Source organism: Anabrus simplex, chromosome 2 (genome assembly GCF_040414725.1).
Source record: "Anabrus simplex isolate iqAnaSimp1 chromosome 2, ASM4041472v1, whole genome shotgun sequence".
NCBI lineage: Eukaryota > Metazoa > Arthropoda > Insecta > Orthoptera > Tettigoniidae > Anabrus > Anabrus simplex.
This window is the reverse complement of record NC_090266.1, coordinates 821,535,975-821,663,070: the sequence shown is the minus strand read 5'-3', so window position 1 is coordinate 821,663,070 and position 127,096 is coordinate 821,535,975. Positions and strand designations below refer to the sequence as shown.

The following is a 127,096-nucleotide window of genomic DNA, read 5'->3' as shown; positions in this document are numbered from 1 at the left end:
CACAAGTAAGTGGAAACAATACCAAACTCAGCTAGGGGCCCCGTGGTCACCAACCCACGCTCCCAAGTTGAGAGCCCATTGGATACTCATAGTCACCTCATATGACAGGCAGGAGATACCATGAATGTATTCTACAGACCCTATCCACAGGGGCGTGAGGAAAGTTAAGTGAGGTGTGACACTTGGAGCTTGACATAGGCTAAGTGGGGATCCAACAAAGATGCAAAGAGTTTTCATAGAGGTTACTCTAGATACCAGATCAGGCTGCAAGTCGGCTCCTTCCAAATGGAAAAAAGAAAAAACACAAAAAGATAAAGCCTTACCACTTAACATGGGGGACGATGATGAAAATAGCGAACTAGACTCGCCATTTGCTATGGATGAACTACAATCTGCCATTAGCAGTGCAAAAACTAACAGAGCAGACTGAACATTCTATGCCAAAAATCCCACAGTGGCTCCTCAAATTAATGAACATCTGCACCAGAGAACTGAGTATACTCAAGGTATGGAGAAAAAATAAAGTGATAGCCTTACTAAAACCTGGCAAAGAATTTCCTGACCCTAAAAATCTTGCGACTGGGCCATCCCTTCAAAAACCTTGAATAGAGGATATTAAATCAAATAGCTGACTTCAATGACAGTAGGACCATCAAAGAACAGGCAAGTTTTAGACCAGAAAAATTACGTAGCAACCAAGGTTTGAATCTCACCCAGTACATACAGGAGGGTTTAAAAGCAAGGAATATCCTACATTGGTATAACTGCAGCACGTGACAATCACCACAGGCTATAGCAGAAGGTGCACCAATTAAAAAAGAAGACTGTCATCTCACAAAGCTTACTGCCACAGCTGGCCCTAGTCCTATACAATTTATATATACAAATGACCAGCATGTCTCAACAAACACCAGTAGCATTGTTTACACAGATGACACAGCTATAGCTGCTCAAGGTTAAAGCTTCACTAAAGTCTAATCCACTCTTACAAAGACACTTAAAGACTTGTCTCACTACAATGAAGCCAAATAATTAAAGCTGAACCTGAGCAAGACAGATGTATTTTTATTTTTAAATTACAAGTTGCTTTACGTCACACTGACACAGATAGATCTTATGGTGGTGATGATGAGGGCCAGGAGTGGGAGGGAAGCAGCTGTGGCCTTAAATAAGGTACAGCCCCAGTATTTGTCTGGTGTGAAAATGGGAAAGCATGGAAAACCATCTTCAGGGCTGCTGACAGTGGGGTTCGAAACCACTATCTCCCGAATGCAAGCTCACAGCTATGCGCCCCTAACCGTGTGGCCACTTGCTCGGTGGACAGAGGTGTATACATTTTATCCATGCAATAGGGAGGTGAGGAGGAGGCTCGATATTTGATGGAAAGGGGTAAGATAGCAACACTGTTCAACTCGCAGATTCATTGGTGACACCTTGGATTGTACTTTGTCCTTCAGGCAACACTGCAGAGTTTGTGCCAGAAATATCCTATGCAATCTGACAAGCTGCACCTGGGCAGACCAGCCAGGTACTTAGCAGACAACTGCTGACAGTATGAACATTTCAGCAGCAGAATAGGCAGCACCAGTGTAGGAGGCTTCAGCTCATAGAAAACTCTTTACTGTGGCTGTCAATGACATGGCATATATCACCTCCCAGGGCCTTAAAACAACACCTTTTCACAATTTGTTTCTGCTGGTTGGAATTACTCCATTTAAGAAGACAGCTGAAAAGAAAAAGTAAGATGACGACACTTCATCCGCTGCATGACCACCACCCACCAGTTTGTCATCTAAGGCTGAGGAGTTTTCTTTCAAGGTCACAAGATGTCTAAGGCCCTCAAGAACCTACCCACTTCACTAAATGGAAGGTCAAAACTAAAAATATACAGTTGGATATAAAGAACAACTTGCCCCAAGGCAAGACCTCCCTTACCCAGCACAATGGTCACTGAACTGATTGAGAGTCAGGGTCTCAAGATGCAAAACCAACCTTCAGAAATGGGGACTGCTATCTGCAGGATCCAATGCACTGTGCAAATGTGGTGACATCCAGAATACCACATACCTCCTTGTCTACAGCAGACTAGGTGAACCCTGCACTATTCGAGATATCTTTGAAGCCAACGACAAGGCCATTGTAGCTGCTGAGTTAAAAAAAAACTGACCTGGGAAAACTGAATGAGCGAGTCAGCATGCAAGCAAGCCATCATCGGACAGCGGAACCTAAACTGGAATGCAGTGTTGAATGAGAAATGGTGGAGTGATAGAAGAAAATGGAAAGGAATCATTTGTCCCTACGTGGCCATACCTGGAAAATGAGAATTGATGAAGATGAAGACGATGATGATACAGGAAAGTGCTAGGACTGGGAAGGAAGTGACCGTGGTCTTAATTAAGATACAGCCACGCATTTTCCTGCTATGAAATTGGGAAACCATGGAAAACCATCTGGGATGACAATAATAAAGTTCAAACCCATAATATTCCGAGTGCAAGCTCACAGCTATATGACCCAAATCATGCAGCTAACATAAATATCTCCAAATTCAAAATTAATACGCTGCATGACTTATTAGTAGGCTGCATAGACTGGTAATTGTTAATGAGGGCAGATATTTCTAATGACAGTTTACCCCATTCTTTTTCTATTTTACTGCCTATAATTATAATACCCGAGTTTAAAATCTACGATAGAATGTATCTACAAATAAAATCAATTACTGCCAAACAGCATACTTTTTCCATAATGAATGAAAATTTACAATTTACTTTATGTCACACCGACACAGATAGGTCTTATGGCGATGATGGGATAAGAAAGGCCTAGGAGTGGGAAGGAAGCGGCCATGGCCTTAGTGTACAGCCCCAGCATTTGCCTGGTGTGAAAGTGGGAAACCACAGAAAACGATCTTCAGGGCTACCGAGATGGGGGTTCGAACCCACTATTTCCCGGATGCAAGCTCACAGCTGTGAACCCCTAACCGCATGGACAAGTCGCCTAGTAATTAATGAAAATAAACCATGGCTAAATATCTCCTAAAACCAAAATTAATGGGAGCAATTGGACATGGTATTCAACCATGAATTTATATTTTTCCACAGCCACTCTACCCCAGCAGAATTGTCAATTCAGGAATTCAAATTTTTCAGTTACTAGTTACATGCCTGGAAACTGTACGTTCATTTCATAAGCACAATGCTTTGGACCACTTATGCTTTTATTTACATTTTCATTAATGATCTAGCCAAATTAGTGGAAAATTCCTCCAGATATCTTTCTGTGGAAGACTTTAAAAACTTTAAACCACTCTTCTCACCTTATGGTTATGTATAATAATACAAAACATGTTAATGAAGTCATATAAGTAAGTTTATTAATGGACACATACTTGAGATGGACGGCTAACAGCGAGTGATATCAAGGACCTTATTTGTTCAAGAACTGTCACTCATTCCACATGTTTGTAAGCTTCCTAAATTACAGGTGGACATCATGGCAGTTCCACAGTATGAAAACTTTATTTACATAAAAAATGGCTTCATCCCAAGCTAAAACATATCAGCAGTGTTTGTAGCTTAAGATGTGATAATCATAATAAACTGAAAATGACTAGAAATTATTTCTAAGATTTCTACACAGGAAAATAAATAGCAATTAACCTTATAGAATATAATACCATAAATTAATGGCAGATTTTAGTCTCTCCATCCTGCAAAACAGGTGGGAGGTAAACAATAGGAAATTACTATATAAAACACTCAATAATTTACTGACTAGTTATGTATTCTTGACTATGTTAATTTCACGGAGTTGAGCATTAACTCACGTCAACATTTGACTTTAAAAATAAATTTGATCGAATCACCCATTTTCAGGATGTCAAATACAATATCATGAAGAATGTGTAACATACAGTTTACAGCAAATGCTTTAATTTTTTTTTTTTAACTATGTTACAATTTGTATTCAAATACTTGGTCAAAAGGAAATACTGTATTCAATCTGCGACAGCTAGGATTCTTCTATTACGTACAGTACATTCAAGTTAATGATTGTCACAGTTTGCTGGACAGTTCTCCAAATTTAGTTAGAATTACTGGAAGATACAATTAAAATTCTTTTATAACATGGATAGTATGATTGTCATAGTTTCAATTACCTTGGGGCAATACTAAAACAATCGATTTTAAATGTTTTTCGCACTTTATAGTACTGTTAGGAAATAATATACCTGCAATACAACAATCCTGTTAGGCAAACAATTTAGAACATATTCCCTTAATTAAATAAATAAATGATTTATTCATCCTTGACTTTTTCCAGTAAATGTGCTGTGTGATAAGAAAAAGAAAGTGACGGTTATGGTATTCTTCATTGAGTTTAAGTAGTTATGTGATAAATACAGTACACAGAAAATGTAACCACAGGGAATATTTTAAAGGGGTACAAGAAACACTAAGTAATGGAAGAAATCAACCTTTTAACTAATAGTTATCACCACTATGAAAAATAACGTGAGTAACAAACAAGCTTACAGAATGAGCAACACACCAACTTCCCAAAAAGAGCTCTAACTACAACCTTTGTCCAGGAAGTTTTGAGACTGAAGCTGTAATTGTAATAAGAATTAACTAGGGACACTACGTTAGCAGATGGTACTGTGCCCTGTAACCTTGAACTGATCCTTGACTGTGATTCCATGCAATTCCGCCAAGTGGCAAGTCTACTCTTAGTAACGCAGGTGTCGGTGCTCTAGTGGTATTGTTGTCCAGGTGGTGAAAGAACATGGATGTGAAAACTGAATAATGTATAAACATAAAATTCTGTGAGAAGTTAGGAAAGACAGCCATGTAAACCTGGAACCTTATCCAGCAGTCTTATGGTGAGCGGTCATTATCATGAGAATGAGTGCTTCAGTGGCATACAAGTTTTGTGAATGGCAGGGAGGATGCTGGATAAAGTTCCAGGTTTCTTCAGCTGTCTTTTCTAACTTCACATAGAATTTTATATTTGCATGCTGCTCAATTTTCACAACCATGCTCTGTTATCACCCAGACAACATGGAACTGTGTAGAATCCTAGTCAAGGATCAGTTCAAGGTTACAGGATATTGTAAAACCTGTCAACACAGTAGCTCTAGTTAATTCTCGCTACAATTACAGCCTCAGTCTTCTGGACAAAAGTTATAATTGACTTCGAGACAGAAAGCTGATTTTTATCTTATTCTCTATGTTGTTAATCCTTTTGTCACGCTCTCATTTTCTGCATAAATTTTCACACAAATTTATACATTCTCACATTATGTCCTAGATTTATTCCATTTATTCTTAGTTACATGTAATATAAAATACATACAATTTGTGAAAAACATCAGCATTTCCTTTCAAATCAACAATAATTAATACAGCCCGCCTGGTGGCCATGACTGTTAGGGCATGAAGTCTATATGGTCTGACAGTGGTTAGCCGGTTTGAGTTCTGTTGATGGAAAAAATAAATCAACATCGGACTGCTGCCTGCAGGGTAGGAAGGGTGGTGGTATATAATTTCTAATCACTACATTGCATGCCAAAACCTGGATTAAATTCCAAACCTCTCCACAGTGTTCATACAGAGTGAGGGCATATATTGCTGTTGATGGCAATTAATCCATCAGATGGAAACATCAAGCCTCAAGCAGACCCTTTGTGTTATTCGATAGGAGTAAGTTGACATTGTTGACATTGGGCTTCACCCCTTCCCCACTTCATCATCATCATATCATCATCCCACATCACGCCGCACAGGTCGCCCACAAGCCTCAAACAGAAAGACCTGCACCAGGCGAGCCGAATGTGCAATCGGACACTCCCGGCAGTATATGAAAAATTATAAATAAATAAATAAATAAATAAAAAATAAAAATAAATAAATAAATAAATAAATAAATAAACAATATTAGCATGGTTCAGAAACTCCAAACCTTCATCCAGAAAATTCATTAACCTAAAACAATGAACACCCTGGCACAAAAGAATTTTCCATTCTTCCAATATATATACATATGCTCTGTTGAGACTAGACTGCAATACTAAGAAGAAAATCTAACAGTAGTCTAAAACAGAGCTCATAAGCATCATCTTGGACCAGCTAATTCAGGTTTTTTAACTTCAAGTACAAAAGGCATCCACGTCGTTTGATATAAAATGTCCATTTCCAGGCTACAAAGAGTAAATATCAGAATACCAAACAATATATCATAAAAAGAAGATAACCTGGGTATACTGCAGACAGTACAAAACCCTAGCTCAAGGATTGACAATAAGAGATGAATTACCCTGAAACATATACTGTATACCACAGGAGAAGAAACAAAAGCAATAAAAAACATTTTATATTTTCAACAGGTATAAAAGCTTTAAAAATGGCAAGCAATAAGGACTTGAACCTGAGGTAATTAAGTCACAATACCATCCTTAGGTCACTCATTAATTCATTTGGAGAATTGAGATCAAGGTGGTTGTCTTCAAGATTGCTTGTCTGGTACTGTGGGCTGCATGATGCAGAGCTGTACCAAGTGAGTGTAAACGATTAAAGCTATACAAGAAACAATTACAGTCACAATAACACTTCCACTAACAAAGCCCGACAAGATGAGAGCAGCACTTTTAAGAACATCTGTGGAAAGAAAGAAAGAAAGGAAAAAGTTAATGATCTGTAAAGTAAGGTTGAACTTAAATGTAGAAATTTTCAAACTCTCCATAACCCAGCCTATAAAGTAGATCTAACAAATCCACCTTCTACCATTTAAGTGCTCACAGTTTACATGTTATATGTTACCCGTAGTGGGTGACATGGTACCTGAGCTGCAAGAAAATGTTTTAAGTTTTTATTCTGGATGAATCGAACTATTGGACGGCGATCTCGAGAGTGTTTTCTATTCATCAAGAAATTGTAATTTTATTTTGTTTTCTCGGTGAAAATGTTTTGTGCATCTTGAGAAATTGTTTTTTTTTTTTTCTAGGTAAAGACTATCCAAAAATTATTTTGAAAGAAAATTATTTAGAAACAAACTCTTTGGACATTTGAAGGAAAAATGTGTTATTATGTTTTGTGTATCCCAAGAAAGTTATGTTATTTTTTTTCCTAGGCCAAAAGATTATTGGATAAGACTGTTAAAGAACTTTTTTAAAATGCCTCAAGATATTTAAGATATTTATTTGATTGTTCAATTATTCCAGTGATAACTAGAAGACTTGAAGATTGTATAATTTGGTCTTGCTGATTTTATGTTTTAAAATTTTGGTCCAGTTTAAAAACGAACTCCCTATGCCGACACGTGTAAGAAATTGATGGTTCAATTGTTGCGTCAGCAATTTCTTCATGGCTTGTCGTTTGCTTGCTGCCCATATAAGGTTAGGGTTTGTAATTGGTTGTAATTAGATGTGTTGTAATTGGTTTAACATAGAGGTGTTTTCCGATTGGCGGTTTGATATCGAACGATTTCCGGTATGATGTGAGGTACGCGTGTGCTACCGTTTTCTTGTCGTCTTTCGTTTTCGATCTTCGAAGGGGTCGGACGCGCGGTGTGCGCAGTCCGGGCCTATGGGGCCAACCTACCCTAAGGTAAGCACGTCTTATTATCTTAAAATTTCGTAACATGTGATTTTGTTTTCCTCTTTCCAAGTTTAACTTTCATGTGTTTCGGCCTTTCTTCTTAAATTTTACGATATGTAAATGTTCTCATCCTGCCAGGAAATCACCTCGGATCTTAGTTTGGGCTATTTCATTTTTGGCAAAAGATGTATAAAATGTGAACGTCGAAGTAATAATAACAGTAATAAATATAATCATCACCATAATCCCGATACCAGCAATACGGTATTAACGGTATCACGCAAGTTATCAAAACACAAAGGAAGCAAGGATAAGGTTGGCTACATACATAAAATAAAATCGCAAATGAAATAAAAGATGCGGATAGGATACTTAAAGCTTAAAGGTCTAAATGACAACTACAGACAGGAATAGTGTGGAAAGCAGACTTGGACCCTATGAGGCTGTAAGATCGTAGGATGTGGTAAGGAAAGGAACGTACTCGCCCATACCCTTCGTATAAGATATAATTAGAAAAACAAAGAAAACAGAAACCTATAGAAAACAATTCGTGAAAAAGGAACAGAAATACAACTGTAACTTGAATCTTGAAAAATAAACCAGATAGGATATAACAAACAATCTTCTGGATGGTCCATCAAAGGACAACTACAAATTGTTCGTGATTTCTTTATACAGAGCTACTGGAGGCAACCTGACGGAAAATTAACACATTGCAACTTTAAGGATAAAAGAAATTTTAAAACAAGAAAACCTCCAAACAAAGGGTGGCCTCGTGTAACACAGAGGCATAAATGAAATAGCCCAAACTAAGATCCAAGGTGATTTCCTGGCAGGATGAGAACATTTACATTTCGTAAAATTTAAGAAGAAAGGCCGAAACATATGAAAATTAAACTTAGAAAGAGGAAAACAAAATCACATGTTACGAAATTTTAAGATAATGAAACGTGCTTACCTTACGGTAGGTTGGCCCCATAGGCCCGGACTGCGCACACCGCGCGTCCGACCCCTTCGAAGATCGAAAACGAAAGACGACAAGAAAACGGTAGCACACGCGTACCTCACATCATACTGGAAATCGTTCAATATCAAACCGCCAATCGGAAAACACCTCCATGTTAAACCAATTACAACACTTCTAATTACAACCAATTACAAACCCTAACCTTATATGGGCATCAAGCAAACGACAAGCTATGAAGAAATTGCTGACGCAACAATTGAACCATCAATTTCTTACACGTGTCGGTATAAGGAGTTCATTTTTAAACTGGACCAAAATTTTAAAACATAAAATCAGCAAGACCAAATTATACAATCTTCAAGTTTTCTAGTTATCACTGGAATAATTGAACAATCAAATAAATATCTTAAATATCTTGAGGCATTTTTAAGAAGTTCTTTAACAGTCTTATCCAATAATCTTTTGGCCTAGGAAAAAAAAATAACATAACTTTCTTGGGATACACAAAACATAATAACACATTTTTCCTTCAAATGTCCAAAGAGTTTGTTTCTAAATAATTTTCTTTCAAAATAATTTTCGGATAGTCTTTACCTAGAAAAAAAAAAAAAAAATTCTCAAGATGCACAAAACATTTTCACCGAGAAAACAAAATAAAATTACAATTTCTTGATGAATAGAAAACACTCTCGAGATCGCCGTCCAATAGTTCGATTCATCCAGAATAAAAACTTAAAACATTTTCTTGCAGCTCAGGTACCATGTCACCCACTACGGGTAACATTATATATGTATCAGCTCGTAGCATATGAACGTCAGATGTTGGTGGTGAAACTTCAAACAACAGGAAGTCTGAGACAACAAACCTCTACACCATGTTCAGGCTAGAGATATACAAATAAAACAGCTTATATGTGAATTATTCAGTATATGTTTGTAGGTAAGATCTCAATAAACAATATCTCCACGATTTCATTGTCAACATTTTATGTCACTGTCGAGTTGTAAGTCTTGCATGCGTGGAAAATGCACAAGGAGAGCTTACTTATCGATCTAATTAGCTGTGTAGCTTATTCCTGATATTCAAGATGTGGACTCCAGAGTGTGAAGTACAATGCATGCTGGTCAGCAGAATTTAAATTGGGATATGTTCAGTGATGTGGAAGAAGGAAATGGAATGTGGACCCTCCACAATGCAAAGCCATTTACTTATGGAACAAAGCTATATTAGAAATGGGAAGTTAGACAGGAAGAGGGGTTTGATTTCCACTCAATCTCTAGATATGATTCCCTAAGACTGTCTTGCACTGGGGATTTATTAAGGATGTTGTGTACAGGAGAAAAGTTTGAGATCTGACTGATTGAACTTATACAATTGAAACTATTTTCTTCAATCTATTTCCTATTTGTTTAATGTCGCAGTAACACATCGAAGATTTTCAGCGATGGAAGGATGGGAAAGGGTTATGATTGGGAAGGTAGTGGCCGAGGCCTTAATTAAGGTACAAACCAGTATTTGCCTGGTGTGAAAATAGGAAAACCATGGAAAACTATCTTCAGGGCTGCTGACATTGGGTTCAAACCTACAATCTCCCAAATACAAGATCACAGTTGCACACGCCTAAACGCAAGGCCAACTCGCTCGGTAATTGCAAAAATAAAATAAATTTATACAACATTCACTAATGTTTTACTTAGTGTATTTCATGTTGTCATTTCACCTCAGAAAAATACTGAAAATCTTGCACTATTCAACACTTTCTGCATAGAGTAAATACACCTCTTCCTGGAAGTGAATCAGCAATGCTAACGATCCTTCACCATTCCGGCTTGACTGCAAAAAATGCTTACACAAATTTATAGTACTAATCACTTTACCTAAAGTCAGAATAGAGGATGGAGGATTTTCTTCTTTGATCCCCATCATCCTCATTTCCGGGCGTACAAGCTTCGTAGACTATTTCATCACCCACTTGTTTTCCACAGACAAGGTTATCATCAAAATCAACACATGAATTGAAGTTTACATCTTCATCAGCAAATGTTGAGTCAGTTACCGTATATCCTTGAAATGCCCTTCTTTATAATCTTTTTACAACCCTTGTTCTGCAAAAGCAATTTATACGAGTTGATGATGATGATGATGATGCATGGTGTTTAAAAGGGCCTAACATCTAGGTTATCGGCCCCTAATGGTACGACATGAGACGAAATATAATTAAAAATTAAAAGTCCAAAATCCTCCACTGATCAGAATTCAAAACGTGAGCAGGAAGAATGAATGGATGGAAATGAATTTAAAACAATCAGTGGATCCGACCCACAATGCCTCACATTCACAGAAACTGACGTAAAACAAGAGTATTACTGACCAAGGGACTGCTTTTATAGCATATTACTGAATCGATGATACTTGCAGTATAAAGGGGTTCAAAATCCAATTTTTCTGCCCCTCATAATGGCACTTATCACTAGGAAAGTAGAACCATAGTATTTGTCATGTTGCAGTACTAATCAAAGGTAGCGTAGACTCGCGGTATTCCACACATTATGGTACTACTCACAGGTAATGAACTTCGCATATGTAATACAGAACTATGGTGTTTTGCACACTGCAACACCATTTACAGGCAACCCAAATCTATGGTGTTCATCACAGAAGTGTACTAACTACAGGGACTCTTACTATCCCGTGGTGTTCCTTATAGAGTGTTTACTAATCATAGGCAAGCCGGAACCATGGTGTTGCCCACCCATGGTGTCGCTCATATAGTGGTACTAATCACAGATACTGTAAAATCCAGAAGCACACACTGTTGCTACTAAGCACAAACTTATTTTGTACCTAACATAGTTGTACTATGCGCAAGTAAAAGCGACCCATGGTGTTCCCCTGTGTGGTGGTACTAATTACAAGTAGTTTCATGGTTCTAATTTGATCATCCCCTGGTCGCCTCTTTTAGTTACCTCTTATGACAGGCAGGGGATACCGAGTGTGTATTCTTTGTCTGCGTCCCCCACCCACAGGGGGTTATAAGAGTTGGCAAAGATACCCGTTTCCATGCAGTGAAATGAATTTCATTGTGTATAGAGATCAAATAAATAAAATTGTGACCATTCTGATGTTACAGTACAGCACACAGTGATTTCGAGATTTGAAGAGATAAACAATATAAAGAACTTTGATCGTGGGATTCTCCTTTCTTACATCAGTCTCACCTATGGCATTTTCTTGTGATGGCCTTCAAAGTTGCCAATGATGTCCAAGTCAAGGGGCTGAAGCACACTGGTAATGTGGTAAAAACCTGATGCCTTGTACCTCAATAAAATTGCTTGGCATTCACATCTGCAGCAATTTAAAATGGAATAAACATGTTGAGGAAATAAGGTGTAAAGCATACAGAGTCCTGGGATTCATCCGCAGATCTCTACTGGGAGCCAGGAAGAAAGCCGTTCAGACAGCCTATCTGTCATTAGTACGGCCAATACTGTTGTACGGGCTTCCTTCCTGGCACCCTACTACAGTGGAGAACATGACGAAACTAGAGAGAGTTCAACGCCGAGCAGAACGACTAATTACTCAACACGGTCATTCAAATACAGCCAGGTCACTGCCCTCCATAACATCCCTCTGTAAACAAATAGATATTACTTTCCTGAGAAAATCCCTCGCAGGTAACATTCATATAAACCCTTTCAACCGCTTACAGCTGAACTATCGTTCCGCTCAAAGAGGTCGAGGTGTGTCCCTTTTCCCTCCATTTGCAAGAACAGCATCATATCAAAGTGGCTTCTTTAGTCGTTCTGCTCGGTTGTGGAATGAACTCCCACCGCAGATAAAAGAACTACCTGCAGAAAATTTCTGTAAAGACGTAAAACGGATGTATATATAACGAAACCCTCTGTACAAAACATAATTTATCTACTGTGAGAATGTTCAGTATGAGTGGGAGGTTGGATGAAAGTTATGGGGTCCCGAGTGATTGAGACGGTAAATGTGTATGAGTGAGCCGGCCTAGCTAATATATATGTGGGGTTTCTAGAGAGAGAGACTCTCTGTGTGTGTGTGTGTGTGTGTGTGCGCGCGTGCGTGTGTCGAATGACTTGAAAGTTGAACAGGTCTTGTGAGTATTACTGTATGTAAATATGCCTATGTAAATATTTTAACTGTATATAAGAATATCATGTAGAATGTAATTGTATATTTGTATATTATAATTTTAAGTGGTGATGGAGGCACTTTTGTGTATATGGGGCTATGCCCTTTCTCCATTCACCATCCCTAAATTGTAACTACAATTAGTGGAAAATAAATAATAATAATAATAATAATGTTGACTGGAAAGAACTCTAGTCAAACATTCTGTAGAGAAATTTTAGGAAGATGAGCAGTACAGCAATCCTAAATATAATCTTCCTTCTCCTTTCCTTCAGGGTTGCGTCTAGTTCTTTAAAAAAAAAAAAAATTAAGTGAAAGCCATAGTTATCCGCTTATTTTATTTCTTCATTATCCACTGGCTTTGTTTTGACATTCCTGAAGCAGTGTGGATTCTGTGCTTTCCTATAATGATCCGTTAGAATTTGTAGCCAGCAGAACAGATGTCCAAACTTAACTCTTCCTCCTTCTGTGACATGGGTCTCCTTTCTGAGCAAGTATTTTACTTGGTAGCGGATTGTAAAAGAGAGGAGTCTGTTTACAGTTGTACACATTATCAAATGTGTAATTTTGAATAGGTTGTGGCAAAAACTCCATCTAACGCTGGACTGTTGTGTTGTCTGCAGATTTCTAGTCTCCAAAAATCACCCTCCCTGTTATACCAATAATAACGTTATTGGCTTTACGTCCCACTAGTTATATTTTTATGGTTTTTGGAGATGCTGAAGTGCCGGAATTTAGTCCTGCAGGAGTTCTTTTATGTGCCAGTAAATCTACCAACATGAGGTTGACGTATTTGAGCACCTCAACCATCTGAGCCACTCGGCCAAGCTCTGTTATACCATGGTGATCCTTGAACACCTGCACCCTTCCTGTGGACACCTTAGTCTGTTATTTTCATCATCTTGGAAAATTCTATGGCCTATGATTTTTGCATGCTACTACTACCAGGTAGGGCGATGGCATGCTTCTGTTGAAACAATTTGTAAAGTGCCTTTTCCATGTCTAATTTTTCCCTACTGATGACAACTACGTTTTGAAGATTTTGACCGAAGTTCAAGAAATTCCTGCAAAACCAAAACCTTCCTTCCGTTAAGGGTACATAAGGCAATGTACTTTATATTCAGCTTCATCACTATTCCTGCTTTCGGTTTATGCGGGTTCCCTTTCACTTCCCGGGTCTGCCTGAGACTTGTTCTCAAACAAAACTGTCACTTCGGTGACATCAATCTCCGAAACCACAATCAAATCGCAATGCAAAAGCAACCCTCAAATATCCAACGCATTAATGCGGTCTCATTAGGACGAAAAATTATTCTCTTTCTATCACTCATGCCTGCTGAGAAGAAATGGAAGTGCTTTACTGTACATGTGTTATTTACAGGCCAATGCCCAGCTCTGCCCCAGAGTCTAATGTCTGGACAGCACACAGCTGCCAAGAGCTTGCTCGTGTGGTGACTACAGATAAAAAGTTGTAAACAGTTGTCTGCTTGTTGCATGGGTACTGCGAAATAAGCAAAATCAACGCTACAGTACAACAGTGAATGCACAATGACTGATGACCCTCTTAGCAGGGACTCAAAGAACCAGCTGCCAGCCGCTCACATCTGGCAACAATTAGCGCAAGCCTGCTAACAGCCGATTTACTGTTTTAACTTGAAACAAACGGTATGTGCATTTCAATCACAATTTAGAAAACTACCTCTGTATAAAGGAAATCTACATATAATTCACAATAGGGTAGTACATAATTAAATAGGCTTCTGCCGCAATGTACAAATAAATATTTACACTTACGAAAAAATACTTACGAACCAGTACTACATGTACATGTACAAACCAGTTTCAACTGTAATGCCTCAAATGCATACAAACACGTGGCAAGAGCTTGGATATAATTTGATATGGTGCCCTCACTGACGTGCAATAATGTCCCCCAAAAGTTACTGAGTTACTCTCTTCAATATTGGATAAGTAAATTTCATCAGAGCTTTCAGTATTTTTGGAACATGAAACCTCCTTTTGCCGTTATTGCATATGAAACAAATTATTATACTAACAAACAGTTGTCCAAATCCAACAGAAGAAAAATATAGAGATGATAGTGGTTTGACACTAATGAAGATGAGATAAGGGCTTATTTAGCTCTCTAAGTCCAAAAGTGCTGTATTCCGTTGTACTCTAGAATGGAGTGTCTACTGAGTTCCATTTTCAAAATTCCAGTATATTTCCAGTATATTCAGTATAACTATCAGCAACATTCCAGTACCTAATGCTATGAATTTTTTTAAAGTTCTTTAGGAAGAATTACACCCTTGATGATTTCAGGTTTGTAATTTTTTGCAAACAAATGCATATTTTGTTTTTAATAAATCCAGTTAGCCTTGATTTTTTTAAATACAATTTTCTAACATTTTTTTACAGGGCCTCCAAACTCCCCTCACAGCCCTCCATTCCACCCATTGCTTTTAAATCTCTTTCATTAGAAAATATATACAACTCTTGCTTTGGTAAAAAATTTCAATCCCAATGAATACTAAATTGTTTTACATACATACATACATTATCATTATAGACTGTTATGCCTTTCAGCGTTCAGTCTGCAAGCCTCTGCGAATTTACTAAACGTCGCCACAATCCTCGATTTGCAACTAGTGTTGTGGCCTCATTTAGTTCTATACCTCTTATCTTTAAATCGTTAGAAACCGAGTCTAAGCATCGTCGTCTTGGTCTCCCTCTACTTCTCTTACCCTCCATAGTGGAGTCCATTATTCTCCTAGGTAACCTATCCTCCTCCATTCGCCTCACATGACCCCACCACCGAAGCCGGTTTATGCGTACAGCTTCATCCATCGAGTTCATTCCTAAATTAGCCTTTATCTCCTCATTCCGAATACCCTCCTGCCATTGTTCCCACCTGTTTGTACCAGCAATCATTCTTGCTACTTTCATGTCTGTTACTTCTAACTTATGAATAAGATATCCTGAGTCCACCCAGCTTTCGCTCCCGTAATGCAAAGTTGGTCTGAAAACAGACCGATGTAAAGATAGTTTCGTCTGGGAGCTGACTTTCTTCTTACAGAATACTGCTGATCGCAACTGCGAGCTCACTGCATTAGCTTTACTACACCTTGATTCAATCTCACTATATTACCATCCTGGGAGAACACACAACCTAAATACTTGAAATTATCCACCTGTTCTAGCTTTGTATCACCAATCTCACATTCAATTCTGTTGAATTTCTTACCTACCGACATCAATTTAGTCTTCGAAAGGCTAATTTTCATACCATACTCATTGCACCTATTTTCAAGTTCCAAGATATTAGACTGCAGGCTTTCGGCACAGTCTGCCATTAAGACCAAGTCGTCAGCATCTAAAATGTTTTAAGACTATTAAATAATTACAGGACACAAAGTTGGCAAATTGCCAGTTTTATATAAATGGAAAAAAAAAAGTATATCTAGCTTCATACTATATAACTGTTTGTTTTCAGTTTACAATGCCATATTATACACCCACAAAATATACTTGAGAAGTCTTATCTGACATCACTGCAAGTGTAAATGCACTTCTGGCTATTTGAATCACTTCGTTAACACTTACATCCAATAAACACAGCAAAGAAAGCGTATCACATAACACACACTGTGGAAGTAAACTGTTCTTGAATACATTCTGTACCAGGGTTATTCTAAGTAAAAACTTGTTCTAGATAAGTCACAGGAAAGACATATATATGAAATCAATCACATATATACATCACAGAAAAAAGAACATAAAATATGTTACTCTATATACAGTAGTTTTTATGTTTTACAATACAGTTTATGTAATGTACAAAAACTTGTGCTCTATGCTATATAGTTTAAACATTTTATAACAAATTTGTGAATTATTATTATATGTATTTAATGATCAATTCATAATGATTATAGCTTATACTCAAAAGGTGCACGCGCATGCACGCACACACACAGTAATTTATTATTATTATTATTATTTTTTTTTCAGTCTTTTCAACTTTTTCTCCAATTCTTCTGTCTCTTCCTTAGCACTCTGCATAATACATCATTTCTTCATATGTTTTATTTCTTCTGCTGCTAATTTTCTGTTGGCTGCAATGTTATCTGTACTCATTTTATACTTTTCTAAAACTTCATTTCTCAATCTTGTTGCATTTTTGGCTGTATGGATCATCTTTTTAAAAACACTGACAGCTAATACTCCACCAGCTGCAGCTGTATTTTCATGAAGATTCTCTACTAGGCATTCTTTGTTTATTGAAAAACCTCTTTCTACAGTAGTGTTGCTATGAAACAAAAGTACTTTTTGTGTGAAGTGGATCAGTTCTTTTGAAACATTGTGTTGTAAATAGGCGGTCCTAAGAAAATCGTCCAATTGATCAGTTTTGGGATCAAACTTCTTGAGATACTTCATTACTTCTTCCTTTGATGAGAAATCTAATTAGTCTTGTTTTGCAATATCAGCTTCCATAGGAGATAATTGTTTGATGATGCTGATGATAATGCTTGTTGTTTTGAGGGGCCTAACATTTAGGTCATCAGCCCCTGATGGTATGAAATTCAATGACAAAATAAAAATCCAAAATCCTCCACTGACCAGAATTCAAAGCGTGAGGACGAAAAATGAACGGATGGATATGAAGTTAAAACAATCAGTGGAGACGACCCGCAATGCCTCAGTCTCAGAAAGTGACGGAAAACAATAGTAATACTGACCAAGGGACTGCTTCTACAGCTCAATACTGAATTGATGATGCTTGCAAGCTAAAGGGGTCCAAAATATAGGTCAACGGCCTCTCATAATGGTACTTATCGCTTGGAAAGTAGAACCATGGTATTTGACATGGTGCGGTACTAATCAAAAGTAGCAGAGACTCGCAGTATTCCACACATTATGGCACTACTCACAGGTAATGAACTTCGCACATGTAATACAGACCTATGGTGTTTTACACATAGCAGCGCCATTTACAGGCAACGCAAACCTATGGTTTTCATCACATAAGTGTACTAACCACAGGGACTCGTACTATCGCGTGGTGTTCCTTATATAGTGGGTACTAATCATAGGCAAGCCAGAACCCTGGTGTCGCTCATATAGTGCTACTAATCACAGGTACCATAAAAGCCTGACCGCACGGTGCTCCTGATTGCTACTTATCAAAAACCTATTCGGTACCTAACATACTGGTATTACGTGCAAGTAATAGCGACCCATGGTGTTCCCCGCATGGTGGTACTAATCACAAGTAGTTTCATGGTTCTAATCCAATCATCCCTTGGTCGCCCCTTTTAGTCACCTCTTACGACAGGCAGGGGATACCGTGGGTGTATTCTTCGTCTGCATCCCCCACCCACAGGGGGTTGTGTGTTTGGTCCGTGAGAGGTATTTTATTTCCCTCAAGTCCGCCGGCAAGCCGCTTAGGACCCCCCAATCCGCCACCTGGGACGCGCCACGTGGGAGTATCACCTCTCCCCCTGCTACGCCAGCGTAGTAGGTTCGTGGAGATAATTGTTTTGTCTCAACAAGTACTTCTAATGCAGCAGTTACTCTGCAGGTCCTAATAGACGAATTGGTCATAACTGCCGGATTGAAGCAGCTGGCACCTCTAACAAACTTGAAAGCAAGAGGGCTTTTGACAAAAATCTTCATACAAATATCAACAAGAAATTTTCTGCAGTCTCCATAGAACTGAAGAACTTTCACATCTTTTATTCCCTTACCTTTTAAAGCTGCTGAGGCTGCAAATCCAATGTCAACAGCATGGACACGCTTGAGGTTTTCTTTCTTCAAATCAATCTAGAGAAGTTTCTTACCAGTATCTGTTGACTCTAAAACCTGGTTCTTTACAATTCTTCCCAACAGGTGTTCAAGCATAGTACTCAGATCAGAGAACATAAAAGACAAAAGAGGATCATTACTCTGGTACTTGGAGAGATATGGTTCTAGTTCTAGGGAAACTGAACGCATGAATCCCAACTGTGCTGGGAGCAGATTATTTCTTATAAAACTTTTTATAATTCCAAAGTTTCCTAATGCAGGAGGTTTTTCCTCAAAAACATCAACATACTTTATAATATGTGGCAGCATTTCCACAGCTCTTTCAAGAACTTTTGAGTTTTTGACCCACCTGATAGAGCAGAACTTCAGAGGAAAGAGATTTGATCCTGTTATGCATTTGTAATCTGCACTTCTACTTGGAAAGTCCTTGAAAAAGTAATATAGAGAGCGCAAAAATCTGTGAATGTTCCATTCAGAGATGTTGTGTGCCGTTTTATATGCAAGGAGCTGGTACCAAAATCCAACAGTTCCAGATCTAAAGGAGAATCACTCAAGTACTTCTTTAGATCCTTCAAAAACTTCAGGTTTACATTCGGCAGGTCCATTGATACTTGCAGCATCCTTTTCGCATCCATACCAGTGTTTTTCAAGTTTTGCAAAAATGTCATCAGAAATAGAATGACCTAAAAATGTGGATGTAAGATACCTTGTTTGAACTAAGTTCCCATCCCAAAATAACAGCCATATCCATTTGACCCTTCTGAGAGACAGAATTTAAACTTTCATCAAAAGTACGGACATACTTTAACCAAGTTTGTCAATTATTTTTGAAAGTATGGACCCAGTCCATATGTAACACGGTATCCAAGTTTATCCTTGTGCAACTTGTACTTCTTCACAATTTTGCTGTCAGGAAAAATGATTTTAAAAAGATCACTACAAATGCCAAAACTTCTAGCAGAAGAATGGGTCACAACTTGAGTAATAGCTCACAATATTTCTGCAGTAATAAATTCATCCTTGATGATAAAATTGTTACGAGTGCTTCTAGGCATAACACAAGTATGCTTATCATTAACAACTGAAGTTAGCACTTCACAAAGTTCAGCTTTCACTGGAACAGAATTTGTAGATGATGGAGCAGCATTCATAGAAACAGACTCCGTAGTTGCTTCCTGGGCAGGTACCATATGAAACAGTTTTTTCCTGGAACTTGAAGCATTTACTCTTTCGATGTGCCTTTTGCCTTTGGCATGAGATCGAGCTAATAACAAAAATAGTCCTATACAAAGAGCAATACCCTTTATAGTTATCACTTTCCACTCTCTGAAGCCAATTCCAATCTGAATTTATTGTTCTGTCCAACCAGCCATATTTGAAAGAAGTATTTCCTCTTATTTTAATCATTTTCTCTGAAAAATAAGTGCAACACCAATGTAAGTAAGTAAACACACACGTAAAAGATCATTATAGACCGTTACGCCTTTCACCGTTCAGTCTGCAAGCCTCTGTGAAATTACTAAATGCCACCACAATCCTCTATTTGCAACTAGTGCTGTTCTATACCCCTTATCTTTAAATCGTTAGAAACTGAGTCTAACTATTATCGTTTTGGTCTCCCTCTACTTCTCTTACCCTCCATAACAGAGTCCATTATTCTCCTAGGTAATCTATCTTCTTTCATTTGCCTCACATGACCCCACCACCAAAGCCAGTTTATGCGTACAGCTTTATCCATCGAGTTCATTCCTAACTTAGCCTTTATTTCCTCATTCTGAGTACCCTCCTGCCATTGTTCCCACCTGTTTGTACCAGCAATCATTATCGCTACTTTCATGTCTGTTACTTCTAACTTATGAATAAGGTATCCTCAGTCCAACAAGTTTTCACTCCCATAAAGCAGAGTTGGCCTGAAAACAGACCGATGTAAAGAAAGTTTCATCCAGAAGCTGACTTCCTTCTTGCAGAATACTGTTGATTGCAAATAAATAAATAACAATGGATGAATTATAATCATAATATAGGCTACATGAAGTATAGCATATAATATAATGCATCCATTCTCATTATACTTGAAGTATTGCAAAAAAAAGAAGAATGAAGGAAAAGGCAACAGAAAATGAAAACAGTATTAATAGTACAGGAGAAGTTTGCGACTATCTACAATGCCAAGAGAGAGGCTGGGCGATGAGGGCTTCATGTCCCGACACCAGGTTATTAGAGAAAATCGCAAGTTATTATTCTAGTAACTGTACTATTACTACTGTACTACATAAGTATTAATTTTCAATAAAATCACTAAGTTATAATGCCAACCTGAACAATTATTTTTATTACCTGGATTTTTGGAGTGCAAATATCCAGGGTAGATTATAAAGAATGATAATATTTTTTCTGTTATATTTTATAATTTTTCAAGTATATGGTTCAAAATTCCAGTATATTTCCAGTATTTCCAGTACCTATATTAAATTCCTGTATAATTCCAGTACTTCAAGTATTTCCAGTATCAGTGGACACCCTGTAGATAGATAAGTGCCTCTTCATAACCCAGAGTGTTTTGAAGTTTATCACACCAAATCCTCATTCTGAAGCATCATTACTGGTAAGTACAAATCCTCTGCATGCTAAATTAAAAAACAGCCTGAAAATATTCCAACTGTGTGGTGATGTGATTTGTGTGCCATTGTGCAGTGCAGGGTTTTAAACTCTCAGCTGACCGAGCAAGTTGGCCATGCGGTTAGGGGCACGCAGCTGTGAGCTTGCATTTAGGAGATAGTGGGTTCGAATCCCACTGTCAGCAGCCCTGAGTTGGTTTTCCGTGGTTTCCCATTTTCACACCAGGCAAAGGCTGTACCTTATTTAAGGTCACTGCCGCTTTCTTCCCATTCTTGTCCCATCGTCACCATAAGACCTACCTGTGTTGGAGCAACGTAAAACAAATTGTAAAAAAAAAAAAAAAACACACACAAACTCTCAGTTCAGGAGATTAAAATCCAGTTTTGGAATATACTCAGCTGTTTTTTAATAGGAGGTGAATCGTTTAAAACATCTCATGGGTACTAAAGTATACAGTAAGCAAACATTTTCATATACCTCTAGCCCAGACACCTTGAACAAATCAGAATAGGCAACATTAATGTCATAAATTTCTCTTAAACTAGACACAAATGCACTGATACCAATTTCATATAAGCCCAATGGTCAAGAAATAACAAATTCCTTAAAGATTCTTTTCATGACTGTTTCATTGGTGAACCGTTTCCCTACCCAAAATAGATCCAAACCTTTAAATAAGTGTTAGTCACTTGGTGAAATGTCTGGTACATATAATGGATGAGGAAGAGTCTCATAGTGCAAGTTGTACAGTTTTTATACTGTTCGCCATATGTGGTCGTGTATTGTCTAGGCTGCATAACATGCAGTTGCTGATACACTTCACCCAGTTGAGTGCAATACTTCTCAGGATTAATGTTTTTACCGTACAGCAAACTCCCAATTATCCAGGTATGTATTTTCTGGTTTGTAGGTTATCTGTACATAGTTTGGCAATTAAACAAAAAGACTGAAATATTGTATTCTGTTATAATTATTAGAGTAAATGTTTTCATCAGAATGCACTATTGTGCATGCGACTCACGTTTTACCGACGGAAGATGCTACAAGCACCATTCCCTGAAAGTGGCTTTGAAGGTTTAAGTAATGAGGAATGTGATACTGCTACTCATCTAACTCATGAGGAACATATTTCAGGTTGTGAAGATGTAGATGATGAAAATATCTGCAGGTGCTTAAATAGCAATGCCTATGATCCGGAATTTGAGTAGCTACGTAATGCGGATATAAGGAACAAAGTGTATTTGGTAGAGGAGGAGAGTGAAGAAAAGGCGAATGAGGAACCTGACATCATGCACACCAATGCACTGTTACTACAGAAATTGCAGGACAAAATTCAGTTGAATATATCGATGCTTTGACTCTCCGGAAAATGGAGACTGTCGTCATGAAAAATGTGAATGATAAACAGAAACAGGAAAAGAATTGGATGATTGTTTTTAGTTCACTTTCAGGAAATAAGTCCTATGAAATATAGTGTGTTTTTAAATATAATGTAAATAATAGGTTGTCAGTTTCCGGCAAGCTACACGTATTACAGTGGGCTTTCAAATGTGATATATAGTATGTTTCTAAAATACAGCAAGTGTGCAGTTTCCAGTAAGAACACGTGCATTTTGGATTATCTGTGTTTTTTCGGTTTTCCGTGCAGCCTCGGGTCCACATTAACCTGGATAATCAAGAGTTTGCTATATTTCAAAGAAGAATACCCATTATACATCCCCAAAGAGTTACCATCATCTTCCTTGGATAACATTTCAGACTCAGGAGGTATATTGGGGTCATATCAGCATCTAGCCATCATGGAGATTGGCAACAATTGAAGCATAACTACAAACAAGATTTTATATTACACTTTTTTAGACCGAGTTATTTGTGGAATAACAATCTATGATGCCTCTTCTATTATCCATACACTTTGTTTTAGCTTATGATAATAGATGACATCACTATGTAGAAAATTTTGAAGCAAAATGTACAATTAAAATGGTATAACAATGATCTATGTCATATATGAAAGCAATGTGTCTGCTCCCCTCGCACCAAGCTACAAAAATCACAGTGACCATCTTCAATATACAACCAGTATTATTCTGCCTTGGAAAGTGAATTTTTCTCATAACCAAACCGATTGTGCAACTGATAATATCAATGATCGTGTGCACCTATCACCAAGTGTCATAAAGATGACCAAGGTCAGAAGAAATAGATAAAGTAATCGAAGTGATTGGAAAGATGTTGACTGAAAATGCTACAGGATAGCAGAAAGGCTTACATCAGCAAATGAGGTGTTTATTTTGTTAGTGGTTTAATGTCTCAGTAACACATCAAAGGTTTTAGGTGACACATGAATGGGAAAGTTCTAGGATTGAGAAGGTAGAGGCCATGTGAAAATGTGAAACCATGGAAAATCATCTTCAGGGCTGCTGATGGTGGGATTCGAACCCAGAATCTCCTGAGGTAAGAGCGCAGAAGAACGTAGCATTATACCAAGGTATTTGCTTCTTATGTTTGGTTTTCAATATCTTTTCAGGCCTGAGTAATTTTTAGTCATTCTTGCCTTACTTTGAGTAACAGAAATAAGTTAATAACAATTATTGCATTTCTGTTTGTGCATATTTACCTTATTGGTTTTTAAGGAATATATATGTGATAAATTTTGTAAGTTTTGTTGTTGGTGTTGAGAAAACAGCCAATATCACTTTTATGAAACACAGGTCTATGTTATATTACACTAGACATTCCAACTCAGCAAGCAACAACAGGCTTAGATAGCATTTTCACAAAACTTGCAAAATGTAACATAGACCCTTGTTCGAATTTATGCTTTTATTATCGAATAATACACATTTTTCATCAAATGTTCATTATTCTGTTCAAAAACCGATTGTATCTGTTCTGGTACAGCAGATACAGTAACTGCAATCTTGGCAGTAGCTACATCATGTTGCTATCAACAAGGATGAGAAGGTCCACCTATTCAGTACTGTATATGATATGTTAATATTATTTATTACATTGGGACTAGTTTTGACCCTTATATTGAGTCATCATCAACCTAAAATTATGAAAGGAAAAGAACATTAAATGTAACTTGAAAATACCAACACATAATGTAACACTATTGGCATGTCTTGAAGCACTGATGAAATATGTTGTAGTTACACATGAGTCCATTAAAATTGATGATTTTGCACTTATCTCCAACAATTTTGTGTCATTCTTGTCTTTTAAGACAATTGTGGTCTTAATATAAAACAGTAGACCTACATTATTATGATGTCCGTTTGGTGTAGCTACAGCGATTATTTCAGCACTGCCTAGAAGCCCTCCAAACTGTTATGGCAGTCATGGGTGACCTGACAAAATTTGGATTAATCACTAAACATGAATGTCACCAGTTCTCAGGTGTCCAGGCTACCCATTCAGGTAAATGCCCTACACAAACCTATAAAAAATTCTAACCCTTTAATGCAATTTCAATATGAATTGAAAAACAGTACAAAAATGGAGATAAGAAACCCTATAATTTCAATATTTTTCATTTTACATTAGAATAGTTCATACAAACCTTCTTCAGTCTGCAATCCAACAAAGGCAAGGAGATGTTTGGCGAGCATAACCACCACAGTCATTAATACAGGAGTAATAAAACAGATTATGAAGTTCAGCAAAGCGACTGCAATCCAAGGATGTCCAACAAGAAACAATGCAACAATATCCACGGCTCTTATTAAGCTTATGGCAGTCTTCTCACCTGTAACATACAATATATAGTAACAATTCATATATTTGTTACTTTCAGCATATGTTTAAAATAAATTAATTACAGTAAAGTGCAGAAAAAAAAAAAATAACAAAGCCATCTCCATGCAGAACATGAAGGCTTATGGAGGAGTATAAGGTAAAGGCTTCCGCTATGCACAACATCAGCTCCAAGTGGGATAGAGTGGTACTCATTTCTGTTGTAGACCGAATGAACTCCAGACCTGTGTGCATCTCCAGTAGTGGAAGTCTACATTTCAAACTTTTTGAGTTCCTGAGAGGTAACGGAACCCACACCCCACTGGGGAAAGATGTATGCTTTTACAGCCTCAGCACGGCAGCCCCCTAATAATAGACAAGAATTACATTAACAAAACATGAGTCTTTTGGGTTAAAACCATGTGAAATGAAGAAAACTGCCTGGAATTCTACACATTTCACAAAGGAAGCATAAATCTAAGCATGAACAATTTTCATTAGTCGATTTATTCATTTCTCAAACAAGTGTTGAATTCCAGCTCATAGTTTTATTGCTTTTCCTGTTTAATCTATTTACCAAACATGAAGGAAACTTTGTTGGCTTAGGACCAAAATAGCTTGTCTACAAAAATAGCCAAAATGGCCTACTTCACGCATTTTCTTATTTTGAACGAAACATATTTACTGCCAAAACAGTGTAAGTGTAATGTTAATATTTTTCTAAATAAGCCTCTAGCGTAACTAACTTCAGCAAAATATTGTTAATACAAAAAATTGTAAGTTTAGATACGTTGTTTTGCTTCTAAGGAATTTTAGAGCAGTATTAGTATAAGTGTAGTTACACTACTTTGGTTCTAATTGAATTATAGGCGTGCGTGAAATGCTTGTTATGCTTGCCGCCTTTGTCTTTACTACACCAATGCTGTATTAACTTAAGTCTCTTTGTTGTTGGTGTATTCTTCATTACTTTGTGAATTTTAAATAATTACAATGTATTTAAGCCACGCTGAGAAGATTATAACTGCATTGAATCTGCCAGGTAAGAAAATGCCCTCTTCATTGGAGCTAGGTCATTGAATACTGGGTTTTCATAATCGAGATGAAGGAAGGTTAAGTCAGTGATCTTGAATTTTCATCAAAATTAAAATTATAAATTATAAAACATATGCTATTCCAAGAGGCTATGACTATAATAAAAATAATGTTGGTATCATTTTTCCAGAGCTACCTTCCACGATGCCTGTGTCCATGGGTAGCAGAGGAGAGACTGTGATGCAGAATCAGAAATTAATTCTGAGGAGAAAAAGTTTGGCAAACTTAATGTTTAAAAAAATCACCCTTCTGAAGATGTGCAAGGAAATTCGTTTGTAATGGCCGTTATACCTGGCTCTCTAAACTGGGGCAGACATCTCACCGTTAGATATGGTAGCCCCTGAATTAACGGTAATCATGTAGGCTGACCGGACCTGTCCAGCCCTCATATCCAGGTAAGCATAGGTGATACAAAGTACAGAATTACAAGAATACTGAAAATGAAGGGAAATCACTGCTGAAGAAGGGATCAGTATTGATTTGCGTGACAAAAGTGATTATGGTACGTCAGAAACTTCAGAAACCATATTTGTACATCATCCACCAACGATATTACAACAAATGATGAAATTTATTATATGGAAGACCACATTATTAAGAGGAAAAGAAAAATCAGTACTGATGTTCCATTGGCCGGTAGGAGTTGTGATATAATTAGCATTCACGCTAATGCATGTCAGGTTAAAGAACTGACTGTAACTCGTGAAAGTCATAACAAAACTACTATGAAAAGGATGAGAAGAAAAATCGCTCAACCAACTGACTGAAAGAACAAAAAACTAAAAATGAACTGTCAAAGTGGATAACCTTATAAAAGTGATGGCTAACAATCTGAAACCAGATAGGTTCCTACAACAAAAAGACTGCCCGAGATGCCATAGAAAGTGTACAAGTAACTTTGATGAAGAAAGTACACAAAAATATTGCATCATTTTGGAAGTTATCAGGTGTGCATAATCAACATATGTACTTCATGTCGCTAGTTGAGGCGAAATCAAAATGTACTCAGAGGATGACTGCGGTGTTAAGAAATCTTTTACCAGTTGCTTTACGTCGCACCGACAGAGATAGGTCTTATGGCGACGATGGGACAGGAAAGGGCTAGGAGTGGGAAGGAAGTAGCCGTGGCCTTAATTGAGGTACAGCCATTTGCCTGGTGTGAAAATGGGAAACAACGGAAAACCATATTCAGGGTTGCCAACAGTAGGATTCGAACCCACTATCTCCCGAATACTTAAGTGACTGCAGCTATCAAGCTCGGTGGTGTTAGGAAAATCAAGAAGGCAATATCCACTCTTATCACTTGATTAAGAATAACGTCCGGATAAAAGTTTGCGAAGCATTTTACAGAGCAACTGGTGAACAAATTAATCCACACTGATATGTGTTTTAATGATTACTCTTGGAAAATAAGACAAAAATAATATACTGCACTCAGCATTGTAGTTAATTTCATGATGCACTGTTGATGTGATATCTATTACACTTACATTTTTAACAGATTATATCAAATTATAGACAGCCTCTGTGGTTAAGGTGGCAGCACGCCGGCCTCTCACTGCTGGATTCCGTGATTCAAATCACGGTCGCTCCATGTGAGATTTGTGCCAGACAAAGCAGAAGCAAGACAGGTTTTTCTTCGGATACTCTGGTTTTCCATGTTATCTTTTATTCCATCGACACTCTCCAATATCATTTCATCCATCAGTTATTAATCGTTTCCCCAGAGGAGTGCGACAGGCTTCAGCAGCCTGTCCTTGCCACTAGAGGAGGGAGTCATTAATTCCATTCCTGACCTGGTCAAATGACTGGATGGAAACAGGCTGAGTATTTTCAATATCAAATGCTGCTTGTTGTTTTAAGGGGTCTAACATCTAGGTCATCAGCCCTCAATATCAAATGATACTTTGAGTTTATAAAATGATTAATTATATTAACTCAACAATTTTACTGTTAATTCAGCTCCAGCATTGGATTTTGTTTGAGAAGGTACGGTATGTACAAGAACTCCAGCCAACCTTGAGAAAAATAATGGTTCTTCAGGAGTGTTTTGATCAACATTTATGGAACTAATTTGATCACTTTTTGTGCTTGATATTTAATAATATCAAACGAAAATATATGCATCTGTTCATCAAGTATACTTTTATGTAATTTCAGATGGTTATAACTAGAAGGAAACAGTGAGAGATGATCAAAAAATTACATGAACAGGGCCAATTCAAATGTAGGGAATGCATCCACTACTGATTGAACAGCATGTCAAGAAAAGAAGGAGGCAGTGGATTGGCCATACACTGCGTAGACCTGACGACAGCATAACACAAAATGCTTACGAGTGGAATCCTCAAGCCCAGAGGAGGAGAAGACGACCTAAGATGACATGGAGATCAGTGGAGATAGAGAGTGAGCAGTTTGGGTACACATGGGGAAAGCTGAAATACGTCGCACATCACAGAACCAGATGGCGAAACCTTGTCTCGGCCCTATGCTCAACAGGAATTTAAGGAATTAAGCCTTTTCCAGTGTACTGAGAGGACACCTTGCTATTCAAGCTGCAGTAGGTCATTTTCTTAAATTTTTTTTTTGCAAGTGGTTTAACGTCGCACTAACACATTGAAGGTTTTCAGCGATTCAAGGATGGAAAAGACCTAGGATTAGGAAGGAACTTGCTGTGACCTTAAGGAAAAAACCCCAGCATTTGACTGCTGTGAAAATGGGAAACCGCGGGAATCCATCTACAGGACTACTGACAGTGGGATTCAAACCCACCACCTCCCGAATAAAAGGTCAGTGCTGTGCAACCCTAACCACACACTCAACTGCATAGTCAACTCGCTCAGTTGGTAGGTAATGTTACCATCCGTTCCACAACCTAATAATGAAATTCACTCTGATTCAGTGAGAAAATTTTTGTACCCATATATGAGTCGCCTAAAAGCAAAACGGATAAAGACTACTCCAGCACACTTTGAGAAAATGGCAAAAAACCACTACCACCTTCCATTAAGGCAAGTTGCTTATGAAAATTAAGCATAAAATCACAAAAAAATTCACTGATTATTAGAACAAGTAACAATACTCGTATTATTTAGACTGTTATTGTTGTTTTAAAAGTGGACTTTATGATTTCGCTTCTAAGAAGTGGACTTTATTCATTTTGCATGTTAGCAGTATGGATTTTACTTGTTTTGCTATTATTTATTAAAAGCACAAAATACAAGATGACATAATATCCATGTTTCTTTCACTATGGTTTAAGAGTGCCCTGGGTAGATATTTAAACACACAGTTCAGGAACTTCCTCTGTTGCACTGTAAAGTTCATTATCAACATTTTCCTGGACGACTGATGACACTCCCAAGAGTCGAAGAAGTCAACGTAGAATTTCAGTGATGGGCTCAACTTCCAGTCAGAGCCAAAGTGCAATTCAAGGAACCTTTTCACATCTGACACTTTATTCTTGTTGACTGAAGTAGTGTTCTTTAGAACAGGTGAAGGGTTTATAGCCGACACATTCTTCTTTGTTTTCATCAGGGATCTGTAGGTTCCAGTTATGATAGTAAAACAGCTCCCCATCCACAAGGACCATGAGATGAGACGTTTTTAATCGTCTGAAAAAGTAGCGCTTGCAAGGCATGAATTTAAAGTGCCATTGTTGAATAGGTTTCATGTGCTCTGTTGCCTCTTGTTTCCAGTTAAATATATTCATGTCAATCCCTGGTTGACGAATGGTTGAAAATCTTTCAATGATGTTAATGTAGGTTTGTGAATCTTTGATTCTTCTCTCTTGATTTTTTTTCATAGAGACCGAATACCCGATCAGGGGGAATGAAGGAATGATCTCTTACTGGAAAAATTAACTGTACCTCCTCTACGTCTCTTGGTGCTTGCAGGAGCCACCTTCGGAGCATAGCTATCATCGTCCTATCGTCAACATTAGTGTGTTCTCTTGTACGAAAGCTCTCTTAGTCGCACTGAGATTGACTCTCTTCTTTCTCGCCTTTGATGGAGACACTACAGAAGGTGATACTTCCATTTTCAAAAATGGAAAGCAGGCAATCTCTGATATAAAACTACGAATAAAGCACTAGTAGAAAGCATGCAGCTTTTTGCATAATTGTAGCCATGTTATATGTTGTTGTCACATGCCATAGAAGTCAGGTTCTGGTTGGTTGAAGTGCCCTTTACTCATTTTGCTTTTAAAACGCAGTGGACTTTATCCGTTTTGCATCTAACCTGAGTTTTTAAAGGGGAAATACTTAAGGATGTTATGGATTTTGCTAGTATATTATTTCATGCTTCAATAGACACATCTTTTACCGATATATTTCTACCATTATCTCATTTTTTGTAAAAAGTGGACTTTATCCGTTTTGCTTTTAGGCGACTCATATTGTTCTTAGGCATGATTCAACTTTTATTACAATATCTGGCAAATAATTATTTTTAATGTTACTTTTATGCAACACTAACTACTTTTGATGGTTTTTGGATACTCTGAGGTGCAAGAATTTTGTCCTACAGGAATTCTTTAATGTGCCAGTAAATCTGCCACTACAAGGCTGACATATCTGAGTACCTTCAAATACCACTGGACTCAGCCAGGATCGTAACTGCCAAGTTGGGGTCAGAAGGCCAGTGCTTCAAGTGTCTGAGCCACTCAGCCCAGCTTACAACATGGACAGGGTGGAGAACATTAAGGGAGTACTTCAAAATGTAAAAATCTCATGTTCGAAGTGGCACATGATTTTCCAGGAATGCAAACTAGTGGCTGCAAACATTGACATACCTCAGAAATGAAGAGTTAAATACTTGCTGGTCAATTAACAGAAGTGAAAGACAACTCAGAGGAACTTCTGAAATATGATGTATCCAATTTGCTCATATAAAATGTTATTAGGAAATTAACAGTCCTGCAAAGCTATTCATGTTATAAATGAAATGTTCTGCTTTGACAAAGAGGAATTACTACAAAAAGTGGAGGGAAAAAAAGGGTAGAAAATACACCAAAATGAAGTTTCTGCAGAGGACATTGCACATGAAATGGACCATCTTAATACTATCCAACCAGCAAACTTTAAGAGTGACTTACAACCTCTTCAACTGTTGAATGTCCTTACTCAAGGACGGGCCAATCTATTCCCAAATATTTGTATAGCATTGTATTGTGGAATTGCCTGGAAACAGTTGCAAAAGCAGAAATAGACTACACATAGTCTATTGGTGTGCAAGAACATATTTTTCTCTTCAATGTTTTTTTAATAATCGGCTTTATGACACACTGGCACAAATAGGTCTTATGGTGACAATGGGATAGGAAAGGGCTAGGAGTTGGAAGGAAGCGACCATGCCCTTAACTGAGGTACAGCACAAGCATTTATCTGGTGTGAAAATGGGAAACCACAGAAAACAACTTTCAGGCCTGCCGACAGTGGGGTTCGAACCCACTATCTCCCGAATGGAAGCTCACAGCTGAGCGCCCCTAACCGCATGGCCAACTCGCTTGGTCTACAATGTTGTAAGGGGGCTAACAAGCCTTAACAAACCTTCAAAAGCAATCTTGTATGAAGGTTGGACTTTCAAGAAATAACTTACCATTTTCCAGTCCATAAGGCAAGAAAAGCTGCAATATAGATTTCTTTTTTAAAAAGTTTTGCAAAATATAAATGCCTAAGTTACTGTCTAATTTATGAAACAAGTACAGTTTGTTTTCCCATTACTTTAGTGTCTGCAATAAATATTTTATTTATATATATCTTTACCCATATGTCATCTTACCTATATTGTAGAGATGGCTGAAAAGGGGAGCCATTTTGGCTCTCGCCTTGATTACTTGTTAATCCCAACTATGCCACTCAGAAATAGTGCTGGTCTCAAACCCAGAAAAGTTGAGGATTGGCGAGATGAGTTGACCTCACTGTAAAAAATTATTTCAAGAAAAGTGTGCTCAATCTGATTACGGGGCCTTGGATGAGTCCCGTATAACTTTTCGCCACTACCTTCCTGTGCCGGGAGTGGGTAATTTGTGCGCCTGCTGCCTTCCTTGGATGTGGTAGCCGTTTCTCAGGCTACCTCTCTGGAATCGAACCCTGATTGCCCGTTACAACCCTGGTAGGCGCAGAACCTACCATCGCCAAACATTTGAAAGATGCGTAGCCAGTACAAGGACCGTGCGATGCGACTTCTAGCTGTAATACCTCTTGTTTAGGACTCTCAGTAGTATAAATCATTTATCTGGGGCTCTGTTTTACTCAAGCCAAGGTGGCAAGTCAAGGGCTGAATGGCATTAGAGTAGTTTAAAACAGTCGCTAACAACCTCCTCTTCGCACCAGGTGACACCCTGTTGTATTTAGCCTTCACAGCATACTAGAGCTCAGTGTCGGATAACAAAAACCAGTTATCTTTAGAAAGATACTAAACCTATAGAAGAGGACTCTGAGAGAAACCCTTCTCAATCAGTAGGGAGCTGCCAGTAACAGCACACTGTAAGAAGGGAAGAAGATAGGAAAAGGTGCTTCCAATGTATATAGGCCACATTTAGGCAGACCAAAAATATAGTGCAGACAAGGAGATGAAAAACGAAGGAAAGGCTCAAACTGATACCAAGAACAATCAATACACAACCAACTGTATCAGGGCAGGGACTCCTACGAGAACTAGGACCAATCCCTGAACACTGATGATCCTTTTTTTTTTTTTGCTTAACGTTGCACCGACACAGATATGTCTTATGGCGACGATGGGATAGGAAAGGTCTAGGAAGTGGAAGGAAGCAACCGTGGCCTTAATTAAGGTACAGCCCCGGCATTTGCCTGGCTGATGATCCCTAAAGTGACCTAGGGCCACAAGTGATCGTCAGATCTCACAGCGGAAAACTTCATCATCAGGGAAACCTATACTGATTTATTTATTTATCGTATGCAATATTATGTGCAAATTTACAACTATTTGCACAGACACATGATAAGAAGGGCTTATAGTCTCAGATCTAAAGTGTGGATCCACTCAAGGGCTGCACGTGATGCCAGCTGAAAACCACACGTCTTCTAGATATGCCCATATTTCATTCGGACACAATGTGCTGAGACTGTGTGGGAACACCACAGTCACACTGAGGAGATGGAATTTTGCCCCACGTATAGAGATTCAGTGCAGATTCTATGCAGGAGCTCTTCAAACAGGCATATATGCACGTCTGTGCTGGTTCTAAGAGCAGGTTTATCAATGGCGCAAAGCTGATATTACAGCAGGAAAGGCCATTGGAGATTACCATGGCTAAATGAATGGGGTAAATTTTTATAAATGGGCGAGTGAAAAATTCCTTCCTAATCTCCCTTCTAGAGGTGTTGTAGTAATTGACAATGCACACTGTCACAGTACTGAAGGAAAAAAGTATCCTCTCGGTATGACGTTTAGAATTTGCTTTATATCGCACTGAGATAGGTCTTATGGCAATGATGGGGCTAGGAGTGGGAAGGAAGCAGCCGTGGCCTTAAGGTATATCCCCAGTATTTGCTTGGTGTGAAAATGAGAAACCATGTTAAAACCATCTTCAGGGCTGCTGACAGTGGGATTCAAACCAATTATCTCCCAAATGGAAGTTCACAGTTGCATGAGCCTAACCACATGGTCAACTCTCAGTCGGTATGATGTTAAAAGTGATTTGGTGAAATGGTTAACATAAAATAGCATTTTAATAAAGAATCAAGAAACTTGCAACTGTTTTGAACTGATCACGGCATTAAAAAATCCAGAAAAGAATACAGTTTCAATGAATTACTGAGATTGCATGTACAAACAGTTCTATACTTGCCCCTTACATGTGTGCACTCATTGCCATCAAGCTGCCCTGGGCTAAAATCAAACTAACTCTACAAGAGCAAAACAATGCAGGTAACACGCCATTAATGAAGCCGCAGGAAGTGACTGCGAATGCTATCATATCTGTGACACCCATCGACTGGGAAGAATTTGATCAACATGTCATCAAACTGGAAAATGAGTACTGCGGGAAGGATGGGTTGTTGGGATATGCAGTATAGATGTTGTTATGCATTTACTAGCTGTAGCAAAGCAATACATGAATCACCTTAGCGGAAAAAATCAAACAGGTTCGTCCATAATTCATCTGAGAATTCTCAACTGGGATCAGGTGAGACACTGAACTCTGCAAAGTGTGAGTCAATGTTTTTGTGTAGCAGGTAAGAGCCAATCAATTAGGGTAGAACAGGAAGTTTGTGCTTGCAGCCACATTCCTTGTTCTTGCATTCATCTGATCTCCCAACAATAAGTAGTCCATTGTGATTAAAGGTATTAAAGTAAATAAGATTAACTAACAGCATAAAAATACAGCTTCAGCTCTTTGTAGTAAGAAACTTGCTTGAGACAATATACACATAGGCCACATTCAAGAACCTTCGAACATAAGGGAAGGATAATAGGCCTAAGTAGTGCAGGAGGAACAATAGTGAACTACTTCAAATGTTAGCAATAACTGCATATAGAGATGTCACAGAACGAGTTGGTCAATGAATACTAGGCAGACCGAAGAAGTGCTCGGGTAGACTCTGGTCTGACTGGCTCGCTGTCAGCATGTTTCAAGCACCCGCGAGTTAACTGCCCGGACTAAGACGAAGCTGCTGGTGTTTAGACAAATCAAATTCGCTATAAAATACGTCATTATCTTCAAGTCTTAATGGATAGTCTAATTGTAATACCAAACTTGTCACGACACGTCATTCTCAGACCGCTAATTGCTGAGATTCGGGAAATGCACAAAATTAACAACAGCCCCCTAAAAATTTATGGTATTGGTCATAACTCCTACAACATTCAGAAAAGTTATGGACATATGCTATTAAAAATGCAAAAACTGCTCGTAAAAGAAAACAAAAAAAAAACACCCATTTTGTTTCTCCAACCAGAAGCATGACTGAATAAAATGCACTTTTCTATTTGAGCAATATGAAAATGCTGTAATTTTTATGTTTGATTAAGGTAATCCCAGCCATTCTATAGATATTTAGCCTCAAACTGGTGTTCAAATACCTTAAGTAATAATATTCTTGACTAAGTCCCACTAACTACTTTTACGGTTTTTGGAGACACTGAGGTGCCGGAATTTAGTCCCGCAGTAGTTCTTTTACGAGCCAGTAAATCTACTGACACACGGCTGACGTATTTGAGCACCTTCAAATACCACCGGACTGAGCCTGCCAAGTTGGGGTCAGCAGGCCAGCACCTCAACTGTCTGAGCCACTCAGCCCGGCATTCTGTGTCCGTAAGTTCATGTACACCGCAGCAACAGCATAATGTTGTTTTTGTAATGAAATCCATGAATATGTAACCAAGAACTTGGGTTTAAAATTAACATGAATGACTGGATTATATATGAAAACACGAAAAGTGACAGCTAAAGATAATTTAAAACAAGGTTCTATACTTACATATTGCCCAGTTTCTATACTATTCTGCACCTTTGGAAATTGGGTGAATACTATTCAACTTATCGTCACTACAATTCATACTATTACTGTCACTATTAAGATTTATCACAATAAACTATGATGTTTCATCTGCTATGTGATCATTCTTAATGTAGCTGTTTATGACTTCAATCGCATGTCTACATTGAGTTGCTCTCTCCTCTGTTCCTGTTGATGTGATTTTCTTCATTAGTAATGCTCTGGTATCATCAAACTTGCAAATAACATTCCTTTGGGCTATATAACTTTTAACATGAGCCCAAAATTACTGTATTACAATTGGGTTCAAATCTGGGTGGTACAGTGTTAGACAGAGAACGGTGTGTCCATACGGTATATTCCCTTTCCCCCCCTGCTTCTACATATCATGGAATGTTCTGATATTATCTTAAGGTCATCACATTTGGATGCTGTTCATGCTCTATACGATGGTTTTGAGAATATTCAAGATTTTCTAAATTCAGTATATGCTGACACTGAACTGTAAATAAACACAAGGTGAGGGGCAGAAGGATTGAACAAGAAAAGGGAGAATTTGGGAATGATCTTCCTAACTAAGATCCTGCAGTCTGAGGATATGAACATACTTCTCTTGAGTCTCTGAAACTCCATCTTAAGGAAGAGACAAATTTAGTGAATATGAATTGAAAGCTACAAATAGGTGTCCATATTCAATTATAGAGATGTGAAACAATAGCAATGAAAGCAAAGTGTATGTCTTGCTAGATATGATGGATCAAAAGGAGAGGTGGTTCTCAGTAAAAGTGAAGGTTTTTCAAAACATTCCTTCCTGTTATGAATTCTTATTCCTGAACTGACAAAAGGTGCAGAAGCTTATTCATTGATTGCAAATGATTTTTTTCTTTCTCCAGTGAACTGAAAACAAGAAATTTTGTTGAACTAAACAAAAAGTGTGAATATCTGGCTAATGTACAGGGTGAGTCAGAAATATGGCTACATATTTGTTCGACTGCACACAACTATGCAACAAAATCTCAATTACATTGTTAACAAAAATGGCGCTGAATATGCAGCAACAAGTTACGTAGCTGCATGGGCAATTGCTTTTCAGAATTATCATGAGTTGCGCGAGATGGGATTTTAACATAACAATGCTACCATTGACTGTAGGAAAGTGGAGACGACTGCTGCTGACAACGGAAAACATTCGGAAGGGAAACCCTCCTGGAAGACCTCACAACAGTACTGATTCAGCAACAACGGAAAGGATCACAGAAGCATTTGGGAATAGCCCCCGGAAATTAACACACCAAGGTGCACGTGAACTTTACATCAGTCAGTCCAGTGTGACCAAGATGACCATGACAGGCAGTTGCAAATGCGTGAATATGGGTTAAGGGAATGTGAAACTGACTAATCTTGGTACAAAAAATTGCATTTTTCAGACGAAGCTGTGATCTAGGTGAATGGAAATGTTGATTGACACAACTGTCATTATTATGCAAGAGAAATCCTAACATTATTGAAGAGAACTGTATGAAATGTGGATCAGTGACAGTTTGGACGGGAAGGATTGCTAGGCATGCAAATTTTAGGAGAGAGAGTTAACTGTGAATGGTATTGGGAAATTCTCAATGAAGTTGTGAAGCCAGTGATCCAAAGTTTTCAGCACCAACACTGTATTCCAGCAGGATGGTGCACCCCCTCACTACACTATTGGGGCGAGGGAAATGTTGAATCGCGAATTACTGAACAGGTGGGTAGGAAGAAGACAGTCAACAGAATGGCTGGCTCGCTCTCCTGATCTCATAGCCTGAGATTATTGGCTGTGGGGACATTTGAAGGAGAAAGTTTATGTCTGAAAACCACAAGACACCGACATGCTGAAAACAGTAATCGAGGAGAAAATTCATGCTCTACTGTTCCTCATGTATCAGAAAGCAATGAGTAATCTTTCAAAGTGCTATCGACTATGCTGTGATGTTAAAAGCGAACAGTTTGTGGCGATTATGTGACTCCGTATTGTTGACGTTTTTCGTTGCATTCTAGTGTGCTGATAGAGTCAGGCTTTAACTTTCTAACAGGGTCATTCTTTTATCTGTAAGAGTCATAATTAAACATAAGCAATTGATCACACAAATAGCCATATTTCTGACTTGCCCAGCATATCACAAAGACCTTGATTACGGGGGACCTTTTAAATGAATGCGAGCATATCAAGCAATAAATCATTCTTGTTGAAAATTGTGCATAGTCTGTTAGTATTGTACAGAGAATAATTTCAGGTAAGTTGATATTCCCAATGTTGAAATTGCACTCAGATGTGTTCACGTGCATGATGACGTTCACTTTTAAGACTGAAACTCATAAAAAGTCAGCTTTGCAACACAATGGGGCAATGGCACTTGAAGTGGCTTTCACTCATGTATGGAAAATGATACCCTGAAGACCACTGAATTAAAGTGAATTATAAAGGAATTCCCTGCAAAGAAATTTTGGAAATGTTTGTGTTGAACACTTCATCAATAATGAATAATTGGTGGTAATTTCATAATGTGGGTTTATTTTATCTCTTTCAGTCTGATTTACCATACTATACAATTTTGTGGGGTTTTTTCAAATTCAAGACTCATGTCATTCTCCAAACATTTGTATGATTAATATTTGCTGTTCATCATGTTCATTAAATGTCAAAATGATTTTGTGGGCGTTACCAATATAAATTAATTTTATCCCTGTGAATGGTTGTGTTTTGCTCGGGGCCTGTAAAGCATTCCACTGATGTAGCATGGTAACTAGAAGCAATCCAACATGTGCTAAGAATTCTGCCAAATTTATGTAGCTGTACTGTCAAATCAGTCAAACCTTTTTAGTCAAGAATCAAATTAACATCTCAGAAACATTAATATTCACCCTTAAATATAAAATCAAACTGGAAATTGTACTGACTGAAGTAGACTCGCTGAATTAAAAATTTAGAATTTGATCCAAGATTTGTTCAATTATATTTTTCATGAGTTTTACAATACAAATAATAATATTCAAACATGATTCACTAAAATATAATATTAGTCCGTTGTCCAAACAATTTCCTGGAGGTCTGATTCAAAAGTAAAGAAATTGGTATTTCTTTGCAATTCTAAAAATCTTCACCAAAAACTACACATTAACAAATACCAAATACAAATGTATCTTGCTGTACACCTCCGTATGCCAAAACTTTACAATCAAGCCATTCTTGTGAAATGTTCATAATCTATGATCTATCTTGCTCCCAGAGTACCAACAGTCATGCAGGAATTGCATCCTAGTTTCATGATCAGTCACTTATTTTTATCACAGACCTGTAACTTCTATGATAGTGACCAGCATGGAGGCAAATCTCCATTTGTGTGTTCAAAGTAGTGAGAAACAGAACTTTCAGCTTCACATTGTTTGGCCACTGTATCCTCATCAAAACTTGAACACTTTCTATGCTAAAGAAATGTATAAGTCTTATTCATTCTCTTCTGTTAGCTGATACAATTCAAACACAGATTATAAACATTTCACATTTAAAATTATATTACTCAGAGCAGAATAAGAACAGCAGTCACTTTGAAGCAGCAACAGAAAAACTAACAAAAGACAGAATTCGGAAGGGCAATAAATATTTGTGCGAGTTGCCAATCAGATAATAAAAAATATATGAACCATGAATATGATGGATTTCAATGTTACCAACTTGTGATATTTCTGTCATGGGCTCTGTTTTAAACTTCCAATTTTGTGGAACAAATCAACCCAGCCAAACATTTTTATTTTCAATAGCATTAAAAAGGTAAGGGAGCAGCATATTTTTAGCCCCTCACCCTAGAAATTAGCCCTGCCTATATGTTATCCCAGACCTAGGTTAGACCCTAATTATGCATGAAATGTAATAAATAATAATGTTATTGGTTTTACGTCCCACTAACAATTTTTATGGTTTTTGGAGAAGCCGAGGTGCTGGAATATAGTCCTACAGGAGTTCTTTAACGTGTCGATAAATTACCGACACTTCAAATACCACTGGACTGAGCCAGGTTCGAACCTGCCAACGTGAGCTCAGAAGGCCAGCACTCTACCACCTGAGCTACCCAGCCTGGCATGGGTGCAATTTAATCCCGATGTATCAAATTGTTGAGAACCTCCAAATACAGTACCTTTTCAAATTTATACATGCATATGTGCATATTGTAAGCATGAAATGAAGGAATATTTTCCTTTCAATACTATTAAAAAATTAAGGGAGCAGCACTCCCTTTAGCTGCTCTCCTTCCCAGAAATTAGCCCTACCTATATATTATCCCAGTCAATGCTCAGTGCAAACTAAAGGGACATCTATACAATATCGGAATAGCTGCACATCCCTCTTGTGCTGCATGTCATAAAGCAAATGAAACTGCTAAACCCATACTTTGCAAATGTGAAGCCTTAAACTTAAGCCCGTGGGGGTGTTCTTACCTGTTCCCCTATTGGGCGTGTCCCAGGTGGCGGATAGGGGGACCCTCCTGGACTTGTCTGGAGGGTCTGAGGGAAATCAAATACCCTCTCGCGGACCAAAAACAGGTATTGCCGGAAAACGTCTTGAGGCATTGTGATTGTTACTAGCCCAAGTCAAGGCTTGGAAGTGGAGGCCTCGCCCTCACATGCTAGAGAGGCATCCATGGTTCCTCCACATGGGTGATACGGTGGTTTAGGTGAAGTGGGGCTGGTGATTGAGGTGAACTATCACTGCGGGGTGCTGGAACCAACACATCACTTTGCTCTACGTAGCCTGGACGAGCCGTGGGGAAAGTCATGGCTGTGAACTCAGTCATGACAATGCCAAGTGGAGATCACGTGACTAGACCTACTGAAGGGGGAACAAACCTGGCTAGGTTCAGGCCAGGGGCGGATCGCTGAATGGACGACTGAGGGGCGTGGTCTCTATTACGGAGAGCCTGAGTTGCGGGACGACAATGTCTGGCTGTATGCCTCACTACGGATGGTGAGAAGGACGCTCAGGACCCTACAAGGGGCAAAAAACCCTATGATTGATTGAAATATGAATGTTTATAAAGAACCAATTTCAAAAACTTTGACATCAAGGCAAGCCAAGGAAGCTCCAGTTGAGCAGATCCGGGAGCAGCCCAAGATGAAAAAATGGAGACAGAAGTCCCAATTGGACAGGCTGTCGCCAAATCAAAAAAAGAAATGGCAACAGAAGCTCCAGTAGAGCAGACTGCTGTCAAAATCAATCAGCATGATACCAAACTTCTAACACAAGAGTGGAGTGTGCTGAATGCCACTTCAATAGACAAGACAGGAAGGACAGTTGTTTTAGCCCTTGGTGAAAGAGACTTCTCAAAAAGAGAAGCCTTAAGGCTAAGCTCAGACTTGGGCAGATCAAGTTTCGAGTCATCAGGAGAAAAACTAAACCCAATGTTGATAAAGATGGAGCTGAAGGTCCTTCAGGCCAATCTTCAGCATAAAAAAGCAGCTGTAGCCAATTTCGCCAGGAAGTTCAAATCCGAGGCTATTGACGTGGCCATTATTCAAGAGCCATAGGTAGTCAAGGGCAGAGTAGCAGGACCGGCAGAATCTGGAGGTAAGCTGATGTACAACACAACACTGGAAATACCCAGAACATGTCTTCTTGTGAACAGGAAATTAAAATGCCTTATGTTGCAGGAACACTGTTCATGGGACTTAACCACGGCCAAGATTAAACTTGGAAATTGGGAGGGACCCAGAGAAATAACCATACGCTCTGCATACCTCCCATATGACTCAACTAATCTGCCCACATCAGAAGAAGTTGAGAACCTAATTTGCAACGCAAAGAGGAAAGGCGAACACCTAGTCGTTGGAGTAGATGCAAATTCACACCACAGGCATAGGGCAAACTAACTACAATACAAGAGGCGAGTCTTTACTAGAGTTTATTATTGGAACTGAGTTGACAATACTAAACCTAGGAAACAAGCCTACATTTATAAATAAAAATCGTAGGGAGGTAATAGACATTACACTAGGCATATTGCAAACTTTATTAAAAACTGGTAGGTGCTGGAGGAACCATCAATGGCAGACCACAAGCACATCCAACTTGCAATAGAAGCAAGACTGTGGGATTGAGATGTACAGAGACCTAAAAAGAACTAACTGGGATAGATACAGAGAAGTTATAGGGAACGCTGTACAAAAAATTCCAACTAATGTGAGAGGACAGAAAGAATTGGATGAGGCAGTGGAACTATTAGAAGAGGCCATTATGGACTCATTCTATGAAAACTGTCCTCTCAAAGAAAAGAAAAACACCAAAAAAGTAAGGTGGTGGAACAACAAACTAGCCAAAATGAAAAAAAGAGGTTAGGATGTTGTATAGAAAATCATCTAGAAATGGTATGTGGGACGTATATCATAGGAAACTCACTGAGTATAACCTAGAGATAGGGAAAGCAAAAAGAAAATCATGGAGACTATTCTGTGAGATAGTGGAATCACACACTGAAGCAGCAAGGCTCCAGAAGGTTCTGAAAGCAACCCATATAAATCAAGTGGGGACACTGGAGAAACCAGATGGGTAATTTACTCAGGTGGGGAGGGACACGCTGGAGATACTAATGGTGTGTCACTTTTCTGAGGCTGAGGAGATGGCAGAAGATGAAATGGTTGGAACAGAGACCAGAGCTTGAAGAGCAGACTGGAACTGTGCCAACAGAAGAATGAAACATAACCATGTAAAATGGGCAATCGACACGTTTCATCCTATAAAGGCTCCAGGGTCAGATGAGATACTTCTGATACTCCTACAGGAAGAATGGGGGATACTCGTCAAAGCCCTAACGGACCTTTTCAGAGCTAGTCTAGCTTTAGGGTACGTGCCGAAATCATGGTCTGAAGCTAAAGCAGTATTCATACCTAAGCATGGAAAGGCTTATTATGCCCAAGCCAAAGCATACATACCATTAGACCATTATGTTTAACCTCCTTCATGCTGAAAGCAATGGGGAAAATTCTGGATAAATATATCAGAAGAATGGTGCAATTGAACTCGTCGTTACAAGTAAATCAGTTTGCATATAGACCTGGCAGATCTACTGAAGTAGCACTCCACCAGTTGGTTTGTAAACTAGAGGAAAGCCTAGAATATAAAGAAATTGCACTGGCGGCATTTCTAGATATAGAAGGAGCCTTCAGCAATACAACCTATGACTATGATCAAAGCATTGGAAAAGAGCAAGGTGAGTAAAACTGTCGTCAAATGGATTAAATCCAAGTTAGACGGAAGGAAGATAAAAGCAACTCTGTTCGAAGAAACGCTGAAGGTTAGGGCCATCCGAGGCTGTGCTCAGGGAGGAGTTCTTCCTCCTCTGCTGTGGAACCTCATGGTGAACAAAATCATAGCTATGCTCAACGAACAAGGTTTTTATACACAAGGATACGTAGATGACCTAGTGATTGTGGTACGAGGTATGGTGATGAGTGTTATCCAGGACCTCGTGCAAAGATCACTTAACCTTGTGGAGAAATGGTGTCAAGAAGAACAACTATCAGTCAATCCGAACAAGATAACTGTGGTCCCTTTTACAAGAAGGAGAAAATTAGCGGGAAAGAGATCACTGAAGCTCTTTGGGCAAGATATATATATGAAAGAACAGGCACTGCACCTAGCTGTAGTGTTAGATAAAAATCTAACCTGGAATCCACATATAGAAAGGAACATAACCCGGGCCAGGAACTTGCTGTATGCATGTAAAAGAGCCGTCGCGAAGACATGGGGCCTAGGACCATCAATGGTAATGTGGATATATACAATGATCATTAGACCGTTGATGGCCTATGCTGCAATCATCTAGTGGCAGAAAGTAAGCCAATGAAATTCAGTAGTAGATTGGATAGCCAACAGAGAATGGCATGCATAGTCATAACTGGGGCTATGAGAACTATGCTGACAGAAGCCTTGAATACTTTACTAGACCTCCCATCACTATGCTATTTCATAAAAGGACAGGCTAGAATGAGTTCATATAGATTGGCACAATCAGAGTGCTGGAATGTACAAAGACCCAATCTAGGACACTGTAAAATTAACAGAGTAATAACAGAGGAAGTTCTACATATGCGTTCTGACCATATGATACCAAAGTACAAATGTGAAAAACCGTTTAACACCCAGATAATAAAGAAAAGAAGACTGGGATATCAACAAATGGAATACTGAAAAAGAAGATATAGTATGGTGGACTGATGGCTCAAAGACTGGGGATGGCACAAGAGGAGGGATCAACGGGGAAGACCTGAGAGATCAATCCAGATGAGCCTGGGCAAACACACTTTCAAGCGGAAGTGATAACTAAAACAACATGTCTCGCAGAAAAGCTGAAAATGAACTATAGGAATAAGAACATTTTCATTTTTACGGACAGTCAAGCGGCCATTAAGGCACTAGCAGCAGTCTGGATAATATCCAGAATTGTCTGGTATTGCCATTCACTTCTCCTGAAGCTCTCAAAGTATAACATTGTCAAAATAATATGGGTACCAGGGCATGCAGGTATAGAAGGAAATGAAAAGGCAGATAAACTGGCCAGGAAAGGGGCAGAAACACATTCTGTAGGCCCAGAACGTCTATGCGGGATTTCCTATGGACAAGCCCGACACTACATAGGAAAATGGGTACAAAAGAAACAAATGGAGAACTGGTAAAATACTCCAGGATGCAGGCTTGCAAAGAAACTGATAAAAGGACCAAACAAGAAGCATACTAAAGAACTGTTGAAACTCAGCAGAGAAAATATAAGATGGGTAATAGGACTGTTGATAGGACACTGCCATCTGAAAAAACACCTACACAGAAGTGGAGTAATAAGAGACAATATATGTAGGAAATGCAGTGAAGCAGAGGAATCAGCTAAACACATACTTTTCGAATGTGAGGTGCTGGGTAGAATCAGACTCTCCACTCTAGGACTACCAGGTGAAGAGAGAAAAAATTCAAGAAGAATCAATAAGAACAACCTGCAGCTTTGTGAAGGGAGCAGGTATATCTAAGTGGGAATGAAGGAAAAACATGGTAGCAAAAGATCTTAGAGGTCAATGCTAATTAGGAACTAATATTTAGAGGCCCCATGAAGAAAAGAAGAAACATAAGACCTAACACTCTTGGGAGTCACTTTACTGAAATCTAATTGGTCACAGTGCAAGATCATGCAGCAACCTTCCACTTGTAACAACCTAAGCTGTTAATTCTTTCAATCACAATAGGAAGCAATGTTTTTCCTTCATTTTTGGTTAGCAGTTAATGTTGCACTAACTTTCTCGTAGGTTTTCTGTGATGATGTGAAAGGAAATGGCTAGGACTGTGAAGGAAGCAGCCATGGCCTTAATTAAGGTACAGCCTCAGCATATGCCTGGTGTGCAAATAGGAAACCACGGAGAAACCATCTTCGGGGCTGCCAATGGTGAGGTCCGAACTCACCATCTCCTGAAGGCATGCTTACTGCTTCACTGCCCAAGCGGGGCAGCCAACTTACTCTGTGCAGGAATGTTATCAGCATGCCTTCTCTTATTAAACAAATACACAGTGTCAGCCCCTCATCAGATTTACCTGCAGATCCTTTATTGTTCCACTATTGGAATTTATCAATTTCCCAGTCAACTCATTCTTGGTTGCCCACACTTTGGCTCAGTGTGCCAATTTGGGCTCAACAACTGGTAACCAGCACACTTAACAAGACGAATGGCTAATGCATGTAGTAGAGGCCACTACATTTACTGTACACTAGCTGATGTACCCGTGCTTCGCTACGGGATTCTCAGAAAGACTGACTTGGTGGTTTTCCTAACTTAATCCAACATAGGTCATTACAAAAACGTCAGTAGGAATGTAGCGATTGAAAGCAATGTTATCATATAAAATACTCGATCAAATGAAACACCGCAAACTTTCTCACTTTCAACGAACAGTACTACGGTGCCGATCTAAGAGTCCGAAGTTCCAGAGCTGGAATAACCAGGTCGCAGACTGCCGTGAACACTCCTCTGTCATTATTCCGTTAAACATGCACACTACTCATTCCAATCAGTGCCTCCGAGTAGGGATTGAATAGCTCGAATACTATGATGAACCAATGTGTTACGAACCAGATATATCAGAAAATGTATGAACCAGAGGAATGGCATGCTACTTCCCGCCAATATACAGGCAGGCTGTTTCAGTCGGTACGACCAGGCGAGTTGGCCGTGTGGTTAGGGGCGCGCAGCTGTGAGATTGATATATATAGATTTATCTATACGACCACTAATGACATAAATAACTTATTTGAGAATTACATTTCAGGCCTTCCCCTAAACTACCATTTCACTCAGCGTGAAGAAAATAATTTATAGCCTAGAATGTAGTGGATCATCACCCGACATTACATGACGATTTTCATTAAATTCTCTTCAGCCGTTTCCTCTTGATGCGTGTACATACATACATACATACATACATACATACATACATACATATCGACGGACAGACAGAAATTACGGGAAAGTAAAAAAATGCATTTCCTTGTTACTGTAGACATGACAGATACAGAAATACCATTCATTTCAAATTCTGAGCAATGTACAGGCAAAACACTTATTTTATATATAGATTACATTTCAGGCCTTCCCCTAAACTACCATTTCACATTTTTCTCAGCGTGTATAGCCTATATTGTAGCGACTTATTTCACATGTTTGTCTACCGATTTTCATTAAGACACGACCACTAATAACATAAATATTTGAGAATTAAATTTCACGCTTCCCCTAAACTACCATTTCACTCAGCGTGATTAAAATAATTTATAGCCTAGATTGTAGCGGTTCATCACCCGACTTTACATTCCGATTTTCATTAAATTCTCTTGAACCGTTTTCTCGTGATGCGTGTACATACATACATACATACAGACAGACAGACAGACAGACAGACAGACAGACAGACAGACAGACAGACAGACAGACAGACAGACAGACAGACAGACAGACAGACAGAAATTACAGAAATGTAAAAAATGCATTTTCTTGTTATTGTGAACATGACCGATACAAAAATAGCATTCTTTTCAAATTCTGAGCAATGTACAGACAAAACTCTTATTTTATATATATATAGATATATAGATTACATTTCAGGCCTTCCCCTAAACTACCATTTTACTCAGTGTGAATAACATTATTGATAGCCTAGATTATAGCGACCTATTCCCCGACTTTGCATACTAATTTTCGTGAAGATAAGACCACTAATACAATAAATATTTGACAATTAAATTTTAGGCCTTCCCCTCAACTACCATTATTCTCAGCGTGTATAGCCTATATTGTGGCAACTTATTTCCCATCTTTGTCTACCGATTTTCATTAAGACACGACCACTAATAATATAAATATTTGAGAATTAAATTTCAGGCCTTCCCTAAACTACTATTTCGCTCAGCGCGATTACAATAATTTATAGCCTAGATAGTAGCGGTTCAACACCCGACTGTACATTCCGATTTTCATTAAATTCTCTTCAGCCGTTTTCTCGTGATGCGTGTACAGACAGACAGACAGACAGACAGACAGACAGACAGACAGACAGACAGACAGACAGACAGACAGACAGAAATTACGGAAAAGTAAAAAATGCATTTTCTTGTTACTGTGAACATGAACGATACAGAAACGCCACTCTTTTCAAATTCTGAGCAATGTACAAACTCTTATTTTATATATAGATTACATTTCAGGCCTTCCCCTAAACTACCATTTCACTCAATGTGAATAACATTATTGATAGCCTAGATTATAGCGACCTATTCCCCGACTTCGCACACCAAATTTCGTGAAGATACGACCACTAATACAATAAATATTTGACAATTAAATTTTAGGCCTACCCCTAAACTACCATTTTTCTCAGCGTGTATAGCCTATATTGTAGCGACATGTTTGTCTACCGATTTTCATTAAGACACGACCACTAATAACATAAATATTTGAGAATTAAATTTCAGGCTTCCCCTAAACTACCATTTCCCTCAGCGTGATTAAAATAATTTATAGCCTAGATTGTAGCGGTTCATCACCCGACTTTACATTCAGATTTTCATTAAATTCTCTTCAACCGTTTTCTCGTGATGCGTGTACATACATACATACATACAGACAGACAGACAGACAGACAGACAGACAGAAATTACGGAAATGTAAAAAATGCATTTTCTTGTTATTGTGAACATGACCGATACAAAAATAGCATTCTTTTCAAATTCTGAGCAATGTACAGACAAAACTCTTATTTTATATATATAGATTACATTTCAGGCCTTCCCCTAAACTACCATTTCACTCAATGTGAATAACATTGATAGCCTAGATTATAGCGACCTATTCCCCGACTTCGCACACCAATTTTTGTGAAGATACGACCACTAATACAATAAATATTTGACAATTAAATTTTAGGCCTACCCCTAAACTACCATTTTTCTCAGCGTGTATAGCCTATATTGTAGTGACTTATTTCACATGTTTGTCTACCGATTTTCATTAAGACACGACCATTAATAACAAATATTTGAGAATTAAATTTCAGGCTTCCCCTAAACTACCATTTCACTCAGCGTGATTAAAATAATTTATAGCCTAGATTGTAGCGGTTCATCACCCGACTTTACATTCCGATTTTCATTAAATTCTCTTGAACCGTTTTCTCGTGATGCGTGTACATACATACAGACAGACAGACAGACAGACAGACAGACAGACAGACAGACAGACAGACAGAAATTACAGAAATGTAAAAAATGCATTTTCTTGTTATTGTGAACATGACCGATACAAAAATAGCATTCTTTTCAAATTCTGAGCAATGTACAGACAAAACTCTTATTTTATATATATATAGATATATAGATTACATTTCAGGCCTTCCCCTAAACTACCATTTTACTCAGTGTGAATAACATTATTGATAGCCTAGATTATAGCGACCTATTCCCCGACTTTGCATACTAATTTTCGTGAAGATAAGACCACTAATACAATAAATATTTGACAATTAAAATTTTAGGCCTTCCCCTAAACTACCATTATTCTCAGCGTGTATAGCCTATATTGTGGCAACTTATTTCCCATCTTTGTCTACCGATTTTCATTAAGACACGACCACTAATAATATAAATATTTGAGAATTAAATTTCAGGCCTTCCCTAAACTACTATTTCGCTCAGCGCGATTACAATAATTTATAGCCTAGATAGTAGCGGTTCAACACCCGACTGTACATTCCGATTTTCATTAAATTCTCTTCAGCCGTTTTCTCGTGATGCGTGTACAGACAGACAGACAGACAGAAATTACGGAAACGTAAAAAATGCATTTTCTTGTTACTGTGAACATGAACGATACAGAAACGCCATTCTTTTCAAATTCTGAGCAATGTACAAACTCTTATTTTATATATAGATTACATTTCAGGCCTTCCCCTAAACTACCATTTCACTCAATGTGAATAACATTATTGATAGCCTAGATTATAGCGACCTATTCCCCGACTTCGCACACCAAATTTCGTGAAGATACGACCACTAATACAATAAATATTTGATAATTAAATTTTAGGCCTACCCCTAAACTACCATTTTTCTCAGCGTGTATAGCCTATATTGTAGCGACATGTTTGTCTACCGATTTTCATTAAGACACGACCACTAATAACATAAATATTTGAGAATTAAATTTCACGCTTCCCCTAAACTACCATTTCACTCAGCGTGATTAAAATAATTTATAGCCTAGATTGTAGCGGTTCATCACCCGACTTTACATTCAGATTTTCATTAAATTCTCTTCAACCGTTTTCTCGTGATGCATGTACATACATACATACAGACAGACAGACAGACAGACAGAAATTACGGAAATGTAAAAAATGCATTTTCTTGTTATTGTGAACATGACCGATACAGAAACGCCATTCTTTTCAAATTCTGAGCAATGTACAGGCAAAACTCTTATTTTATATATATAGATATCATATCTTTATAAAGCTATGAGGTAATTTATATGAATTAATTTCTTTATAATGTTTCTCAGTCATGTACTTCTCAGAATCTGTCATATTCAGCTTGCTTACAAAAGCAGCCAAATCTTTGAAGTCAGTGTAAGGTCTGTTACACAAACAGGAGTGACAGTGCATGTAAACACACTGTAGCCACACAGCAGAGATCTGCATTTGGGAGAAGCATGGGTTCAAGCTCCACCGTCGGCTGTCCTGAGAATGGTTTTCTGCAGTTTCCCATTTTCACTTCCAGGTAAATGCCGGAAAAGTTCCTATTCCATAGGCCACAGTCAATTCGTTCCACCTCCATACCAAGTTTCATTCACCATCATTCATTTCATAGTCATTAACTCCTGAACTGAGGTTGGCGTCAGGAAGGGCATCAGCCGTAAAAAAACATGACAAATTTATCCATTTGTAAATCAATTCCCATAGGTAACATCTGATGGCCTAGCAAGCATCAATATTTAAAAGTGATGATGATGATGATGTTTGTTGTTTTAAGGGGCCTAACATCGAAGGTCATTGGCCCCTAATGGAACGAGATGGACGACATGATACACGGTATTTCAATTTTTAAAATGTATCCACTGACAAGTCCCTCATCGTGCATTGGCACTGCTGGAGGCTCAAAATAGCCTACGCAGTGGCCTCCATGGTATGCACTAGCCATGCGTCTAGTAGGTGTGCTACTTACCAACTGATGAGTCCAAACTGCCACACTGGAGTAAAATGCTGGCAACAGAAATGAGTCCATACATACATCATTATAGACCATTATGCCTTTCAGCATTCAGTCTGCAAGCCTCTGTGAATTTACTAAACATTGCCACAATCCTCTATTTGCAACTAGTTCTGTGGCCTCATTTAGTTCTATACCTCTTATCATTAAATCGTTAGAAACTGAGTCTAACCACCGTCATCTTGGTCTCCCTCTACTTCTTTCACCCCCATAACAGAGTCCATTATTCTCCTAGGTAACCTATCCTCCTCCATTCGTCTCACATGCCCCCAACCACCGAAGCTGGTTTATGAGTACAGCTTCATCCATCGAGTTCACTCCTAACTTAGCCTTTTACCGAGCTTGATAGCTGCAGTCGCTTAAGTGCAGCCAGTATCCAGTATTCGGGAGATAGTAGGTTCGAACCCCACTGTCGGCAGCCCTGAAAATGGTTTTCTGTGGTTTCCCATTTTCACACCAGGCAAATGCTGGGGCTGTACCTTAATTAAGGCCACGGCTGTTTCCTTCCCTTTCCCGTCCCCATAAGACCTATCTGTGCTGGTGCGACGTAAAGCAACTAGCAAAAAAAACAAAAAAAAAAACTTAGCCTTTATCTCCTCCATCTGAATATGCTCCTGCCTTTGTTCCCACCAGTTTGTACTAGCAATCATTCTTGCTACTTTCATTTCTGTTACTTGTAACTTATGAAAAACACAATCTGAATCCACCCAGCTTTCACTCCTGTAAAGCAAAGTTGGTCTGAAAACAGACCGATGTAAAGATAGTTTCGTCCGGAAGCTGACTTCCTTCTTACAGAATATTGTTGATCGCAACTGTGAGCTCATTGCATTAGCTTTACTGCACCTTCATTCAATCTCACCATCCTGGGAGAACACACATCCTAAATACTTGAAATTACCTACCTGTTCCAGCTTCGTATCACCAATCTGGCATTCAATTCTCTTGGATTTCTAACGTACTGACATCAATGTAGTCTTCGAAAGCCTAATTTTCATACTATACTCACACTGCACCTATTTTCAAGTTCCAAGATATTAGACTGCAAGCTTTTGGCAGAATCTGACATTAAGACCAAGACCACTTAACTGAATCCCTCCCTGCCACTTTATACCTTTCCGCAGATGATCCATGTAAACTACGAACAACGAAGGTGAAAGATTACAGACTTGTCTAACCCCTGTGAGTACCCTGAACCAAGAACTCATTCTATCATCAATTCTCACTGCAGCCCAATTGCCAGCATAAATGCCTTTGATTGATTTTAATAACCTACCCTTAATCCCATAGTTCCCCAGTATGGTGAACATCTTCTCCCTCGGTCCCCTGTCATATGCTTTCTCTAGAGCTACGAAACAAACAACTGTCTATTCCTCTCGTAGCATTTTTCAATTATTTGGCGCATACTGAAAATCTGATCTAACAGCTCCTCTGTGGTCTGAACACACTTCCTCTCAACCATTGATCGTACCCTCCCTTCCATGATGCCAGAATTTTTTTTTTTTTTTTTTTTTTTTTGCTAGTTGTTTTACGTCGCACCGACACAGATAGGTCTTACGGCGACGATGGGACAGGAAAGGGCTAGGAGTGGGAAGGAAGCGGCCGTGGCCTTAATTAAGGTACAGCCCCAGCATTTGCCTGGTGTGAAAATGGGAAACCACGGAAAACCATTTTCAGGGCTGCCGACAGTGGGGTTCGAACCTACTATCTCCTGAATACTGGAGATGCCAGAATACTTTGACTGGTATACTACTCAATGAGATACCTCGATAGTTGTTGCAATCCTTCCTGTTCCCTTGCTTATAGATACGTGCTATTACTGCTTTTGTCCAACCTGAAGGTACCTTCCTTACCAAAACTCCATGTTAATCTTCTTGCTCTATGAAGCCATTTCATCCCTGCCTTTTCACTATACTTCAACATTTCAGGTCTAATTTCATCTATTCCTGCTGCTTTATGACAATGAGTTAGCTGGAAAACTTATAATGTCCAATAATGGACCAATTATATTAGTATTATAAATTTACTCATTCAGGACAAATATTTCAGGTTCGCCATGCAAATCTATTTCTGAAGAGAGGTTCAAGTGTATAATGACATATGATAAAGAGAAAAATAAATAAACTGTAATATATATTGTACTAGACATTTAAGAAAACAAGAATGGGAATTTTTATAAGGGTACACAAGAAATTAAAATACATTTTTTAGAATTGAACATGAAAATTCAGGTGACCTCTATTTGTCTTCTGCCTAGGGTACTCCTCTTTCGGCAGACCGTAATAACCATCTTTATGATGTCAGGTAAGGTGTACTCTTACAACCCGAACAGTGAAAGGGTACCTTACTTCATTTGCTCATCTTAATAAATGTTGAATCTCAACATTATCACACGAAGAATCTACATATTGATAAATAATATAACATCCTTAAAGTAAATAGTATCACACTTAAGCCAGTAAAGTGTTTAATTATTGTATTCACAACCTACGAAGTACAATTGTTATAATCAGAAATTGTGGATAATGTCAATTGTTACAGAATGGAATATTAAATAATTGTATACCCTACTTGAGATTTAAATTAATATGCAATATTAAAAAAAGCACTAGAAATGTATAACTGCCATTAGATAAGCTCATTTTATCATTTGCTGAACTGTTCTACAAAAAACAATGGAATACTGAGCTAGAATTACAAATTATAATCGCATAGAGCAGTGGTCCTCAAAACGGGGGGGGGGGGGGGGGGGGGGGGGGGGGCGCAGAGTGTGTCAAAAGAGGCATTGGCTCTGATTGAAATATTTATATTTTATATTCTGTAACAAATATTATTATCCCCAGATTCTCACATCCATGAACCTAGGCACGAAGCTCTTCCACTGCCATTCAAGACTAATAACCTCATACTTTTGCTGTCTTATTTCAGATGACAATAAGCTGCTTGACAATGTGACTGCCACTGCATTAAAGAATAGATTCTTCTATTTCTGCCAAGCCTTTGCAGTCTGTTCAAAGGCAGCGGGTGAACAGGTGAATTCTACTGAGTGTTTAGCGTAAGTGGTTAGCACGATTTACAAAAAACTGATACAAGTATCGCCATAACCATGGTTAAGTGGCCTATTAGCAGTTGTGAAAAGAGACACCATGGAAGTGGTTTATCGAGTGCTTGCCCTCATTTGAAGATATTCAGTCCTAATAAAGAACAAGATTTCATTTTAATCAAAGTACATTTTTCTTCCGCTTCTACCAGCAACATTAATTCTACACCCGAAAGCAAAGTGTGTAAATATCAAGACGATTGTGACATTAGGCTTTACCAGCATTCTTTTGAATAGTCAGAATGACCTCTGCGTGTTCTTTGTGTGGAGATTTTAGCTAACAATAGTTTGAAGTGTATGAAACTTATGAGACACTTGCAGACAAAACATTCAGACTGTGTAAGAAAACCTATAAAATTTTTTAAGCATCAGCAACAACTAAAAGGAAAAGTCAGATAACTTGAAAAGCACGGAAGACTTCCTAAAAAAAAAAAAAAAAGCTCTAAGAGCATCCTTCGAGGTATCCTGTTTAATAGCAAAATCCAAATCACCACATATCATTACTCCTTCCTGCAGTTGTGAAAACATGTGCGATCAAGCATGGAGAAAAGTTTGATAAGTGGCTGAAGTCGATACCGATTTCAGATGATACAGTGGGTCGTCATATTAATACAATAGCCTCCGACATAATATATCAACTGCTATTATGTCTTCACGATAACCCAAAATTTGCCCTGCAACTTGATGACAGTAATGATATCATAAATAGTGCCCAGCTTCTTATTTCTGTATGCTACTCTCATGAAAATGAAATGTACGAAGGTTTTTTATTTTGTAAAGCTCTGGAAGGGAGAACAGGTAAAGATATTTTCTCTTGTGAAATACTTTTTCATCAACAACAATCTCTCATGGTCAAATTGTGTTGGTATATGTATCAATGGGGCGGCGGTATTTACTCAAACAAAAAAGAGGCTCAGAGCAAGAGTGAGTGTTGTTGCTAATTCTGTAAAATTCACACATTGCATGATGCACAGGGAGGCATTGTCTCCAAAAGTATTATAACCAAAAGTCAACAAAGTGCTGAATGATGCAGTCATTGTAAATTTTGTGAAAGCAAGAGCTTTAAACAGTAGGCTATTTTTCCACTTTTTGCGAGGGGATGGGATCTACACACGATTCGCTTGTATTGCACACGGAAGTACGTTGGATATCTCGTGGTGGAGTCCTTCGTCGCACTGTAGAGCTGAAGAATGATCTTAGTCTTTTCCTACTGGACACCAGTCCTACACTTGCAGCTCTGTTTGTGATGAAAAATGGCTTCTAATACTGTACTACTTAGCTGACGTATTTGAGAAACTGAATGATCTTAACGTGTCACTTCAAGGAAGAAATAGTAATATTGTCTTTCTAAGTGAGAAAGTGCTTGTGTTTAAGAGAAAACTTGAACTTTGGAAGACCAAGATGGAGACAGGTAACTGTGAGATGTTTTCTTGTCTGAATTAATTCCTGGAGGAAAATGAGTTAGATTTTGGTAAAATTAGTGAAATTGCTGTGGCACACATCGAAAGCCTTTCTCAACAATGGAGGATAAATATCCAAATGGTAATACTAAATTCCCATGAAGGGAATTAGATATTTTTCCACCAATAGAGCATATCAAAAATCAGATCAAAAATTGGATGAATGGCTTTTCAGGCGTTTGCTCTATTAACCAGCATTTCATCTGGGTAGGGTCTAACACATCCCACTCTGACGAGTCTAGTGTCAGACCTAAGACGAAATGCTGGTTAATAGAGCAAACGCCTGAAAAGCCATACATCCAATTTTTGATCGGATAAATATCCTGAATCTTCAGCTGAGTATGACTGGATTTGCAATCCATTCAATATGAATGTAACAGCCCACTTGTGAACACTAGAACAGGGGGAGCTAATAGAACTCTAAAGTGACAGAATATTTTGAAATGAATTGATGTCGAAGTCTCTTGAAAATATTTGGGTGCAGATTCAGAATGAATATCCCAATTTATCAAGAAAAGCAATGGGCGTTTTATTACCCTTCGCTTCAACTTGTGCGAGTCAACATTTTCCGCAATGGCATCCATCAAGACAAAGCATCAGTTTCAAATGCAGCTGGATGGGGACCTGTGGGTTGCTGTTTCAAATACCCAACCAAGACTGGATCTACTTTCATCACAAATTCAAGCTCATCCATCACACTCAGTAAATGTCAGAATTACCGAATTCTGAACCATGTACCTTTTTATTCTGCTGTTTTAATCTTTTTTCTTACGTGAAGAGTTTAAACATAGCATTTCTCAAATTCACAGTTAAATGTAGAAAATTGTAGGCCTATATATTATTTATACTATCACCTATAAGTCATAATTTTCAAATATGAAAAGCATTCTCAATTAACTAAAATCAACATAGGCACCACAGCTAAACACCTAATTAGTGAAATACACAAAATTTGTTCATTTCCAATAACTGCACATGCAACCGTTGGTTTTTATAACCAAGTAGAGGTAGTAAACTTTCAACATCTTGGACTAATACAAATGTATGAAAATTTCTTACAAAACGTTGTTGAACTCTGATGTGCTCTAAGAATAGTAAATTGTGCATTGTCATTATTATTATTATTGTAATTGGTAGTTGCAGTAATTAGACAGAAGCAAATACTGTAGATCTTGTGATCCATTTTTGTGCAACGTAACCTAAGAGAAGTGCTAAGAAAGGAAAGAAGAATGGGGGGGGGGGGAGTTTTTTTTAAATATCTCATGTTGCAGAAGGGGGGCCATGACAGAAAAAGTTTGATAACCCCTGGCTTAGAGGATCAGCTAAATATGTTTGCACACTATGCATTAGTACATTTTTTTTTTTTTTTGCTAGTTGCTTTACGTCGCACCGACACGGATAGGTCTTATGGCGACGAAGGGATAGGAGAGGGCTAGGAGTGGGAAGGAAGCATCCGTGGCCTTAAGGCCTGGTGTGAAAATGGGAAACTACGGAAAACCATCTTCAGGGCTGCCGACAGTGGGGTTCAAACCCACTATCTCCCGAATACTGGATACTGGGCGCACTTAAGCGACTGCAGCTATCGAGCTCGGTAGTACATCCTTTTAATTTATAAAATATCCATATGAGAAAACAGTTCATTCAGTTTTATAACAGTCAAAAATAATTTATATTAGATAATACTTACTCATATTTCCTGAAAATGGAATCCTCAAAAATGTGCAATTTAAACAAGGTTAGTGTCTGAAAGAGAGAGAAAATGTAGTGTAAATAGATCATAAAAGAATAATAATAATTTCCAGCAACATATTTTTGAAGATAAAATCAAATAACTTGGAAGAAAAAAAAAAAAGTTTTTCAGTAGGATAATCATAATAGAGAACATCTGACTAGCAGTAGCCCTCTCAGAATTGTTGTAATCACCAACGAACATCTCAATAGAGCTTAGTTTTTGACTGAACATGAACAGATGACTATCTGCTTATTTCTCAATTTGTAATATTCCACTATTTGTTGAATTTCAATAGATATCAATCAATTTACGGAAAATAAAGGAAAATTGCATAAATATACTGGCGCACAAAACATCAAGCAACAAAATGTGATACAAGACATTGGTCAAAAATTAAATTAAAACATTGGAGACAAGACACAGGAGTCACACAGTTGCTACAATACTTGCTGGTGTAATGGGTACTTTAAAATAATCAATTAGAATGTAAATACTGGCCAACGAAAAGAACAAATATTACATAGAGCACCTGATAATACGAGGTTTTATGAGTTGACTTTTCCCTTCAATCAGTCACCACTTTTCATGGATCTCTGAGAAATAGCTGTTTTTTGTAGTAATGCAGAAGTACTTTTTGTATCTCTGGCACATTACTTTTGTTTATTATCTGTTTATTGGGTTAAAATCTTACAATGGCTACTAAAGCATCAGAGTACAGTATAAAAGTTGAGGTTATGGCAGAACAAATAACCGCACCATATCCCCATGTCCAATAAAATGGACATACATTTTAATCTATATTTTCATCAATTTACTGCATTAAAATCTCACAGCACTCACCAACATACTAAAATATATAGTTATTACTTTCATTTTATGCCAATACACATATTTTAGAACCATTAATTTATTTTTAATTCCATAGAGAATGTAGAAAACTTACTGTAATGATAAAATCATCATTGGTGATTCATAAAGAAGTATTTGGGGCACATGGAAGGACACGAGTTTCCATCCTCATCAGGAAGTCAAGAAAAGTAAAAATAAGCAGGCATGTTCATTTCCACCGTTTGTACTGCTTGACCGGTTGTGTTGAAAAAAGAACAGGGTGTACTGCATTAGAGCAAGCAAGTCATTTCAGTTCTAGGTAGGACAGGAATTCCTGCCCTAGCCAAGACAAAATGTGATAGCTTAATACTGATCTTTATAGAATAGCGGAGCTGATAGGCGAGTTAACTGTACTGCTCCTTACCTTCATATGAGATATCCAAACTTCTCTTTTTAATCTTCTTTGTACTGACAAACATGGTGCAATAAACCGGAAGTACCCCATGCACTATTCATTATCTTTTTACAAGTATTCATTCAGTACATTTGAAGGTAAAGTACTGGGAAAGAGACCCAGGGGACGACCAAGGATGTCATACAACAGGAACTCCGTCGGTGAACTGGCATGTGGTTCATATAGCAACATGAAGAGGCTAGCAGAAGATCATCAGATGTGGCTTCAGCGACAAGACATTGCCTTTAGTAGATGATGATGACAACAATGAACAGTTTTTTTCTTTGAGTCTCTCTTCAATAACAAAAGAAAATATAGCCCATGCACACCTAACTTGGGCACCAGTACCAGCAGTTCAAGAGCAAGACTACAATGAATCAATGTACTGCCTGGTTTGAAGAGTGGTCAAAGTACAGTAGAAGTCTGTTATAGCGAGAATTCATAACGGCGAAAAATGTAATCGCTATAGCAGACTGTCGTTACATCCGATTTTTGTAAAAGTTGGGATGGGGAACCCACACACACTAAAATCAGTATGTAACAGCAATCTTTCTGTTCAAAACTTAGGTTTTAGCAGATTTCCATACTATAGCTTACTCGTAAGTTACTTCTCTAATTCTGAGACAACGTGAACGCGTATGTTCAATTTCATTCTGGAAAAAAAACAAAAAACAAAGGTCCAGTGGCTTCTGTGGCAAACTTTTCAGTTTTCCTACTCAGAGTCATCTAACATAACTTAACCTCATATGTATCATGAAAACCTATTTCAAGCACCAGTAGAGTAATAAATTATTCAGGAACAGCCCTTCCAAAATTTAACCAGACGCGAGAAAATACAGTGAAACCTCATAGGGCGTTCCTCATTAAGACGATTTCTCGCTTAGCACGTCATATATTTGAAGTCCCGATTCACGTCGTATTAAATCTAAACGTACCTCATATCGCGTCACAAATGTTCATGTACGATCACATTTTCCCCAGATCTGAAATTGTTCTTTATCATCCCTTGTGAAAGGAACGTGATTTACAATGCAGATTAGAGCCCTTGTCACAGGAACCAGGACGGGGAAAGTTACGCGAAAACGAGAAATGGCCCTGAATTCCAGAAATTTAGAGAGAAAATTATAGCTTCGGGAAGCATACCATTAGCCTAAGGGAAGTTCAGCTTTGCTTTCCGGTTTTCAGTGATACTGCTGAATAACCCAGTAAGCCTGTTTGTGTTTGTATTTCGCATTCCATTCTGAAGTTGAAATTTATTGTGCTGAGTGCCACAGTGAAGGGTAGCGAATATTTGTCGCGTGACAGACTATGTAAGGATTAGGAACATAATAGCGTGAAGTTGACTAGCATGGTGCATATTTGTCTTGTGGTAGCCCCGTTATAGATACTGAAAAAATCGTGAAATCGCTTACTAATGAAGACAAAATCCAGGAAGTGGACAGGCATCCGCATTTTTCAATTGTAGCGCATATGTTGAAACTGGCACCTTCGAGTTTCGACTCGAGTCGATTGAAGTGTTGTTGCATTCAAGATGACGGTCAAAGTCATTTCTATCGCACATGGCCGATTTTAACCTCTAAATTCATGGTCGAAGAGTGTGACAAGAATACAATATTGAACCCACTGGTTTGAAATATAAGGCTTTATCTGACATTTGTTTTAGAAAGTGTATGACCTGCAATAATGCACCGACACTTTCATGGCACCCCACTGCAAATGTTTATATTTTTGTCAGGTGTTTTACATACCTTTTAATACACTATTTTTATTTAATAAGCCCCAGTGAAAAAGGTTTTCATATTTGTTCTCTAGTCTTTTCACACATTTTAATACACTCATCGCAACTTTAGAAAAGGTAGATAGCCTATATCGTTCACTGTACCCCTGCATACAAGGACGTAATATGCACTCATGTCGGGGAAAAACCATATGAAGTGTTTACATACTCGGGTTGGATAGTTTTTATTTGTGTATTCAATAGTATGTTTTCTCGCTTTACACATTATCTTTCTTTGATGATGATGCCTGTTGTTTTAAGGGGTCTAACATCTAGGTCATCGGCCAATGAAATGACCAATTAAAAGTTTAAATCATCCACTGACCAAAATAAAAAATGGCATGAAGAATGACTGGATGGATATGAATTTAAAACAATCAGAGGATCCTACCAAAAAACTACCATAAAAAATAGTATTCCTGACCAAGAGACCACTTCTAAAGCACAATCCTGAATCGAGGATGCTTGTTGTCTAAAGGGGTCCAAAATACAGGTCAACGGCCCCGCATGATGGTACTTATCGCTAGTAAAGGAGAACCATGGTATTTGTCTTGTTGGGGTACTAATCAAAAGTAGCGTAGACTCACAGTGTTCCACACATGATGGTACTACTCACAAGTATTGGACGTCGTACAGGTAACGCAGACCTATGGTGTTTCTCACATGATGGCGCCACACACAGGCAATGTAAACTGATGGTATTCCTCACCTAGGTGTACTAATCATGGGCACTGGTATTCCCGTGGTGTTCCTCATATAGTGTGTACTAAGCATAAGCAACGCACACCCACGGTGCCGCTCATATAGTGGTACTAATCACAGGCAACGCCCAGACCCGTGGTGTTGCTCACAAGGGTACGACTCACGGGTACTGGAAACCCACAGTGACCCACTCTCTGCTGCTACTAATCACAAACCTATTTCGTACCTAATATAGTGGTACTACTCACAAGTACAGGAAACCCATGGTGTTCCCCACGTGATGGTACTAATCAAAAGTAGTTTCATGGTTCTAATGCAATCATCCCTTGGTCGCCCCTTTTAGTCTCTTCTCACGACAGGCAGGGGATACCGTGCGTGTATTCTTCCTCTGCATCCCCCATCCACAGCGGGTAGACAGAGAAAAAGGAAGAAATGAAGTAACAGACGAAGAAAGACAAGGGCCACGAAGGGCGTGAAAATGAAAGACTCCCTAGGCCTGGAATGCTCTAATACCGTCGGGGTTGGAAAAGAACAAGAGTTGACCAAGGGACGTTGGACAGGATAGATGAAAGTAAGTAAGTGGAAGCAATGCCAGATCTCAGCTAAGGGTCCCATGGTCGCCAACCCACGCTTCCAAGTTGAGAGCCCTTTGGGATCCTTTTAGTAGGCTCTTAGGACAGGCAGGTAATACCGTGGGTGTATTCTTAGTCTGCACCACCCACCCACAGGGGGTTTATCTTTCTTTGTCCCCTGCAGAAACGCCTAACGAGGTTTTACACAAACTAAGCTCCGAAATCGATCATCCACTCTCCGCCGTATTTTGAGGTGTATCACATTCTTGCTTAATATCAGTACATAGTTTTAAAATTAAGAAATCTAACTAGTTAACTACTGCTATCAGCCACATAATTTACGCATTTATTACAAAAATATATTCTCTTTCATTTCGAACTTTCCTTATAGAACACCAGTCAACCAGTATTACTAATCAACTCCGATATCGCCTTTGAGTTCGAATGTCGACGAGTGTTCGCTAGTGCACATCACGAAAAATCTATGCTGAAGATGATCGATCACATTCAATATAATCGCTGGAGTGCATAAATATGGATAATGGAAAAAAGTACGCACGCTTAATCGCTCGTAATAAGGGATGCATCAGTGACAGGGTTCTCGCTGTAACCGAATGATAATACACAGTTTAATATAGGAATTTTCAAGGGACAGAAAGTGCTGTAGTTATAATGAAGTTCTCACTATAGCGGACTTCTACTGTAGTTGCAGCGATAAATATACTGCCTGCCCTCCAGGCAGGAGTCAGACAAAAAATGTACACTCGTGAAAATAAGTATCACTACTGGAGAAGCACATATGCCCTGGGGTCTACCTTTACCCACACCAGAGTATACTGAGCACCACATTTATAAATTCTTAAGGTCAAAAAGTACATGTCTAACCAATCTATTCTAGTCAGTATTAAATGTCAGGGATAGTGGAAGCTTTTCGGTTTTCATTCAGTCCTCCGCAGGCTTTCACGGTCAGTACTGACAAAAAGCAAGCGTGTAATATAATGTGACGGCTGACATCATGATTATAGCCACGGGGCCATTAAGGGGAGGAATCTGAATGACAGTGATATGACTTTTCCTATCAAAAATTCCAGTTGCATTACCCAAGATTCAAACTGCAGATGCCTTGGTGAGAAGTCAACGATGATGTCACTCACTGCTTCAGTATTGAAATTTTAGAGATTTCTGAATTCTTGGAAATAAATCTACATTCCACAATCAATGATTCTCTACGAAATCAAGTTGCTTACCTGACCATTCAGATTTTCATCAGAATAATTTCAAAAACAACAGAACTACACTGCTCTAAAAAAGAAAGCTGGTCACATATTTAAATGTTCTGAACTACATTGTATGAATAGTCATATGAGGATTGGACTATTATGGCAATATTATGTCCTGTTTACATAACAGTGGGCTCCACTGTCATCCAGATGTGAAGGGAAGTGTCAGTGCCAGTTCAAAGGTACGAGTGCCTCAATTCAAAGTGTGTGTGTGTGTGTGTGTGAAGGTTGGTCTGTGTGGATTGTAGTGTTTACAAGTCATGGCTGATCATGCAGACCGATGTAAACAAAACCAGGGAAGCAATTCTTATTGAATGAAGCCACTCGCGCACTTACACTGTTCCAAGATGGCTACTTGCAGAGGTTTGTCGTGAGAATGCTAGGGGTTGCTCAGAATACAATTTTGTATCTGTGGAAATGTTTTCAGGAGAATGAAAGTGTTACTAAGTATCCTGGCACGGGCCAATCCCATGGTAGGATTGTTTTGTCCATCTATAGGCTCTCCAAATCTGCCAAGTTAGAGGTAGCACTACAGATGGACCTACAACAGGCTTCCAGAGTATGAGTTAATGACCAAATAATTAGAAACAGGCTTTGAGACCAACTTAAGATCATGACGACCCACTCGACAGATGACATCATGGCAGGAGACTGCAGTTTGCTAGAGATCATCTGTACTGGGAGCTAAGACAATGGCGTCCAGTGCTGTTCTCAGATGAATGCCGTTTTGTGTTATATCTTTCAGATGGTTGTCTCCAGAAAGTCGTGGGGAGAAATTTCATTCAAAAGCTGTGCAGTCTACCTTTGCTTATGGAAATGGATCTGTTATGGTATGGGCAGGCATAAGTTTTGACATGAAAACCAATCTCATGATCATCCATAATAGACCCTTAACTGCTCGACTGTACATTGACAACATCTTAGATCCATATGTTATCCCTCATTTGAGGCAACTTGGAAAAAATGCAATATTCATGCAAGATAATGTTAAAGCATGTGATGCCAACATTGTTGGGAGATTCCTGCAAGATCACCATGTGCAATGAATGGAGTGGCTATCCCCAAGTCCCAACTCAAATCTGATCAAACAAGTCTGGAACAAACTTGAGCAATTGATCCAAGCAAGAAATTCACCACCCCAAACACTACAAGCCCTGAAGATGCCTTTTGGAAGAGAGGGGACATCTGCCTTTAGTGAACATACGGCACCTTGTCAGAAACACAAGGAGGAGTTACGAAACTTATCCATGCAAGATGTGGCAACACTAGTTATTAAGCCGCTTAATTACCATGTAGCCGTCTTGGTGTATGACGAGGGACTAGTTGGTTTACAACATATTGTGCAATGGCGTCATGTACTGAGTGTCCAAAGAATACTTTTCACTTCACTTCCTAATTGTTGCAAAGGAGGAGTTCTGTATGTGAATGTGTATCAGAGGTTTTAAAGAAAAAAAATTACCAACTTTCTTCTTTTTTGAGCAGTTTATAATTCAAGCCACACAAATGAATTGTTGTGGAATGTACCTGTTTACAGATTATCAAAGTTAATATATTGTGGTTCCACCTATTCAATACAAGAAAACTTATTAATGCAAGGTTACATTATAAGTCAATCACAATTGGGACCAGTTTCAACCCTTAGTCATGGTCATCTTCAGCCTGTCATTCAAAAGGTGCAAGGTAAAAATTCACTGGCAAATAAAGAACGTAGAAAACATTTTTTCACACGACAAAAGTTCAATATTGTATAAGAAAGATGCACTGGGTATTCAAAGGACTTTTAAATCTTGATGTGGAGATAAATAATTATCTGTATGATGGATCTTGTAGTCATATGTTTTATAGATTAAGAAGCAAATAGCTGGTTGATATTGTTTTTACACAAAAAAATTGAAGTTAAGCACTAGTGTGAAGAGAAATAAGTGCAGTATTGGAAGAATTGAGTATCACAGATGACAAACGAAGGTATCGTTAAAATGAATGCTCAAAGAGTTCTTAAGGCGGCGCAGTGGTCAATCTGAAAATAAAGTCGTTCTGAACAATATTTGAGAATAATTCCCAGTTTAATGCGGAAATAGACACTAATAGAAAGTAAAAATCAATTTATGAGGTGGATAGGAGTAAAAAGGAGTGAGAAAATATAAAATTTCACTTAGTAAGAGTTTATAAAATGTAGTGAGGGATAAGATTTGGAAATAAGAGAAAGGAGTGGGGGGGGGGGAAAAAGATAGTAGAAGTGAAAGAGAGATGAAAGAAAGGAAGAAAGGGGAGTGGATCTAAGGTGGGTCAAGTGGTTGAGGTAATTGAGGCAAAAGATATGGATAGGAACTACGTAAAGCATGGAAAATTGTATTTGGGTTTAAAGAAGAAAATTTTAAAAAATGAAAATGGGAAAGAATATTTGGTTTCTCTGAAATGATATTTAAATTGAAATTGGGATTTTAGTTTTCGGTTGTGGAAAGAAAGAAGAGGGCCTTTATTTACTATTTCAATTATTTGTATGTCTTGTTTTATGTTAGTGAAAGTGTGTTTAGAATCATGTATATACTGTCTTACAGCAGAGAATCTATCATATTTTAAAGCGTTAACATGTTCTAAATATCTAATATTAAAGTTATGTCTGGTTTGGCCTCTATACGAGGAATTGCAGTTGTTGCATTTAAATCTGTAAACTCCTGATTTTGAAAAAAAAAAAAAAAAACACATTAAATTTGTTGACTGTAAGACTGTACATTGGTTTTTAAAGATATTTTAACATTATGTTTTTTGAAGATGTTGGTAACTTTATAAACATCTTTGTTAAAGGTAAAGGTAGAAAATGCCGAGGCATTAAGTTTTTCTTTTGTTAAGGTGGTCTTGGGACGGTGTTTGAATTAATTAATTATTCGACCTATGAAGAAGTTATTATAGCCGTTATATTTAGCAATAGCACGGATAGTATTCAATTAATCTTTTAAATCATTCTTGGACATTGGTATATTAAAGGAACGAAAAATGAAGCTATTGTAAGATGCACGTTTATGTGTTTGAGGTGCGTAGAATCTTGTCGGATAGTAGCTGCTGTTTGTGTTGGTTTCCTAAAAATTTTGTAGGATAAAGAGGAAGGATTTCTGTTGATAGTTAAATCTAAAAAATTTATAGCTTTGTTATTTTCAGATTCGAGAGTAAATTTAATATGAGAGTCAATGTTGTTGAGAAGTAGAAGCAGTGTTAATTTCTTTGTTCATAATAATGAGCATATCATCAACATATCTGGCCCAAAATAGGATATTGGTAAAATTATCATCATCGATTTTTGTGTATTCTAGGAAGTCTAGATAGATCTCTGCCAAGATACCTGAGGCCGGTGAGCCCATTGCTAAGCCACCTTGTTGATATATTGTGTTGTCAGAGGTGGAAAAGTTATTAACGACCAATTTTAAAATAGAAATGAAGTGAATTTCTAGTTTACTTAGGCGACTATATTTAAGTTATTTTCAGCGATGGGGAATAATTTTGAGGTTTGAATACTGGGCTATATATTCACGATGTCAAAAGAGTGGAGATAATGATTTGGTTGGATGTTGAAATTCTTTAGGTTTTCTATTAAATCTGTGGTGCTTTTGATGGTTTTGTTAGATAAAAAACTAGTTTTTTGTTAAATTTTTTGGATGAACTTAGATGTATTATACAAAGGACTGGGTCTGTAAATGATTGTTGGGCGAATGGGAATGTCAGCTTTATGAATCTTGGGGAGGGCAGACCTGGGTCCATGTTTAAAAGTTTTGTTTTTTCTTGATCAGTAAAGAAGTATTTTTTAAAGTTTGTTTAAGTAAACGTTGGATTCTCTATGTGGAGTCTTTTTTAACTATTGAAAAAAAAGTATTATTGTTAAAGAAGTTTGTTTGCAACATATTCAGATCTATCTATTATGACAGTTGTGTTGCCCTTATCAGATTTAGTGATAAGTTTGTTATTAATTTTCTTTTTAAGTTCAATGATACGCTTATGATCAGTAATTAGGTCTTTGCTGATATTATTATTGGGAGGAGTGTTTTTGTTTTTATTAGCGAATATCTTATCAAGCTTTCTTTTTACATCAATCCTCAGTTCGTCTTGTTCTGACGATGGCTACTTCAGATTCGATTACTAAGTTGGTGACAACATAAAGAGTGTTGAGGTTAGGCCTTTGGCTAGAATCTAGTTTTCTTAGTCGTTTAAAGCTGTTTTAGGCAAGTTAATGATTGGGGGGATGGAACTGTTTCTTTATTGTGTCTTATTTTAATCTCTTTGACCAGACTTTTGCATAGTGAGGAATTGTTTTTTAGGTTGTTACATGTTTTCTCCAAAATTGGTTGTTTTTTAGATAACTCACTGAATAATCTGCTGTCGATTTGGGATTGGGAAAGGTTCCATTGGGCGCTCGGGAGTAGGTTAGCTATTTCAAGGTGAGTTTCGTATAATCTATTGATTAGAAATTATTTTTTCTTGTATAAAAATTGGATTTCATTTTTTAACCAGATTTTGTTTGTTATCTTTTGATTTTAAGAGAATGAGGGGAAGAGTGATGTTTTTGACACTGCTTTCAAGAAATTTGGGAGTTAGGTTATGTGTAATGCATTGTTTTAGAAAGTCTATGTCCTTGCACAATTTGGCGATCTTAATTCTTAAGCCCACGTAATAGTAGGCTTTATATTTTGCCTGGATGGCTATTACATTGAATGATAAGAATTTCATTTGGTCCGTATTGAACTGAGATTACAATCAAATTAATAATATATTGTGGTTCCACCTATTCAAATAAAAGAAAACTAATTAATGCAAGGTTACATTATAAGTCAATCGCAATTGGGACCGGTTTTGACCCTTACTCAGGGTCATTCAAAAGGTCGTTCAAAAGGTGCAAGGTAAAAATTCACTGGCAAATAAAGAACGTAGAAAACAAATTTTTTTCACATGACGAAAGTTCAATATCATATAAGAAAGATGCACTGGGTATTCAAAAGTCTTAAATTTTTCAAAAGGTGCAAGGTAAAAAATTCACTAGCAAATAAAAGACTTAGAAAACAAACTTTTTCACTTTATCAAAATTTCTTCAGAGGAGATTTAACAGCTAGAATGTTCATCTACAGAAGACTTTTACTGGCTGACAGAGATGAATGTCTTCGATGATCCTGAACTCTGGATTTACTGCAATATCTTTACATATACAGAGTGTCTCAAACCTTCTGGGTCAAACTGAAACAGGTGATAGTGGCTCCACAACCAATTATATTGAGATAGGGAACCAATGGTCGGAAATGCATATTTATTGTGTTATGGACACAACACTGCTTAACAACAACGTAGCTCATAGTAATTATTCAAGGTGACAACTGCCAGTCTCAATCCACAGAAAAGCCTCTTCAGGATTGGCAACAGTGGGGTCCAAACCTACTATCTCCTGAATGCAAGCTCAGAGCTTTCTTTTTTATCTTGCCATTCCTCTGGATATTCTGGTAACTACTGGTATTTGACACACTGGCCCATCATAACATTTGAGCTGTTCGACCCAAGCTATGGAGGCACTGATAGGAATGCTACACACTGAACAGATCACAGCAAAACAATCTTCAGCATTGTCTATGGCCAGTTAATTCCAGCAATTGAAGTTGGCACTGACAGACTGCAAGTGTAGTATGCAAACTTTTTCATCAACATGGCCAACCTGTTTTTAATATTAAATATCAAAGACAGGTAAGATATCTAGTATGCAATACTATACAACAGAGATAAGATTAATCAGGCATTAACTAACCTGAAAGATTTACTAATGGTGATATCAGGCTGAAAATATGATTTTAATAATATTATGTCTTCTGAAAATATTAACACCACAATCATGTATGTCCAACTAATGTCTCATGCCTCTTTTTTTTTTTTTTTTGCTAGTGGCTTTACGTCTCACTGACACTGGCGACGATACCTCATTTCTCTCTGGGGTTCAGTATGAAGTGAGATGAATCTTCGTAGCAAGTTTTAATGACTGGATCAAGGCCCCACACTGCCCGGCTGCATAGTAGCGTGTGACTGAGGAAGAGATATCCATGCGCGTACTGCCATGTTGAGGGTACTCCCGAGCTTGCAAAGGAGATCCTAGTATGGAGTACATGCATTAACTTACATTAACACACGCATGAAAACACCAGTTGATATTATTATTATTATTTCTATGACGAATAACGAATGTTATTAGGAACATCAAAAATATTTTTAAAAGGGACCGCAATAGGAAACAGAAGATCTGTACGGATATTCTTGGCAGTTCGCAAACCAAAAGATTTTATTGCTAATTTTAAATCAAATGCCAGGCAGAAGTTGTATACATGGAAGTAAACTGAGGTCTGAAGTGGTAAAAGTGGACAGTGAAGTGTGAAAGTCTTTCACACTGATTCTCTGTAAATGCCTGACAATGTCTCCTTAAGGCCTCAGGAAAACTTGACCATTCCCAAGTAATTGATAATTAAAGACACAGCCTACACCAACTACCATGTACACATAAAAACTGAACACATTTTGCACTGTTAGTGAACAATTAAGAGAACATTCCCCAAAAGCAGAAAAAAACCTCATATACCAGGCTTGTAATAAGCATTTTGACTTGGGCCTAGTAAAAATGTTTAGAGTAGCATATTTAACCACTCTTTTACTATAAAACAGGTGTGAAAAAGGAGAAATTAAGACTTATGGTACCTATAAAGAATTTTTCAGATAATGTTTAATAGTTTGAAGCATTACATTGCCCTAAAACTAGACAGGTTTTATGTAGCTTTTCAACCACATTCTAGGCCCTGTTTTTTCAACTTTTATGTAGCTTAAAGTTTATAGATGTAAAAATTGGTATTTAGGATGTCCTTTAAAAATACAGAAACACGTATTTTTTTGTTTTCGGAAAATTCTAATACGAAGGGTGGAAAAGGGTGAAAAACAGGTTGAATGCCTCTAATGTGGCTACTTATATTTCAGAACCTGAAGATATTACAGACCTGAAAATTGGTATTTGGGATCTACTTTAAAAATAAAGAAAAAGGTATTTTTTTGTTTTGGAAAAATCTAAATAATGGGGGGTGAAAAGGGGGATGAAGTTTTTAAAATGAGTGTATCTATATCTCAAAACTTTTAAAGTTTATAGATGTAAAATTTGGTATTTAGAATCTAATTTAAAAATAAAGAAACAAGTATTTTTTTGTTTTCGGAAAATCCTAATAGGAAGGGTGGAAAAGGGTGAAAAAGAGGTTGAATGCCTTTAATGAGGCTACTTATATTTCAGAACCTGCAGATATTACAGACCTGAAAACTGGTATTTGGGATCTACTTTAAAAATAAAGAAACAGGTATTTTTTCGTTTTTGGAAAATCCAAATAATGGGGGGGGGGGTGAAAAGGGGAGGAGGGGGGTGTTAATTTTTAAAATGAGTGTGTATACATCTTAAAACTTTAAACGTTTACAGATGTAAAAATTGGTGTTTAGAATCTCCCTTAAAAATAAAGGAACACGTATTTTTTTGTTTTCTCTAAATCCCATTAGGAGGGGTGTAAAAATGTGAATAATGGGTTGAATGCCTTTAGTGAGGATACATATATCTCAGAAACTGAAGATTTTACCGAACTGAAAATTTGTAAATGGGATCTCCTTTAAAAATAAAAAAAACACGCATATTTTTCCTTTTGGAAAATTCAATTAATGGCGGTTAAACAGGAGTGACAAATTGGGGTGAATTTTTTGAAAGACTATATCTACAGAATACCTGAGAAGCGTAAAATGTTACAGACGTAAAAAGTGGGTATTTGGAATCTCCTGTAAGTGTAAAGAAACATAGGTGATTTGTTTTTGGAAACTCCACTTAAGGGGAACTAAAAAGGAGGTGAAATTTTAAAAAGAGAATTTCTACAGTGTATCTCAAAAACTTAACATGTTACAGAAGTGAAAAATGTTCATTTTTAATTCTATTAAAAATAAAGAAACGTGTATTTTTAGTTTTCGGAAATACCACTTTGGTAGTGGGGCGGGGTAAAATTGACTGAAAATGGTGTTGAATTCTTTTAATTAGGCTACTGATATCTCAAAAATGAAGATGTTATACACGTGAAATTTGATTTTTGGAATCTGCTTTAAAAGTAAACAAACACGTATTCTCGGAAAATCCAATGAAGGAGGTTTGGGGGGGGGGGGGGGTTAAAGGATTGAAAAAATTGACTTAATTGTATGAGAATACATACATCTAATAAAATATAAAGTTGTTACAGACGTGAAAATTGGTATTTGGATCTCCTTTAAAAACAAAGAAAAGCGCGTTTTGGGGGGGAAACAATCTTGGGTGGGGGGGGGGCGAGATTGAAAAGGAGTTGAATTCCTTTCATGAGGACACATAAATCAAAATCAAAAAAGAGGTTAGAGTGGTGATAAATGGTATTTAGAAGATCCTTTACTATTAAAGGAACAAGTATTTTTAGCCTAAATATCACTTTGTGAGGGGGGGGGGGGGGGGAGTGAAAAGAAGTTAAAAAAAGTGAATTATTTTTAAGGGGATAATTATATCTCAAAACTGAAGGTAATAGACGTGAACATTGGTGTTTGTAATCTCCTTTAAACAAAAAGAAACACGCCTTCTTTTAATTTTTTTTGGGGGGTGGGGGTAAATAAACTTAACGGCGGTGGGGTGTAAAAGGAGGTGAGACCAATTGATTTTACTGTTCATAATGTACTTATAAGGAGCCTCCGTTACTCAGGCGGCAGCGCGCCGGCCTCTCACAGCTGGGTTCCGTGTTTCAAATCCCGGTCACTCCATGTGACATTCTTGCTGGACAAAATGGAGGCGGGACAGGTTTTTCTCCGGATACTCTGGCTTTTCCTGTCATCATTCATTCAGCAACACTGTCCAATATTTCATATCATTTGTCACTCATCGATCATTGCCCCAGAGGGGAGCTTCGGCAGCCGGCACAATTCCTATTGTCGCCGCTAGATGGGGCTTTATTCATTCCATCCCTGACCCCGTCGAATGACAGGAAACAGGCTGTAGATTTTCGATGTACTTATTCTGATCATAAACCGATCATTTTTAATCTTTCCTGGGTTCTTTTTCAACAGCCATCTTTTCCTTCGGAGAACATTCTTAGATTACAGTAGATACTCCTGGCATATAAATAAAAATGTAAACACATTTGAAATAAACGATAGGAATGAGATTGGCCGTCAAATTGTTCACCTCTATAATAAGGTCAATAATACACGGAGGTATGTCATTCGTATCGCCAGAAATCCCGCACACTTGCCTAAGCGCGACAATGGTGCTGGTCACATTGTCAACAATGACAATGGCAGCAGATGCAATTTACCGCCAAGTAGCGGTTTTGCATATTGCTGTGGGGTCCAGAACATATAATAATAATAATAATAATAATAATAATAATAATAATAATAATAATGTTCTGGACCGTCGTCAAATGTGCGGACCACGCTGGAAACAGGTCCTGGACAGCTAATGACTACGAATGCAGTACGGCCGCGGGTTCAGTACCGCCAAGGCATCCAAGACGACACCACGACAGATCCCCTGAAGGATTTGATCCATATTAAAAATGCTTATAGGAAAAGATGGCAAAGATTTAGGGACCCAACTGACCGGGTGGAATACCTGGACCTAGCCCGCGAAGTACGAAATCGATTGCTGGAAAGAAAGATTGAAAAATGGGAGGAAACTTGCCGTAATCTATTAGAAAACGAGTCAGATCGCGAATTTCGGCGGATTATATATCTAAAACAATAAGCATTCAATTATAAATTTCAGTATATTACCGTAGCGATGCACGGGTATCTTGCTAGTTGAAAATAATTTCATAACAGTTCAATTTCCACTCACTTATGGGAAGACACACCAGATCCCTTCTAATAGTGATCTGCACAATTAAAAGATGCACAAGGGTTCACAATCCTCGAATAATTTTCCACTCCACATGTACGGCCTAACTTAACTCTAATACTGGCCATCAATTTAACTACTGCAAAAGATCTTGCTTATTCATTGAAAACATTTGGCAATATATTATTACTCCAAATATAATACTACAGAGGACAAACTGGGGCAAATATTCATTTATAGGAAGGGGAGTTAGGGATTGGAATAACTTACCAAGGGAGATGTTCAATAAATTTCCAATTTCTTTGAAATCATTTCGGATAAGGCTAGGAAAGCAACAGATAGGGAATCTGCCACCTGGGCGACTGCCCTAAATGCAGATCAGTATTGATTGATTGATTGAACAGATCCTCTAACAGACACGATTCAATATGAGAGCACGCAAGGAACTGTAAGCATTATCATGTGCTAACCATGCATTCAAAGCTGAAGTGCCCACAACAAGGCGATGCAAGAATGTTTTCAATATTCCTCATAGCATCAGCGCGCTCTGTGAGTCTAGATAAGTCATTTTGGACCAGATGCCCTCCCTGCTGTCAACCTCACTAGAAGAGCTAATGAGATAACATGGAATGATGTGATATACAATAGTATGAAAGGAGAAGGTGAAACCCAGTGCCAGCACATAGCCTATTCCTGTCAAATAACACCAGGTGGTCTGCTCAAGGCTTAACGTCCTAAAGTGATGGACAAATCACGATCAACAGTGTCATATGCCTTCACTCCATATGAACACCATGGAGAAGTTTGAAATTAAATCCAGGCTTCTGCCACACAATCTAAGGAATATAAATTGTATATCACAACATTTCTTACTGTGCTGGCCAACATCTGATGGCGATTTTTTTTTCAACAAACAGGACTAGAACTCGCTAACCATGGTGTCAGATTGTATAGACTTGATGCCCCAATAATCATGGCGTAACACTGCACTCGTGCTCATGAAAATTGCAACAGCACGAAGGAAAGTTGAAGCACACATGAAATTTGCAGTAAATGCAAAGCAAGTGATTAGAATTAGAGTTTTAGTATAATTTTACATTCTTGGGCATAGCACTTTGACATTACAATTGGACTCTCATGTTGCGCTATATAAATAACGGGCTGTTAAGGAGCCAAGCAATTAATTTATCAGAATCAACAAGCAGTAAACCATTCTCTAAGGGCCACTGTGCCGCCTCATCTTACACGAGAACAGTATAAACAAATAACAGATTAGAATGGGGACAGATGATAAGATTATTTGAGTGGCTCAGTGCCAGGCGTGACTAAGTGCCACTGTGGCTCATTTTAACATTTTCATTGTAATGAGTAGAAAAGATCGTATTCTATCTATGCCACCTATGACTAACAACCTTACTGTTTCTGTAACATGCTGCCACCAGTGAGCAAGTCTGGCACTATAAAGACGACTGTAAGGCGTGAGCCATACATGACTAAGTTCTGAGATAGTGGTGACATTACACGTGAGCTCATCGGTATCCGATTTATCTACTGTTAGCGACGATGATAGGGCATATCAGATGGAAGAAAATAGCTCTATTAATGAATCAGGTATGCCCATTATCTTCAAACCAGAAAACTGGTTGACTGTCACTGCATCAGCAAAAAAATAAACATTTCCACGTCACTCACATGGACAGAAGCAGGTTCTATTCCTGCAAACAACTCCAGAATGAGATCACTAACAGGAAATCATCTAACGCATGACAAAAAGTGCAGTGGCTTCAGATTCGACACACTGTTCACCATAAAGACAGTCCACATAAGTTCACAGCTTTCTACAACTTTCAAGGACTTGTTCCAGAGACTGTTGATCTGAATAAGAGAACAGTTGGTTGCCCAAGTGGATTTAGGGGCACAGCCCCACTCTTGTATCCTAAAGGGCACAGGATAACGACTGCAAAAAGGACTGACCTATTGGAGCTGTTAAAGTATATCCCTCTCATTCATTATCAGTTGTACAGAAATCTGCAACAGTGGAGGCAACAACAGATTAGGATGAATAGAGCATATTATAGTTTAATTCCTGTGATAGTGTATGTGCAATTATCCAAAGAGCACATAAATTCTCCCCAGCTTTACACCCTAAAACATGCTGACTGTCAGAGGGTATATTATAGTTACATCCTTGACGACATAATTTGTAGTACTGATACGCATACTAGCATAAGAGTATCTTTTGATAAACGTTAAATGATTTTAATTATTGAGAAGGTGGAACAATAAAATATTGTACTCATTTTTAAGTTAGGATTTTCAGAGTGCAAAGGTTCTGCTTATATGGGATATAACAGTGACGTGAGTGTAGAAGTACTGGACTGAAGAGAACAGGATGCATCGAAAATCCAACATTGGATCATGAATTGTGATGACACAATGGGATGACTGAATCTTGTCCGCATGCCAGTGATGTATTGTACAGCTTCATCGGAAATGTTACCACAGTGGTGGAGCACTGTAACACGTGCGGCACAGTCTGTTTACAATGTTCAAGGTGGTCTCCTTTGGGAAGGACTGGTTGTATGCACTCTTTTACAGTGGATTCCCTTGACCTTAGACCATCGGCATCTCAGGGTACAATAGGCTCTTGAACAGAGTGGCCTGCAGATTAATTCTGTTCCAGTGATCTAACCAGTTGGTATGTCCGGTTGAGTTGTTTTAGTCAGCTTTAACGTCTGGCTCCTTGCCTGAATGATCAGTGTACTGGTCTTCAGTTCAGAAGGCCCCAGGTTCAATTTTCAGCTGAATAGGGGATTTTAACTGCACACTGCTAATTCCTCTAGCTTGGGGCTGGGTGTTTGTGATAATCTTAATACACATCTATTTTACATACAACACATTACTACATCCCTCCACATCCTGCTGGTGTCAGGAAAACATCTGGTTGTAAAATCAGGCTTAATTCAGACATACTGCTGACCTCAGGCAGTTGGAAAAAGACCAGGAAGTAGTGAAACTCAAAGCATGCGGCTAACTTGCTTGGTAGCCAGTGATAAGTCGGCATGTTTCATTTAGGGAAGTGTCTACTTGTTTAGCATGGTTGGATCAAGGCCTATACAAAACAGAGCAAGCATGCTCTGCAGGAGATTAGCACAAAGCCCAGATAGTAGGCAGTAGTTTGCAGCATCTTTGGTTATGTACGCCAGTTGGTACACAATAAATACAAATGAAGAAATACTTGAATATGAAGGAACATGAGAACAGAATGAATGGCTCGATGGAGAACGTAATCATGATTAGTTTTATTTTTTGCAAGTTGCTTTACGTCACACCGACAAAGATAGGTCTTATGGCGACAATGGGACGGGAAAGGGCTAGGAGTGGGAAGGAAGCGGCCATGGCCTTAATTAATTAATTAATTAATTGAAAATGGGAAACCACGGAAAACCCCCTTCAGGACTGCCGACGGTGGGGTTCGAATCCACTATCTCCCAAATACTGGCCGCACTTAAGCTACTGCAGCTATCGTGTTCAGTAAGAGAGAATGTAATCAAAATTGGAAGAGCAAACTATAACTAAACAAAAATTATAAAGACACAGACAGTGGGTTACCAAAAAAAAAAAATCAGATAGGTTAACAATCTATGCCAGAAAAAGTGGTGCTTATTGTTTCAGGGGAAATAACTAGGCAGAGATGGAAGAAGTACAAGAAAAAATGTAATTGGGATTAATTACAGTTACCTGCAAAATATTTTACTCAATTACAATTAAAAGGAACTTTTTCAAGAAGTAATAAGTAAAATTAAAATTACTTCTTCCAGAAGTCAGTGACATTTCTGCATGGGCCTAGAATGAAATAATTTTCTGTTAACTTTACAAAATAATTGGTTGTTAAAATTCTCAATGCTAAATCAAAGTACATCCTTGTATTTGCTGAAAAGATGTTCTATTGGGGCATTTAAAGGAATTCCAGTGTTTAGCTTTAAGAACATTGCCAGCAGTAGCAGATATTGTAGGAGAAGTTTGATATCTTTGGAAGTACTGGAGAGGTAAGAAAGTACTACAACAGTATTGGTGAAGCTACTGATTCTGCTCTAGTAGAAATGAAAAAGTTATCTACATCATCACTTAAACTTTTCCCATTTCTACTTCCAGCCAATGAATTCAGATTACTAGAATGTAAGAATTACAATTTTAAAAGTATTTGTTGCAAATAATCTGATTACTTTTACTCCATTACTTTCCAACTCTGCAACTAGGCAAATATTCCCTCAAAATCTATACTGTACGAAACGGAGAAAGCTTACGAAAGGGGTAACCTAGAAAGTTGTACAGAGGAAGGAAATAAAGAAATGTGGCTTTCCAATCAAGAACCTCAATGTGGTACAGGAACTGACCATAATTATACATAGTATAGACATAATTAGGGAATGATGAGAGTAGGTATCACTTTGAGGAGCTCCTTAACAGCAACAGTAATACAGCTGTAGAAGAAAGAACAGAGCGTATTGACCATGCAGTTGGGGTCATGTAGCTATAAGATTGCATTCGGGAGTTGGCGGGTTCAAATCCCACCGTTGGCAGCCCTGAAGATGGATTTCTGTGGTATACCATGTTGATGATGCTTGTTGTTTTAAGGAGCCTAACATCGAAGGTCATCGGCCCATAGGTATACCATGTTTACACCAGGCAAATAGTTGACCTGTATCTTAATTATGAACATGGCCGTCACCTTCCCAATCCTAGCCCTTTCCCATCCTTACATCGCCGAAAACCTTCAATGTAAAAAAGTCATCTATGAAGGATCAGACATAAGATCTTGACCCACTAACAAAAGAAGTTGTAACTTAATTAAAAGTAACAACAGCCTAAATGAGAGCAAAATTATTTTTTAATACTGGAGCTGGGAAACTTCTGAGAAGAAATTTAGGATTGATTCAGGTAAAATGAACATTGGAGAAAATGCCAGAGGACTGCAATACTTTAATAATCTGCCCAATACATCAAGAGAGAAACTGAAATGTTCCCAGAAGAAATTACATTATAAAATATTAAATAAGTGGTCTCTTATGCAGAGGAAATATCAAAGGAATACCAGTGTGATTTTGAGAGAGGACGATCCACAACAGATATCATACCCATGCTGAGGGAAATGTGAGAGAAGTTTGAGAGAAATTTAATTAATAATAGGCTAATAATGCTATTTGCTTTAAGTCCCACTAACTACTTTTACGGTTTTCGAAGAGGCCGAGGTGCTGGAATTTAGTCCCGCAGTAGTTCTTTTATGAGGCAGTAAATCTAGACACGAGGCTGACGTATTTCAGCACCTTGAAATACCGCCGGACTGAGCCAGGATCGAACCTACCAAACTGGGGTCAGAAGACCAGTGCCTCCACCATCTGAGCCACTCAGCCTGGGGAAATTTAATGAATTCTACTCTTAATCAGTTTTAAACAGACATATGAATAAGTAGCTAGAGTCCCTATACAAAGCCTTAAAAGAGTTTAGCATTCCAAATAAGTTAGCAAACTGAATAAGAATAACAGTGGAACATTCATGAAGTCGAGTAAAAATTCTGGATCTTGGCAGTATTTCAGGGGAAGAGAGGTCAATGATTTTCAGGGGAAGAGAGGTCAATGATTCTGTTGAACTTAGCATAGACAAAATTACGTAGCATTGAAATAAATCCTGAAGGACATATATTTCTTTGCTAGTTGCTTAACGTCGCACCGACACAGATAGGTTTTATGGCGACGATAGGACAGGGAAGGCCTAGGAATGGGAAGGAAGCGGCCGTGGCCTTAATTAAGGTACAGCCCCAGCATTTGCCTGGTGTGAAAATGGGAAACCACGGAAAACCATTTTCAGGGCTGCCGACAGTGGGGTTCGAACCTACTATCTCCTGAATACTGGATACTGGCCGCACTTAAGCAACTGCAGCTATCGAGCTCGGTAAGGACATATATTTAACAGAATAAGGCAATATCTACCCAAAACAGCTTATGCTAGAACACAAGATCATGAGCAAGGGTGATCAATGATGTGATTACACAAATACAAGAAGTGGCATGCATATAAGAAATGCAATTGTGGGTCAAGAATTGATAATAAATAATTATTTTGAAAAAATCAGTTATCTTAAGAATTCAGGATCACTGACAAACTGGAAGAATTAAAGAGAGAAATTAACACATAGACTTCTGTCAGAATTTTTTAAAGTGTATTATTATAGTGTAATTCATATTTTTAAATCTGTAACAGTGAGTATTGGCCCTACCAATTAAAACATGCAATGGTTCAGACGTGTGATAATAATGCATGATTGAAAGACTACAAGAGTGAGTTTTGGAGAGTAAAATATATGCAAGAAGAGCTGGAAAACCAAGATTGTGGTGGTTGGACACAACAACTACAGTTCTCGTAACATCTGTGTACAAATCAATGCCACTGGCTTCAGGGGTGGTCAATGTGCTAATAAAAAAAAAAAAAAAAACATACCAGTCATCAGTTGTTATGTAACACCGATCAACTATGCTATTAAAGACTGAAAAATCAGTCAAATTCAAACGTAATTTCCTTTAGCTTCCTCATCTTGCATTAATCTATTTTGAAATTAAGAAATGATTCTTAGTAGCAAAAGACTACGGAAAGGAAGAAGAGAGTAATAATAAACAAATACACTCCATTGCGATTCTCCTTTATGTATCAGATACACAATCAAAACTGACATTCTCGCTTTAGCTCATGAATTTAGGGACTAATCCTGGCATGCAAATTGCTGTAAAACAGGCCTCCGTTTCTCTTTAAGACAGAAAGCCAAAAAATCTCAAAATATGAAAAATAATCAACAGGTGTAAATAGAAATTCCTGACACCTAGTCTGCAGACTTTAAAATACTTTTCACCCTTAACCAAAACCGGAGTACCCTTCCTGCGTGTACGGAACTTTTAAACCAGTAAACACAAATACTAACAAAATGACGACTTCCGAAATATAAATATCTAACACGAACCTATTTCTATTTAGGCTTTTCGGAGGACGATCAAATATTATCACAGCATTTCCTCTCAACAAGTCTTGAAAACGCGAAATGTCAACTACCATGGCTCGTGAGACTATTTTGAATTCAGCACAAACACTAATACATGGAAGAAATAATAACACAGAGTAAACGATCAGTCACAAGAGTAGAACTCTTCTTCTGCTTACATTAGGCTTATGGATTCTTTTACTGTTATCCAGTCACTATACTTTTTAATAAACGGAATCACACGCAAAATAGGGACGTTCACAACACAAATACAGGTCACATTTTTCACACATTGAAGAAGAGATATAGAGTTCATGAACACTGTTAGGATTGTCAAGTTATTCCTAAGGCCGGTCTTCACTGATTAATATTTAACAACAACATGTTAAATGTTAAAAGTATTAAATGTTAACTGGTGACACCATCAACATGTTAAATGTTAAATCTTGAATACTGTTTCATTTAACATTGTGTCCACACTTAATAAACATGTTAAACGTGACTTTCTTTGTTTATGTATAGTTAGTTCATCATATCAATTTGTGGTAATACATTTAGGTGGTGTCTGGTATTTTATGACAAGGACAATGGACTCAGATGAAGAGGATTTGGCCTTTGTTATTGCTATTGTTGCTTCTTGTTATGATTTAGAAATGAAGTTCTATTAGACACATTTCCTCCCGTCATCCTGCTCATTGCTTCAAAAGCAAAACATTTAGAAGTATTATTATTATTATTATTATTATTATTATTATTATTATTATTATTATTATTATTATTATTATTATTATTATTATTATTATTATTATTATTATTATTATTATTATTTGCAATACTCGACTGTACTGGTAGCGGAGGGACACTAAGTTTTTTTCGATGCACTCGCAGGAACAATTATAGATAATTTAGAATTCCTAGAAAATGTCGGCTTTCTTCGCTTTATCGCTGGATTCCTTTGATGAGACATCGCACAAATAAGGCCTTTCTATTATATCATTAATTAAGTCTAAAGTAATCTTGCTCCACTCCATCTCTGACTATACATTTTAGTATAGTGCAGAGAGAACGACACACGTGTGCGTATCGGTACCAGTACTGTATTTGTAGCTTGCAACAAAGAGAATGAGTGTTGCGGAGTGTTGTAACTATAATCCTACTTCATGAGAAGCACGTCCTTTGCATCGTTTGGCTATCTGTTGACATGGAAATGGAAAGGAAGTTGCCGAAGCTGTGCCAACATCTCCCGAACAACGAATTGACTTGACATGTTTTCCACTTGGAGCAGAAAACACGCCAACATGTTAAAAATGTTAACCTCAACATTCTGAGTTAACATGCAAAGTCAATTGGAAGACACAATCACAATATACACTGACTGACAGAGCAAATGCAACACCAAGAAGGAGTGGTCAGAACTTTATGCCAATTGCAGGGTAGACTGACATCACTGAGGTATGCTCATGATGTGAAATGCGCCGCTGTGCTGTGCTGCGCACGTAGCGAACGATAAATGGGACACGGCGTTGGCGAATGGCCCACTTCGTACCGTGATTTCTCAGCCGACAGTCATTGTAGAACGTGTTGTCGTGTGCCACAGGACACGTGTATAGCTAAGAATGCCAGGCCGCCGTCAACGGAGGCATTTCCAGCAGGCAGACGACTTTACGAGGGGTATGGTGATCGGGCTGAGAAGGGCAGGTTGGTCGCTTCGTCAAATCGCAGCCGATACCCATAGGGATGTGTCCACGGTGCAGCGCCTATGGCGAAGATGGTTGGCGCAGGGACATGTGGCACGTGCGAGGGGTCCAGGCGCAGCCCGAGTGACGTCAGCACGCGAGGATCGGCGTATCCGCCGCCAAGCGGTGGCAGCCCCGCACGCCACGTCAACCGCCATTCTTCAGCATGTGCAAGACACCCTGTCTGTTCCAATATCGACCAGAACAATTTCCCGTCGATTGGTTGAAGGAGGCCTGCACTCCCGGCGTCCGCTCAGAAGACTACCATTGACTCCACAGCATAGACGTGCACGCCTGGCATGGTGCCGGGCTAGAGCGACTTGGATGAGGGAATGGCAGAACGTCGTGTTCTCCGATGAGTCACGCTTCTGTTCTGTCAGTGATAGTCACCGCAGACGAGTGTGGCGTCGGCGTGGAGAAAGGTCAAATCCGGCAGCAACTGTGGAGCGCCCTACCGCTAGACAACGCGGCATCATGGTTTGGGGCGCTATTGCGTATGATTCCACGTCACCTCTAGTGCGTATTCAAGGCACGTTAAATGCCCACCGCTACGTGCAGCATGTGCTGCGGCCGGTGGCACTCCCGTACCTTCAGGGGCTGCCCAATGCTCTGTTTCAGCAGGATAATGCCCGCCCACACACTGCTCGCATCTCCCAACAGGCTCTACGAGGTGTACAGATGCTTCCGTGGCCAGCGTACTCTCCGGATCTCTCACCAATCGAACACGTGTGGGATCTCATTGGACGCCGTTTGCAAACTCTGCCCCAGCCTCGTACGGACGACCAACTGTGGCAAATGGTTGACAGAGAATGGAGAACCATCCCTCAGGACACCATCCGCACTCTTATTGACTCTGTACCTCGACGTGTTTCTGCGTGCATCGCCGCTCGCGGTGGTCCTACATCCTACTGAGTCGATGCCGTGCGCATTGTGTAACCTGCATATCGGTTTGAAATAAACATCAATTATTCGTCCGTGCCGTCTCTGTTTTTTCCCCATCTTTCATCCCTTTCGAACCACTCCTCCTTGGTGTTGCATTTGCTCTGTCAGTCAGTGTACATGTCAATTGTAACATGTTAAATTTAACATGTTCATGTTAAATGTTTATCAGTGGAGACCGGCCTATAGATCACGCACGAAAAGGATGTTGCACACAGTTCAAAATGGAAGCCAGAGCATACTGTCTAACTGATGTTCATTTATTTTTAGGTTGGCAATATTTATCTTTACCTTCCGCCAGTTTTGAATCCAGCCAATCCCAAATTTCTGTAATTAATTTTCCACCTATCACAGGCTTCTTCTCCGATTCTATGTGTCACTTTTGAACTCAACCAATAAAATTCCGTGGGTGTGTCTTGATCTTTCATGAATGATTTCAAACTTTCCCTGAGGGTTTATAAACTGCGACTTTTCACGTCTCTTGGCCATTTGATCGTCATATAAGTAAGTGTGTGTGTAAAGCAGGAGGCGGGCGGCGCCTCTTTTATCAGGCAGCAGTACAGCGACAAGGTAATGGCCACATAACATCTTTATTTCCTGCTTGCTCCGCGGTTTAACCTGAGGGAAAGTTCCGAATCATTATCTATGTAACCTAGTTTTCTTTAAAATGTAACTTTCTGCAGGCTAATGTAAAAACTTCATAAAATATTTAACTTTAAATCAGGGATAGAGAATGATGTACCCTCTCGAGCTCCCCTTCATATTGGTTTGAGGTGACTACGTTTGGTAACTGGTATTCTTCCTTTCCGTAATATTCTAATCTTTTCTTATACGAGTTACCTCCATAGTTTGGGAATAGCCCCTGTTTCATTAGCCTAGTGCCCTTTAGGTTCTAATTGTTCTTATCTAGGAGTGAAAGGCATCCGCCTCCATCCATTTTGTGTTCGGGCCATTTATTTAACCGTTTTTTCCTTTGACATGAAGGCCCAGTAGGTTGGGTATTAAATACCCCTGTATAATCATTTTCCTATTGTAAGTTGTGCCTTCAGAGGCCAGAATTTGTAGGTTGGTGTTGCCTTGAGTATGTTTGGCAAACTGAGTGCCTGTTAGCCTTTTTTCAAAGTTTTTTAAAGATTAATGAATGCCTCCTAAAGGCTAGATGTTGTATTTTGGGAGCAAATGCTCCGTGAATTAGGGGATTTCTGACCTTGGAACAAATTTGTGCTTGTTTGTAAATTTGAGTTAGGAGATCAAAAATTGTAAAACTAGGGGCTTGAAACCCAAGAGTGTTAAAGTTCTGAAATCTTGGATTTTTCTATTTTGTACCGGAAATGTCATTCTTATCTCACTAAGTGAAAATTTGTTAAGTTTGTTGTTCTCCAAAAATATAGCCTTCTGTTTGCGTTTTAAATTCAATTGTGACATTGTAGTTAGACCCATTCACCCCGGCACCTTCTTTCACCTCTGCTTTCCACGCGAAACCCTGGAACAAAAATAATTGAATAATCATAATAATTAAGAATGCAGTTAATAAATATGAAATGCCTCCTTCATAAACCTCCAAACGAGCATTATGTTAGTCGTGCCTTTCGCTATGTCTTAAAAATTATAAAGCAAAATCTGTTTGAGGATCCACCCAGTCTCTGGGGAAAATATTTCACACTACATTCTCCTCTTCTTTCTAGCCTTTTCTCAGTTACCTAGCGCAGGATCTTGTATGGACTTAGCCAAGTTTTCCGGCCGAATGCCTTTCATAACAGCAATCATATGTGGAGGGATATATACCGTACTCACTATTGCGTTTTTCTGTGGTTGTTTTTCGTATGACGTGTTGTATATACTGCAAGATGCGTATGAATACGAACACAAACCCGTAGCACTCGATCTACAGGAATTAACAGACGCGATAATAATAATCGTATGGCCTCAGCTACCGTGTGCAGACATTTCAATTTGACGCCATCTGGCTGTCTGCTCATCAATTTGGACGTTCCGTTTTACTCTAGGCCCGCTAGACGGCAGACCAAGTAAACCGAAACTCTCTTGGGCGTCTATGGCTGAGATTTAATTAATTTTGTCGGGTAAACAACAAGTGTGTCACCAGAGATCTTTTACATGCCGACATCGAACGACATGGAGTGTCGAATGGACTTTTTTCCGCCCTTCAAAAATCCGATTACCTCTGCCGGGTTTGAACCCGCTATCTTGGGATCCGGAGGCCGACTCTCTACCACTGATCCACAGAACAGACGCGATGAAAATCTCCGACTCTTCCGGGAATCGTACCGGGGCCCTCTGAACCGAAGGCCAGTACGCTGACCATTCCGTGTTGGTGATTATTTTAAGAGGAAGTATAACTGGTCAGCCATCCTCTATTAACACTGTATGTTGGGTATTCAGCCCGAATGCTGGTTGGATCCTCAATAGGTCCACCGTCAGCTGTCATAGATGGCCTAGGTGTCAATGAAGAGGCGTACTAGGGAAATGAGGAGTGAGGTAGTTTCCTGTTGCTTTCCTCACTGAGCCAGAAGTTGCTATTGCACATCAATCTGCCAAACCCACTGAAATGCGTGCACCAACCGACCCTATGAGCGACATTTTTACACCATTCTTAGCAGGGACAGGCTGCATAAGGAATGGCATTACTAGCGTAACTCATACCTCGGCCACTTTTTATATTGTCAAAGCCAAGTATAAAACTGAGACACCTGAAGATGCTTTTCCGTGGTTTCCCATTTTCACACCAGGCAAATTCTGGGGCTGTACCTTAATTAAGGCCACGGCCGCTTCTTCCCACTCTTAGCCCTTTCTTCTCCCATCGTCGCCGTAAGACCTATCTGTGTCGGTGCGACGTAAAGCAGCTAGCAAGACTGAGACAGGTCAATGAAAGTAACAATTATATTCTAGCCCGCACCAGAAGACATAGTGCACTGTAAACACTACATCTTGCCAGCAAATATTAACACTAATCAGACGGAAAATGGAAGAGGTCGAACACTCCGAAGAATGAAGGTATCATAAAAAGGGGGGGGGGGGACGAAGCGCTAACAATTCAGCCAAAGCGCCAGAGGGACAGATAACTTAACAACATCCATGATTCATTAAGATTTTGGGAAAGAGAAGCTGTAATTAAGGAGCAGGAGTTTTGGTCCATTATTTTGACTTCTTCTTCTTCCCGAACTCTACAGGGAACTCACCTCACGCTGCTATCTCGCTTTTGCTGTACTTTGAATTTTCTGTTTTAACTCTGAAGACAGAAATACATAATATATATAACACATATTGGGATTACGTGAGTGAACTACGATGTACCTGACCAGGAAGAAATGTCAGAATTTCCTAAATTCTCTTTCACAAATGTACGCATGAAGAATTACCATACACACGTGTTAAATAAGTTGGACTGGTGCTGAAGCCTATGCCATTAATATACTGAAATAATTTCCTTACGCCGGGCTGAGTGGCTCAGACGGTTGATGCTATGGCCTTCTGATCCAAATTTGGCAGGTTCGATCCTGGCTCAGTCCGGTGGTATTTGAAGGTGCTCAAATACGTCAGCCTCGTGTAGGTAGATTTGCTGGCATGTAAAATAATTTCTGCGGGACTATATTCCGGCACCTTGGCGTCTCCGAAAACCATAAAAGTACATAGTGGGACTTAAGGAAAATTATTATTATTATTATTATTATTATTATTATTATTATTATTATTATTATTATTATTATTATTATTATTATTATTTTCTTACAGTCAAAGAAAAGGTGACTGGATTCGAAACTCATGGCCTTCAAATTTCAATTTCAAGACTACCGCGATAACCATTAGGCCTACGCTACAGTACCACAAGTTCCCGATTGTGAAATTTATGGTACTGTTAATAATGTGGATCCTCAAGTTTGAGTATACTAGAGTTCCAAATTTTTTTATATTATTGGTTTTACGTCCCACTAACATTTCAATAGAGTATTTGATTGATTGTCTTAAAATAAGGGACATAGAATGTAACCTCAATACAGATGCGAGGTCATTACTTTTTTAATACTTGCGATCCTTGTCAGTTCCAATGCCCATTATCTTGCTGGTAATTTGTTCAGAGCATAACACTTTTCTTGGAATATAACTGCAATGTAAGATTATTTAGCGACAAACACTGATACATTATATATAACACGGCAGTGCGCCAAGGATCATACAGATGGCAATATGTCATTGAAGAGTTGGTCACACCATGCCATGTAGGTAGCAGCACTATCGGCTTTCTCGCTGAAAACAGCAAGCTGTCCGGTATTGTCATATTAAAGTTTGGTATGACCCAAGAACCTCTAAGAGTAGTAAGAATTAACACATAGTCATAAAGGTAAAGAAACATAGGATAAAGCACATGGACACAAGGTACTAGTCTTCACGCCGAAGTGATCCATCTTGGCGTCTTATCACCACACGAACATGACCGGATCAATAATTTGGAATAATGATAAGACATGGATCAACAACATTAAAGGAGGTCCTTTTAGGGAGGGGGAAACACTAATAGGAGAGTGAACATTTAGGGAGTGATTAAGGACTATGAGAAAAATATCGGAACGTTGTGTTTTTAAAATCAACATGATAACCTAAAACCGTAACACGCAACGTTTGATCGGATTGACAAAAGAAGAACTCACCAAAATACGTATGATAGGAATCAAAGAGAATGAGTAGTAGGAATGACAAAAGACGGTAGCAATGCAACGAGAAGCGCAGTAGCTACAGTAGCAACGAAGAACAAAAGAAAAGAACCGACACAAAAACAGAATTGGCGTATAATCGAAGAAGTGAGAAGTGGTCAAAAACAAGACTACGAGCGAATAATGGTTATAAAATCAATTGAGCGTCATCAAGAAATTGATTAATGACGTTTATGGTGGCGGAGGAGTGGTCAGATAATAAACAGGTAATACTAGTAGGGAATGGAATTTTCATCCTTGTACGACTAGTGAGTAACTTACGACGAGAGAGAAAATATGCAGGGCATTGGAAAAATACATGATTAAGATCCCCGTCTGAATCACCGCACACACAATTAGGCAGGTTAACTAAATGAAGACGGAACTTATATTGCGGGGTAAGTGCATGATTGAACCTTAAGCGAATTATGTTAGTAATATGTCACCGTGTATATGTGCCCTTGGAAAACCAAGGTTTTGTTGGAATGTATGGTTGAAGCTGGTAATAATAAGTACCTTTACAACGTGCGGATTGGTTCCACTCGTCTTGCCAGGACCGGTAGGCAGTTTCTTTAAGACTAGGATAGAAATCAAGAGGTGGTGTGGCCACTGTAAGAGGAGGGGTGTGGAAACGGTTGGCTTCTTTGGCAGCAATATCAGCTTGATCATTACCGGTAATGTTAGAATGTCCAGGTATCCACACAAGCGTTATATATATTCCATCTTGTTCAAGTTGATAGAGTAGAGATTTGACCGTATATAAATACCAGTTGAAAGAGGGGGTAAATGACGATAATGCCTGTAAAACGCTTCGACCATCTGTATAAATGGTAACTTTTGAGAAGGAATATTGTTGTGTATAAATTAGAGCTTGTTGGATGGCAAACAACTCAGCAGAGAAAATAGAAAAAGTAGTCGGGAGATAGAATCGTTCAATCGTGCAGGAATTTCTAATAAAGAAAGCAGCACCAACTCCTTGGGAATGTTTTGATCCGTCAGTGTAGATATTAACACCATGAGCAGAAGGGGTTATGCGTAGTTTTTCGATGGGGGAAAGGGATGATCAGAATTAGACGTCGATCCAGAGAATAAGGATTTATGAGAAATTATAATATTGGGGGTATAGTGTAGGCTAGTAAAGGGAATGGAATACATTGGGAGTGAAAGAGTCTTGAGAAGCAAAGTTCGGAATCTGTTTATAGTAATATAAGCAGTGTACATAGCAGGGAATCGTCCTGAACGTGGAGGGCATCGTTGATAATATTCCTGTAAGAGCTTCAACTTCGGTATTAAAGGGGAAGACGAGAAGGCAAGACGTTTAAGCAAGTGTTTCTGTGCAAGCATGTGCGGTCTAATTATAAGTGGGAATTCACCTGTTTCTACCAATAACGCGTTGGTAGGAGTAGTCTTAAGGGCTCCGATGCAGAGACGTTAGGCGTGAAATTGTAAAGTATTAAGAGGCGTAAGAGATGTGACTGATGCAATGTCTATTTATGGGCGATATAGTCCAGGTAGGAGCGGATAGTCGCTTTATATAATGACAGAGCACTGTTGGGATCTGCGTCTTATTGACGACGTAAGACAGTTTTAAGAATATTGAGATATCCATCAGCTTTTTGACATATCGATGTAATATGCCGTTGCCAAGTCAATTTTTGATCATAGATTATGCCAAGATATTTATGATAATTAGTAAAGGAAATCCTATAGCCATCGAAGGTAAGTGGAGAACGGTCATAAGAACGCTTATGAGTAAAAAGCATTGCAGCACATTTATCAATAGAAAGTTGAAGTCCATTATCATGAAACCACGTATGTACTTAACTCATTACGTCTCTCATCAGTATTCTTGAATCATCGATGCTATAATGAGATGTATATAAAACTATGTCGTCCGCATAAATAAGCACTCGGGCATACTGCGAAATGAGATGTTCTAAATCACTAATATAGAGTGCGAATAAAATTCCACTTAATATATCGCCCTGGGGAAAACCATTACAAGAAGAGTGGCTAGAAAATTGATGATATGAATATTTAATTGTTAACGAACATTTGTATTGTACCAAGAAGGCATAGGCCCTGGCACATACGAGTTATAAATCTTTATTCATGAGCGAACGGCTAAGTTACAATGCACAAACAGCTGTGCGAGAGAATGTTCTCGTTCTCACAGCTCCGCGTGAGGGAGACCGTATGAGTGGAGCAAGGAAAAGTGACGTCAGCACTGCCTGTAGCTTCCCTCCCTTTAGAATTCTATAGAAACCATTTTTAAACTTCTCAACGCCAGGATCAATAAATATGAGACCAACAGTTAATTGTAGCCCATATTTAAAAAGTACAACACTGCAAATTTGAGAGTAATCCGTCCAGTGGTTTCCAAGATAAAACAAGTTAAATTTTGGGAAGAATTATCACCCCTTCGTCACGTGACTCAGACTGTTGCTCGCAGCCGGATATAAATAGGTCAACGAACCGAGGCTATAGCCAATGTGTGTTCTACGATTATGAAAGAACGACAGTAGGCTCCGTCGCGATCGGCGAAGACGTAGAAGTCACACTCGAGCACTTCGAAATTGTGCGAAGAAGTCGCAAGTAAGGTTTCTACTGCGTCGTGACGAATGAAGTCTTATAACATTTTCTCCGACTAAATCGTCATTATATAATATTTAGGAGTGTGTTAACCGAGTGAAGTTACCATAGAAATTGTGAATTGAACTGTAATTGGAGACTCAAGTATTTCATTTACCAGTTAACGATATTGTGGACTTTGTCATTTTCACGTAATTCTGAACTTTATCAATGACTGTGACAGTATTCTAAGACATTGCGTGTGATAAACTAAACTTCTAATTTGTGACCATTTTAATGATTCTGGGACACATTTCTCCTATACTAGTACAATTGTGAACTGTGTGAGATACTATTCCACTAAACATTCAACCAATAACAGGGCTAAATATGACTACTTTTTCGTGCATTTTCTCGAAATTTCGATCACTACTACTAGAAACGAACTGAATATTAAGAACTATTTATGGCAATATTAAGTCTTACGGACTCGTGTTATACAAATTCAGACATAAAATCTTCTTAATCTATGAACAGTATTATTACATAGACTGTTGTAAAGACTGTTGTTAATGACATTTTTTTCAAGTGTTTTTTTGCTAGGGGCTTTACGTCGCACCGACACAGATAGGTCTTATGGCGACGATGGGATAGGAAAGGCCTAGGAGTTGGAAGGAAGCGGCCGTGGCCTTAATTAAGGTACAGCCCTAGCATTTGCCTGGTATGAAAATGGGAAACCACGGAAAACCATTTTCAGGGCTGCCGATAGTGGGATTCGAACCTACTATCTCCCGGATGCAAGCACACAGCCGCGCGCCTCTACGCGCACGGCCAACTCGCCCGGTCAAGTGTTTTCTGGACTGTGATGATTATTCTACGACATAGTCAGTGACTATTATGAACTGTGACATTGTTAACCGAGCTCGATAGCTGGAGTCGCTTAAGTGCGGCCAGTATCCAGTATTCGGGAGATAGTAGGTTCGAACCCCACTATCGGCAGCCCTGAAAATGGTTTCCCGTGGTTTTCCGTAAAACCAACGTGAGAATACGAACTGTGCATTGAGACTTGTGCCAGTGTATCATACTAAACTTAATGATAATTGAGAGCTCTATAGTCCATTATTTGGTGCAAATTGAACTTTCCGTGTTCCGACATTATCTTCAAAAGTACATCGGAAACCTTGGCAAAGTGTTGTGAGATTGTGCTGCGTCGAACGTCGTTGCCAGCGTGGGATTAACGTGGTTTCTTCAATCATGGTACTCATCGAGGGACGTCAACGAGGGATAATAACGTGGTATCTTCATTGAACGGACTTGTCACGCTGCTGGTGCTGAGTTCGAGCCTTGGCTGCACGCTGCAGAATGTTTCAGTCACCAAGCCGCAGGACAGTTCTTCACCAACCATTATAAGCAGATTCCAGGTAATTTTCATATGTTTTGAGTGAGTAATTCCACTAACTGACTTTTAACAAAGCACTCAGTTAATCATAGTGCTCCATCTAACAACAGAAAAGTGCTTCGTGTGAATTTCAGCTTGCTATTCCTAATAATTTAAGAAGACTTCATGTCTTGTTTTTGAACTGTAAATTCTTCTTTAAAATCTTTTGTAACTTGAAGTAATTTAACGTAGATTAACTCTAGGGTTTGCAAGTGCACTATTTTATTTTCAACTTAGATGAACTGTAGGAGTATACAGCAAGTGATCAAATATTTTTTATTTGAACTATAAACTTGTTCATGGAAGTGCGTGTTAATATTATCTTCAAAAATATTCGAAAAACTGTAGGTTTCCGTCACAAGTGTTGGGATTAATGAAATTCAATGTACAAAGTGCTATTTTGGTATTTAAATCCATCTTAGATGAACTGTTGGGTGTTTACGATATCTTAAAAGGGATATTTATTTTGGACATTTCTAATAAAGTGGATGTCTCAGAATACAACAGCATCGATATTTTATGTTGCATTTTTGAAAATTTAAGTTTGACGATTCAACTGCAGGGTGATTTTCATGAATATTTTTAATAAACATTGTCAAATATATTTTAATATCTATTATTCGCCCAGCGAAACTATCCATCTCTGTACCTGCTCCAATAAGTAACCGAACACTACCTGAGATCCTGCCCATGCTCTGGCCCCATAATCTTTTCCTGGTACAGTATGTAATTTTTGTGAACTGACGACAAAGGCGGGAGGTAGGCCTTTCACAACGAGTTTTTCCCAGAGAAGATGTAGAGGGACAGAGTCGTAGGCATTTTTTGTATCCAGAAATACTGAAGGTGTACTCTGTTTACGGTGCTTGGCAAGGGGAAGTTCTATAGTCAAAATATTGATGGGATCTTGTGTACTTTCTCCTTTTAGGAAGTCATATTGGGACTTGGGAATTAACTTATAATATTCTATAGTCCACAATAACCGTTGTAGTAAGATTTTTCAGAAAGTTTTGCGAATACATGATCCTAGGACAATTCCACGATAACTGTTCTGGTCCGTAGAAGTTTTTTTAGGTTTGAGAATAGGGATTAGGGAAAACTAATTCCACTGCGGAGGAATATGATTAGTAAGTAATATGTCGTTGTAAAAATGGAGAAGTACACTCTGTGCGCTTGAAGGTATAAAACGGAGCGTGTGATATGTAATGTAGTCCTTACCTGGGGAAGATTTTAAAGCTGATTGGAGGACAGTTTTTACTTCACTTAATTGGATGGGTTTTAAAAGGGTGGAGTATTGATTGTGTGGCTTATAGGTGGGGAGTTCAAATATTGATAAAGAATAATCTGATGTCAAAGAATGAATGATAATAATATCACGTGACCCGTTGCGCTTTATGTTGAGAGGCACGCGACAGCATTCGGATGGCGTTCCATAAAAGAAGGGCGGACATGTGCGAACTGAATGAAGATATAAACAACCTCCAAGCGGCACGGTGTTTCTGATTGAAAATGTGTTTGGTTTTAGCAATATGATGCTTCAGCCGTAGATAATTGTGATGGGTTAAGGATCGTCGATACGTGCGGAATAAAAGCTTACGTGTTAGTATAAGTTGGAGGCACTCATTATCCCACCAATGAATATATTGGAAAGGGCAGGGGGCGGAAGTATCAAAGGTGTTGCGGGGATAACCATCAAGATACTGGTTATGAAGTGTAAGAAGGGACTGGAGTTAAGTTTTAGCGGTTTATACCTCGAACGTAGAACCTTCAAACAGTGTTAATGTTAAACCACTAAGGTCTCGAATTCGTTACCGCTTGCAGTAGGCTACTCTTTCAGAAATAACTAGACTTGTTGGTAGCAGGTTTAAAATAACTTGACTTTTATTGAAGATTGAATAAGTTAAACAGTTGCTGATAATCTACTCTCAATGCTGATGTTAATGCAGAGTTCGATTCTTGGTGACGGACTAGCAGCGTCCTACCTTACAGCGAGTTGATGATTAAGTGAAGCTGATGAGCCTTGGACACAGGCTCTTTTATAATGAAATAGCGAGCAAAGTTCAGGGCGTACCCCAAGATTACAATACACTCAGTTGCTCGTGACTAACAGCGAGTCATCAACAAGAATCTTCTGCTCATGTGTGTGTCACTGGATTTACTTTGGATGACCAACCCAGTGACAAATACAATTGTGACATTACTTCCTGAATCAGCCTATGACTATTATACAGTATTGAAATACATGGTAATATTTCCTTCAAAACTTATAATTATGAATATTACTTGCTGTACCTGAGATACTAGGTACATTACCTGGGGTTTAAGGTGACATGCCAGTATGGTCATGTAACTCCTCCCCTCTAACTGACAAGTCTATGTCCTCATTGACTTGTACCTTACATATTTTACATTTTTGATACAGATTACAGAGTTTTTGTCTAAATATTAACAATAATGTGCATAGTACAATAAATGTTATAATTACAATTGAATAGTCATATTTCCTTGAAGTGAGGTAATTGGGAGTGACAGGGATTAAATCTAATTTCATTTTATTTACATCCAGGTGGGACAATTGGAATTTTATTTTATTTTTGGAAGGGGTTAGGTAAGCAGTGCTCGTGATACGTACATAGTTCGTTGGTTTGGGTTCCAGTGTTATTCCCATTGCAGATATAGGAGATGACTCATTAGTATATACAATATTTGGACCTGATACTTTTATAACATTTTGCTGCTTAATGCAGGTCTGTAATATCGTTTGCGGATATTTGTTGAAGAACAGTAAATGTTCGTTATTTAAAGATATAAATAATTGCACATCATTGCTAACTTCCGCAAATTCACATCTTGATACATCGGTAAGATTACAAGGAGTTATTCTAATATTAAACTTATTACATACATAACCTTTGGTACCTTTTATACATGGCATTCTTGTCCATTTTTGAATGGATCCTTGGAGGTAATATTTCTCGGAAGGAATTAGGATAGTGTTGTCTTTACTAGGGACAGGGGATATGGCGTACAGTTGGTAGTTTTGTTCTTCAAGAATTGGTACTGATAGAATTATAATTAATTCAGATTTTGACATTGCCACTTGTGTTTTCGTAAATTTAAGATTTCCGTACACATGGTAAGAATCGGTATATATTATTGCCTTTTCTGAATAAACAGTCTGTAGGTGTTTAATTATATTCTTCAAGTCTTTTGCGGAGAATATCTTGATGTTGGTTATGTCTTTGAATGAGAGACTGGTAGTTTCTTCTAGATCACTCACTACTTTGTTGAACTTGTTTACACACGACACTATGTGTTGGTAACTTTCGCATACATTGATTTCGAAGTTTTGCCTTTGGAACATACCTTTAATGAGTTCAGTATTAGAGTCTATTCTATTAATTTCATTATAGAACTTTTGAACTATGGAATTGCTAAAATATATTAATTTGTTTACATTTTGTATTTCATTAGTACGGCTATTTCTTAAGGCATTTAATTGGGTTTGTAAATTATCAAAATCGTTTTGATCCAGATTACCAGATATAAATTTAATTACTGAACCTAGACCATTAATTAGGCCTCGTTTACTTCTATTGGTAACAGGTAGCAATTTATTTAAGTCTTTTCTAGTATTTTCCAAAGATTCATTTAATTCGTTTACTAAGTATGGAACAGTGTCGTTATTTTGTACTTGAAATTTCAATACACTGTCCTGTAGGTTATCATAAGATTCCTTTAACGTAGTGAGGTTAAAGTGAAATAGAAATATGTGGTAGTCGTCTATTATTACGGCAGAACCTAGCGGATCAGCGTAAAATCCTTGAGTTTCTATGGGTTCTGACTTGAGGAATCCATGTCCGCATGTGAATCTGAAACGAGATCAGTTTTCCTTTTAGGTTTTATATTCCGAAAGTTCCTTACATGGGTCTTTCCATTTTTCATTTTACAGTAAACTTTGTTCTCTTCAATTTGTGTGATTATACCTTCATTGTAGATATTCTTCGATTTTCTGTTTCTAGTTTGTGGATCTAATACAAAGACAGTTTCTCCTACTTTCTAAGTGTGTTTGAAATTGGTAGTAGTGGGTTCGATGTTGTTCTGTACTGTGAGTAGGTGTCTACCTTGCCTTTCAACGTATTCATTGATCTTGGGCGAAGGCGAGAAGATATGATCCAGGGACTTATAATATGGACCATATAGTACATTAAATGGTGGTTGCTTTGTCGTGGAATGAATAGCTGAATTGTAATTAATAATTACACTAGGTAACATTGGGGTAATGGCGTGAACTTATCATTATCTCTTGAAATGCGCAATTTCTCGAGAAGAGTTGAGTTAAATCTCTCAACTGATGAATTAGATGATGAGTTCAAAGGGGTTGTGGCATGGTATTCAATGTTTATGGATTTACAAAAGTCTTTAATTAAATTATTTTCAAACTCTCCGCCCTGATCATGGGCAATTTTCTTAGGATACCCGTGATGTGCGAAGTATGTCTGCAATTCATTTAATACGGCCAGGGCTGTGCCATTTGACAGCACATATGCTTGACCGTATTTCGAGAAGACGTCTATTATAGTTAGTATTCTATCTTGCTCGAAATGAAATGTATCAATATGGATTGAAGAAAAGGGGTGTTCTGCGGTGATAGGTCCTTGGTTCTGGACTTGGTTGGGGTTTCTCTCATACTTGTTTCTTTGGCATGAGTTACACTGATTGATCAGGGTACGAACCTGTTCTCTCAAATGTGGCCAATAATATTTCGTTTGTAGGTGCTCAACTGTTTCATTTATGCCATTATGTTTCAAAGCATGGTACTGTAAAATTATCTGTTTTTGTGAATCAGGGGATTCAACGTCTTCTAAGAGTTGCATGCATCTAATTATTATCAATTCTGATGTGAACAATCTTTGACATGTTTGGATGAATGGGATTTCAAGGGTTACGTCATTAAAATGAACGGCGTATTTGTTGGAAGGAATAATTGTTTTCAGTAAGTGATTATTCAAATCCTGATTCAGGTTGTCTCGTGTGACAATCATAATATGCCTGGTGCGCTTCTTGAATATCCTCTGTTCGAGAATCTTCGGTGAGCTACCAAATTTGACAATTATCTGGTTTCGGTTCTGGTTTAATTTTCTTTCGGACATCTTAAGGGTGAATATAGGGTCTTCCTGATTGGAATGGACCGTCTGATTATCAAGTCCTTTTTGATAACCTTCATCTCCTACGTTTGGCATATTAGAGGCTGTCTCTTCGCTGGAGTTTACTTCTATTCGCGAGAGGGCATCAGCTACATAATTCAATTTCCCTTTGACATACTTGATGTCGAAGTCGAATTCTCCGAGCTTTATTTTCCATCTATAAAGCCTCGAACTGGGATCTTTCAATGTGAACAACCACTGAAGCGGTCGATGGTCACATTCTACTAGGAAGTGTTTGCCCCATAAATATGGTTTGAAACGTTTACAGCTTTCTACGATAGAAAGGAGTTCTTTCTCAATAGTGGAGTATTTTCTCTCTGCGGGGTTCAGGGTTCGAGAGAAATAAGCTATTGGGTGATTTCTCTGTGATAGAACGCTTCCTAAGGCGAAATCCGAACTCTCTGTGGTTAGTGTGAATTGATCATCGAAATCGGGGTAAGCTAGCACTGGTGCATTGATTAAGACTGTTTTGAGAGTCTTAAAAGCGGTCTCATATTCGGGATTCTTTATGTCAATTTTTGTACCTTTCTTTAGACAACGCGAGATGGGTTGCGCTATCTTCGAGAAGTCTTTAATGAATCTTCTGTAAAATGCGGCTAAGCCAAGAAACTGTTTAATTTCTGTGGCAGTCTTTGGGATTGGATAGTCCTTTATTGCCTGGATTTTCTCTGGGTTCGGTTTTATTCCGTCAGGGGTGAAAATATGACCAAGAAAAGCTACTTCCTTATGAAGGAACTCTGTCTTGTCAAGTTGAACCTTCAAGTTCACTTCTCTGAGCTTCTGCAGCACTAGATTTAAGTGCAGAACGTGCTCTTCCAAAGATTTGCTGTCTGTGACTACACCCTGCTCCGGAAGTCTTTCAACTTCATCTGATGATATGTTTCTCAACGCGGGAGGGCAACGGTAATTACTTTTGTATACCGGATCCTCATCAGTCGTGCGTATCAAATGTCTCGCTGTGTTAGTGAATGGCATATCAAACACTGGGTAGTAAAATTCATCCGAAGAGTTAGAACTGTTTTCACGGATTGCATTTTCTTCCAACTGATACATCTGTTGGGTTCTGAGATACACAGTCACATTCTGACCGGTTATGGGATTCATCTCTAATGGCTGGACTTCGATATTCCCTAAAGCTTCAATCATTACGGGTCTTGTAAATTCCTTCTTGAAACTGGTGTCGATCGGATAATGTATTTGATAATTCTCAGCATGCAGAATAGCATCTTGAAAATACACTCCTTCGAAACTGAATGGAGGGAAATACACGTCTCCTTGTTCTATGGATACCGGTATAGCGGTATAATGTGAATCACATGTGGGTTTGAATGTTTTCTGCTTGTTTGATGAATAAAAATAAAAAGGTATAATTTTTCCGGCTAATGTGACTTGATTAGTGCAATAGTCTATTTTTTCTCCTAATCTGGTGAAGTCGGCAGAGCCGATTAGGGCATCAAAATAGCCGTGCCATTTCATCACTCTAAAATTTATAGGTGTGTCGTTGTGCTCAAGAAATATTGGGTAACTTACATTGTCATCGCCAATAGTTTCTGTGTGTACTGACTGTATACAAAATGGGTCTTTAAACATAAATTCAGAAAAGTGGCTGAGTGCTATGTCAGGGTTCATAATTGAATTACAAGCCCCAATATCAATCAAAATCTTGAGTACACACACAGTAATGAATGTCAACTCAGGTGCGTCGCGAATGTTGTTTAGGTTTTCGATTGTGATTGCTGGGCCAAGTGAAAATCCTGATGGTATTCCTCACTCGTTTGCTCATTAGGAAAGCAAGATGGGTCAACCTGCGTATCATAGTGATCTGATATGTAGGTGGTGTCACATTCTTCAGTGAAGTAAGGGACGTTAGTTCGAGCCTCATTTTCAATTTCTGTTTGAAAATCTACTTTATGCATGGGGTTTTCTCTCTGAATGTCAGTAGGGAATTCTGCATGTGAATTCACTTTTCCTCTTACGGTAGAAAGGCCTGACATTGGTCTCGGAAAGTTCTGGTTTGGTTGAGACTGATTGAAACGCCTACCAATATTATTAGGTGTAGGGTAAGGTCGGTTCATAGATGTAGTTCTTGTTGGGTGTGGGTTCGATTGGACGAACGGTCTTGTGTTAGGTGTTGCACTGGGAATCCAGTTAGGTCTTGGTTGCATGTTCGAAAAGGGACGAGGTGCAAACTGATCGTGAGTTCTTGTTTGAGGTGTATACTGAGGTCTCAGTGGTGGTGTATAGTTGTGTTCTGTTTTTCCGAATGGAGCAAGTTTATGTGCGGTAAATGGATTGTGACTAGTGTTTGGTATCATTCTATTCTGTTGTGTTCTCTGTCCGTTCCTCAGCTGGTCCATGTCATTCTCATGTGCGCGATCATTGTCATATGACCTGCAGATTCGAATTGCTTGACCGAGGTCATTTACTTGTGCGTATCGTAAGAATGAACGATACGGTTCCATAATTCCTGCTTTAAATTTATGCAAGCTTAATTCCTCAAGTTTTCTGAGTTTTAATTCTAATATTGCTCCCTGGTAATTGATCTTGTATAGACTTATACATTGAAGTTTTAATGATTCTAGTCTATCGTGGTAATGTGGATACTGTTCATTTATTTTCTGAAAGCAATTAGAAATTTGTTGAACTAGAAGGCGTTCATAGCGAACGTCTCCGTATTTCCTAATTAGTTTCTCCTTTAATCTGTCGTAGCTTGAGTTCGCATCTATGTCTAGGACACTACATGCGTCTCCTTTCAAATTCGACTTTACTACATTAAAGAGATATTCATTGATTACTACAGCGTTTGGAGCTGTGGGTGCTCTCCTAAAATTGTTTAAGAAGGCATCACACCTAACAATGAAGTAATCTAAACTGCATGAAGGACTTCCGTTAAATTCGGGCAGTAACTGAATGTGGGCATACTCAAATTTTGTTAAGAGCTCGTTATCAGACATTCTGAATTTATAATTACGGAAATCAATAAAATAATTAAATTTACAAGCTAATAAATTATTAGTTTAGTTGGTTTAATTCAATGTATGGTGAACAGCGACGAATCTATTCGATCTCACTAATTCAAAGTAATTGAAGCGGAAATATTATTATTATTATTATTATTATTATTATTATTATTATTATTATTATTATTATTATTATTATTATTATTATTATTATTATTATTATCGTCAGGTACTCTAGTGCCTGGTATCTAATGAGTTTCTTTTAGTTCTGATTTTAATTTCTAATTTCCTAGTCTACTTTGTTTAACTCTCAATCTTGACTTCACTTTTAAAAGTACGTTCCAAATGACAAGCAAAAAAGGCGAAAAATCCTATTCTCAGATCTCTCCTCTATACATTTATCACTCGGTAGTTATTAATGTTGCACTTACAGATAGGAAAAGATGATCCAAGTCGTTTGCATCCTCCTGGTCCTGTTGGCGGTCTGCTTGTGGTCCAGTCCTTCTCGAGTTGCTCAGCAGTTGTGCGGATCGGCAGTCTGGTACTGATGGCGGTTGAAAAGCCTCTTGGAAGTTGTGCTGTCCCCTAAATGTTGTCGGTAGAGCTGCACCCAGAAGACTTCTTCAGGGTTGTCGTTTCCTCCAGCATTTCCTTCTTGGTCTATCTGGCTAGGATGACTCTGCTCGATCCCGGACGGGACCCAAGTTAAGTTTTAGCGGTTTATACCTCGAACGTAGAACCTTCAAACAGTGTTAATGTTAAACCACTAAGGTCTCGAATTCGTTACCGCTTGCTGTAGGCTACTCTTTCAGAAATAACTAGACTTGTTGGTAGCAGGTTTAAAATAACTTGACTTGTATTGAAGATTGAATAAGTTAAACAGTTGCTGATAATCTACTCTCAATGCTGATGTTAATGCAGAGTTCGATTCTTGGTGACAGACTAGCAGCGTCCTACCTTACAGCGAGTCGATGATTAAGTGAAGCTGATGAGCCTTGGACACAGGCTCTTTTATAATGAAATAGCGAGCAAAGTTCAGGGCGTACCCCAAGATTACAATACACTCAGTTGCTCGTGACTAACAGCGAGTCATCAACAAGAATCTTCTGCTCATGTGTGTGTCACTGGATTTACTTTGGATGACCAACCCAGTGACAAATACAATTGTGACATTACTTCCTGAATCAGCCTATGACTATTATACAGTATTGAAATACATGGTAATATTTCCTTCAAAACTTATAATTATGAATATTACTTGCTGTACCTGAGATACTAGGTACATTACCTGGGGTTTAAGGTGACATGCCAGTATGGTCATGTAACTCTGGTACGCGATGGAGGGTTCCGAGTCGCATTGAAGGTGCTATTGAAGATATGAGGTATATGTATGGTCATCAAAAAACACATGGATCGAACATTACTTGCGGCTAGGGGGTGAGGGTTGAGGGGAGTGTAAGGGTCTACCAACCCCATATGTAATCCAAATAGGATAATGGTCACTGGTGAATGTATCAGATATCGTTGACCACGTAAGCATGGGAGTCAAAGTTGAACGACAAAAGGTTAGATCAACAGCACTAGGTGGTGATCCAGGTAAAACAATTCTCGTGGGTGATCCGTCATTAAGAAGGGTGTGAAGTTAAGAGGAGATATGAGCCTCGAGGTTTATCACTGTTGACACCCCATGCTGTATGATGCAGGCTGAAGTCTCCTAAGATGATAATATTCGATAAATGATCAAACTGATGAAAAATTGAGACCATTGTGTGCTCGTAATATTGACATCGGGGGGGGGGGCAATAAAGTTTAATAAGGTTGAGTTGGTAAAAAAGAATACCGACAATAAAGGTATGGGATATGAAATAATGAAGGGAAAATGTTTGGTGAGATATAGAACGATGAATTAAAAAAGGCAGCTCCACCGTATCCTGGGCCGTCATGACGCACATGATTATAACCAGGTAGTGAAAATACTGCTTAGGGCGTAAACCACGTTTCCTGAAAAGCAAGAATATGTGCTCCGGTGTCATTTATAATTGAGTGGAGTTCGTAATTTTTATTGAGGACGCTCCTGGAATTCCACTGAACTCTATTGATCATAAAGATTAAAAATGCCACATAATCCATCTCGTAATTGAGAGACGACTAAAATCATGGAGGGATGTTCTCCTAAAGCTTGGATTAGAAGTAGAAGTATGTTGTATTTATCTTTCTAAAGATCCACTTTTTGACGATAAACTGGGTGCTCGGTATGTGATGATGGAGTGATAGGACGAAGAACGTCAGCAGTAGAAATAGAGGGTTGAGGCTGTTGAGGAGGGGGGTTGGGAGCATTTACACACACAGGTGGTATACTCGGAATATGTGGATCTCGAAGAATAGCCACATGGCCAGCTCTATCATATCCAGCCATGGGTGTAGGTCTAGGCGAGTGCATTAAAACTTGGGTGAACTTACGCTTCCTCAGATTTTCACTGGGGGGAAGATGATTCCCTTGAGAGAGAGGGGAAATGCTGTGAGTGTTTGGCAGGATTATATGCAGGAGGGGAAATTTTGGATTTACTTTCAGAAAACGAAATGTTCTCGGTACTCATAATTTTCTTGACCATTTGCTGGTGCTTGTGTTCCGGGCATGTGAAGTGTCCTGTTGGATGTCCCCCACTGAAGTGGGCGCATTTCCGGATCTGTTCTGTGCACTTGTCTATAGCGTGCTGCATTGAACAGTTGCCGCATCTAAAAGATTGAGCTCGACACTGCCGTGCGGTATGTCCATTTCGCTGGCATTTTTTACAGATAATGGGGTTAGAAATGAACGGTTCTACATCTAAATAGACACTATTGAGTGACACTTGGTGTGGAAGGTTTGAGCTCGAAAAACCACCTTAATAGAACCTGTGGGTATGTATTCAGTGGTATCATTGAAAACAGCCTTAGGATGAAGCCTATGAACGGATTTGACCTTGGCAGTTGATTTCAGGTGCTGGAGACTGGCCTCTTCCGTCAGGCTCTTATCCACTCCACAGATAATGCCGACACGAAATATGCTTGAACTTTGTATGTAGGCTGTGGCATGTATGGTTTCAAGTAGATTATGGCGCAAAAATTCGGTTGCCTGAACAGCAGAACTGAATTCTACCTGTAATCGATTTCTCCCTTTGCGCGTGATACAATGTACGGACATGATCTTTTCATGAAAGAGTCGGCCTAAAGCCATGGGATGGAAATGACCGAAATTTTTATCATTTAAAGATTCAACGAAGACAATATATGGCCCATAATGTTCCCTAGAATAAAATTCCTGAGGAGTGGGATGTGCGGGAGTTTGACCACGTTGAGCAGTTTGTTTGTCAAGTACTTCCTCTTTAGGAAGTTGGTCAGTAGACTGTTCATCCGAAGACTCATCATCCAAGGGTACTGTAACCTCTTTACCTATAGGCAACTGTAAATTGTCTAACAGGACCTACCCTCCACTGGAGGCCGCCATCACATGTAACACACACTGAAAAATGTATTCTATAGATGAGACGAACTATCACCACAAAGCACACACGAAGTAAACTCCCTACACACGACACAACCTATTCATTTCGGTGCGCTGATGAAGAGTAGAAATCTGTATAAGCACGGACGACTGGATCACTCGCTGCGTTCCTTATACCAGCCTTGACAATCTCTTCTTCTTCTTCTTCTGGGTGATGTTTATGGGCTCTTAAAATTTTTGGTCATTCCAAAATACCTTATTTGAGGAATAACACTTGTAAAACAGTAGCACACCAATCTATGAAACACATGTTAACCTAGCATTTCACACAGCTATAGGCTAAAGTATGAAATCGCAGTTCACTCCACGTATATTGGCATTAACACCAATGGAAACTAGGGTATAATAGAACAAGCCATCAGAAGAACTACACAAAGTATTATAATATAATACTTGCATCATCAATAAACTTGTTTATGACATTGTTCGTATCAGCAGAAGGATTATATAACAAACAAGAAACATTGGTTGGGAAAACATGTTTAAGACGCACAAGACTACGAAGAAGCGTTAAGCGTGGAAGCGCAGTTAAGGGACACTGAAAAATTATGTGATTCTCATCTCCATCACTAGTACCACACGATCAGTTAGGTGTTTGAGTCAAATGAAAACGAAATTTGTATTGGGGCGTAAGAGCATGATTAAACCTTAACCGAATGATATTTGTGATATGTCTTCGGGAGTATGTCCCTCTCAAATACCAAGGTTTCTGTGGAATGTCAAGTTGTAGTTGATAATAAAAGTTACCTTTGACTTGGGTAGTATGTTGCCAGTCCTCCTGCCACACATTATGAGCAATATCATTAATCCTGGAAATATAATCTGGCGGAGGAACTAAATTATTAGAAATAGGAGCGGGGAGTCGAGAAGCTTGTTTTGCTAAACAATCGACTTTCTCATTGCCCGGAATCCCTATATGTCCAGGCAGCCAGACTAATGTTAAGTAAATTCCAGATTTGTCAATGATATAAATGAGATATTTAATATTCTATAAATACCAATTAGTTGATAGAGAATATGAGGCCAAGGATTGAAAAACACTCAGAGCATCCGTATATAGTGTAACTCGTGTGTAATTATGATGTTGAATAAAAATAAGTGCTTGTTGTATAGCAACTAGTTCTGCAGTAAATATTGAGCAATCGGTGGGTAGTCTAAATTGCTCCGTGATATTTATGGCTGGTATAAAATATGCTGCTCCGACTCCAGTGTCATTCTTAGCACCATCCGTATATATGTCGATGGTATTAGAAGGACGAGAAAGCCTCAGCTTTTTAACTGACAATTGAGGGTGTCCTCGAGCGCATATTGCCTCAGTGTAGCTACTGGTATGTGGGATTATCATATGAGGCTTGTAAAACAAGTACAGGATAAGAAAAGGTGTAGGGAATTAATGATATGCTTTGCAATAAAGAATCTCTATACGACTTGAGTGTATCGTAAGCATAGTATAAAGCAGGCATGCGCCGGGATCTTTGACGCTGGATTGGAAAGTATTCAGAGAGGAGTTGTAACTTAGGAATTAACGGGTGGCTAGTAAGGGCATATTATTTAAGCAAATATTGAGTGGCAAGCATTTGCCGGCGAATACACAAGGGAGGTTCTCCAGATTCCACGAGAAGTGCATTTGTGGGCGTAGCCTTAAGGGCTCCTATACATATACGTAAAGCTTTATGTTGACATGTATTAAGTTGCATCAGATTAGAACTCGATGCCATATCATATATATATGTGAACCATAATCTAAGTACGCTCGTATAGTGGATTTATACAAAGATATAGCTAGCACCGGTCGGCGCCCGTGTCTACGAGTAACGGATTTAAGTATTTGGATGTATTACTTTTCGTGCGAATATATTGAAAATGCTCCCTCCATGTGAGTTTATTGTCTAAAATTAATCCCAAGTATGTATATTGATTATCAACTGAAATTTCGTATGCATCAAAGGAGACCGGAGAGCGATCGTATGAACGGTGATGTGTAGAAATCATCGCACGACATGTAGAAATGGAAAGGTGAAGACCATGTGCATCACATTATCATGTGAATAAAAATCAGGAAATCATCGGCGTATGCCAGTAGACGTGCGGAACGTAAAATGACCTTTTCAAACTCACTCATGGATATTGCAAAAAGTATACCACTCATGATATCCCCCTGAGGGAGCCCAATACTCGTCGGTCGGAGAAGTATTCTGTATTGTGACGTTTTGACAAACATTGTTCGATACGTAAGCAATTGTAATAAACCCCGCAAGAATGTTGAGGGATACGAGTTTATCCCATAGGATGTTTAGAGGGACAGAGTCGTAGGCTCATTTAATGTCTAGAAAAAAAGCCATTGTGCTTTGTTTCCTATATCGAGCTAGTAACAAATCGATGACAAAAGTGTTGAAGGCATCGTGTGAGCTTCCTCCTTTGAAGAAAGCATATTGGTATTGAGGTGTAAGTTTGTAATACTCCAATGCCAATGTAAAGCGCTGAAGTAAAAAATTTTAAAAGATTTTTCGGATACAAAGTCCTATCACAATGCCTCGGTAATTGTTCCGGTCAGAAGGTAGCTGTCTACTTTTAAGAATTGGTACCAGGAAAAATTCATTCCAGTTGGAAGGCGTAGTGAAAGTTCGGAAAATATCATTATCGTTATCTATTAATACTTTCTTTGCTCGAATATGTAAGAGCTTGATCATCTGGTATGTGACATTATCAGGGCCCGGGGAAGAATTAGCACAAGAATTAAGGACCGCCTCCAAATCCTGATAATCACATGGCTGTAATAAAACAGAATAGCGTGTATCGAGGGCATTTTGCGAAGACACAAAATTAGATACTACATAGTCCGTTGTTAATTGAGCAAGAAAGTCATTTAAAACTTGTCGAGGGATTGTCGCCGGAGGTATACGTTGTGAAACGCGTATTAATCCCCGTATGGCATTCCAGAATTATGCCGCGGAGACTTGTCGATTTAATGAAGAAATGAAATCTTTCGAGGCTAAGCGGCGTTTTTTATGAAATATTTTTCGGGTATACGCAATATGACGTTTAAGGCGAAAATAATTTTGAGGAGCGAGTTGCTTACGATACGGTTCGAACAATCTTCTACGCCTTTGAATTAATGTATGACATTCTTCGACCCACCATTTAAGTGGCTTTGGTCTCCTAGAGGTAGAGGAATGGGATTCTTTTAAGGGATGATGAAGGGTAACGTAATCTTGTAAAATCTGATACAGAGGTTGGTATGTTAACATATTAGCGGGTATTTGATGTAAACGGTCCTCAAGGTATGCAGTGTATAATTGCTTGTTAAAATGCCGAAAAGAACGGACATTAAGTTACGTAAGGTAGTTTAGGAATAGATGTGCTAGGTCTGCCTATACCGTATGAGATTACAATTGGAAAATGATCACTCGAATGCGTGTCTGCTAATGTATGCCAGGTGGTAATGGACACCATACTCCTACGGCACAGTGTGAGATCAACTGCACTAGGTGGGGCATTGGGCGCAGTAAGGCGAGTAGGGGATCCACAATTCAAGGTGTAGAGGGCAAGCTTATTGGCAGCATTCAGAAGATAAGTACCTTTGAGTGTATCAGAGCTCTCGCCCCACATGTATGGTGCAAAGAAAAGTATATTGTTCTGTGACAAATTGTTGGAAAAATTGGTCCCATTGTCTTTCTGTAATAGACATGTCCGGAGGACAATGAATATTCACAAATAAAGTGTGTTTATTGTAAATACCTATGGCATATGTATGGGGTATTGAATGAAGGGTCAGCAAAGGTATATAGGTAATTGTATAGTGCACCAGAAAATCTACTCCCCCATATCCCGGCCCATCATTGCTTACGACATTGTAATCTGGATAAGAGATGCATTGAGAATGTTCGAACCAGGTTTCTTGTAAGGCAATAATATGTGGCGCCATTTCATTAATAAGTGTTTGTAGTTCATGACTTGTTCACAATACTGCTAGGATTCCATTGGGTTATTTTGATCATAGAACTGCAGTATATTAAGAACTCTGTCTCTTAACTGATAAATAGCGTGAGTTAACGATGGGTTGCCACCCAATAATTGAACGGGCTGTGTGATTGTTTGGTGGATGCCTCTTTGAAGCTGATCTCGTTGGCTTTGAAAAGAAGTAACCGGTGGTACCGTTGGGGCACTACTAGACATTGCACATGCGTCCACTGTAGACACTGGTAGTTGAATGGGGAGAGGGGATGAATCCGCTGAACATTGAGAATTCATTCCTGTGCTCGGAGGTGTCCTTATCAAATTATAATAACCTTCCCTGTCATACCCAGGGGAGGGCGCAGGCCTTGATTCCTGCATGATGACTTGAGTAAATTTCGGTTTTCGTGGGTTCTCTGATATAGGGGGCGTCATCTCCCGAGGTAATGGGGGAAATATTTGTGATTGTACAACAGGGTTAAATTTAGAAGGCTGCACTTTTTAGCTGCTTCTTGGAATGTTACATTGTCCGTACTCATAATCTTTTTGATGAGCACTTGCTGCTGTGCAGGGCATTCTGGTTTTCCAGTTGAATGCGGCCCATGGCAGTGAACACATTGGAATTACGGTTCCGTGCAGTCCGTTGTGGAATGATGCAATGCGCAACATCCACACCTAGGCGACCGCGCACAGCAATGTTTATCTATACGACCATATCTTTGACACTTTTTACAAATGAGTGGGGCAAATATACAGGGTTCCACATCTAAATATACTTGATATAGAGAAACGTATTGTGGTAAGTTCCATGTTCGAAATACGACTTTGATTGTCCCCGTGGGAACATACTGGGTACCTTATTGTCTCACAATCCTACTATTAAGGCGCTGAATAGATTTTATGGACCCTGTGGATTTTAGATGTTACAGAATGTCCGAATCAGATAAGGTTTTTTTGAATCCACGTATGGTACCAACTCGCAACACATGAGAGCTTGATATGGAAGCCTTGACGTTAAGTTCTGGTAAAATGGGATGTTTGAGAAAAGAATTCGCCTGTACAGCATACGAGAATTCAACTTGAACTCTATTTCTACCCCGACGAGCCACATATTTAATCCCTGCAATCTTGTTCTCATAGAACACGCGTCCCAATGTCATGGAGTGCATATTTCCAATGTTCTGAGATGTATTCGACACAACAGATGATAAAGGGGCCATAATGGGCGCTGGGGTAAGTTTCTTGTATCACAGGATTTTGAGATTTATCACTATTTACATCTTCCGAGTTATCAGCGTGTCGTATCTCATTATTCAATTGATTGTTAGTATCAGTGCCTTCATCTTCGTCGATGCGAACAAATTCTTCGTGCACTACATGTATCTGTGAGGGGTCATGAGCCTCCTCACTCCCACTGTTAGCTGCCATGGTCAAGTTCACACACACTTAATATTGCAATTTTGATCCGTCCACTACGCCTCGTCACAATGAATCACCAACGTGTCGGCTCGCTATCACTGTCTAGAGAAGACTGGTTGACAATCACTTGTGAAGCCCAGCATACAGCTGTAATTGGAAAGTTTCACCATAATGCCGCTGGAGCGCTGGCATCGTAGTCACTGACAGGAAGCTGTATACCGCAAACTGCCGCATTTCCAGTTTTAATTATATTGTTTTTCTCTCGTAAAAGTTGGCAATGTGTTCGCAATGAGGTGCTTGTTGACTTGATATTGAGAGCTCATAGATATGTCAAATACAGTAGAGACAATACGCGACAGTCTGCGAGATATCGAGGGATACCGATTATAGCTCTGTCTAGCGGAGTGACCCGGAGTTACTGATTCTGTAATTAGAGCACGTGTATTTGTTTGTGACGTTTTTGGCGTTATTTATGCGTTTGCATTAAGTTGAGATAAGTAAATAAGTGTGTGTGTCATTCCTATATATCTCCTCTCAATATGAGTGGAAGATAGGTGCTGTGTTTGGCTGCAATAACTGTGAAGTGCAGAAGGATACGCGGTCTTCCGTTTCCTTCGTGACAAGAAAATGTAAGTAAATATTGTGTTTGTATATATATTCTTCCAGTTACAAAGAGATTTTTACAGTACTTCTTAAACTTCTGACCTGCGCGATCCCTATTTAACTGGCTTAAAATACAATGAGCTCATTTTATTCTATAGTGCAGAAGTTAACCTTCAATACCGATGTGTTGTTGTACGTGTGACCTGTGGGTTTTGATTTAATTCAGGAAAATGCATATGTGTGTGGGTGGTTGTGTTCCAACTTACCCCGCTTGGAATGCCGTAATAAGTTGTCAAGCACTGGAGAAAATATGGGTAACTTAAGAAATGTACATATTTTGATGAAACAATTTGATGATGCAATTTTTTTTACCCTAATGTAATGGCAAGTAATGCTTATAGGGAAATTTTGAATGCATTTGAGGTTAAATTTATAGATTTTTCTGTTAATAGGCTTCACGTTAAGAGAAAAATTTTCCAGCTCTTAAATGTGAATTCATTGAATCATTTGTGTAAGGAATGTGCAGATATTTTTATTGAGAAGTGTCTTAATGTGATGATACAATGTTTATTACATGGGAAAAAACAAATCTAGCCGTGAAAGTTCAGGCAGGCATGCTAAAGCTAAAAAAGTAATGCATAAATGTAAAATCAAGCCATTTCACTGCAGTCCATTTCACATCTTGATTATATGCCTAATTTCAGTCTTTAAATAATAACCTGTTAAATAATACTTCATTCATTTATCCAGAATTGCTTTAGCAATTTGGAAGTTTATATCATAATAACTCTTTCTAGACGTAATTTATTATCCATTTCCGTATATGCATTTCCATAGATTTTGTAACCTAGCGCGAATTTCTAGGTCACGCTACTAGGAGCGCCGCTTGCGAATTGTCTCCCGTTTTAACAAGGCTTAATCCGCAATTGTCGCGTATTGTCTCTACTGTACTTGGTTACGCGCTAGTGAGTTTATTCTTTTATTGTGTAGTGTGATGATGATATTTTTATATTGTGTTTACGAATCTTAGAATTTGTGATATTATTGTCCGCCTTTTTGTACTTCGAGCAGAAATTTTCTCTAATTAAGAAAAAATGTAATGAGTGGCTCAAAGTGATTTCTCGTTGTAAAATCGACCTAAGCAAAAATTTTAATTTATGCGCTAATTCGTTTTTTTAATGGTGTAGTGATTTGCTTTTCTTTAACTGTGTTTGAAAATATTGGAAGACGCATTGCTGCGTGTCTTTTTGTATTTCGAACAGGAAAAAGCGAGCAAAGCGACACTATCATTTCACGAATTCTCTGTAGACCAGGACAAAACTACGGAGTGGCTCAAAGCAGTTAGCACTTTCATCTTAGTTTTCCGTTTCTATTTCGGGTATGTGTCTTCGTTCTTTCTTAATCTGTTTACCCCACCAGGGTTGGCTTTTCCCTCGGACTCGTTGATGGATCCCACCTCTACCACGTCAAGGGCAGTGCCCTGGAACGTGAGATTTCGAGTCGGGGATACAACTGGGAAGGATGGCCAGTACCTCTTCCAGGCGGCTGCAACTGCTATGCTGAACAGGGGCCTTGTGTTGAGGATGGGAAGATTGGAAGGGGTAGACAAGGAAGAGGGAAGGAAGCTTCCGTGCCCTTAAGTTAGGTACCATCCCCGCATTTGCCTGGAGAAGGAGTGGGAAACAATGGAAAACCACTTCGAGGATATCTGAGGTGGGAATCGATCCGCCCTTTAGTCAGTTGACCTCCCAAGACTGACTGACCCCGTTCCAGGCCTCGGACCACTGTTGAAATTTCGTGGCAGGGCCAGGAATCGAACCTGGCGTCCGTGGGTGGCAGCTAATCACGCTAATGGGCTACTTTTTACCCCTCAATTTTTTCATTGAATAATCCTTTAGATGGTGTCGTACGAGGGTGAGTCAATAAATAAGTCGCAAAACTGAATTGAGGCAAAAATAATCAAAGTAACTTGCTGACATTTATTTCACTTTTCCACATATTCACCCTGTACATTCCGTCACTTATCCCATCTCTTTACAAGTCCTTGAAAGACAGCAGCAAAGAAGTCCTTTGTTTGCTGCCACAGCCAACGTGTATCCTCATAGATTACGGCATCATCTGTATAAATATGACGGCCACTCAAATGATTTTTTAGGGGCCCAAACAGATGAAAATCACTGGGGTCTAACTCAGGACTGTACGGTGGATGTTCCAAGCGTTGACACCTCCGCAGGACGACCAGGACGCTCCTCATTTCTGATGCTTTTCCTTCCATAGTTAAACTTCTGGAACCAATTGAACACAGCTTTCCGTGAGAAACAGTTTTCACCGTAGACGGGATGCATTTCGCGATGCATTTCTTTTGTGGACAGTCCTTCGGCTCACATAAACGCACAACTGCATGCTGTTCTTCTCGTGTACAGTCATGCAACACATTTGCCATCGTGCACTAACAGCCTCTGACTGACTGAGTGCCTGCGAGATGTCGTACGACAAGCATACGTATGCAGCCGTCTGCTGGCAAAACTTGCGAGCGTAATTTCAAATGGTATAAGGCACACACATATTTGCGACTTATTTATTGCCTCACCCACGAATTTTCCATGTGACAGCAACACAACACGTTTTTATCCAAGATAATCTGAACTTTAACATTTAAACACTGACACTGACTGTCATGACGGTAAGGCCAACGTATGAAGTGTTGTTACCTGCGAAATGAACAGTTTACAATGTATTTTCTGAAAATACTCTTCTCTCACTGAATTTTTATTAAAATTTTTCTTCTTCTCCTTTTTGCTATTTGTTTTACTTCGCACCGACACAGATACGTGTTGTGGCGAGGGTGGGATAGGAAAGGGCTATCAGTGGGAAAGAATCGGCCGTGGCCTTAATTGTGGTACAGCATGATGTGATAATAGGAAACCACAGGAAACCATCTTCAAGGCTGCCGACAGGGGGGCTCGAACCCACTATCTACCGGATGCAAGCTCACAGCTGCGCGCCCTAACCACACGGCCAACTCACCCGGTATTTAAAATTCTAGTGCAAGGTATGATTGAAGTGTAGTCTGAAACGATACATATTTTTAAATTAAAATCTAAACATAAACCCAACCAAACCCCATGGCACTACAGCCCTTGAAGGGCCATGGCCTACCAAGCGACCGCTGCTCAGCCCGAAGGCCTGCAGATTACGAGGTGTCGTGGGGTCAGCACGACGAATCCTCTCGGCCGTTATTCTTGGTTTTATAGACCGGGGCCGCTATCTCACCGTCAGATAGCTCCTCAATTCTAATCACGTAGGCTGAGTGGACCTCGAACCAGCCCTCAGGTCCAGGTAAAAATCCCTGACCTGGCCGGGAATCGAACCCGGGGCCTCCGGGTGAGAGGCAGGCACGCTACCCCTACACCATGGGGCCGGCTTAAATCTAAACATGTTTGAGTCAAATTATTTATGTTATCCATACAACGAATATAGGAAAAATAAGAATTTTATGTTTTGCGCAGCCCCCTTCCTGACAGCAGCACTTGAAGAATTTTAAAACTCTAATTGAACAATGACTCTTAATCTCAAGAAGACCAAAATATTGTGGTATGTTCTGCTATGTATCTAAATGCCTCGATAATAAAAGCGATTACTATTATTCCTCACAGTTAAGGTACGTCAGTTTGACTACTCTCTCTCTCCGCAGTTTCATTCCACGACGTTATTTTGGCACACATCAATGAAAGTGGCCTTTAGGAGTAATAATTTTAACAGTATTAGTCAATGTAACATACTCCTTCTTTCCCTAAATTAAGGTAGATCTGCAATCACAATCAATATCAACGTCAGCTGGACTACTCCATCCCTCCACAGTTTCATTTCACATTATTTTTGCAAAATATCATCGAAAGTAACCTTTAGGATTAATCATTTTAACAGTATTAACCTATGTAACATTCTTCATAACTCTAAATTACGATAAATCGGCAATCAGATTCGATATTTTTTTCATAAAGAAGTATGCATTTCTACCGAAAATAGTTGGGCCACCAGCGCCATGTGTCGAGCTGTGTAACTATTCCGATTACTGTAGGTGGACCCGATTGTCAAGGCCGGTAAGGAGCTAGCGAGAGCAACGCATCAAGTCGGTCGTGGTAGAACACTAGAAAACTACTGCCGTGCCCAGGAAGTCCACAGAATAAAACCTCGAAATGGGCCTAGTTATGCCTGGTGTTACATGACAGTTATAAATGTCAATAATTGACTATTAATATTATCAACCTAAGGATTTAATTAAAATAATAACGTCAAGTGAATGAATCTAAAATTGGTGTAGGGATAAGCAATGCATCCATCCAGACTGATGCCACAAATATTGAAGAAATGAAAATAACTCTAAATCGGTTGCGTTTGAATGTGACTCGATTGCACAGTACTTCGTAAGAGAAGCAGCAAGAACCAACAAAGATATTGTACCAGGAATGCCTATGGCCTGGCACATCATATTTAGAATTCATAATTTATTAAATAATTGCTAAGCTCTAACATTTGGAAAAAGCGTGCCAAAACGAATATTCTCGACTCGGCTGCTCGCTATAAGAGTGAGAGAGGCAGCGCGACGTCACAGGGCAAGGTAAGGCTCTATAAGATGGGTATGCTTAGCCGCCATTTTGGTTCATACATGCGCAATGGGCCATGTGATCAAACTCCAGTTTCTCCTACGAGCGCTCGCTTGGTCGCATTGAACATACAGTATCGCTTTAATCACCGCGTGCAGTGACAGAATAGTGCTATATTTGTGTGGATATTTATTACATAATGATGGGTTGTTCTGTACCTAATTGTAGTAATGTCTCTACAACGGGATACAGTTTGTTTAGATTCCCTTCTGGCCTGCATTATGCCTCCACTGCCTCTGCTACACCTTCTACTTCAACTGCTGACTTAAACCTGCATCCAGCTCCCACTGACACTACTACACCCCTTAATTCAGTCACAACGATCATTCAATATTCAGTTCTGCCCTAAAAGTCCGGCAACAGGAGTTCAATATCCAAACACCACAATTACAATATTTGTCAAAACTAACTTCATGTGACAGAATTAATTTGTTTAACGTTGGTGGTATTACAACAAATGCATTACTGAAAACCAAGATCTGTGGTAGGCCTATATGCAGACAGGTTTTAAACTATGAGCTTTCTGACTCAAGCTCTGAAACTTTCGTATTTTATTTAATTTGGGTGGTCTAAAGAAACCAAATTGTGAAGTTATGAAATTAATTTTTAACTGTGAGGACTTCTATAGGGACTATAAGTATTATATAATGCCAAATGGTGCAAATCTTGTAACGGAGAAAAGTTTGAATGATAAATGTACCAATACATGTTCTCCAATGTGCTGTAATTTAAAAGAAAACATTGTTGGGCACATCTTCAAAATTCGACCCTATGCTGTTGTACGGAAACGAGGTAAAATGGGTCTGCATCGGAAAAGAAGAGAAAAATGTAAGCAAGGAATGGAATGCTATTGTTTTGTAAATACTGTAAAACAAGGAGACAGTAAATTTTTAAAATATTATTTAAATATAATTTTTTTAATGTGCTACCTGAGCAAGTTAACCAATGTTGCAACGCTTTGAAGTTTAATGAGGTGAGTCGTGTTGAGAAATCTCCTTAAAAAAATAAAGTACTGTTAACTTTGCCAAAGTCAAATATTTTCAATATTCACCACAGCTCGTGGGTCACTCCCCTTACAAGTCACTGGTAACTGATTATCAGTGCAATGCTTCAGGTTGGGAGAGAATATTCAGCTATAGAAGTTGTTAGGCCTACTCTATTCCTATTTTCTTCCCGAATGAAATTTGTAATAACATTTGTTTTATGAATGTTCGGTTGAATAAACGAAAATCTTCTGTCCATTACAACTGCATAAGCTGATGAGGTACATAACACTCACCAAAAATATTTTACACATCAAATGTATTTTTGTAAATACTGATAAATTAAAAAGGGACTAAATTTTAGAAGTCGTCGCCATAAGACCTATCTGTGTCGGTGCGACGTAAAGCCCCTAGCAAAAAAAAAATTAGAAGAATGAAATAAACTTAAAGAAATCAGTTACTTGGGTATGTTCGTATTCGTAAATCACATTTCAGCGTTATGTTTGTTCGAAGAATATTTTCCTTATTATTTCGACAAGAATGAAAATAGCGTTGAATCAATTTAACGCAAGTATCAAATACCGACTGAGATCATATGGTATCAAAATCTTCTATCACAGTTTATATATCTTCGATACTGACCGATTACCACGTCAAATTCCACGATTTAAGAATGACAGTAGCCTATATCAATACCATGTTGTCCCTCATTTCATTTGACGATACCACGGCGCATAGCTTACGAACAACCTATTCTAATTATCAGTAATATAATAATAATAATAATAATAATAATAATAATAATAATAATAATAATAATAATAATAATAATAATAATAAACGATTTATCAGTAAGCTACTTTTTCTAATATTTCTCCAGTGGGAGTACATGCCTAGTTTGTTTGTTTATTAAAAGGCTAATTATCAACGACCTCGCTTTTACAATCACCGTCTCGAGAATAAATATACACAATAATTTACGAAATATACTAATATTTATGTTGAGTAACTGTTTGAGTAATACTGAGCATGAGTATTTTTACAGTATGTTAATTTAGCATTATTTTCTAGCGTGGAGAACAGTAAAAAAGGGGGCTATACAAGCCTGGGACGGTCACATGCCTTACCAACGTAGTGCAGGAATGAACCAAAATGGCGGGCGAGCATACCTAGTCTTTAGAGAGCCCTAGGGCAAGGAACCGGCTGGCTGACGTAATCGCCACGTGCTGCAGGCCCTCCCGTCTGGAATGATCTGGAACTTTTTAATATCTGCTAAATGACGTAAGCTACAAAAATATGAGGTACACCAGCGTGAAGCCCGCATTTAAAAAGGAAAGTAGCCGAAATTTGGAAGAAATCCATCCAACAGTTTCAGAGATATTGAGGTGGAAACGAAACCATCTTTTCTTCGCTTCGAGCAGCAAGCCAGCCAGCTGCAGGTATAAAAAAGTCATTGCCTTGTCGAGTATAACCAGTCGTGAAACCAGGGACCCGTACTTGAAACGTAAGTGGGACAGGTGCAAGCGAATCCTCCAAATTATGATCAGAAATCACAGACAGGCTGCCGGGCGGTCTAGGTTGGCGGGCCTGAGCGTGGCTGATAACTCCCTCCACAGGCTGGCTCGGAAATGTACTAACATGAGGACTGGCATACCCACCCTCCACGGTAGGAATGTAATGGCATTTTCAGACAGAGAAAAGGCCGACGCCCTGGCGGACACGTTCGAGAGTGCGTGTTCCCCCCAATGACGAGCCTTGCGACGAAGAATTCGTAGAAATCGTCGATGACGAACTTGACGAGACTAGCTTCCTCCCTGACTTTAAATTTATTACGCCGTCTGAACTGTTTGCCGCCATTAAGAGATTCAAGAACAGGAAAACGCCTGGCCTTGACTGCGTGTCAGCAGCCTTTCTCAAAAACCTTCCGAGAAAGGCCTTGAGATGGCTGACTAAACTTTTTAATGCAGTTTTCCGGTTTGGCCACATCGCGGCCTGCTGGAAAATTGCTAAAGTAATCATGATCCCCAAACCCTTAAAAGGCAAAACTTTCCCACAGAACTACCGCCCGATATCCATTCTTAGTATCATTTCCAATCTTTTTGAGACCCTATCCCTTACCCGACTTAATGTAATTATAGACGACCGCAACTTAATCAACGACGAACAGTTCGGATTTAGGTGGGGCCATTCCACCTGCCACCAATTGATGCGCCTCACTGAGGCAATTACTAAGAACTACAATGACCGTAGACGTACAGGTGTCTGTTTTCTGGATATTGCGCGTGCGTTTGATAAGGTTTGGCACCAAGGACTGACTTTTAAATTAAGAACCTTAGGTTTCCCCCCATACGTACTACAGTTATTGACGAGCTACCTAGCTGACAGAAAATTTCAGTTGCAGGTTGGCAGGGCTCTGTCGGACCCATGGCCCATAGAGGCTGGAGTACCACAGGGCAGTGTGATCTCGCCGACAATTTTCAACCTCTTTATGTCAGACATGACAAAACCGACGCATGCGCAATTACATTTATATGCGGATGACATGGCGATATCCTCTTTCTCATGGCAGGTACCTAAGTTGAAAGAAAACCTTCAAGAACCGCTCTCCACTCTCAAGCCCTGGCTAGAGAAGTCGAGAGTTAAAATTAATACTGACAAGAGTAGCGCCACGCTATTCATTAAACGCTTCCCCCCCAACCCCGAGCCCCCGATAGTTTTCGGCCAACCAATCAGGTGGACTAAGAAAACTATCTAGGTATCACCTTAGAGAGAGGATTAACGTTCGGTGATCATATCTCTAACATTACTGCGCAGGCAAATGTACGCCTCTTTAAATTATTCCCGATGATTAGAGCTGACAGTGGGCTAACTATAGCAAACCGACTCCTGCTCTATAAATCAACTATACGATCGATACTCGCGTATGCCAGCCCTATTTGGGGCACTGCAGTCAGGTCGCATCTGTTAAAAGTGCAGCGCATACAGAATCGTGCGCTGCGGCGTTTGACGGGTGCATGATGGCACGAAACCAATGACGACCTGCGTGAACGGTACCAGCTCCCCACCATTCATAGCAGGATACGTAGTACAGATGTGAAGTTTTACGACGCGTTCACTGAGAGTAAAATTCCGCTGATCAGAAACATAGGAAAGAAGGAGCTGATACTCTAACCCCACCCCTATAAGGGGTGCAGACCACATTCTGGTCAGCGCGATTTAAATTTCACAGTTCCACAAACTATCAATTAGAAATGCAGTACCGGTACTAGATAGAAATATAAGGAAAAAGCACTCAAGGCCCTAACCGGGTAGAAGGGCTAAAATTCTTCAATGGTACCGGGATCTCCCGGCACCGCTGAAAATTGTGGCTGCAGCCAGTTGAAATATGCAACTAGACCATGTGAGATGGTGATATCGTCGTGTCGCGCTACGCGAAGAGTTCCGTCGGAGTAATGAAAGTCGTGGCGTACGGTAAGAATTAGAAAAATTCGGCGTATAATACGCGAGACTTATAAATTTTTGCCTTGTAGCGGACTTGTAAATTTTCAAGGTGTGTTTAAGTCTATCCCTGTGTAAGACGAGAGTTATAAATTTCTGCCGTGTTGTGGGCTTGTAAATTTTTCAGAGTGCATTTAGTTTGATCTCTGTATAATAAGAGACTTACAAATTTCAGCCGTGTTTTGGACTAGCAGAATTTTCAATCTGCATTTAATTCGAATTCTGTCATTCTCAGATACAGTGTTACGGACATTGAAAAGACTGCGTGTGACGATTTGAACTTTGTTATTGTCGATGCATTTCCAACCTTAATGACATTCCTACATGGATTAACTTAAAGTGTTGTGATAAAAACTCTATAATTAATATAGTCGAATGTGGACAATTTTCGTGGATTTAACGAGTGTTTGAACAGTGCTATTAGGCAATTGAGTAAACCTTAAGGACAATTTATGTCGTTTATACGAAGTAAGGACTTAAGTAAAGCTAATTAACCTTCCAAATTTGCTTAAGACTTGTGTTTGTGGTTTCTAGAGACTGTTAAACGCGTCGTGTATGGACTGGATTTATATTCGATATTTCCATTTACTGTGAACTTACCATTTCATTTCAAACTTAATACAACGAGTTATAAGCGTCGTGAACTGTGTTCAGTGTAAATATCTCACATTACATGAACTGTGCCTTTAAAAATTCTTGCTATTTAAGAAGGGGAAATATTTTATGGTAAATACTTCGAACTGTGACAGTTTCTGACATTTCAGACTGTGCTAAAAGCCATTACTATTTTTGAACATTACGTTGAAGCGAGACAAAGGACTGTGTTACAGTGTGCAAATTATGAACTGTGATTGAAGACTCACGTAATTGTAGGTGCAATAATATTTATATCTGACTTGCAAATATCCAGTCAATAGAGAGTGCTACGTTTTCATACTCATGCTACAGTGTCAAATGAACTTTCTTGTGTGTCAGATATATCGTACGACACCGGAAATCTTGATCAAGTGTTAAAGCCTCATATTCACTCGAACAAGTCATTCAACATGGGGCATATTTCGACGTTGGAGATGATCCGTGGTACATCGAGGGATATAATTCGTGGTACATCGAGTGATATGGAACGTGGTACGACGTTGGTGGTGCTTGGTTCGACCACGTGCTGATAAAACCGTTGGAGTACAAGTCGCTGACCTGTGGAGCAGCATTTCATCTGTTCCAGTCTGCAGAACTCAGGTGATATGAGTGCACTTAGCATTTTTACTCTGGTAAAGCAAGTGAATAATTTAAAACTATTGCACTAGACAATCATTGATTCATTGAAGAGGCACGTTTTCCACTCATAACTTTTCTTTGAGTGCTACGTTGACCAATTATAAGTGGCAAATTAATGAAAGTTTACTTTTCATGTGAATTTCAATTCAACAACTTAAACAAACTGTAGGAATCAATCTACAGTAGACAGTCCGTAGGTGTCTATTTATGAAAACAAGGGTTTATGAAATCACATTCAATTTAATAATGAATTTAGAAAGACTATAAGGTTTTATGAAACCACTTAATTTTCTGAAATCATATTCAATTTATGAATTTCCAGTTAATGATGAATTTAGAAAGACTATAGGATTTCACACGAGTGATTCATGAAATAAGTGTTTATATTTGAGCCACATTCAATTTATGAATTTCAATTCAATATGTTAAAGAGACTTTAGGTATCAATCTAGACGGACTGTAGGTTTCTTATAAGTGTGATTATTGAGAACAAGTGTTGATTTTGAACATTTTATAGACTCATGAAACACATTCGATGTACGAAATTTATGAAGGATAAATTTATGTTTATCTTTATTTGCATCAGGGAGTTTCTGAATTCCAATTTTGAGTTGATCGTATCAATGAAAGAATATATTTTCAAGATAATTTCAAGAGCTTTAATGCAAGGTAGAAGAAGGGTTATTTTTCATCAAGGTTTTGAATAAATTCATCAGGAAAAATAACATCTATAATTTCTCCCTGCGAAGTCCCTTCTCTGTACCGGTTACTAAGTACCGCACACTACCTGAGATCTTTCCCATGCTCCAGAGCCCAACTTTTTCTGGTACAATATAGACGCCTCACCTGTCATGATTCCAGTAGGCGAAATGTCGGAAGCCTTTCGAGACCGTTGGCAAGGCGTTCTCGTTTGATGACAGCGATGGAGCGCGCCCTACTGCACGGAGTACAGATACCATGTCAGGAAATCATATGCTTCGTAGAGTTTGCTTTAAATTCGGCAACAGGACAAAGTTACAAGTACTCATGTCTGGTAAGCACGGAGGGTGTTCTTAGACCTCCCAATGCCGCAGCTGCAATAAGAGCTTGACATGTTTTGCGACCTGACAATGTGCGTTGTCACCTAACAAGTTAGTGGGATCGTCTAGCAATAAACGTGGACGTTACGCAGATGCCCCTCCAGAAACCGGCAATAGTCGTCACGATTAACTGTTTGTCCCTCAGGCAGAGCATGCGTAAGAATAAAACCCTCGGAGTGGTATGACACAATCAGCATAAGCTTCACCCGACTGGGTTCCTGTCGAAATTTCTGTGGACGTGGTGAAGGTGGGTGACGCCGTTCATTCGATTGACGCTCTAATTCAAGCTCGAAAGCTCGTGCCCACTTCTCATCATTGACGCAATACGCTGCAGAAATGCGCCTCTTTCCTTGCAGTATCTGTCCAGGGGAATTCCAGCTTGTGCATACCGGTGTCGTTTCTGTACGTCGGTGAATACTGTGGAATACAACGGGATGCAGTTTTCCTCGTTTTTAGACATTTCTCCAGCATGTGCAACACCGTTTGATGACTGAGATCAATATCTACCGGTAATTCCCGGACAGTCCATCGATAGTCTACGGGAATGCGACCACTCACGATGTCAATCTGATCTTGAGGAATGGACGGTCGACCTGTGCGGTGCAAATACACAGTCTCATTCCGAACCGCACGAAACGCCTTGACCCATCGTGCAACCATCCTTTATGGTAATGCATTCTCGTCACAGGCTTCACGCAATTGTCGGTAACATTATGATACATTTTTCTCACGGGCAAGCTCTATTTTAATGCACCAACGCTGATCAACTCTCGACAACATGATTTAGACCGGTGAAATCGACACTCTTCACTTCAACGCCCAACCAAAACAACACTCCCAAATAGTTGCCCATCAAATGTACATTATACATCCAAATGAGCGCCTCCTGACCACTCCCATATCCTATTTTGGCCTGCCCGATCTCCTGCGAGGGTCTGGACCGATGTTGCCACTACTTTATTTACAGCCTTCGTATATGGTTTTCCTTCGGAATCTAGTGCTTCACAATTTCCAAATTTAGATGATTTTAGTAGACTATACATAGAAAGCATTTTATACAATTGTATAAACGTTGGCATTTCCGGATGATAATTTTTTCACCGACAGAGCTAATAAATCCAAAATCTTATTTAACTAACCTTGGTTAAATTTTGCCGCCGTGCTGAGGGGCTCAGACTGTTGAGGCTCTGGCCTTCTGACCCCAACATGGCAGGTTCGATCCTGGCCCAGTCCGGTGGTATTTCAAGCTGATAACATTACTAAATTTTGCCGAGAGTGCACGACCGAAATCACAGGAGTGACGCAATTATTCTGCTAGAGCGATTGTTGACAATTGTGTTACTCTTAACCCCAGTGCTGTACTAAGTGTCAAAAATTATCTTCACACATTCTTCCCGTAGGGAATTCATTTTCCCAAGAATAAAAATAAAATAAAAATCTGGGATGGTTATTCTTATCCATTCTGCTGGAAATTTTCTATTAAATGCATCAAATAATTGTTCATCATTAAAGTAAATTCAATAGTTCCTTCAGTTTCTTCCAACATCTTAACATTTCTTCTGGAACAATACTACTTTACTCACATTTTTTCCAGGCAAATAAGGATAAACATGCTTGAATTTAGGAAGGGACAGACCCAGAGATGAAGAGGGTGTTGTGTGCCTAATTCTCGTTATCTGTACATTTTACATGATGATGGCTGTCATTTATGTCCTAATTGAAATACTAAGATAATAAATAACTCAAAGTACACACAAAAGAGTTATTTGTAGCAGGACAGTTGCACGAAACAATCAAACACACATCATGTCAACACGCTACATTACACGTCCGCTGGCTACGAGCAGCCCGCAGTTTGAACTAATATCAAGCTGATTTTTGCACAACTTATTGTATTATCGGAACACATTTGTCCACCGGAAGAGGCGGGTTCCTTCCTCACCAGTCTATCTCACACTTCAGTCGTTCCTTCAGTTCCAACTTCTTAACATTTATTCTGGAATAATACTACTATACATTCATTTTCTCTCCAGGCGAATAAGGATAATTATGCGAAAATTTAGAATAATACAATTGCAGCAGTAACATTTGACTTCATGCAGAATTTAAACCTACCACAAATTTCTGTACAAGATATTTTATATCTTGCGTTCAATGGAAACAGACTGTGCATTTTGATTTCGATTAAAAGTGAAAATGGCGTATGACTTTTAGTGCCGGGAGGTGTCCGAGGACTTCGGCTCGCCAGGTGCAGGTCTTTTGATTTGACTCCCACAGATGACCTGAGCGTCGTGATGTGAATGAAATGATGATGAGGACGACAAACACACCCACCCCCATGCCAGTGGAATTAAGCAATTATCATTAAAATTCCCTACCCTACCGGGGATCGAACCCGGGACCCCTGTTACCGAAGGCCAGCACGCTAACCACTTAGCCATGGAGCCAGACTTTTGATTTCGATAATGATATGAAACTATCATTTCTTCTGAAGACGATTACCACTGTAGAATCTTGAGAAATGTAAGTGTTAGCAACTATTTCTGATTTAGTTGGCTGCGGGGCACTGTGGAAAGAAGAAATACCTACACAGAGCACATTTTTTATTAATTCTGCTGACTGAAATTAGGTGGTAAAATATAACTTTACAGAATTAAACGTAACCTATCTAATCTATTGTTCAACAGGGGTCGCGGAAAATGTTTCCAGAAAGACTTCTGCTGCAGACAGAGATTTAATTATGATACACTTACGTCAGTTCAAGACGAAAAATGATCAAGATGCATCCCTCCAAGGTCTTATTGTTGATTCTGATCCTGAGGAACAACTGACGTTAAAACCGAAGGTCCACACCATGGGGACCTGGAAAAACTAAGAGGACACACGTTTCTGCACATAATTACTAGTGATAATGAATGGATTGAGAGATCTAAAAAGACATTTATGAATAGTTTAGCTATTAGTGCAGGACTTGAGCCTAGGATACGTAATCTTGTTGCTCAGTGTAATCTTGACGTTGTTCAGAGAGGCCAGTCTACTTCAGGCAACGCAAAACCATGTTATGTCGTAGAAGCAATAGTTGATCACATTAATAGTTCTCCAGAAAAGCTAGGACATTGCACAGGAAAAGAAATGAAATATATATAATCCCAAAACTGAACATATTATTAATGCGTAAATTGTTTGAAGGAAAGCATTCTGAGATAAAGTATATTATATCCTGTATCGAAGTATCTTCAAAGAATCTGTCTTTTGGGCGTCCACATTGAATACATGTTATCAATTTGAATAACTTCCTGTAGGAATTAGATGTACATCTTTAAATCAAAGAGCGAAGAACATTGCAATAGCAGAACTACTGGTTAACGAGAGGAGGGGAATAAATATCCTTCCCAAATCGAAGAAATTAATCAAAAATGCACTAATGATAACACAATTGCAGCAATAACATTTGACTTCATGCAGAATTTAAACCTGCCACAAATTCCTGTGCAAGATATTTTATATTTACATTCGTTTATCGTTATTTTGTTCAATGTGACATCATTGGCTCTGACAATACAACATTTTACACTTATCATGACGGGTATGGGCGGAAAGGTTCAAATGAACATTTACCGTTTATTCTAGACTTCATTAATAACGAAATTCCCGATACGGTTAAGCACCTTCATGATTTCCCAGACTCATCCTCCGGACAAAATAGTTATCATACTGTGATACGATTTTTCTTAGCTTTGATATCAATGAGATGATTTGAAACTGTAAATAAATATTTTGTACAGAGAGGACTTCCTTATTTACGTAATGATAGAGAATTTGCGATTGTAAAAAGTGTTGTAAGACGAAGTGACAGGATTTACGTTCGTAAAGAATATACTAAAATAATTATACTATCCACAAAAGACAAGAAATTTACAAATAAAATGGCAGAATTTCCAGATATTATCAATTTCAAAACTTCGTAGCCATCACTATTCGACAAAAATTGTCATTCGTAGGAATCATTTGGTCGGAAAGTACCTCGAGACAAAAACAATCTTTCCTGATTTCTCATCTTACAATTTTCACATACGCAAGCGACAAATGATACCCTGTTGAAACCCGATCTTTCATAGATTACATGGTTGAATATACTTCCAAACTTGGGACCCTTAATACACATATCGTAAGTCTTACTACAAAGTTGACATATCCAGAAGTATCAAAATAAATTGCAAGATGTAAGGACGATAATGAAGTATACCCCAAAAGAACAAAACAATTTTTATAGTAAGGCTCTCAACGGGCCTACTACCATAAAAGAGAATGATGTTCGAAATAATTTTAGGTCAGATAATGTAAATTAGTGGACTAGAATAAATTACAGTGAGAAAAATTTAACGCATTTTCCAATTATTTGGAAAAACAATGCATCTCACTGATTAGATAGGATAGGGTTTACCTCTACCAAACTGCACTGAGGAGTAACTTCTCCAGAATTTTCAGGGGGGTCTGTTTCACCATCAAACATACGACTGACCCCATCCGCAATTACGTTATCAGTACCACGAATGTGGCGAGCATTGAAATTGAAGGCGGAAATACTTAATGCCTATCTAGTCAACCTTCCAGTTCGCTTAGGTCTTCTAAGCACCCAAGAAAGAGCCTCATTGTCGGTCTCCAAGTCGAAGTTTACGTGTTCCACATAGATATGGAATTTTCCCAATGAGAACAGAACTGCTAAACACTCAAGTTCATAAATAGAATACTTCCTTTCCAGGGGAGAAAGTGCGCTGGATGCGTACGCAATGGGTCTTCTTCCCATTTCCGAATCTTGTAATAGGACTCAAGCGATAACCTTGCCGGAGGCGTCAGTTTGGATGATAAATTTCTTGTTAAAGTCAGGAATAGCAAGCACCGGGGCATTGCTAAGGGCGGTTTTCAGTGAGTCAAAAGCAACATGTTGAGGTTAATCCCACACAAACTTCACATCTTTCCGCCGTAAGGAGTTCAACGGGGCAGCGTTTTCAGCATAATTAGGCACACATTTCCAAAAAAAATGGTCATGCCAATGAACCTAGTAACGCCCTTCACATTTTTGGGTGGTTCGAAATTGTGGATGGCCTGAGTACGAGCATGATCTACAGAAATGCCCTGTGCCGATATATGCCCAAGGAAGGAAATTTGGGGTTTAGCAAAATTAGTTTTTGAGAGTTTCACAGTTAGCCCAGCTTTCTTTAATCTTTCAACAACCTCTTTGATATGCTTGTGATGACCTTCAAAATTAGTTGAATATACAACCAGGTCAACTAAATAGTTGATCAAGAACTTAAATTTTACATCACCAAACACAGCATCGAGCAACCGAGTGAGCACGGCAGCCCCCGTCAAGAGCCCGAAAGGAATCCTCTTGTACTCATACAGGTTCAAATCAGTAGCAAATGCAGCAAGAGGAATGGCATCTTCATCAAGGGGTATTTGGTTATACGCTTGAATCAAGTCAAAAGTTGAAAAAATTAGCACCATGGAACCAAGAAAAACAGGTATGTAAATCAGGTAAGGGGACAGACTGTAGGATAACCTTACGGTTCAGTACTCGATAATCAACGACAGGCCTATATCCGCCAGAGGGCTTAGGAACTAGGAACATGGGGGCAGAGTACGCAGAAATAGAGGGTCGTATTACTCCATCTTTGAGCAACCGTTTAATTACTTTTTTCAACTCAATCATATTAGGGGGAGATAGTCTATACGGAGGAGAACTTACTGGAATTTTATCAGGTACATCGATATGGTATGTGAGCACATTAGTTAACCCAAGTCGATCAGTAAAATCTTCGGGGTACTGAGCACAAACCTCACGAATTTTTGAAGCCTGTTCGTCCGACAGATGATCAAGATGCAATTTGTCATTCTCGCCTTCCTCACAATTCTCATCCAATACACAAGCCACCCTAACCTGAAACATCTTAACATCATTGAAATAAAATTTTCGATTAGGGCAGAATTTAAATGAAAACCTTCTATCCTGCAAATTCAGGATCATTCCAACTTTAACTATAAAATCGGCACCTAATATGACTTGATGCGATAAATTAGACGCTACAAGGCAAGTAATTTTCCACGTAAATTCAGCTATTCGAATTTTGACCACAGTAGAACCAACAACTCCCAACTTACTCCCATTGGCAGTTACATAATTGAGTTTCGAGTTTACAATTTCAGGCAATTTACAACAACTTTTCATTTTCTGATACCAGACATCATTCACAAGCGAGACAACGCTCCCAGAATCAATTAGACCCAATACAGGTTCGTCATTAACCTCGACCTGAATCATAGAAGTTTTCGGAATGACCCTACCTGAAATTCTCAAATCTAGAGGGACACGAAACTCATCACTTATCTGCTTATGCTTAGGCATGCTTTCATTGAATTCATTAATTTCATTTACTAGCCACCGTGAACTATTTTTGTTGAATTTAGGGCACTGTCTCTTCACATGTTTTCTAGAACCACAAATAAAACAGCAGATGCTCTGATTCTGGACTACACCACCTCTATTTCTAGCGGAAGGGCACTTGTTCCTGAGGTGGTCCCTCGACCCGCACGCTTAACATTTCTTGCCCAGAACCTCGGTAGAAGTATGAGAGGAATAATAGGTGGAGTTACTAGAAGGTAGGGCGTGGGTAGTTAACATGTCGTGATTCATCGCCGTACTTAACATCTTCGGCGAAGGAACACGCCTCCTCTAACACAGCAAAGGTAGTGGGAGTCCTAGTTAACGACAAGAAGGATCTGTACTGTGGAGCAATTCCCTTAAGAATCCTAGCTACCATATCATCCTCAGATACAACAATTTTGAAGACTTCGCAAAAAATTCAGGTCTAGAACATATGCTAACAAGCTTTCTTGGGGAAATTGAGTCCCAAAACAATGTTAAGGGATTAAACTCTGTAATGCAAGAGATGGGATAAATTTAGATAGAATCATGTAATGAAATTCAGTTATACTTAGATTGTTATTAATGGCCTTAGAAATTTCCTTCTTTAATATTCCCTCGCAGTAAGGGAATAGAATTCTAAAGATACCTAGGGCATCCATAGAGGAAACATTGGCAGATTCTGTCAACTTCACTAAAGAGCGCATAAATCTAATAGTTTCATCAATAGAGTTTACCGAAAATATTTTTACATTTTTGAATAATTCCTTGATAGAATTAGGGGTAGCATTAGGTTTAGCTAACAAGCCTTCCAAAACAGGAGCAAGAGCACAGCAATGAGATGCCTCATTACGCGACGATTTAGGGCAGGCAGTAGCGTTATACAATTCATGACTGTCATTCTCATATTTTCTAGATCCATCACTTAACCAAAGTTCATTGACATTTCTAACACTCATCATTATATCCAATTCAATGTTAACAATGAGGTACACCGTGCAAGCAATTCAGGAT

At 38.8% G+C, this 127,096-nt stretch overlaps 1 protein-coding gene across 1 annotated transcript; it reads right to left on the bottom strand.

Annotated features, from left to right (window-relative positions):
- Window positions 1-5,996: 5,996 nt before the first annotated feature.
- Window positions 5,997-79,150, bottom strand: LOC136863120 (uncharacterized). Its single transcript, XM_067139462.2, has 4 exons — window positions 79,065-79,150; window positions 56,515-56,570; window positions 24,720-24,905; window positions 5,997-6,659 (listed from the first exon to the last, which is right to left on the bottom strand). Exons 2-4 carry the CDS (start codon window positions 56,516-56,518, stop codon window positions 6,508-6,510), a joined length of 342 nt encoding a protein of 113 aa, XP_066995563.1. The 5' UTR covers window positions 56,519-56,570; window positions 79,065-79,150; the 3' UTR covers window positions 5,997-6,507.
- Between the last annotated feature and the right edge of the window lie 47,946 nt (window positions 79,151-127,096).

Coding starts and splice junctions, on each gene's coding strand:
- LOC136863120 (XM_067139462.2), bottom strand. Junction 6,660..24,719: donor TGGATTGCAGACTGAAGAAG/GTTTGTATGAAC, acceptor TTCTTTCCACAG/ATGTTCTTAAAAGTGCTGCT.